The sequence below is a fragment of the Mustela nivalis genome, assembly GCF_964662115.1.
Source record: "Mustela nivalis genome assembly, chromosome: 16".
NCBI lineage: Eukaryota > Metazoa > Chordata > Mammalia > Carnivora > Mustelidae > Mustela > Mustela nivalis.
In genome coordinates this window covers 64,404,252-64,541,974 of record NC_139035.1, presented here as the reverse complement: position 1 = coordinate 64,541,974, position 137,723 = coordinate 64,404,252, and the positions used below count along the sequence as shown (strand labels likewise).

The window sequence follows — 137,723 nt, the reverse complement described above, 5'->3', positions numbered from 1 at the left end:
GCTCCCTGCTGAGCAGAGAGCCCGATGCGGGGCTCGATCCCAGGACCCTGAGATCATGACCTGAGCTGAAGGCAGAGGCCCAACCCACTGAGCCACGCAGGCGCCCCAGGGCTGGCTCCTTTGGCTCCACTCCAGCCCCAAGGAATCAGGGGGAGGCTGTGGGGGGAGGGGCCTCAAATCCACCTGCTGCTTAAGGTCCCCTGGGGGTTCCAGTGTGCGCTTAAGTTTGAGAACACCACACTCTGCCTGTTCTTGTGTTTCACTGAAACCGAGAGGAAGTTCCCCAGCCTCCCCCGTCACTAGCCTTTGTCTTCTGTCACAAAAGCTTTCTCTCCCCATGAGTAGGGCAGTGAGACTGCCACCTTCTTGGGCTGGGTTTCCTAGAACATGAGAGGGTCTCTGGGGCTTTCAGTCTGTCCTCCTGCCCCCCCCCCCCGGGGAATTTGGGAGCACTGTCTCCCAGGAGATGGGAAACAGGTGTGAGGCCTGGGAACTTGCACCTGACCCGTCTGCTTTATCCGTGGACATGGGGGGTGATGAAGCAGAACTTGTTGGATGCGAGGGCGCTACTGCCAAAAGAAAAAAAGAGTTCAGAATCTACTGGTCTTGTCCAGCCCCTTACTTTACAAATCAAAACCACAAAAGGCAAAAACAAAAACCGGAGGGCCTGGCATCAAGAGGTCTGAGGTCGCACAAGGCAGAGCTGAGCCCAGTCTGCGTCACCTGGTGTCTTGCTGGCCAGACCGGACTGGAGTAGTTCTGCAGGTAACAGACCTGTGTCTGGTGATGTCCCAGCGCACAGAAAAACCTCAGTAAAGGGGCGCCTGGGTGGCTCAGTGGGTTAAGCCGCTGCCTTCGGCTCAGGTCATGATCTCAGGGTCCTGGGATCAAGTCCCGCATCAGACTCTCTGCTCAGCAGGGAGCCTGCTTCCTCCTTTCTCTCTCTGCCTGCCTCTCTGCCTACTTGTGATCTCTCTCTCTGTCAAATAAATAAATAAAATCTCAAAAAAAAAAAAAAAACACCTCAGTAAGTGTTGTTGCTGTTGGTGGAATTATTAGTTTGTATTTGTATTCGTTTGCTCGTTGTATTGAAGACTCGAAGCTCAAAGAGGAGGGTGCAGAGAAAAGCTGGGGCCTGGGTGGGGGTGGGGTAACGGGGGGGGGGACGGGCGTGGAGGAGGGGCGTGGAGGAGGGGCGTGGAGGAGCGCACGCCATGGGATGAGCACTGGGCTGAGTTATACAAAACTGACCAATTATTCAACGCTACCTCTGGAACTAATGATGTACTGCGAGTTGGCTAATTGAATTTAAATAAATTTTTAAAAGGAAAAAGAAAGAAAGAAAGAAAGCCGTGGCGGGCGGCCCACGCAGGTCTGTGCCTGATGCTGTTTTTCTCACGGACCTCACCTGGATCCGACCCCGGCTCTCGCATCCCAGGCTCAGAACTCCAGCTCTTCCACGTCCCAGAATCGACCAGAACCTGGGATGCTGCCTGATATCACCGCAGCGGTCACGAGCTGATGTATACAGTGACCCCCTCGTCCTACAAGTATTTACGAAGCTCCGGGTGAGTGCCAGGCGCTGCCTAGGACGGGAACAGCAGCCGTGCGCAGGAAAACGTGGAGGCCCCATCGCTGAGTGGGGCTGAGGTAGACCGGCAACAGAGGAGAAGCAAACAAATCCCGGACACTGGGTAATATGAGACTGACGCGCTACCTACTGCGCTCACGAGGCACCTGACATTAGGTAATAAAGTGAGAACTGAGCCGGACCAAGTCATGACCCGGGACGGGAGCCAGAATCCACGCGGTGAGGGCGCTGGGATCCCGCCCGCCAGCAGTAGCCCTCCGGCCCCTGCGGGTCCCACACGAACAGTCAGTTTGAGGGGTTATCAACAGAAGGCTGCCGGGAGCATGGGATTCGGGGCACAGAGGCGGTCGGGGTCCAACAGTTTCGTGAGAACCCGCCGTGCCCATTTCCGTGGTGCTCCTTCTGCCAGACCACTGGGCCGCCACAGGTCGAATGTCAGAGCCCCAGACAGAAGCCAGCAGCCACCGTCAGGAGTCACCTCTGTGACTGTCGTTGCAATGCGTCCACAAGCACCCCGTCTTGTTTTTCTAATAAGGCAGGTACTTCCGTTGGATCATTTGTTTCTTTGGGGATGATTTGTAAATCTCACCCCGGATCCACTAATTGGTCAATGTACTGATTTGGGACTCCGAAGGCGACCTCAATTTCCCCTTCTCAGGGCTACCTGGTCCTCCCCGCCACTCACCGCCCCCCAACACACTAAATACTTTCCGAGAAATGCTGCGCTCCTCATCTCAGATAAAAAACGGCTCCCTCTTCCCCATCCAGTTCCCCAAAGAGCAGATTCCCTAGAGAGGTTTCATGACACCCAGTGGGTTCAGCGGGCCCTCTGGGTCAAATCTTTCCTCCTAGACAAGAGAGGGGCTCTCTGGGGCCTGAGCCAGAGCACCGAAGGCGGCCTGGGGGCCAAGCCATCTTCTGGAACTGAGAGGGTACCCTTCTCCGAGGGGGCAGCAGCCTATGACAGACACCAACAATGAGCCATGTCCCCTCAATCTGTGGACATGCGTAAGGAGTGGGGAAGGCCTCGGGGACCCCCATCTACTAGAAGAGGAACTGGAAGGTCATAAGGAGAAGTGGAGAATTAGCGGCTCCCAGCAGGCCGCTCTGTGGGAGGGGGAGAAGCGGTGGGGAGACTGGTCCCGGGAACGGACAGCTCCTGGGGCCGCGGACCGCCAGGCCGGCCGACTGCGCGCTGGGAGGGCGCGCAGCAGGAGCGAGGGGCCGGGTCCGAACTCGACGCTTTGCAAAAGCTCGCCTGGTTCCGTGTCCCCCGAAGTCTGTGCCACCCAGTTCTACCTTCAGACCGGGGGATTCTCAATGTTCAAAAATATCCACACGGCCGCTTCCTCAAAGGAAGTATGAAGAGAAACCCAGTTTGTGAAACACAAGTGGACTTTTCTGGTGGGAGCTGGAGGGTGAAGCCCCTCTCGTCGTAAACCCCACGGCAGCAACCGGGGCCCTCAGGGTCCCCTGGGGGTGCCCGCTGGGGACTGACGGACAGGACAGCAGGGAAAGGGGCTTCTAGACCTCCTCCCTCTTACTCACGTGTTGGGCTTATGAAAAGATTTCTTGGGGGGGCAGGGGAGAACTTGCCTTTCAAAAACCATCCCCCCACTATACTAGAAATTCTTTAAAATACTGTGTTGGTGTTTTGTTGTTGTTTTTTACCAACTTTGTAGCTCTCAAATCGCAAGAGAATACCTCACCCCGCTCTGAGCATGGTCGGCTCTAGCCAAGGTTGTCACAGCTGGGGTGCGGGGAGTTTGCCCCGGCCTTGGAGAATCACCAGCCCGGTTACGGCAGAAAGCCAAACCACATCCCGCAGGGACCCTGCCCACTGGCCCTTCCCAAGCAATTGGCCGTGGGGCCCAGAGCCTGTGTGGAGGGGCATGAAGCAGGAATAGTCCGGGTGTCATGGACAAGACGCAGTGAGAGACGCAGTTTGCCATTGCCCTGAGATGGGCATAGACCTGTCCTGTGATGCCATAGACCTCGCTGCCATCAGGGGACAGCCACTCCGGCGGCCCGGCCACTGCCAGGACAGAGCGCTGACGTGTGCCCTTTGGATCCTGACCTCGTTCCTGGCTCTGGCTCCTCTTTCCACCCTGCTGGCTTTGGCTCATTCCCCCGACGGACTGGCAGCCTTTCGCAGCCTTTCGCAGACCACACGCAAGAGGCTAGCCGCAGGTGCAGTTAGAGAACACGGCCCACCAAGCGCAAGCTGCAGAGGTTCCCAGAACCACCGGGGCTTCGGTGATCTGCTAGAAGGATTCCTAGAACACGCTGGAAGCTTTTACATTCACTACTGTGGTTTATGACAGGGAAAGGCGACAGATTGAGCTCAGCGCAGTGGGGGAGTCCGTCGGCCCCGGAAAAGAGCTGAGCGTATCCTCTCCCCGAGTTACACACCTGGCGTCCACGTGACAACACGCGTGGAAGAGCTCACGCCGGCCTTGGCTCCCACTGCTGTTGGAGCCCTCCCCACTCTCTGTCCTCCCTGCCTCAGGAGGCACATGGAAAGGAGGCCGAGGACAGCCACCTCGTCCTCTAAGCAGCAGCAAGCGGGACAATCCCCGGGGTCGGAGAGGAGCAGTTTGCAGAGGAGAGCCGGACTCCAGTGTCGGATTTGCGGAAGAGCAGCTCTCCACGCAGGCCCCTGCTCCGATGAGGTGCGTCCGGCGGGCAGAAAGGACTCCCAATCCCTCGGCAGCCTGGCTCCAATTTGGAGTCCCCTGGGTGACGGCCGCCGGGATGGCACTCGGGCACGCCCGGAGCTCAGGAGGGAGGCAGCTGAAGATGCCCAAGTCACGTCTGGGAAGACCGATTCTTCGTACTCTCTGTCTTTCCCTCAAGTTTCTCTTTTGCTTACCCCAGTCTTCACTACGTACTTGTCTGAAGGGGTCAGCCACGCGGGAGAGGGAAAACAGGTCCCCCAAAGCCCAGCACAGGGGGCATTGGCAGTGAAGCACGGAGAGCCTCTGAGAGAAGGCGAGCCTCAGGGGCGGGGAGAGTGTCGGGTCTCTGGGGTCCAGCTGCCCCTCCCCACAAACCGGAGAAATGGGCTCCAGGCCCAACTTGGCTAAGCCCTGAATTCGGGTCCTGTCTAAGAAGGCAACGCTTCCCTGCAAATACATCGACCAAGCAGCACACCGGCTCTCTGCTCCGGCAGGAAGGGGGGTTCCTCTCACTCCGTCTTCTCTCCAAACCACTCCCAGAAAACACCCCCTTAGACTGTGTGGCAACACGGGCGGCTTCGGGTTTTGTGGTGCCGGGGATTCATCTGTGCTCACGGCGAGGAACCCCCGAACCCCGGATGTTAGCACATGGGTCCCGTGAGGCTGCAGCTTTCTGTCCCTTGACCTTGTGACTGGCCACGTTCAGTTCCCCTTGTCCCCTTGTGGCTTGCTGGGCACAGCTGCCAGAAGGAACGCTCGCAGAAGTGGGGTGGGTAGGGGGAGTGGTCACAGGGGTTACAGAGCAGGGGAAGCGGAAGCTGCGGGCTGGTGTCCTCCCAGTGGTTTCACAGAAGCCCCTCCAATCCCATGTCTCCGCACACGAAATCTCGCTGATTTCTTTCTGGTCACTATGTTCCGCAAGTTCTTCTTTTAATATGCAAACAGTGCTAGGAAGATCAGAGGAAACCACATCATATCTTCTTAGAAACCATTCTGGTACGTTCGTAAATGTGCCCGGAAAATGTAAATCTTCCCGAGCCGGCAGGCTTAGATGAGGCCGTGTGCTCATTTCAGTAAATGTGCTTAAACACTTAAAGCAAAGGGCTTTAAATCAATCTAAGCTTCAAAGGGCAGGAGTGAAGAGTCAAAGGACGGGCGCCAGAAAGATCCCTTCTTGACTGGAAGAGCCCCTCGTGGGCCTCTTTGCCATGAATGACACAGACAAAATAACATCTTCTTCTACTCCAGTTCAACTCAACAAAGATCTCTTTAATGCTGCCACAGGGAAGGCACTGTGCTGGCTAGAAATGGGGACCAAATGGCATACGGCAGCCCCATTCCCAGGCGGCCTGGCCACGCAAGACCAAACACACAGACACACAAAGCCGAGGCGGGGGGAGCAGGAGAGCGGGGAGGGGGAGGCAGCCCACCCCGTCGGAGGGCTCTGCCGGCATCTGGAAGGGATTTGCCGGCAGCCCGAAGCGGGATGCGTTGCCTGTGAAGGCGGTGACAGGAAGGAGACGCGGGGAAGGGAAGTCACAGGATGCTTCAGGAAACATCCATGGTCGGGTCTGGATGGGGCGTGGGGCGGGAGCAGGAGAAATGAGAAAGTCAGGGTGGGACTGAAGATTGGGACCCTCGGAGCAAGACCAAGGCCAAGGGGGTTGGGGCCGATCAGCAACACGCCTGCTGCTCCTGTGTGTTTCTCCTGCTGCTGCTGCTGCGAACTCCTCCCGCCCGCCCGCGAGAACGGTGGTGCCAGGCGTGCTCGCAGGAAGGGCCCCGTAATCCTTCCTTCCCGGGACATTCTCCTCCCTTCCCCGCACCCCTCCCCCCCAAGATACCCACACAGAAGAACAACCCTGAAGGTGCCGCGTACGTCCTGCCGTCCTGCTCGGGACAAGCTCCTCTCTCAGGGTCGTACCCTGCCCTGAGCACCTGCCCCGGGACAACCACAGGTCTGCGAGGCTCCGTCCCTTGCGGGCAGCCAGGGGCATAGGACGGGTGGGTAGTTGAGGAACCGCAGCCTGAAGTATCCCGGGCGTGAGTGTGGGCTGGGGTTCAGAGGTGGACAGGGAGGCTTCCCTTTCTGGAGAAGGGGTCCCCAAGTTACCAGGAAAAGCAAGAGATCAGATCTCCCCAAGAAGATGTTTCCTGGCCACGTTTTTTTTTTTTTTTTTTTTTTTCATGAGTTAATTCATGTCCGTTTCTATGACTTGCTACTAAGGGACTTTAATGAATTCATTGGAAAGATCTTTGTTAGAAAGGAAATGACTTGCTCGAGAGGTTAAGCTTCAGTTGCAAGTCAGGGTCAGCGAGGACACAGCAGAGCAGGGTGGTGGCAGGGCAGGGCAGGGCGGAGAGGTCGCAGGACATTTGAGGTCCCTCCTTGGAGGACAGAGGTGCCTCTCCGGGTCCATTATGCCGGCCAGTCTCCTCCCTCTTCTCCCCCGCAAAATGAGAAGCAAAAAAGCAGCAATAAGAACTCCTCACACATCTCCAGCTCCCTCGGAGGAGGGAGGCATGTAAATCCAGACAGGGTCACTCTCAGCTGCAAGCCCCCAGGGCGGGGGAGGCACAGGAGTGGCCATACCTCCGCCAGCAACAGCCGTGCTTCTTCGGGTCTGGAGCAAAGGCTGGCAGGAGCAGGGCGCTCTGACAACACGGAGGGTGAGAAGGGGAAGGGGAAAGTGGCCTAGGCTCAGCGTCCCCCTGCTGTGATTATGAAAAGGGAGGCCCCCTCGCTCCAGGCAGGCTGCATCACATCCCCTCAAGATGTTTCCAAGCCCTAACCCCCGAACCTATCACCATTCCACTCTATGACAAAAAGAGACTTTGCCGATGTAATTCAAATAAGGATTTTGCCGTTGGGGACATGATCCTGGGTGATCTGGAAAGACCTGATGTCCCCACGGGGTCCTTAGAAAAGGGACTCTGGAGAGGTCACCATCAAAGGCGGCCCGGTGACGACGGATGCCGAGGGAAGCACTATCAGGGACAGAAGGTGCTCTGGGACAGACTCTTTAAAGACAGAAGAAGGGGTCCGCAAACCGACACACCTGCGGTCCTCGGGAGACAGCAGCCACCTCAAAGCATTGCTACCCGGGAGTCAGTGAGGGTTAAGTGATTAATCCCCGTCACGGCAGTGACTGTGCACTACCCCCAGCAACAGTGCCACCAGCCACGGGGAACTCTGAGCACCGGAAACGTGGCCCGTCCGGACTGAGGGATGCCACAAGCAAAATACATCCTAATGTTAAATACTCAATACCGAGAAGAACACGGCCCAATCGTTCCTCTATGGAACACATCAAAATGATCATATTCTGGATGTACTGGATACGTAACAAAATTATTAACATTAATGTCACCTGTTTCCTGTCCCCTTGCCATTAACCTCATGGTAAAGTAGCTGTTAGAACATGTAGGTTTCTGACTGTGGCTCCCATTGTCTTTCCACCGGGCAGAGTCCTTGGCATCTCTGGCACCTGCTGGCCAAGGTACAGAGGAAAGCTGGACGCATTCGGAGAAGTGGCCCCCACTCAGGGGCTCACCTGCTGCTTCTCTTGGCACACCCATGATGCTGACCCCGGGATGCTCTGGGGATCACCCTTCGTTGGTGACTGTCCAGTACGACTAGACCAGGACTGCAAGTCCGGCTGGGCTCAGACATAGCGTGCATCCCAGCCCCAGGGCTGCGGCGATGGGGAACTGCTTCTCAGCCTTTGAGACTCACGGTGAGCCAGGAGCACATCCTTACACGGGCTTCAGCAGGTGCCAGAACCCCCGCCCCGTGCTGGACTGTCCTTTTAATCGCTGCCATCTGTTCCAAAACGTTCCCTCGCCAGCTGGCTCCATGCAACCGTTCGTGGTTCGGGCGATGCTCGCGAAGAGGACCTTTAACCCCGTCTGGAGGTGGAGGCTGGGGCTGACAACGGTCAGCCTCCAGAACCGTCGGCCTCCACACGTTTCCCTGCTCCTCTGGCCCCAGAGCGGCCTGCGACCAGAACCTTCCAGCGCAGCCCCCCCTCCACTTTGTCCCTGGAGACGCACACCCAGCCCTCAAGACAGGGGACAGTCCACAGAGGACAGGGCTGGGCAAACAGGTCCCGCTCGACTCTTGTGACCAGTCCCAAGTGTGGCACTGAAGTGGGCGTCGGACCCTGCCCAGATGCCCGGGGTGGGACTCACCGCCTGAAGGTGAGGGCTGCCGGCTCCCGTGTCTGCGGAGCCCACTCCCCACTAGTAGGCCTGGGTGATGCCCACTTCACTCCCTGCTCCTACCTCCCTGGGGACACCCCTCACCATCCCCATGAAGGTCTGTGTTCCTACCAAACAGAGAATTAACACAGATCCAGCCATCCTCCTTCTGGGTATAGACCCCAAAGAACTGAAGGCAGCCCCTCCAGACAGACATTAGGACGCCCATGTTCACAGTGTTTGCAAGACAGCGTTATTCACGGTGGCCAAATGCGGGAGCTACCCAAGGGTCCATGGGCGGGGAACAAAGCGGGGTCCCCCCACGCGGCGGAACAGCATCCGCCCTAAAAAGAGAGCGTTAGGACAGAAGCTGCGCGCAGGGATGAACCTCGAGGACCCCGCGCTCCATGCACCAAGCCAGACGCAAAATGGGAACTACTGTGGCACCCAGCCGGTGAGGCCGGGAGAGGAGCCCGCGCCTAGGACGGAAAGCGGATTCCGGGTTCCAGGCCGACGTCGACGGCGAGGCGGACTCCCTGATGAACGGTGCAGGGGGTGGTCTGGGATGTCCTGGGGGTCGTGGTGGGGAGGGTCGTGCATCAGGGTCAACGTACCCCACGCCACTGCGCGGCACACTTAAAAATGGTTAAAACGGTAAACTTTATGTTACGGCTATTTTACCACGATTTAAACCAAAAAGTGCCTCCAACTTAGGGGGAAAAAAAATCTGAGTTTCTCGATCTCTAACCAGAGCCAGGATGTTACCAAACAGGTCCCCAAATCTAAAACACTCCTCGCATGCCCCTCCCTTTCCGGCGGGGAGGAGCCCCCACCGGGGACCCCCGAGGCCTCTCCCACCCCGGGGCCTGGTGGGCTTCGCTCCCACGCCTCCCCGCCTGTCCTTGGGCCTCCAGAGCGCATGCGCCACAGGACCAACCCGGGGAGCCCGCAGGCCACCGCAGTAAGTCCCGCCCCCGGGACGCTGGCGAGCACTGAGGGCCTCACACCTGACACCCGAGCCTGGTGGCGATAAAGCCGAGATGGGTATCTCCTTCTAACCACGGATGCTCCCGGGGCTGGCTCAAGATCAAGCCCAGGACAGAGAGGTATTAGCCTGTGAGCCCCTCAAATCCCAGCGCTGCCCATATTAGACCAGAAGGCCAAATGCGGTTTTCATGCACCTAGGTTTGGGCAAGCTTACCTTCGGACGGTGTGCACTGCTTAGGAAGCTATCGTCTGGAGGTTCCAAGTGTGCCCTTCCCTGCTTGGCTCGGCAGATTATGTCTCCCCTCTGCCGGCTTGAGACTGCTGGGCTCCGCCAGCAGGGATGCAGGGCAGAGGCCCGGAGGCAGGGGGAGGGAGCGAGGTTCCTCCCCAGGCTTGCTGCTCCTCGCAGAGGGGCCCAACAGTGGCAGCGGCAGCTCTCCAAGCTCACAGCCCAGAACCCTGACCTCAGCCCTTGTGCCCCAGCCCCGGAGGGCAGCTGCTTCCTACACCTGTTTCTCTTGTTACCTCCCTACCTCACGTTTGTTTGTTTTTAGTCCTCCAATAACTATTTAACCAACTGCTTACATTAACTATTTTCTGCTAACCTGCCTAGTGTGCTGGTTGTTTTTCTGGCCAGCCCCTGACTGCAATGGTGGTTAAGGTCTGTGGTCTATAGACCCTTAGAGTGACCCCAGGACTCCTGGCCCCTGGCGTGCAGGCTCGGTAGGCTGTCCTGTTGAGCATGCGCAGGACCTGTGACCTGCTTCCAACCACAGAGCACAGCAGAGGGGAAGGAATTCTGCAGCCGTAATTAAGGCCCCAGAGCATTTGACTTTGTGTTAGTAAAAAGAGGCGGTCTGGGGGTGGGCCTGACTTAATCCGGTGGAAGTCCTTAAGTGAAGGACTAGGTCCTGCCTGAGGTCAGAGGGCTCTCCTTGGTGACCTGATGAAGTAAGAGCCATTCGGAAGAAGTCTACACAGCAGAGAACCGAACAGAGCCTGCTGCTGGCACGGAGACCTGTGACCACAAAGGAACTGATGCTGCCAGTGACTCCGATGGGCTCAGAAGCAGATGTGCCTGCAGTCGATGAAAGCACAACCCCGCTAAAACCCCGACTGCCCTCTGGGGAGACCCTGGCAGAGGACTCTGCTGAGCCACGCCCGGGCTCTGGACCCGGTAAACTGATGAGCGTGTGTGTTTTTCAAGCAGCTAAACCTGTGGCAGTTTGTTACGCAGCAAGAAAACAAGTCATACAGCATCTGCAGACGTGGCGCGAGGCAGAGGAAATTCCGTGTTAAAATTACCCGAGAAAATCCCTGAAGCTAGCCGACGTGAGAGCTAGGTTTCTCCCTTCTAGACTGGAGCTTATGGTACGAGTTGAAGTAGGTGGCTTTCATTTAGAGACCATGTGGCTCAAAAATGTATGTGTTTTCAACACCACGTCACACTCAGCATGCTGAGATGCGCGCACAGGAAAGCTGAGATTAACAGCGCGAGCCAAGCTGGGGCTCCTCTCATCCCCTTCCCGGCGGCAAAGGCACCGACCAGCGAGCGCGGCCTCCTTTCTTAGGCAACGTGCTCTCTGGCTTAGTATGTTCTCGGATTGACTCCTGAAACAAGTACATCCTGCAGTTCTCCTGTATTTGAGCTCGGGTGTTTGCATTTTTTAAATGAATAAGACATTTGTAATAAATGTCGGAGAAGCTGCTTTCATAACCGGAGACACCTCGTTTAGCCAAGACGATGCGGAGCCTGCCAATAACCCATCAGTAAGAGAAATGGGAAAGTCTCCTGGGACGTCGCCCCAGCCCAGCGTGAATATTTAAGGACGAGGACAAGTCCCCTACCTCCACCCAGGCCAGAAATAATTAGTGAAAAGTGGAAAATGACATGTCTGTCACAAAAACGATCTGTAACTCAGGCCAAAGAGATTTCTAAGTGTCTCCCAGAGCAGCGCTGGGCTCGATGCCTATCGTCAAGTCATTTTGCAAGACTGAGGAAGCTCGCGTGAAGCTCGCCATCCAGTAGATAATCTATCGCCAGGTGGGGCACCCAACCGTAAAGCGGTTCTGAATCTAATCCAACAATCTCAACTTAACACTTCTTTATTAAATTGCATATCTGTTGGGGCGCTTGGGTGGCTCAGTGGGTTGAGCTTCTGCCTTCGGCTCAGGTCATGATCCCAGAGTCCTGGGATGGAGCCCCACCTCGGGCTGCCTGCTCAGACGCAAGCCCGCTTCTCCCTCTCCCCCTGCTTGTGTTCTCTTTCTCTTTCTCTGTCAAATAAATAAATAAAATATTTTTAAAAAGTAAATTGCCTAACTCTATCTATGTATGTATATCTAGTTCTTGCACACGGTCTGAGCCCGTTTGAACACCTTACTGGTTTCCATTTTAATTCGTGAGTTGGCCGAATACAATTTTTGACATGGTTTATTTTATAGTTGCATGAGAATAGGGCTTTCATCTGTTTGAAAACTCTGCTTTAACCAAAGTTCAAAGAAGACAGCAAACACGTGCCGGAAACATCAGTGCATCTCTCTGAGACAAGCTCAGGTAGGACAAGGCTGGAGAAAGATGACAGGGTGGTTTTTACCTCTCTTCCTCTTCCTCGAGGAAGCAGGAAGCACAACCGCCCCTCCCCGCGGCCCCACGCTCTGCAGCTTCCCCTGCTCTTGCACAGACAGAGGCCAGTGCAAGGGGAGGCCCCCGGGAGGAGCCAGGAAGGGTGCAGATGGGGTCCGGTGAGACGGCGGGCTTCCCGAGGAGCCAAGCACGAGGCCCAGCAGCAGCAGCAAAGGAGGAACAGGAATCACGTCGGACGTTCACGGGCCCCACCAGCCATGAGGCTGGGCAGGGACGGGTCTACAGCCTAAATGACGAGTGTTTCTTAATTGCAAGCACACACATGCATTACAAGTAAATTCCATCATTGCCAAGCATGAGGGTTTTGTCTTGTTCTCTGCTCGTTTGGCGCCAGTGGGGTGTCCGCCCTTCACTGGGATTCCAGCACTAGGTGCACAGATGCAGGGCGCGAGTTAGCCCCGGACCCAGGGGCGGCCGGGCTGCGTCCCATTCCGCTGCCCTCCCTTCAGAAGCAGTTTCCGGCTCACTCGCACTTCTGCCCAACGTGGCTACAAAATCAGGGATTCCCACCAACCCACCCCCAACCAGGTGCCATAATTTGCTGGAAAACTCCCAGAATCCGGAAAATTCTACATTTGCAATTGTGATTTATTACGGTTCTGTTAATTAGACAAGGAGGCCCTTAGACTGAGGTAGTTCCAACTCCCTGACGGCCTAGAGAGTGAACCCAGATCTAAGCTCACAAATGCCTCCAGGTTAGGAAGCCAAAGCTCAAGGACAAACACCGACACAAACAGCCCACGAGCTGGAAGCTGCAGCCGGTCGATGCTTCCTTGCTTGCTTCTGTCCCTGCCGGGTCTTCAGCAGAGCGCATCTCGCCGCTACCAAACCATGTTTGCTCAAATAAGCTCTTCGGAGTTTTAATATGCTTCAGATTCTCTTTTATCATAAAGCTCACAAGTGAACAAGCCAAGGAAATGGCCGGAGGGCAAGGTCCTGAGAAGTCCCGCATCTGGGAGCCTGTGTCCCCGCGGGGTGGCCCGGAGCCACCTGCCCAGCACACGGTGTGTTTGCCAACCCAGAAGCTGCCCAAATCCCATCATTTAGGGTCTTTATGGGGTTTTCTGTGAAGGCATGATTGCTCAGTCATTGGCCATCGGTGATTGACTCAATCTCCAGCCCCCCCACCCCCGCAACTCCCTGTATGTTGGAAGGGGAGCAGGAGGGGCTGAAGTTTCCAGGCTTCTCTCAAATTGAGAGTAAAAAAATATGAAACAAGCATGTAATTGAAGAGGTTAAAAAGAGGAACATTAAAGCTTAACAAAAAAAAAAAAAAAAAGGAGAAGAAATAAATTAAAAAGCTAAGAGATGGAATTAATTGGAAACCCCGTGAAAGAACAGATGTGGTAAATCAACCCCAGGGCATGGGGAGCAGTGGGTCCTAGTACATCGAGGGCTCGATCCCTCGGGGTCTTCGGGAGAAATCCCAGCGCCAGGACCTGCATCCCTTTGCAAGACACGACGGCTTTTTCTGAGATTGTGGGAGGCCTTTCTGCAGATGCCTAAGCCCCCCCAACACACCCCACCGTCATGCACAGTAGCCCTCAACCAACAACTGTTGGAGTTGTGTGTAAATCACTCGACTCCACCATCCCTCCGGTGGGAAGCCTCTGAGACATGCTTCTGCTCCCCAGAGTCCCCGGGATCACATTCCAGGCCCTCCCTACGGTGGTGGATGGCTGAACAATTCATCCTTTTTTGGCTGCTTTCCTTCCCCAGGGTCACCTCCCTGCTGCCCCCCCTCGCCCAGTGTTTCCCTACACCAACCAAACAAACCACTTCAACTCAGGGGCGCCTGGTAGCTGCTCAGTCCATAGAGCATGAGACTCAAAGAGCATCGTTCTCAGGGTCGGGAGTTCGAGCCCCATCCTGGGCATAGAGTTTAGTTAAATTTAAAAAAAGAAAGAGAAAGAGAGCAAGAAAGAAAGAAAAGAAAAGAAAAGAAAAGAACAGAACCTGCTTGAACTCAAACCCTTGTCTTAGGAAAACCCTAACTATACACCAAATAAAAATCTAAAACAAACAAAACTCTGTACCTATAGGGGAAGAAAAAAAAAAGAAAGCCAAAATGAACCAAATTAGAGGTAACAGCCACAGATTAAAACTAAAGGTTATAATCACACAAATAGGGAGCAAATTTTTAAAAATTCTATATAAAACTTTAAGCCAGATTATTTGCAAATCTTAACAAAATGGCAAATTTATGGGAAAATACAAGGATCAAAATGACTCAAAAGAATGTAGGTCTGAGAAAACTAAGAAGCATGGGATAAGTTGTAGATCATCGCTGAAGAACCGCATCTTCCCCCTATAGCAGGTCTAGATATAGTCCCTTAACATGCCGAGAAATAGATAGTTCAAACCAACAGCCGGTTGTTAATGCTAGCAGAAAGCGTAAGGAGACTTTACAATATTAATGGTGAAAGAGATAGATTTCCAGCCCAAGTCTGACTAAAATAGCAGCAAAAAGAGAAAATTACAGACCAACCTGACTCATGAATATAGACACAAAAATTCTGAATAAAATATTAGCCAATTAAATGCAGCACTGTGTTAAGAGAATAACACACTGTGATGGTGTAGGTTTATTTTTATAAGGATATAGTAAGGACCAAAATTAGAACATCTATTAATATGTTATTGCCCATAAAGAGAAAAATTAAAAGATTAACTCAACAGACACTATAAACACTGCTTTCTGATATTAAAAAAGAAAGTAAACTCGAGCTGAAAATACACTTATTAATAGGAAAAGGAATATTCATTTCAAACCAATGGGCAATGTTGGATTTAAGGCAAAACTTTAGGGGCGCCTGGATGGCTCAGTCAGTCGAATGTCATGATCTCCACTCAGGTCACCATCTCATGGGTGGTGGGATCTGTCCCCTTGTTGGACTCTGTGCTCATCAGAAAGCCTCCTTGAGATTCTCTCCCCTTCTCCTCTGCCCCTCCCTGCTGCATGCACACGCACTGTGTCTCTCAAATAAATAAATAAAACTTAAAAAAAATGGGCAAAATTTTAGAGACATTCCCAATACAATAAAAAGAGTAAGAAATCGTGATTGTTCCTGCCCTCCTCGGGTGACATTGTGGTGGTGGTTTCAACCCCACGCAATAAGACAGGAAAAGACGCAAATGTACAGCTGTCAGAGAGGAGGAAGTTTTCATCGCCTGTCATACAACTGCTATCTGTTAAAAAGCCAAGAATGTTGTGGAAATAAAGAAGCCCACCCAAATGAAAACAGAGGCTATTTGCTCAGAACTGGCTATCTCAGGGGAGTCAACCACCTTCCCTTGCTTTGTGGAAACTCAAAGGCCGGTCAGGGACAGGAAGGCTTTAAAGCGGAAACGGGAGAGTGTTCATATGTTCCAATAGGAGGCTGCTGGGGGAAGCCTCACGAGGTGCAGCCTGTGGGTTCGGTTTGGGGAGCATCTTTGGTTTTCTCTCGTTGGTGTTGAGTTGGAATCGGGGGTAGAAACTGGGGCAGCTGGCTGTCACCGAGCGAGTCCTCAATTCCTGAGCCTATCCCTCCAGAGGTCCTGGTTCGACTTCCCTGGTTGGTCGCTGCCAAGGATGTGGGTCAGAGTGCTACAGTCACTTATGGTGTGACTATCATTCATTTGCATATTTAATCTTTTAATATTGGCCGAAAAAGAAATGAAAACCAATAACATAATAAGGTAACGAAGTACAGCTGTAACCCAGATTTCTGCCACCAGGATGTCTGAGTCATTCAGGCTTCCTGAATTACCTTTCTCTTTAATTCAAACAGAACAGCATCCAGTTAAATGAGATTCTCCGAGGACTTTATACCTCTCCCAGGGACCCGTCTCTCTTTGTGACTCCTGCATTTCACTGATCCGTAGTTTTTGCCCTGAACTCACTCCTCATGACAATTTTATTCTTCCACCATCCCTTAGTGCTACCCTGGACGTGACCCTATTCCTTCATGCACCAAAGCACTGTTAACCCAAACCTGTTGTATATAGCGGACGTTTAGGCAAAGCACCTGAGAAAGAGACTTCTTTATTGCAGAACAGTGTAGATGACCACATGGAATATAAGGCATCGTTGTCTTAAAAATGCATCTTTTGTTTCTCAACATGGGGACTTTCCCACTGACCATAATCCTTGGGTGCCAGTCTACACTAGCGTATCAACCTTGGGCACTAGTCTACACCAGCAACTTGACTTTCCATGCCAGTCTACGTGGGCATCTCAGCCTCTTTCTCTCCAGTCCCCTCCACCCCCCTCTCCAGACACCCCTCACTCTCCATTCACCTTCCGGCTCTTGGCCCCTCACCCCCCCCCCAACCTGCTTGCAGGCACTTAAAATTCTTTTCACTTTATAATAATGTCATTCAGGCCTCTTTAAGTCTTGCCTAACCAAATATGAAGCTGTGACTTCCTCAAGCAAAATTGCCCCTTGAGGAATTTGCTTAAGACACAGATCCATGGGGCACCTGGGTGACTCAGCCATTAAGCCTCTGCCTTCGGCTCAGGTCATGATCCCAGGGTCCTGGGATCGAGCCCCATGTCAGGCTCCCTGCTCCGCAGGAAGCCTGCTTCTCCTTCTCTCTCTCCCCCTGCTTGTGTTCCCTCTCTCCCCCTGCTTGTGTTCCCTCTCTCGCTGTGTCTCTCTCTGTCAAATAAATAAATAAAGTCTTAAAAAAAAAAAAAGACACAGATCCATGTACTCCAAAGATGAGTTATGACATTGGGGTATAAGGCAGAGGTAACAGTTCTTTCTTCAAACCTACTTTTGTCTGTTCTCTGACACAAGATGAATTTGTGAAAATCACCTATATTTTAGTATAAGAATTTATGGGGATAAATTCTGTTAACAATATAAACAATAAAAAGGATGCTTGACAATAAATATAAAAAGTATGTAGAATTGATATAAGGAAATATTATAAACCTTATATTGAGGATTATAAAAAAGATTTGAGAAAGAGACACCATATTCCTGGATGATAAAATTCAATATTGTAAAAGTGTCAGTGCTCTTATATTAACTCATAAATTTAATGCACTTTCAATCAAAACCCCAAGGGAATTTCTTTGCAAATCGACATGATTATCATAAAGTCTACCATGAAGAATAAAAAATGAGAATAGCCAAGAAAACATTCTAAATGAAGAAAGACAAGTGTCTGCATTGTCACATACTAAAATGTTACAATGTTGAAATCAAATGGCATAATTTGTTACATGAATATGCGGATACTAAGGGAACTTAATAAGAATCTCCATCAGTTAGAATTTGGTTCATCTGCAATGACCAATAAAACAACCTAATAATGGTTTAAACAGTACAGAAGTTTATTTTTCTCTCATTTACTAGTATAAACAACAAGATAACAACAACAACAAAAAAAAAAAAACAAGGCAAATAATCCATAGCTGATAGAAAGTCATCAAGAACCCTTTCGACACTGAGACTTCTATTTTGCCATAATGTTCAACAAGTAACTTCTGTTCATGGTCCAAGATGGCTTCCAGAATGCTCTTTGTCACCGCACTTGTCAGAAAGGAGGAAAAGACATGAAGAAGAGTATGATCCTTCTCTTTCAGGGTAAGTCCTGAAAGTTACATACAACATTCCGTATGTCTCACATACCCACGTGAGCATACCTACCAGCAAAGGAGGCTGGGGAACATAGTTCTGATTTGGGGGAACCTTGTGCCCAGCTAAATTAGGAAGTTCCGTTACTGAAGATGAAGAAGAGAAGGGCCATCCTGGCACTGAGTGTAATTCAGCATAGTGTAGAGGTGGCATTTACAGCCAGTGGAGAGAGAGGGTTATCTAGTAATGGGGTGCTGAGATCAGTGGCTAGCCTTTCGAGTAGTTAAGCTAAAGCTCCACTACATTTTTTATATCAAAATAAATTCCCAGTGGATTAAAGAGGTGAACATTTAAAAAACAAAATCATAGGGTGCCTGGGTGGCTCAGTGGGTTAAGGCCTCTGCCTTTGGCTCGGGTCGTGATCCCAGGGTCCTGGGATCCAGCCCCACGTCGGGCTCTCTGCTCAGCTAAGAGCCTGCTTTCTCCTCTCTTTCTGCCTGCTTCTCTGCCTACTTGTGATTTCCATCTGTCAAATAAACAAAATCTTAAAAAACAAAACAAAACAAAAAACAAACAAAATCATAAAGGAGCTAGAAAAAAACTCGTACTCTTGGGTTTGGAAGACTCTTAAACCGTAACACCAAATCCATAAAGGAAAAAGATACACAATTTTGACTGCAGGAAAACTTAAACCATCTCTCAGTCCCAAAATGCCGTAACTAAAATGAAAGGCAAATGGTAAATCAGGACAAAATGCATGCAATAATTAACGAGTACAGGTCTATTCTTTTTTTTTTTATTTTGAGAGAGGGTGCAAGCGGGGTGGGGAGGGGCAGAAGGAGAACGAGAGAGAAAGTCCCAAGCAGGCTCCACGCTCAGCACAGAGGCTTGATCTCACACCCTGGGATCATGCCCTGAGCCAAAACCAAAAGTTGGGCACTTGACTGACGGAGCCACCCAGGAGCCCCGAGGTACATTCTTATTCTATGAGATCCCAAAAGTCATTAAGAAAATGACGATCACCCTAATAGGAAAAATAGGGGAAGGATGGAAACAGACACTTCAACCTCACAAGCAGTGACCAAAAAATGACAATAAAACTAAGGCTATTTTTTAAACTCTACGGTATGAGGGGACGTGAGTGACGGCTATCACCCCGTCTTGGGAAGGGTAAGTGGCTGAAGTACCAGTGACGGCGCTTTGGGAAAGACAACTGGTGATGCCGGTCAGTGGTCCGAGATGCTCCTCGGACCTTGTGACTCCGCTTCCGGGCGTTTTCAAGGAAATCATTAGAGATGTGGGCAGCCGGCAGGTGCAGCGACGCCACCACTGCGTCACGTGTGTATCTGGCTGCAGGGTCTCCATCTAGACTCGGTTGGGGGGGGACCACAGACACTGTTCTCCCACGTTGGCAACTGGACCGAGATTACTACCAGCTGGTTCGTGTCGTCCTGAGTCCTGCCGCCCCTTCCCCTGTGCCACCAGAAATGCTAGTATTTGAAAAGTGCTATGAATATCAGGCTGAGGGCCAGGGGTGTGGAAGACTGTCATTTCTGCGAAGCTGCGCTGTTGTTGTCATTTCTGCTAAGCACAAAAGCGACCCAGCCTTCTGCGCGTGCGGCGTACTCTGGTTACCCGCAGCGCCCTCTCCTGACCTCTGTTCCGGCTCCTTCGCTCCCTTGCGCCTCTCCTTTCTTCCACGCTTCCTTCCAACCAGGGCAACGCAACCCAAGGGTGTTGTTAATAGCACAGTTTTACTGAGGGGTTGAGTCACAGCGGACACTTACCGCCAGGGAGGAAACCACTTCCCGTTTCACAGCTGGCATTGCCTGCGATGGGGAATTCCTCGCCCGCCCTGAGCCTCTGGAGGGTCTACCATGTTCTCTGCTGCCGGTGCTTCTCCCGCGTCTCCTGCCGCTCTGCAGCTCTGCACCCCCGGCCTCCAGCGGCCCCGTCGCCGGAGCTGCCAGCTCGAAGTCGCCATTCAGGGCTCTCCGCGCCCTGGAGGGGAGGCGGGGTGGCAGGTGCCCGCCATGCCCGCTGTAGACCCAGCCACAGGAATGTCTCTAAATTAAAACAAAGCTTCGTCGCGAGGAGTTCCCTTGTCCTCATAAAGGCAGAAGCAGCCGCCGTCGTGTGGACGCAGGTTGTCAAGGCGGACGTCTTCGCTTCGCCGTTCGTGTCTACGTATTACTACTTGCTGTGGTCGCAACGAAGGACGGGAAATCCCCGAGTGTGAACGATGGTCGCTTGTGCTGGTTGGGATGACAGGAGCATCTTCTTTTCTCTCCCTGGTGATATTGTTTTCCAGGTCTTTGGCAGCGACTGTATATTAATTTCGTATGTATGAGCGCCGTGTTTTTAAGTAATCACATGAACCAACCCAAAGTCCTTCTGTTACAGAGCTGTACCTCTCCAATGTCAATACCTTTCACTTCCTCTTGGGTTTCTTTATGCCACCGCGCCCCAGATACTCACCAGCACACTTAAGGAAGAACAGTTCATAAACAGCTAAGTAGTGTGAAATACGCATTTCGAAGATGTGCACACACAAAGATGACTAAAAACCAACTCTTAACTAATGTGCCACACTGGTGCTTGGGTTCAAACTCTGAACGAAGACTGCCCTGGACGGATGCCACCTGCGTTTTGGATTTCTACCGCGGGTTGCCTTTCAGCCGTATTCAATCAAACTGACAGACATTTGGCCAGATTCATGGCCCATGAATTTTAAGATAAAATTTGATAAAATCTGTCAATCTTGATGTTTAGTTTTCAGAAAATATTTATATCAGCCATTTGTCTCGATAAAGTCCCTAAGGGACAGTAGACAGGCTGAGAGCAGGTATGTACGTGGGTGACGGAAAACTCAGGAGGGAGGGGACCGTGTATGGAATAGCGTCCCCCAAAACTCGCGTCAGCCCAGAACCTCCGAATGCATCCGAATTCAGAAATAGGGTCTTTGCAGATGTGCTGAATGTATTGTGAACTTAGAAGAGAGTACATGTGAGATGAAAGTGCGGTTAATTAGCAGGAGAGACTACACTAAGATTCAGAGGAACTGATGGCAGTCTGTTGAGGTGGAGGAAATAGCCCCCAAGCCCCAGTCTGGGAGCCAAGGACACCCCCCCCCCATGACCAGATGCCCTCGAGGAGGGAGCACGGGGGGTACGAGCACACGCTCTCTGGACAAGAGAGCGTGGCCTCTGGATGCATCGGATGGATTGGGATCGGTGGGGGACCCAAGACCACAGCCTCCCATCACAGAGAAGAAACAGCAGGAGCACGGAGGGCGCGTGGCTGGGGAGGAAGTGCTGCTCATTTCTGGGTGCAGCTAGAACATTGTTAGTGTGACGGTGCCCGCTGGAAATTAATCCACGGGCGCGTGACTCTGACCCATGAGCCCCAGCGTCTGCCCTGCCAGGCTGAGAAAAGATTGTGATAACTCAGGGTCAGGAGCTATTTTTATATTCAATACATCCCGCATGGGAAGTATTCAGTTCATAAATGATGATGATGGAGAACCTTCCTCCCTTCACGGGCGGCAGAAGCCAGCGGCCGCAGGGCCAGGCGGACAGCGTGTGCAGCCCTGTGCACGAGTCAAATGTTACAGTAAATCTGTGTTTTTCCGTAAGTCTCCGATTGTCCTGTTCCTTCGGAGAACCCCGACTAATACAGGAGGTTTGCACTGCTTTGATGAGGAGGCTCCATATAAGAGGAAGGAAAGGGCTTCCGTTCAAGGCAGCCGGGAAGTGATTTAATTTAATGTAATTTAATAGAAATGACTCTCTGCATCTCAGTTGGGGAGGCTGACCTCGATATTAAGCCAAGAATCTTCCACTTGATCCAGGCTGAGAAAACAGTGATGCTGGAAGTGAGCCCAAGGGACTGCCAGGGAAGGCTAGCTCCTCCCAGGCCCCAGCCCCACAGAGTTTGAAAATTCAAGTACCGTGTCCGGTGAAGACCGGCTGCTCAATAACGTGGCACATAGTGACATCTACTGGTCAGTGCGGATATTGCACTCAATTTCTTTTTCTAGGAAGTAGAAGGAGCCACTTGGGGTCGATCCTACTTGTCTCCCCTGTAAATCAAAATAGGAGAAATTCCTGTTATTGAGAGAAAACAGAGGGGAGATCTTGGAGTCTTCCAGAACAAGCCCGAGTTACAAGCCCGAGTTCTGGTCCTCGCTTTGCCAGCTGTATAAACTCGGTTGGGTCGCTTGGTGTCCCGGCCAAAGGAGCCTCATCTAGCATCACAGGGGGTGGGGATCACAGCATTTCAGGGGCTACAACCTTGTGCCCCTAAAGCCCTAAGGGTACCCCCAGCGGCGTGTCAGAAAGGCAGGGCCAAGACAGGCTCCTCCCCTTCCCTCTGATCTAGGTACTTCTCTTTTTGTCTCTTTATATACTAATTTTTAAAATAATACTGTGATTTTGAAAAGAATTTCAGAGCTCTTTCTAAGTTTTCAAAAATTCTGCTTCTGCTATAAAGACCTGGCCAGTGCCCATCAACAACATTTCCTGCGCCTGCCACATTCGAAGATCCTGTACTAACTCTCTCTGAGCTACAAATACGAGTCCCTTCTCCAAAAGGGCTTACAACCTGATCATGGACTAAAACCAGCACATCGGCTGCTACTCCTTCCTTAATAAAGCATCTTTATCAAATCTTTAGGGTATTTTTTCCATGTGATCATATCTTTGATTTTATAATACAAATCAATGGGAAAGAAAATTCTTTTTATAGTCTGTCTTGCTGGAAGTCATCTCCACTGTAAAACAAATGTTTCAGGAGTCTCTTGGGAAGAAGCCGTCACGGAGTTGAGATTCACTGTCACTACGTACCCATGTCCGTCTCATGGGAAGCCCGGGGGATTAAGAGACTTTGTAAGCATTATCTTTGGTTTTTAAGCAAAGTCTATAAGGCTCTAGGTGTCCGGACCCAGAAAACAGGCTATATATCTACAACAAGGGCAGACATGTAAGCTATCTTCAAATTTCCCAGTAGAGGAATTTCCTATTCATCTTCATTCAGAATTCAAGTTGTTTAATATTTAAACATTTCTATTAAAGAATAGGAAGAAGGGTGTCTGGGTGGCTCCGTCAGTTAAGCCTCAGACACTGATTTTGGCTCAGATCATGATCTCAAGGTTGTAAGATCGAGTCCCACATTGGGCTCCGTGCTGGGAATGGAGCCTACTCTGGGATTCTCTCTCCCTCTCCCTCTGCCCTCCCCACCCCTACCCCTTGTGCTCACATTCTAAAAAAGAATTTTAAAAGTATAGGGAGAAATTTACTCCTCAATGGTCCAAATAAGGTAACAATACATCATGAAGAATTAGCACTGATTAAGTACTTATTCTGGCCCAGAAAGGGTTCCAAGAGCATTGTTAACTCATTTAATCCTCACCACATCCCTAGAAAGGACAGTCCATTTTTAACCCCATTTTACAGACCAGGAAACTGAGACACGGAGTCATTAAATAGCTAAGGAAGTTAGGATCGGCTGACGGGGCTGGTCCAGACTTTCTGTCCGTGGGGAAGCAGATACAGCAGTCAGACGAGCCCCACCTGCGCCCACCGCCCACTGCTCACCCTCCAAGGCCCTGCTGTGGGCAGCAGGTGCCTGGCTCTGATCTCCAGGACTATTTGCACCAGGCCCGAGGGGGCATGGACGGGGCCTGAATATCGCCTGGCACTCTGTCCAATAAGAAAAAACAACCTAAAAAGAGACGGTTCAAGTCCTTTTGGCTGGTCTCTCGTCTTGGCATCGGGGCCGGTCTAAATTAGATTTATCTAATCTAATCCTCCTGTAGCTGAGATAAAGGAGGCTTATCTAATTCTTCCCAGGTTGGGCCCACCTGCCGGGTACTGTAGTCAAAGACGAGTTTCAAGGCTCCAACAGGCAGGAAGGAATCAGAGAGTTATTTTACTCTCCCCTCTTTTCTCCATCCAAGAACTGATGGTCATATGTGCGGTTTCCAGATCTTGGCTGGAGGTGCCCTACCCTCCCTGCCAAGCCCCACGGACACACCCGGGAAGGTTCTCACCCTTGCATTATCTTCGCTGCAGCGGGAGCTGTGCGCTGGAGACTCCGGGTCATAACTCAACATCTGAGGCGAGCTGGACGGACAGGCCTGCTCTGCTAGACACATGACACAGCGAGTGAAAAGCAAAGAACCTTCCCTCAGAAATGTCGTGATCCCCATGCTTTCATCCTTTCTCGTAATGTGTATGATTTATCGTCTCTTGGAAAGGCGCGTATAAATGTTAATGCACTGTACTTAGGGACAGTAAGCAAAGCCACTGTTTGCTACCCCCATGCGTTTCCCAGGACAAAGGGAAGTCATCACAGCCTGATGGGGGCCTTCAGGCCCGGCAAGGGGGCTGTGACGGGAGGGTCCCTGAAGGGAAGGCATCTCTGATTTGTCAGGCCCTAAGACAATAAAAATATCCCTGCGATCACCAGATGGCCCCATCCTTCAAAGCCTGATTACAAAACCCTCGGTGACATTGAAGGAGCCGCCACGCAACATTAAGACTCCAGGACTGGAGAGACTTGCTTTAGCGGCCGGACAGTGCACCAGTGATGGCATTTCTGGACAGAAAAACATGAAGGACACTGTCCGGCCCCTGCCCACAGTGTCCTTGGCAGAGGGTCAGCCTCCCATGTGCTGTCCAGAAAGGAAGAGGAGAGGCATATAATTCAACACTGGGAGCAAACCCTATGCTCCTGGGCATCTGCAGCCTTCAGAGGGGCCTCCCCGATACCCGCTGAATAGGCTCCGACTTTCTCAGGGCAGGGATCGGGGGGGAAAAGTTGCTGACCGCCCCCCCCACCCTCCCCCCGCCCCCCAGCTCTGAGAGGCCTTGCAAACGCCCAAAGGTCCATGATGCAGCGCAAAAGTCAGCACGGGGGACACGGGCTGTTTCCTGTCCAACACGACCATTCGAGGGGATGCCTTTAAGGGCCTCCTGGGTGGCTCAGTGGGTTAAAGCCTCTGACTTCGGCTCAGGTCATGATTCCAGGGTCCTGGGATCAAGCCCTGCATCAGGCTCTCTGCTCAACAGGGAGCCTGCTTCCTCCTCTCTATCTCTCTGCCTACTTGTGATCTCTGTCAAATGAATAAATAAAATCTTAAAAAAAAAAATACAAAAAACTCGCCTTTCACAAGATGAAATGACTGGTGGCACAGACGACAAACCCTCCTGCCGCCGTGTGACCCCAGGCAGGCCCGAGTGAGCCAGGCTGTGGCCCGGGAGCCCTGGGACCGGAGGCGGCACCCCCCACAGCCAGCCCCTCTGACCCTCACAGACCGTGACATTTCGAAGGCTGCGGACATCAGGAAAATAGAAACTCGTTTCCTTTGCCGAGACTAAAAGATTTCAATGGGATCACATCATTTCTAACAGAACGTGGGTCACCCCCTGGCTGGACAAACCCAGATCTTCCCCTCAAGGTTGAGAACCTGCGGAAAACATTACCAGATACAGAATTAAAGGGGCGGAGATGAGACACGCCAGGCGGATGCCATAAAAGAAGTTTCACCCAGAAAGATTCTAGCAAAGATGGAATGTCAGACAGAGATAAAGAAAAAACAAACCCCTCTAACCATCCAGGTAGAAAACAGAACGGGGGATGGTACTGAGAAGGAGCGGGTTTCCCCTTTGCAACCTCAAATGCAAGAATGTCCTTCAATAGCAGAGCAGACAGTGAGCGCGTGGGCTGGACAGGGACAGGCCCCGATCACAAGCGGGAACGAGCTGCACACACGACACGCGGAGGGTGCGGGGGGCACGGGGGCGACCGAGACCGCAGGGTGAGTCCACACACGCGGGCCTCAGACGCCGCCCAAGTGGACACCACCTTGTTCCAGGATGCGTAGCCAAGGGGGGACTGGAGGCGAAAAGCGAGGACGCAGGTACGCACAACTCGGGAGAGCGGGTCCGTCGGGGTGGGGGGGCATCGGAACGAACTTGCAGGCGGTAATGAGGCTCCACGTGCGGCTCGGGCGTGAGGTTTACTGTTGCCCTTGAAATGGCACAGACACGTGTCGTACACTATTCCGCACGGACAACCCGTCTCAAACAAAATTGTAAAACACCGAAAAAAGACATGTCGGGGTGCCTGGGTGGCTCAGTCGTTAAGCGTCTGCCTTCAGCTCAGGTCACGATCCTGGCATCCTGGGACCGAGCCCTGCTCAGCGGGGAGTCTGCTTCTCCCTCTCCCTCTGCTGCTCCCCCTGCTTGTGCTCTCTCTCCTGCTTCCTCTCACTCTCAAATAAATAAATAAAATCTTTAAAAAAAATTTTTTTTAATTTAAGAAGACATCTCAAGTGGAAAGCAAAGGAAATATATAATGAAAAATTAATTTCTTGCAGGTTTAAAGAATGTCCCAGCCGACTTAAAAGCCGAGGAAGCACCAGCGGCGGGAAGAACGCTGCCCGCAGCAGATTTCAAGAAACAACAAGTCAGAACACCAAAAAGAGAGAGAGAGGAAGATTATAACAGACGAATCTCATTCACAAAAATAGATGCAAAATCCCTACTTGTTTGGTTTTTAAATAGGCGATTAGAGTGAGAAGTGTATTGCTACTAGGGCCCATCCTGTCAGTCACTGTGGGCGTTTGTAATAAAAACACACGCATGGTGCGGCATATCTCCTATTTGAATGGATTAAATTCAGAGAAAAGTCTCCATAATCACTGGCAATTCATTTGATCAACTTGAACATATTTTACTGATTTTAATGAGGAACCTGTTCATCACTGACCCACAGAAGTATAGCTCCTGGACAGAAGAACACCATTTAGGGGGACCTGGGTGGCTCAATGGGTTAAAGCTTCTGCCTTCAGGTCAGGTCGTGATCCCAGTGTCCTGGGATTGAGCCCCGCATCGGGCTCTCTGCTCAGCAGGGAGCCTGCTTCCCTCTCTCTCTCTGCCTGCCCCTCTGCCTACTTGTGGTCTCTGTCTGTCAAATAAATAAATAAATAAAATCTTTTACCAAAAAAAAAAAAGAAGAACGCCGTTTACTTCATACTTACACGTCGGATGCTAGGGGCATTCCTATTAAAATCTGGTGCAATAGAAAGACGTCTGCTATCATAACGTTATTTGAAATTATTAAGTTTTAGGCAAGTATAATATGGTAAGAAAAAAATAATTAGGAAATATACATATGGAAGAGAAGGCCAACTTATCATTTCTGGCATAATTACCTTAAAATCCAGAAAATTTACTGAAACATGATTAGTACTAGAGAGTTCTTATAATATGTTCAGTTGCAAAATAAACATACAAAACTTGGTGGTGGTGATCGTGTCCTCCAACGCCCTCCAGCGCACAAAGCGAATGGAGCTTCCGTGAGGATGGAGACAGTAAATACACATCCCTTGCAAAGGGAAAGCGAGCCCAGATTTGTTATTCTGGTTGTTCGAGAGAATTGGTAAAATCCGCTTTCTGTATCAAAATTCCCAATTTCTATATGCGGGTAATGAATTCAAAAATTGTCTGGACTAACCGTGTCCGTAGGCTAGATGTGACCACGGGCCCCCAGTGTGTGACTTCCAATCAGCACGTTCCTGTAGAACTCATGCAAAAATATAATGGGAGCAAATGTTAACCAGGGCCAAAACTGATTAATTTTTCAATCAGAGGAAGACGACTATCCTATGATCTCACTCCTATGTGGGATTTAAGAAACAAAGCAGAGGATCCCAGGGGAAGGGAGGGAAAAATAAAACAGGATGAAATCAGAGAGGGAGACAAAGCAGAAGAGACTCTGAAATCATAGGAAACAAACTGAGGGTTGCTGGAGGGGAGAGGGGTAAGGAGAAGGGGTAACTGGGGCCGGGCACTAAGGAGGGCGTGTGATGGGACGAGCGCGGGGTGTTCCACGCAACTGGTGAATCCGTGAACTCCACCTCTGAAACTAAGAGTATAGCATATGTTAATGAGCTGAATTTAAATTTTAAAAATGCAATACATTTTGGAGGAAAACACTGATTAATTTTCGAATCGCTAATCATTTGAAATAAATTGAATTAAGCTTCTTCCTCTTACATGACACCAAATAAAGGCCACAGAAGAAAGATTTAAATGTAAAAAAATGAATCTAAACAAGCACTGGGGAAAAAAAATACTTAAATATTTATATGATCTTGGAGTGGGGAAGCCTTTCTACAAATAACAACAAATCCAGAAATCAGAGAAAGAGAAGACTGACCTTGACTATATATATACTTTTTAATAATTTCCGGTCAAAAACTAAAAGGTCAGTGGCAGATTAGGAAAAACATTAAAAACCCATGAGGTCAGTATCCCCGAGACAGAGACCGGTCTTACAAATCTGTAACGAGAACCTCCGGAAGATCCGAAGCACAGGATTGAAAAGCCAGCCCCAAATAAGAATCATCGATGGCTGATGAGTATATGGTGGGCATTCAGTCTCACTAGCAATTAAACAAATACAAATTAGCCAATTACATGATGCCATTTCCCCCTATTGATTTGACAAAAGTTTTTTGTTTGTTTGTTTTTTGGGTTTTTTTTTTGTTTGTTTTTAGTCCAGGCGGAAAAGGCGTTCATGGTTGGTAGAAGGATACACAAACAATGTGTACAACAATTCTGCAATATGTGTCAGAACCTTCGACTCCTTCGACTCAGCAAGTCTATTTCTGGAAGGTTAATCTAAGGAAATCAGAATATATACAAGTATTTAGTTGCAAAATGTCATTACTGCTATTGATGTGGGAAACAGAGACCGAAGAAAAATTATTAAATTTCCTTACCTGTTGACAAGCCCTTAAAACAGGGCAGAGTGACTCTCCTCTACGGACTCAACTACCCCCACCTTAAGGCTTTGCTAAGGGGCAAAGGGCAATCCTAGCCTGACCGACCCCCTCTACCCCCAGCCAGGATCCTGTAAGTCTACTTGAACAATTCAGTCCTTTGGAAACTTTATCTCTAAACCTGCAAGATAGTGTTGACAATCATTCCCAAGCATATGGCCCACTGATAGACATCTAAAGGGTCTCAGGAGAAGGTTTTATTACTGGTAATGAATAACCTTTTCCCCAAACAATAGCTAGCCCCTCAAGGTCCTAGAAACCTTGCTTCCAAAATTCCTTAGAGACTTAGCCATCCCTAATCCCCTTCCCAATTTACAAGGATATAATAGAGCACTCCTCACTTCCCCGGGGCAGCAGCTCTTCCTGCCCACGGGGTCTTGTCCCCCTGCTTTCGTAAACCACCATTTTGCACCAAAGATGTTTCAAGCATTCTTTCTTGGTCATCGGCTCCGGGCCTCACCTCACCAAACCTCACCTAGGTTCTAGAACTTCATTACTATCACAGCAAAACACAAAAACAGACAGAACAATGCCCACATGGACTGAGAAGTAGATAAATGAGTACTTTCACAGGATGAAATTCCTGGCATTCTTAGTCTGAAAAAGTCCTGAAAAGTATTTAATTTTTTTAAAAGATTTTATTTTTTTAAGTAATTTCTACACCCAACGTGGGGCTTGAACCCATGACCCCGAGATCAAGAGTCAGATTCTCCACCAACCCAACCAGCGAGGTGCCCCCCAAAATATTTATTATTGAAAGATATGATACACTGCTAAAGTTTTTTTTAAGTTTATTTATTTATCATTATTATTTTAAGTAGGCTCCACACCCAGCCAGCATGGAGCCCAATACGGGGTGTGAACTCATGACCCTGAGATCAAGACCTGAGCTGAGATCAAGAGTCAGACACTTAACTGACTGAGCTATCCAGGTGCCCCTTAAAGGCATTATTTTAATTTCATTTGAAGTTAAAACAAAGTTCAGTTTACTATTGAATCAGTGCCCCTTGAAACTACACAGTCTGTAGAGAGACGAGAAAGGAACTCCCTCAGTGGTCCCCTCTGGATAGTGCACTCGGAATTGTTGTGTTCCAGATGATCTTTTTAACATTGTTTGTTAACAGACATACTGTTCTGATTTCAAAAAAAGAAAGAGGGGGGCGCCTGGGTGGCTCCGTGGGTTGAGGCCTCTGCCTTCGGCTCAGGTCATGATCCCAGGGTTCTGGGATCAAGCCCCCGCATCGGGCTCTCTGCTCGGCAGGGAGCCTGCTTCCCTTCCTCTCTCTCTGTCTGCCTCTCTGCCTGCTTGTGATCTCTGTCTGTCAAATAAATAAATAAAATCTTTAAAACAAAAAAAAAGAAAGAAAGAAAGAGGAAAACTGTATTTTAAATTAAAAGATAAAGGAAGCTGGGGTCCTCGGGTAGACTCGTTGGTTATTATGTTACTTAGTTGTTAGGAGGAGCTAGACATAGTCCGCCCGCTGTGGTTAGCTGTGCGGGGACGAACACCCGCGCTGGGTGTCATCAGCGGGCTTACCTGCCTACTTCAGCTTTGCTTGGGCGGCTTTTAAAGTCAAGTCACACACTAAACGCGGTGAAGAGAGCCGCTCCGGAAATGTGCGGAGTGCCGGGAGCCAGCTCAGGCAGGCTTTCACAGAACGCTCTGAAAAATTAAAATGTTATTGCAAATAATCCACAAAGTGGGTTTTCTTTAGGTGGTTTACGAGAATTGCCTGTCAGTGCCTGGTTTATCCACAGCGACTTAACACAGTTAATGGACCGTATACAAATATTTACAGGCCCAGGGAGAGATTTACTGGCGGACTTGGCCTTCCTTCCAGGTTAACAGTGACCTCCTGCCAACCCCTCAAATACACAGAGAAGCTAGAGCGAAAGCGTGGGGCTGGGAAGGGTGCGACATTCCCTAGGTGAATCGGGGGGTGGGGTCTTCAGTCAGAAGGCAAGGCCCCCAAATAAAGTAAGTGGTACGTGTGCAAGCTACAGATTACGAGCCTGAGCTTTAAAAACGTGATGGCATTTCTTGGACCTGGCTGACCACTACCTGCCCCTCTGCCTGTTGCTGTCTCCCTAGATCCCCACACCCCCTGGAGCTGTGAGTTTGTCTGGAATCGGGCCGCTGACTCCCAAGACTGGCCACCAGCGCCTCTCACCTGCACCGCTCCAGTGACCTCCAGGGGCGTCTTTCTAGAACACGTTCTCACTGTGTTGGCAGAGGGACTCTTTTTAAATGTCATTTTTGTGCCGGAATCCCTCCAACGGTTTTCTGTCGCATGTGGGGAAACCCCTTAACTTCTCGCCGTGGTCCGCAAGGTCTATGACCGCCCTGCCTCCGCTTCCCTGTCCTGCCAATTATTATTCTTAGCCACAAGGGCCTTCTTTCTATTTCCGGGACTCCAAGCTCATCCTGCACTTTTGTTTGCTTTGGGTGAAACGTCTCCTACCCCACTTTCGTCCATTCCTATTAATTAGATTTTCAAACGGTAAGAAATTCAAAATATGCTTCGAAGGCACGCGCTGTGTGACCAGCCATCGGAGGACTTGGCTACGGGTTTCCCACTCTTTTCGAGAGAGGACAGCTGCCGCGAGCCCACCGTGGTCACAGCCGCATGCTCGCACACGTGCGCGATGGGGCTCCTGTGTGCACATCAGTAAGTCTGAACGCTGAAGACAGAGACACCTCTGTCTCCGGGGAGGAACTCGCCTCCCCGTCTTCCCTGGGTTATCTTTTTCCTCTCTCATTGGCTCGGGAACTGCGGGCCAACACCAGGGCTGGGGGCTTCACTCTTTGGAGCCCAGGGGCCCCTCTGATGAAGGCTACAGATATTTCCCACCAAAAAATGGGCACAGGGGCGCCTGGGTGGCTCAGTGGGTTAAGCCGCTGCCTTCAGCTCAGGTCATGATCTCAGGGTCCTGCGATCGAGGCACACAAACACACACACATGTACACGTACACGCACACATGTGCACACATTCCTAACCATTACAGGCAGCCCGAGTTACGAGTCATTAAAAGATTCCCTGTTAGGGCACTTCCCTGGACAAACATTTTGAAATTTCCTAGATTACAGCAGATTTCACACAGGTGGGTTTTAAGTGCTTCCCTTCTCGGGGAGGCATTCCTGGACCCTGACAGAGATTAGGACTCTGCCAAGCCTTATCAGCAGCAGCCTGGGCCAGAATTCCTTAGGTGGGTTGTTTCCTGGAAGATTATCACAGTGATTAATCTCATCTACTTTTTGTTGTCAGTTTCAGAGGTTGACACTTCTGGACTTGTTCCCAGATTTTAGGGCTGTTGTCGGTTGGAAACCTGCTGCTTCTCGAACACTGACTCTACCCTCTGCTTAGGGAAGAGTTCTGAAAGCAGGGGAGGGGCCTGGGGCCCTTCTCCCAGCTAAATGGGAAGGTGCCAAGGGAAGGAAGAAGCGAGAAGGAGGTGGAAAGAAGGAAGATTGTGTGGAGGCCGTAAAGAAAGCGGCGGCACATAAGCGGCGGCACATCGGGGCCAGTCAGGACTGGACGGGGAGCCCGCTTGCCCCCCGGGGCCCAAGGCTCAGGATTGCCCCCAAACCCTAAGGCTTCCTTCAGCCCCCTCTCCCACGCAAGCTTGCGTTTTGGTTGATTACTTGCTTTTCAACAGAGTCAACAGAGTCTGGGACAGGCTTTTCCCAGCTGGGCGTCGCTGACATTTGGGGACAGATGCGTCTTTGTCGTGGACCCGTCCTGGGCAGGGGGCTGATCTGCAGTGCCTCTGGCCTCTGAGCACTGGATGTCGGTGACCCCTCCCCCCAGCAATAGCTACACGTGTGCCCCGAGTCGGGACAAAACAGCCCCTGGCTGAGAACCACTCGGTCGAGGCAAGTTGAAGCCGACAGACTTGGGTTCCATCCCTCACAAGCCTATGACCTTGAGAAAACCCACTATTTATTTGAGCCTGTTGTCTTGTCAGCAAATAATATTTCTCTCAAAAAGTTGTTTTGGGAATGAAATGCGTGCAAAGCATATTGGTTCACAATAGGTTCTCAACAAACATTTGTTCCCTCCCAACTCCAGCCTCATTGACTTCACAAATATTTACTGAGTGCTTGGGCTGTGTGCAAAGGATAAACACGCCGCAATTCTTGTCCTCGAGGAGCCAACCGCCTCGCAGAGAGGAACGCGCCGGCCTCTGGAACAGAACACGCGCGTTCACGGAGATACTTACAAATCTTGTAACTGTGACCCTCTTTTTCTCTTTTTTCCCTTTTTAGTTCGTCTCTCTCCATGAGCTCGCTGTCCTGCCTCCTCATAGCAGAAGGGGCCCCTGAGTCGGGTCTTGAAAACAGGAGAACCACGCGGGCTTAGAAACAGCAAGGCCAAGGCCAATGGCGCGAGTATCTCCAAACACTGTCATCCTGTGGGCGAGAGGGAGCGTGCGTGGGAGAGACCGGTGCAGCGTGGAGCAAGCGAAGGGATTCGGACCCGGTCTGGCAGGGGAGGCGGAGCCGCCCAGGCTGCTGCTCTGAGGATGGGGACAGGACCAGACCCGCTCGGGCAAGCCCGCCTGGCGGCAGTGGGAGGACACGGGAGAGGAGGGATGAAGGGCGGGAGAGCTGGGGAACAAGACCCGACGGCAGCCGCTGACTCCAGAGAAGCGCTAATGAGGCCTGAGCTAGAGAAGCCGCAAGGACAATGGCGAGATGCCAGGCAGCTCGGGGACATCAGGCTGTAGACCTGACAGGAGCTGGTGCCTGATGAGATGGGGAGGCGGGCCGCAAGTGAAGAAGGAACGGAGGGGATTATGCGATTCTAGCCTGGGCACTGAGTGGCTCCCGATGGCATTTAGAAAGGACAGGCACCGGGAAACGGCTCCTTTTCCCTTTCACAGCTGCCCGCACCGGCTCTGAGGGGAGGAGCACACGCCCCCCCCCCACCCCCGCTACCCCCGCCAGACCGTGGCACAACTCAGTTTGGCAAACCCGGGAGTGTGTGTGGCTGACCCCGCCCAGCAGCCCGGGGGCAGGTTAGACCTGTCCATCCGTCTTTGCCTGGTCTGGGCGGGCGCAGGGAAATGGTGTCAATGGATAATCATCACCGTCCGCGGGGAGTTCACAGTCCAGGCGGCCAGGCACACAGAGGCTGAGCGCGGCCCAGGGCGCCCTGCGCGGTCACGGCGTGCGGAGGAGCTGCCCCCGGAAACGTTCCATGAAGGGCATCGGCCTCAAAGCAGGAGCTGGGGAGAGAGACGAGGGCACGACCAGAGTGTTCTAGCCCCAGTACCGGCAGCTGCCAAGGCGTGAGGGGCGGCAGAACTCGGCAGGGCTGTGGGCAGGGGGTGTGAAGACGAGGCTGACACAGGCGAGAGCCCGACGGCATGCGTCTGGAAGGGCCAAGGGTCATCAAAAGCAGAGCGGACCCCGAGCGATGGGCTGTGGGCACAAACAGAAAGCTTTCAGGGAAAGGCCCCGGCGCTTGCCCGGTACCAGAGGAAAGCAGGGAAGGTAGCAAATGTCTCGATGCCTGGAGCTGGAAGGTAAACTGAGGCACACGAAACACTTTCAGGGCTTGAGTAAAAACTGACTCCAGCCGGGCAGGTTGGACTGGAACAGGGTGAGGCCCGCTCCCACCACCAGCCGGAGCCCGGGGAGAGGCAGACCCGAAGCAAGGACAGCTGTGTCTTGCACGGTGGCAGCATTCGGGAAAGCCCACGGAAAAGCCGGAACTGGGACTGGCTGTTCTTCAGTTTTGACTTCTTCACCTTGAGCCACGGGCAGGCTGAGGGCTGCGTGCGCTCCGGTGGGCCACTGGGGAGTCAGACCCACCTGCAGCCCAATGGCCTCCTGTGTGATCACCACGGGCGCACCCAGCTCTGCACTAACCTCGCCGGACTCAGGGTTAGGGAAGCCCATCCAGCTATGAGAGAGGGGCCCTGCTCTAGCCTTTGTCACAGGGGACTGCCGTCCCCTTCCCGGCTGTGTCCTCGGCTAGAGGCAGTGAGTTCCCTGAGGCCGGGACTCTGCTCGTCCTTGTACTCCTGTCCTTGCCAAGGGACCCCCATAGCCTCGCCGAGGGACCCCCCAGCCTCGCCGAGGGCCCGGCCCAATCGCCTCGTACGTGTGGACGAACGAACGAATGAAAACTTCAGGCAAACTTTCCTGAACGTCCCGCCTCCTACGAACCAGTTGGTCATCTCACCGCATCTAGATGCCAAGGGCAGCCCAAAGGAGTGAATTTGGCTCCAGAAGATCTGGGTTCTGCTACTGCCTCATGAGAACGTGGACCTCGGGCAAAGCGCATATGTTCTAACCTGAGAATCTAGGGTTCTCGTCTACAAAGATGGGCTTTTTTTTTTTTTTTAAAGATTTTATCTATTTATTTGACAGAGAGAGAGATCACAAGCAGGCAGAGAGGCAGGCGGAGAGAGAGAGGAGGAAGCCGGCTCCCTGGGATCATGACCTGAGCCGAAGGCAGAGGCTTTAACCCCCTGAGCCACGCTGAGGGACCCCATGAAGATGGGCTTTTCGAAAAACCCTGGGAGTCTCAAAATAATGTGTGCCAACACTTCGTAACACTGCTCAAACGTAAGGTGTATCTAGTATACATTATCCTCTTCTTTACAAACAAACCTGTACTCCGAAGTCAGAAAAAACATATTGAACTCAAAGTTACTGTATTACAGGCCAGTCCAAATACTGCCTTTACTTGTGCTTTTCCACCAGCACCCACACTGTCCTGCTGGGAGCCGTAGCTGGCCTCTGGCTGTTCCGTTTGCCCCAATCACTTGCACTCACCTTGCTATTCCTCAAACGTGCCACGCTGGCTCCTACCCCAGGCCTCTGCCCCGCTGTTCACTCTTCCCCGATAATGGGAAGGTCGTGTCTGCACTTCCTTCAGGCCTCGGCTGGGAAGCCGCCTCACTGGGCCTTCCCTGAGACCTCTGTGGCAAGCAGCTCTGCCCCCTCCTCCCCGCGGTGGCTCTCATCTTCCTTAGCCTGTCCTCCCTTCCCGGACGGCAGTCATCACGTTTTTGCTGCTTCTTGGCCTCCCCTGAAACGTCAGCCGCGCGGAGAGCACGCCTCCCTTACGACACCCAGAACGGAGCTCAGCACATGAAGATACTCGGGGCTTCGTGCTACGTGGTTTGCCAAATAAATGACACTGGGCAAAGAAATGAGGTTTTTCCCTGTCGTCACCTGTCATCATGTGCAATTAAAAAGGACTTGCAAAATAAAACAGGATCGAAAATAGTAGGATTAGAGGAGATCCAGTCTTGCCATGAACAAGCTGTTCGACCTTGGAAAGTCGTTGTTTCTGTCAGCGTTCTTACCCATAAAACAGGAGCAGGGACACCCTCTACCTGCCCGCATCGCAGATCACAGGGCTGCTGTGGCCTCGGTGGGCTCTCGCAGAGCATGTAACAGGATGCGTTTCTGTCTTTACTGGGAACTCTTCAAACTCGTCTATTATAAGACTTGGCGCAGGCCTGGATCTCCATGTAATTGCCTAAAAATAGAGAACAAAGGTGAAAGCTTCCCTTTGACAAATGAACTGAGCTTCAAATATTCAGCCTCCAGATTATTAGTATAGTCACTGTGTCGTTTCATTTCCTACAGCAGACAGAGCAATTAGCAGCGGGTCTGAGCCGCTAGGAAGACTCTGCGAGTCTGAGGTTTTGTTCAGGATAAAGAATACAAACGCCTGTTTTTACTATATGGATGGTTCTCCTCGGTTAGTGCTGAAGAAGTGCTTATGCTGTTTGGAAGCTTCTGTCGCCGGCAGAAGACATGTGCCCCCACCGACACTCTACCCTGAAGGAGCCCTTGACATGATGGACAATGACGGGCTGCCTCAGGGCCACGAGCCAAATTCTGGCTTAATTGGCTTAAAACCAGCAGGAACCAGACATCTGAACGTTCTGCCCGGGCATTTTCACAGGTAACTCCTGTGACTGAAAGATACTCCTGTAACTCCTGTTACCTGAAAAGGTAACTCCTTTTCAAAGAACCAGATCAAGATGAGAACGAACAAAGAGGAGTGGGTAGATTAAATGATTATTTAGTATAAACCCAGGCTCTTATCCTCTATTCGTTAGATTTGGGGGAGGGACCCCTGGGTGGCTCGGTCGGTTGAGCATCTGCCTTCAGCTCAGGTCATGATCCCAGGGTCCTCGGATCGAGTCCTGCCTGGGGCTCCCTGCTCAGTGGAGAGCCTGCGTCCCTCTTCCTCTGCCCCTCCCCATCTCATGCTCTCTCACTCGCTCTCGACCCCACTCTGACTCTATCTAAATAAATAAAATCTTAAAAAAAAAAAGCACAGATTCAGGGGGAAAGCCTTACACCTAGACTCCGGAAGTAGCTCCTTCTTTAAATGCTTGTGAACAGACAAGAACGCCTGGGGGCCGATGGGAAATGGTTCTATGCCAGCAGCAGTATATTAACTCATTTCATCCTTGCAAACAATTCTCTGAGGACTCTAGTATGATCCCCGTTTCACAGAGAGCTAGCCCGTCTAGATAAAAGCGGCTTGCCCACGGTGGCGCGCCGGAATTTGAACGAAGCTGTGTTCTCATGTGCCACGCTCAGCCATGACTGTGAACGGAGGACTACAGAACGGGCATCGTACGCCGGACCCCAAGGGGAATCCGACAATGACCATTTACCTTCCGGAAAGCGTGGTCACGGAATTTCCACAGCGGGAGCTCCACAGCTGGGCTAACGTGTGCTTCAGCAAACCCACTTTCTACACTGGGCTAGGACAAGAGTCACCAAGAAATGAATCAATTTGGTGAGATGTGGATGTGGGAGGGCATTATTGAAGGTCTGGAACTATCGAAAAGAAAAGTTTGGGAGTCCCACGAACTTCTGCACAAATGCAAGAACACTGCCCCTCAAGCAGGCCTTGTATTCATAGTGGTGATGACACGGGCCATCTTGTATTAAAATACAAGACGAGGAGACACGGAGTGCTCAGCTCTGTTCACTTTGCAGTAATCTGCATCTCCCGGGCCTGGGCGCTTTTTTAATTAAAAAAGAATGGAAAAAACAAAAACCGTTAAGAACGTCATGGCTGGAAAGCCGCTAGTGGACGATCACATACAAAGAGCCCACAAGATAAGAACCAATGTGGGATCTGAGACCAGATGCTACAAGCAAGGTCACTGTCCTCAACAATCACTGGTCTCACCTATTTTCACCTAATGACACCCTGGCAAAACCTCCCACTCTTCCCTTCTTATAGCAGGTCCCAAAAGGTGCCCATCCAAGAACTGCGGCCCCTGCCAGCGCTCTTACTGATGTCTAGTTCGTATACACCTTATTCTCGAAGTCCTTTTTGGCCTGAACCGGTATGAAATATTCTAACTTCTCCGAAGTTGTTTTTGTTTTTTTAGTGTGAAAGAATGTTGATAAATTACTCATCTTTTAAAACCACGATCATAAAATCAATCTCCTGTATTACTACTGCATGAGTGCGAGGGAGTCCCCAGCCTACATGGGTTATGTTAAAAAAAATTTTTTTAGGTAGCTCATTTAAAACTGAGAAAGCATTTCTTCCCTAGAAATATTATAGTAATAAGGGACATGGATCTGCCCACCGAAGCCTCCTTTCCACACTCTCTCCCTCAATTTCCTGGTCCAGATTTATGACTACTTAGGCTGCTTCTTACGCTTTCCAGCGCCTCCCACACAGGTCTCCATTTCCACCATGAATTTTTTTCAAGTCGGGTATTTTTAACCTGGGAAATGTCTTACTAAAGACGTAATGTTGTATCACTTAAAATCTCCTAATTTTCATTTTCACAACACAGATGACGCTCGATTACCTTAAATTCTGTATGAAAAATATCGTAAGGCAATCAGAAAATTAAAAACAAGAGGTATAAGAGAACATTAAACTGTCCCTAGTAGTTTGTGAACTCCAAACATCAAAAGCAAGATGCTATTTTGAAATATGTACTGACTCAAGTTTAAAGATGGGTGAACTTTAATTTAATCGTGTATAAAACCAAATGGTAGTCTAATACCACTGAGACTAAGTGCTGAGAAACGAAGTAATAAAACAACTACATGAAACATGATTACAATTTAAATTCTTTGGACTCTTTTTCTAAGCCCCCACTTTTAATACAGAACGAACTCTCCCAGTCTCAGCCCGGTGGTATTGGTTAACACTTGACATCCAAAAGCTGAACTTTAGGCACGTTCCACGAGTTCTCACAGCTGTTGGGAAAGCTTTAAAAAAGAAGAAGTGGGGGTTAAAAAGACAGCTTCGGACTGCAGCACAGTATAACCGGTAGGAATGCCGACTTGGACTTTAGGTCTCTAAGTCCATTCCTCTGTTCTTCTACAAAAACGCTAATTTTAGCATCTGATAGTTTAATCAGATTTCCCATTTTCAACAAGTAACCTTTACTTCCCATCATGTCCCAGAGAACAGACTCCTGAGATTAGGACAGAGGCGGACCTCAACCGCTGAGCCCGCTTCATATATAAGGCAACCACTCGTTTTAATTCCCGCCGGACTAGGGTTTTGTGCTCCAAACTGAATCTTCACTAGAGCGCACAGGATGTTCACAAATGTGTCCCAAAGCTCTCTTCTGGTCCGCTCAGGACAATGACCCTGTAGCAGAAGTGGCAGAGGAACTGGAGTCCTATCAGTCGTATTTGATTCTCTCCATGGGGGGTTCCTCCTTGTAATGGGAAATTATTTGAATCAGGATGGAACAGTTGATAAGGAGGAAGAACAAACCAGCTAACCAGATAAACAGAAACGTGTTCTTTCCCTGAAACTCCAGGACGTAGGCCGGCGCCAGCCACAAGGCCTGCCCTATGAACCAGAGCATCAGGAGAAGCACAGCTCGCTTCCACGGGATTCGCACGAGCGGCATCACCAGCGGCAGCAGGCAGAGGTACCAGAGGAAATACTGGGAGGTGCAGACTTTGTTGAAAGTCACGAAAATGGCCGTGTGCAGGAAGCAACAGAAGACGAGGTCCCGGTAGTAGGCGAAGGACACGGCGGAGAGCAGGACGAACTGCGGCAGGAAGGCGGCGATGCCCAGGGACGGGCTCCACGGGCTCTCGGCCGTCAGGTACAGCATGTAGAAGTAGGGCGAGAAGTTGTGCCGCGTGTCCCGCCGCGTCAGGTGGTACAGGTAGGTGTGCTCCACGAACTCCCAGCCGTACCTCCGGTAAAAGCCGGCGCCCAGGGCGGCAAACGTGAGCCCGGCCACCGCCACGAAGAGCAGCACGGCGCGGCTGCACAGCCTCCCGAGGAACTCGGCCAGGCGCGCCCGGAAGGAGCCGCGGCGCGGGCGGGGGCCCGGGTGGCCGCCGCCGCCGCCGCCGCCGCCGCCGCGCTCCGGGAGCAGGTGCAGGGCGATGGGCAGGGCGTAGGTCACCGGGTACATCTTCATGTGCACCGCGACGCCGTAGGCCACGGCGGCGCCCGCCACCTGCCCCCGCGCCAGCAGGTACAGCGCCGCCAGCACCAGCGCCGCCACCAGCGAGTCGGCGTTGCCGCGGCTGGACACCGCCATGGGCAGCGGGTTGAGCAGCCAGAAGACGCAGTAGCCGCAGGCGCGGCGCCGGCCCAGCCCGCGGAGGCGCAGCAGGCGGTAGAGCAGGAAGGCGGCGAGCAGGTCGCCGCTGATGAACAGAAACTTCCCGAAGAGCTCGCCCAGGCGCACGCCGGGCGCCAGCAGCCAGCCCAGCAGCGGCGTGTAGCGGTAGGTGGCCCGCAGGTAGGGCGAGCGGCCCTGCGCGACGAGGCGCGCGGCGTCCGTGAACACCTGGTAGTCCGCGTCCGTGTAGCGCACCAGCAGCGTCCGGTCCTGGAAGGCCCCGTAGAAGACCAGGGCCACCCGCGCGAGGAAGGCCACCCCGAAGACGCCGGCGGGCGGCACCCGCAGGCTCAGGAACCACTCGCCCCAGGGCTTGGTCGGGCCCATGACCGCCCGGCGCCTCCGCCGCTCGGCCCCAGCCCCGAGCCGCCGTCCGAGCCCCGACCCTCGCCCGGCGCCCGCGCCTCAGGCGGCCGGCGCATCTCCCGCCCGCGCGCCGCCAACCGAAACCTCCGCGGGACGGTCGCTTCCGGCAGGGAGCCCCGCCCCCGCCCCGCTTCCGGGGGGCGGGGCCGCGCCGCGCCCTCAGTGGCCAGGCCGGGGTGGCCTTCCTTCGGATTGGCTGTGTCGCCGCCCCTCCTTCCTCGGGCGGGGGCGGGACTTCCGGCTCTCGCGGGAGGCGTGGCCCACGGGCCCGGGGGGCTCCGCGGGTCTGTGGCGGAGCGGGGCGGCGGTCCTCTTCGCACGAGGGTCCTTCCGGCTTCGCGGCTCCGTCCCGCGGAGACGGAGCCAGAGACGGAGCGAGCTTCCAGCCGCGTCCCCGGCCCGGGGGCCCGAGAGTGAGAACGCTGGCCGGGCGTCCCGGTCGCCGGTCGCCGGTCGCCGGGGCTCGAGGGCCGGCCCGAGCGTGCAGGTCGCGCGCGTGCTCGGGACGGAGCCCGGACCGGAAGCTGCAGCTCCGTGTCCAGACCGGAGGTGAGCGGGGCCGCTGTCGGGTCCGGCAGCCCCGGGTGGCGGGTGCGCCGGGAGGCGGGGAACGGTGCCCGCGCCTCGCCGCCGCGACGGGGCTCGGCCTCGTGTCCCGGCTGCCTTCCCGCTCGCACAGCACCTGACCCTGCGGGCCTCAGTCCCGGGGCCCCTCCCGAAAGCGTCTGCTTTCATCCGCCGGGCGACGTCGCTGCCTCCTCCACCGAGCGTGGCCCCACGGGGGTGGCGGGGCTCCGCGCTCTGGAAGGTCGTTCCCACGGAAGACCCCGCCTGCTGCCTGGCCCGTCCGGTGCCGCCCGCCATCCCAGGGCCCCGGGCGCCTCTCCTGAGCGACCGTTCTTCGGTACGGCATTTGTCATGGGCCTTGGGACACCTGATTTTTTGTTTCTCTTTCCTCGTTTTCTCTTGGACACTCGGAGGCGATCTCGTCCTTCCCGTGCGTCGGTCTCACCCATCCGCGGGCGTTCAGGACGCGTGGGGCAGACTGATACCAGAGGCCCCGCAGAGTGACATCCTGGGAGTGCTCCCAACTCCCGGGCCGGCCGTCCCCCGGTGTCCCTCCCCCACCTCGAGCTCCGATCCCTCCCCCACCCGCCCCGACCCTGGCTTCCCTGAATTTCTCACCAAGGACTCCCGCCCCTTAGGTCTTTCCCTCCTGCGGGCTGGGGCTGCTCTTAGTCTGCAGAACTGTGAATGCCCTAATCATTGTAAGTGACATTCATAACCTTTTCCAGGAGATCGTAGGGTTCTTGAGGTCAGGGGTTATATCTTATCCTTAGTTTTTTTTTCAGTTACTCATAATCTATTGCAGTCATAGGCACATTATAAGTGTTCAGCAAGTACTGATGGCTTCGTTTCAGGGATTGATCTGGCTTCCTAGGGGAAGCTTTCTTGGCTAGAATAAAGACGGTAGATGACTCCCTGCAGCCTCAACACGCAGCTCCCTGGACGGCCCCCTCAAGCCTCCGCCCACACCTCATGCATCTTAGGATTGACTCTTACCCTGCGGATGAACGGTGTGAATCCTATGTGTTCCATATTCATATTCCGGTATCTTTTTCCCCTTACATAAGCCTTAGTGTAACTACAGGCCTCATGTTGGTAGTTACTTTTGCTTTGCTTTATCTTTTTTTAAAGATCTTATTTATTTATTTATTTGACAGAGAGAGGGAGATCACAAGCAGGCAGAGAGAGGGGGGTAGGCAGGCTCCCAGGAACCCAGGATCATGACCTGAGCTAAAGGCAGTCACTCAATGACTGAGCCACCCTGGCACCCTGTTGTTGTTTTTGTTTTTTTGTGTGTGTGTTTTTGTTGTTGGTTTTTTTGTTTTGTTTTGTGGTTTTTTTTTGCAGCACAGTAGCTACACGTACGGTGAGAGCCCATCACCGTGCTGCTGGCGATGATTCCCAACAGCCAGTTCTGCCGAGGACTTGCCTGCAGTGTGTCAGGTGTTGTGCTAAATACTTTCCACGTAGGGAGGATACGCTGCCTGCTGCCTTCTCAGATGAAGAAATCAGGATTTCCAGAGGTGAAGTAATTTCCCCACGTCACATCATGAACTAACGGCAGAGCTGGAACAGAAGAGCAGTTCTGCCTGCTGCGCAGCTAACCTGTAAACAAAATGTTGATGATGAATTTTGATTTCCTTCTCTGCGCCCTTCTCATTTGATCTCTTGTCGGACTCTTTCTGAGCGCTGCTCTCGCTATGACTCTGGCCCTGACTTTTCTCTCTGCCAATGATAGCCAAGCGAGGCTTAGTCCAGAGAGCAGATGATGTGGGAGCAGGGTGTCTGAGGATTAAGTAAGGGTCCTCTGACGGGTTGGTTTCGGTAATGTGGCAGAAAGGCCTCAACCAAATGACCCTGTAGAGCGTAATTACCTATTAAAGGGATGGGAGGCACCAAATGGGGCAGATAAGAAAACCAGAAACAGCTAATGAAACCTGACCTGGGTCACTGAGGTCAAAGGCGTGAGATAGAGGAAGTAGTTGTGGGACCAAAGAAGGGCCTGGAGTCCAGGAAAATAACTTGGACGGGGCGGTCCGACTTCCTTGGGCGGTCCGACTTCCTTACCGTTTCTAGGTGGGACGGATGTATTCCAGGCTTTAAGGAGCCCTCCCCAAGTTCTTTGCCCTGGGCTCAGGGATTCCATTTCTCATCTCTCCAAAGAGCTGCAGGTTTTTGCGTGGCTCAGCTGCTCGTTGCCTCTCGAGCTGCTACACACAGTCCTTCCCATTCCCCCTTCCACTGGCCGCCTCCAGGCTTCTGCCCCGGTAGATCCAGCCACACCCATGCATGGCTTGTCCCCAGCATTCTCGCCGAGGGCCTTGACCTGGGTCACTGTACTGTTTCACTCTCCTCAGCTTCCCAGATCGACTCTTCCCTTTGTTGCCCTGTTCTGGGCGGCATCACACCGTCTCCCCTGCCGTCGAGCTCCCCATGAGAACAGGCCAGTGGGAGGCACTAGCTGAGACGAAGCTTAGTCCTGCTGCCTGAGACCACCGCTTCCCCTGGAACCACAGCCCCCTCCCTTGGCTACAACTCGCACCACTTCCTGCCAAGTTTAAGACTGCTAAAGGCTTTCCGGCGGCGGGAAGGTCCTGGGAGCCTCACCATCTCTCCGCTCATTAGCCCTGCCCGCACCCTTGTAAGGAATCCCTTCATTAAATGCCACCCCTGTTAGCTCTTGGAGTGTACCCTCTTGTTTTCTGCTGTAGTGCAGGCTGAGTCAATCACTTTCCTTATTTTGTTTTTGTAGATCTTGCTTCTGTTTCCTGCTTTGTAGTTTGCTTGGAATCTATTCCTAATTCCTTTCATCCTCGGGGTCCTGTACCTTGGTCCAGACCTTCAACAGCTCCGTTTAATAGTCCATACCGACCATGTCCACTACCCAAGGGTCTCTGGCGATTACCTTCGCCCCAAGCTTTTGAAAGTCTCTTAACTGGTTTAGTGTTTCCTGCCTCTCAATTCTCCTGCTAGGTTGATATTCATAAACAGTACTTTAATTAGATTCTCTCCTTCCTCAAATATCTTCGGTGGCTCCCAGCTGCCTATAGAAAAACAAAAATTGACCATATAGCCTCACATTCAGTCCCTCCGTGGCCCTGCCCTTTCAGTCTGTTCGCCTATAAAGCCCTCTCTTCTAGGGTTATGACCCGTCCTCACATAATACACTCGTGCTTTCTGCCTCTGGTACTTCTGACGCTCTATCAGCCGCAGAGAATCCTTCCTCTCTCTCTTGCCTACATGCTTCTTGTGCTTTGATGCTGGCCTCCAACCTCAGCTCCTCAGACTCTCCCTAGACCTCAAATCTCTCTGTCAAATGATCTCTCCTTGCACGACCGTGAGCTTACTGTCTGTTCTCTCTCTCTCTCTCTCTCTTTTTGACAGTTAGTTTTGTCCTGCCTTATGAAATATGTTACCTAAATCTTTTACGGGTGTTTAACAAACCTACGCGCTCCCCTGCGTACTGGCTGCGTGAACTCGAGACACATTCCTTCCCTCCCCCTTCCCTTGCTTCTGCGACATCCGCTGAGCAACGTACGTGCAGGCGTCAGGCTCTGCTGGTGACGGAGCGCTGACACGAGTCCCAGTCATGTGGCTCTTAAACAAGCCAGCGACACAGACATTCATCCAGTAAGTCCACAAGCACAGCTGCCGCTCTGGTAAGCGCTACGGGAGGTGGGTCTGCGACGCAGCCAGATTTCAGCAGGCGCTTGGGGGTGAGACTGTGTGACGGGCGCGGGTAGAGCGAGCGAGGCTGGGGCCGGCGAGCCGTGAGGCGTCGCGCAGGAGACCAGCAGGTGCGAGGCCCGTGCCGCGCGCGTCCTCACTCCTGTTTCCTTCTCAGTGGAGAGGTACCTCCCGCGGAGCAGGAACTCCGCATCTGCCGATCTTTCTTGACTCTTAGGTCCCATGTGTTCTAACCAGACCATGTAGATCGATACCTTGCCTGGCCTAGGGCCTGTCCGTGGGAGGTATTGTCCAGAGGCGTCTCCTAGGTCGGTGTATCAGGCCCTTATCGGGCCCTTAGTGTGTGCGACTTGTTACTGTATCTTGTTTTCCTCACCTGTTTGCAAGTTTCTTCGAAGTTTAGGGGGGTGTATCTATCGTATGTCTTGTATCTCAGATGTCTTGTGACCCAGCCCTCAACTAGTGTTTCCTAAACGTTGTAGTTAAGTCTCTGCTGAGGATGGAAAGAGACCCCGTTTTCTCCCTCCACCTCCCTCTGTCCTTCCAGTTCTGGGGAGCAGGGGTCAGAGACTCTGGGATGTGTTACCCCTTGTCGGAGAGGACGCAGGACTGGATACGGGCCACCGGATCTTTTTCAGGGAAGTGATGGACCAGAGTAGAAGAGAGATAAGAGAGATCCCTTTCTTCGAATGTTGGGGCACAAGGCCCCACTGTGAAGCGAATAGTTCTGGAGAGCCTCAAGGATACGTAAGGAATGTCTCTGCGCAGCAGCATGGAAGGGAACTTGGGCGCTGACTCGCGGCTGAGAGGAGCGTTGCCCAGAATCCCAAAGAACTTAACTTTCCTGGACGGAGCTGAGCCAATGTCCAGATTTCTGAGTCTTAACTTCTTTTTTTTTTTTTAATCCTTTAAAACCCAAGTGTGAAGGGTATTTGCTACAGGATCCTAAGGTAGATGAGGGGCTGCGGTACTGAGGGAGGGAGGGGTGACTGCGGGGAAGGGGCAGGGCCGGGCCCCGTCCAGCCCCCCCAGCGCAGCCTCCCTCCACCCTCCGCTCCCGCAGACAGGCCTGCGGGTTCAGGCCCGAACACTAGGTTGGCTTCGATTTCTAAAAGAAGCTGGAGTAAAGCACAGAGATTCGTCCATTTTATTCAGAAGCTTATTCTGAAAAGACTAAAATTAAATAAAAGAAACCAAACAAGCTCCTGGTCTTGTTTGACTAGGTAAGTTTGACCTGGTTTAGTCTTTAATGCGGCGACTGGAAAAGCCGCCCCTGGACAGTTGTGCTTCAGGAGAGCTGGCCGTGACCGAGCTTTTTATCCACAGCAAGGGGGGGCACGTCACCTGCTGCAAAGAAACTAGGTTCAACAGCAGGGGAAAGGACCCGGGTAGCAGCCTTGGGGAGGGGGCCGTGTCCCCGACTTAGAGCAGTGTTACAGCCGGCGGCTTTTCTCTGCCCAGGCCTTACGGGGAAGCCCCCGGATGGTCTCCCCAGCTGGCAGAGATGGGTGGTGGATAATGCGGTGGAGCAGAGTCAGGATTCCAGAAGCTTCTCACGGAGCTGCCCCCTCCCCCCCGGGGCAGCCGCTAGCCCCCTTCTCCTGTTTGCCACGCGGCCCCTTACCCCCATGCCCAGTGCCAGGACTGGGGCTCTGCTGGCCTAGAGAGCATCTGGGCAGCCTGCAGCCGCGCACAGAGGGCTGGGTCTTGGCCTTGGGCCCGTCCTGAGCCCCACACCCTTGCCGTGCTGATGTTTGGAGGCTGAGGTCGTGGCGTCCCGTCAGTGCCCCCCACGCACCGAAGAGGTCAGCTCCCGGTGGGACTTCCCGTAGCAGGCTGAAGCTGCCGTGGCCCCCCCAGCCCTGTGCAGGAAGGGCACATACAGCGTACTTCAAGAAAAGGACACAGAAGGTGCTTTTATTTTAAAACAAAACAAAACAAAAAAAGTGCTACAGTGACAGGACACGGCCGGGTGCAGCACACAGCATAAGTGGGTTCCAGATGCCTGTGGCCCCAGCAGCCACCCCCTTCCTGCCTCCCTCCTCCTGGACCTCAGCCCGCGGGGCTTCTCAGAAGCCTCAGCGGGCATCTCCTCGCTTCCGAAGAGCGGCTTCCCTGCCTCCCTCTCCCATCATCAAACCCGAAAGCCTCCTCAGCTGTCTCACTTCCATCTCGAAACCAGGATCACTGGTCAAAAGTCTGGAAATCGGGGGAGTCCTACCCCAAAACCAGAGCAGGATGTCTGCCCCCACGCTAACGTCTCCTTTCCGTACATTCAGGATATTTGTCCTAAACACATCTATATACATCATACATCTCTCCATGTATATATTATCTCTGTGTCTCTTTCTCCCTAGGTCAGCCTTCCATTCGCACCACGTCCTACTTCCTGAGCCAAGGGAGACTGGATTCATCGATTTCACTGGGTCCCTCAGCAGCGCCCTGTGTCATCGTCACACCCTGAGTACCCTCCCCCATTGGTGGCTTTGCCCACGTGGCATCTCCCCGCTAACATCAGTGCCTAGGGCTCCTGCCATTCGAAGTCTATGGTTGGCGGGGCCAGGGGACCCCAGACCCGGCTGCTTCTCAAGCTTGTCTCATAGCCCGAAGAAGGGTTTCAGCTCCGAGGAAGAGGCCATAGTGTAAACTGCTGGTTGGGGGTAGGGGGGGCGCAGTGTTCTGGGAAGGCGTATGGGAGAGTCAGCGAGGCTGTGTTAAAAGGACAGTGTGACTTAAAGTGCAGCTTAGAGCAAAGTCTGGGGTCCCAGAGGAGAAGCAAAAAGGTTAAGTCAGAAGATGTCCTCATTCTGTTACGCAAGAATCTGAGCAGCGTCTGGGACCTAGAGCGGACAGCAGGGGACGAGGGAGAGAGGGTGTCCCTCAGGAGGGACGCGGCTATATGCGGAAGAGACTAGTGGAAGATAGCTTGCTGTTGGGTGAGAAGCGTGCGCGCGCACACACACCCACAGTCCAGTACTCTGGGCCTTTGCACGTGGGAAGAAGGTAAGTCTGACGTTGAATAAACTTGAGAGCCTAGAAACTGGCTCTTTGCCTTCTGTTCTTCTGTGTCGGATTTTCAAGTTTTTCTGGTTCTGGTTTTCTTGAGAGCCAGGGACTGTTGGTGGGGTTTGCGGTCCGTGAAGAATGCAGGATCTTCAGTTTTCAAGTCGTGGTTAGCCAAGTTCGAGGAAAGATGCACGTAAGAGGGTCTTACGCGGATCCTGTGGTGACCGTGGGTCCAGCCTCAGAACCGTGAGGTTTCTCTGTAAAGCTCTGCACGCAGACGCACGTGCACATTCTGGGGATGCGTGTAGCTTGTAACAACTGACCCGGGTCCTCCCGAACAAGCTGCCACTTGACTCGTTCAGGGGACTCTATGCCCGGCCCCCATGGGGGCAAGGGGGCACAGTTTCTTGTACCTAAATGAGACCAGGAGGCACTCTTGGGATTTGGGGAGAAACTTTTGGGGATTTAGAGAAAGTTCTGGGGCCCCTTTTCCCTTCTTGGCCTCTCCCACAGCCCCCAGCAGGGAACAAGGAACAGCTTGGTCTCCTAAAGTGTCCCTTTAACTCCCCTGAAGGTAGCTTTGTGGCAGAGGAGAGTGGAGATGGGGCTGGTGCCCACTTTAGCCCAAGTCTCGGGAATGGCTAAGGGAGACCCTGGTTATTTGATCAGGAGGCATGGTCTCCTTCCCTCCCAGCGTTGCCTAATAAGCTAGCTGACATTGTCAGAGGGCCACAGGCAGGAGTGATGGGGGGATGGTGTCTGCCGGCCACAGAGTTCTGCCCTGCTCCAAGCCCTAATAAAGCCCTAACTCCCAGAGGCTCCATACAGCAGTCTGGAAACCTGAGAATTTACTCCTCCTGCATGGTGGGGTTGATGTCACTTTCCTAGGGAATCTGGGCCCTGTAAGTATCTGGAACATCATTTCCAGACCTTTCTGTGGGACCTGGGAACATACTGGCAAGGCTCATCCCATCCACAGGTCGCAGGGAAACAAATCCAGGGCTGTGTGCAGAGTAGGGTCAAGGTCTTGGACAAGAGTTCTACATTAGTCCCTCCACATCGAGAGTTCAGATTCCGGGATGGGTGCAGGTGTGGTGTGACCGGTTCAGGTTTCCTGGGTCAGCCTCAGTTCTCTGGGAGCAGAGGCGGCTGTGAAAGAACTGGGTATTGGAAGAGAGGGTCCACTTGAGAGAATGGAAAGAGGAAAGCTGGTGACCAGGGCTCTAGATTATCGTCCAAATTTACCAGCAGAAATAAACCCCCTATGAAAAACCCTGACTTCTCTCAACAGGGCTTGGTAGCGAACCCAGGATAAATGAATTCCAGATTCCGATCTTTCTAAGGGCACAGACCCCGAAAGGACTATCAGAGTCTTGCCTTAGGGAACCAGCTGGGTGGGAAATTAGAGGTGGGTGGGGGTTCCAGCCTCAAGCCACCAAACTGGACGGTGGCGGTGGCAGGAGGCGGGGGGAGTCTATCCATCCACCTGGAACGGCCCTCCTAATGTGAGTCTCCAAGCATGGCTGAGGCATTCTAAGCCACTTCAGCCTAATCTTCCCTGTCCTTCCCCCATCCTGTCGTCAGGGAGTTGTGCGTCGGGCGGGAGTGGGGGAGGTGAAGGGGACGATGGAAGGAAAGCTCGGATCCGGTTGGCCTCGCCTAGCCGCAGGCCACCAGGTTAAAGCAGAGGGAGTGGAGGATGGGTGCTTCGGGGACTCTCCGGTGAGCTCGGGTAGCAGCCCTCACCCAGGATGCCAACAGCGGAGAGACCAGAGGGATGGGGAGGTGGGAAGCCGCCATCAGACGTTGCTGATGCGCACGCTAAGGGCGCTGCCCTCCTTCTCCGCTTGCTCCCGCAGCGACTCCTCCAACTTGAGCTTCTCCGGGTCTCCATAGCGCGTGGTGCTGTCACGGAGGCCACTGGGAGGGGCCACTTTCACTACTTGGTCGAAAAGGCTGAAGTCCGCTACGTACTTGCCGCTGGCTGACAGCGAGATGGCGGGTGTGAACTCGTAGCCCCAGAGGATCTCCTCCGGCAGGTAGGAGGTGCGCACCTGGCAGGTGGCGCTGGTGGACTCCACCGTCCCGCTGAGAATCAGCACCAGCTCGAAGTCGCCCTCGCCGCTGCGAAGGGGCAGGTCCTTCAGGGGACTGCTCTCATCCACCACGTGGTAGAACGTCAGCGGCAGAATGAGGAACGGGCTGTCAGAGGCGGTGTCCACCTGGAACGTCACGTTGACCTGGTTGAGCCGGATGTTCTCACCCTCTTTGGTCTGGTGGGTCTGCAGCAGTTTGCCTGTCACCTGGCAGCCGATGAGGAGGCTCTTGCGCATGTTGGCGACGCGGATCATGAGGCAGGGCTTCCCGTCGTGCGCGGCGACCACGGCGTGCTGGCTGAACCGGATGGTCTCCGCCCGCTTCTTGGGCCGGGCGATCTTGGCCAGGAAGGTGCCCGTGATGAAGATCTCCAGGATGGTGGTGAGCACCAGCTGCGCGATCAGGAGCACGATGGCCAGCGGGCACTCCTCGCTGATGTAGCGGAAGCCGTAGCCGATGGTGGTCTGCGATTCGAGGGAGAAGAGGAAGGCCCCGGTGAGCGTGTGCACCTGGACCACGCAGGGGGTGTGGTTGGCGGGGGGGCCCAGCTCCAGCAGGTCCCCATGGGCCACCGCGACCAGGTACCACACCACGCCAAAGAGGAACCAGGTGCCCGCGAAGGTCGCCGAGAAGAGCAGCAGCTTGTACCGCCACTGCATGTCGATGAACGTGGTCCACAGGTCCTTGAGGTAGAGGAAGCGCTTGTCGGCGATGTGCTCCATCCTCACGTTGCTGCGGCCGTCCTTGGTCAGGACTCGGCGCCGTCGGACCGCCGGGCCCACGAGAGGCCGGCTCTCCGTCTGCGTGGTCTGACTGTAATACACCTTGGCGACTGATGTCATCTGGAGGGAGCAAGACAGCATAACGCAGGTTACAGCAGAAACCCAGCCGACTCCTGGCCACCCCCCAACGCGAAGGAGGAAGTCACATGCGTTTGGTGCCACTGACTGGTTCTTACCAGTAGCCAAGATTTATGAGCGCCTGCTGAATGCCAAGCGCTGCGCAAGACACTGTTGGGTCAACAAGAATGACATCGTCCTTGCTCCCCAAGAACCCACAGCCCAGTGAGCGAGACTCGTTCAGTGAGCAAGTACTCGCACCGCAGTCTGATCCTTGCGACTCTTGGGAGACGCAGAAAAGACTGGGTCGTAATAAGCTCACAGTGCCTTGAAGGTGGGCCAAGAAGAGAGGGCTCTACCGGTCTCTAGTCCCCGTAAGGCCAGCTCTGTGATGCCCTCTCATCCTGAAATAGGGTCCCTCCCCTCCCTCATGAATGGCAGAGCAAGAAAGACTATCCTGTTGAAGTCGTTCCAGGCCAACCCCCCTTAAAACACACAAACCCTTTATTTACTCACTTTTCTCCCAGCCCCGAGTCCGTACTCATTGGTGACACCAAGATACTCATCTGGCTCAGGAAACAGCAGAAACCGCCCATCCTTCTACCCCTGGAGATGTCCTCTGAGCACCCAGTCCATTTCACCATGTCTTATGGTGATTACTCTTACCCCTCTACCGTCACCATCACTATCATCTATTTGCATTACGGCGGGGGCTCGGTCTGGGTCGGTGGCTCTGGGAAGAGCACAGATAGGACCCGAGCAAAAACAACTGAGCCATGGTGGAGAACCACACAGCGAGGCCTCCTGACGGTGCGGATGCAGGGACGTTTCCCCGGGGACTCGGGGACTGCCAGGTCACCGGGAAAGTCGCCTTGACGGGGTAAAGTAGGAAAAGTTCGCGTGTATCAGTTAGCACGCGCTCCAATTCAGGATTGCTGTTTGTCCTGAGAGAAGAAAGGGGGAGAGGCTCGGAGATAGGAGACCGCTCGCTTCCTACAAGGGGCCGGCACCCCGGCCCAAGGACTTGAGCTTTTCCAGCAGAGAAAGGATTTCAATCACTGGAACCCTTGGATTCTGGCTCTGGAGGCCAGACCTTCTGGGAAGGAGGAGGGTGACCTCAGGGGCATTCGGTCCTTGGAGAACAAAGAGGCTCATCACATTCTCTGTTCCAAAAAAATCTGAACCATTGCATTTTATCCCTCACACTGCTCCCTTACCCCGTCTTCCCCACGACCAACCTGACACCTAGAACACGAAACTATCTGGGTGCATTCAAACACCGATCCAAGTAGACCCTAGACCGGCGACTGGCAATGGACAAGAGTCCCGGAATGCTCAGAGGTAACCAGGAGCCTGTTTGGCCAGCCTCTACCCACCTGGAACTTTTGTTGGAGTGAGACCACTCGGCCAGACCTGGATGTCGTCCACTTCCCAATACCCTTAGCTACTTGGGAGCAAAGGGGAACAATTGGTATTTAGAGCCCAAGGAGAGACCCACTCAAAACTCAGTAGTAGTAGTAATATTAAAAAAAAAAAAAATGCACAGCACCTGCATCTCTGTACCATTTTTTTAAAGGTTTTATTTATTTATTTGACAGACAGAGATCACAAGTAGGCAGAGAGGCAGGCAGAGAGAGAGGAGGAAGCAGGCTCCCCGCCAAGCAGAAAGCCCGACGTGGGGCTCAATCCCAGGACCCTGGAACCATGACCTGAGCCGAAGGCAGAGGCTTTAACCCACTGAGCCACCCAGGCGCCCCACGCTCTATACCATTTTAAAGTTTACCGATTAGTCTGCCTTCGCATCTGATCCACAAACTGGAAAAGATGTGAAACCTCTGAGAGATTGGAGGAACTATTAACGGACAGAGAAAGTGCTGGAACGTTGTGGATGAGTGAACCTAATTTTAATATCCAAAAAGAAAAACAAGATACATTTCATAAACTGCAGACAAACAGGTAAGATGTTGACCCTCGGCAAGTTTCTAGAACAGAGCATTAAGACTGCAAGTACTTGGGGGTGCCTGGCTGGCTCAGTCAGCTAAGTGCCCGACTCCTGATTTCGGATCAGGTCTTGATCTCAGGGTCGAGAGACTGGCCTCCATATTCAGCAGGGAGTCGCTTGACAATCTCTTTCTCCCTCTCTCTCTCTCTTGCAAATAAATAAACCTTTTAAAAAAAAAAATTGCAAGTATTTGGGCAGGTTGGGGGAAGGCCGTAGGACCCAGCAAGGGGTGTTACCCAGAACAAGTGCCATCAGGGAACCTAACTGCCTTCCTGGACAAGGTTACTACATGGACAAGTCAGAGAAAGCAATAGAGAAAGTGTCTCCATGCAAGGTTTTTGACAAGATCTCTTATGTCCTTGGGGCTAAGACCGAGAAAAAAGAACAGCTACTCTGATCCTGGGGCCTGAAACATACAAAAATCAGTGGTACTAGTGAGTGGATCATTTTCTATTTTCTAGTGACGTACCAGAGAGCTTTATCTCTGGCCTTACCCCATTCAGTGTCTGCAACATTACTTTATTCGAAACTCCAGAACACATGGCCGTCCATCACGTGGGTGACCCAGAGCAGGGCTGGATCAGAAATGCAAGGTCTGGGCAGGATTAGGATCCAAATGGAGCCAGAGGAGCTTTAACAAAAAAGATAATTACTGCGTATGTGTATGTGTATGTACTGGGGTCTAAAACTTACCTGAGCAATTCTGGATTGGAAAGATGTGATGCATTTTGGTTGCCAAAAAGGCAATGCTATTTCAAGCTACTTCAGGCAAATTCATTTATGCAGAATAAGGAGGTTGTTGATCGTGCTCAGATCTGCTTATCCTGTACCAGCTGTTTTGCGTCTCAAAGGACAATCAAAACCAGATCATGCAAGAAACGGCTAAAGGAAACGGGGAAGTTAGTTGGGAGAAGAGGCAATCTGAGGGGTACGAGTGGCTGTGTGCAAGTATTTGGTTTGAAGTGCTGTCCCATGAACAAGGGTTTGGACTTGGTCTTTGAGAGCTAAGAGAAACCACCAATGAGCTTACACCACAGGAGGAAAGATCCCAGACTGATATGACAAAGAACAGTAACAATCAGGACATGCAGAGCTTCTCTAGAAGTAGGCAGTGCTCTGTCCCTGGAGGGGTTCACGGGCAGGATGGGCAAGCACTTTGCCATAATTCCGTAGACAGACGGAGGTGAAGGACGGTCTGTACCCCTCACCCGCACTCTTGGAGGACCGGATGCGCACCCACCCTGCGTCTGTGGTCTCCGCCCTTCCCGCAGTGACCTTCAGGGGATCTGTCCCCAGAGTCCCAGCTCTGTTGGTGCTGAGGAAACATTCCACCTGTCTTGAGGAATGGAGGTTCTTGGGGCCCAAGGGAAGTCTTGCTTCTCATCCCCAAAACAGTAGTCTGGGGTTATATATCACGTCACAGTTCTTAAAACATGTAATTTCACCCTCACACCATGAACTAAGTACAAATCGTTAGAATTGGCTCTGAGATTTGTCCCAAGCAGATTAGTGGTAGAGGTGGAACCAGAACCGGTCTTCTGTCTCTTGGCCCAAACCTTTTTTTATTTTTATTTTTTTAAGTAGGCTCCACACCCAACGTGGGCCTGAATTCACAACCCTGAGATCAAGGGTTGCACGCTCCCGGGATGGAGCCAGCCAGGCGCCCCCGAACATTTTAATTACAGCAACTGTTTCTGGGACCCCCCAGGTGCACCACCATGGGTCCCAGGGTCTCCGGAAGTGCCTCCGTGGTGCCCCGTAGAGAGAGGATCACAGCTGAGCCGCAGAGGACAGGGCCTGGAGCTTTCAGATTCATGGCGCTGGAGATCTGGGCTGCTGGCGAGGGCTGCTGTGATTGCCGCCTCCAGCTGCGTGCCTGCTGCTGCCAGCCTTCTCCCGGCCTCCTCCAGCTGCTCCCAGCTGTTGGGCCACCTCCCACAGCCAGGCAGCTTTGTTCTCCGAGGGGGCCGGAGTAGGAAGCGGGTAAACAATCCGCCAATCTGCCCCCACCCTCCTCACCCACCCACCCCCACCCCGCCTCCTGCACTGGGGAAGGGAGCAGGACCCAGCTCTGGAACAGGCCTCCAGTGCCCCCAGCACACCCGCGCCTTCCTCTAGAGGGCGCCATTTCCCCCAAAAGCGTCCCAGCCGCAGGCCAGGGACAGTGTCTGAAGACTTCGGGTGACAAAGCCGGCCCCCAGCGGGTGAAAAGACAGAAACGGAGAGACGTCCCCTTCGTGCTCCAAGATCTGTACTAAGGATTTTTTTTTTGTAAGACAAAGGCCAGGCGTACCCACAGTGGTGTCCGGCATGCGTCCTCGGAACACAGGGCTCCCGCCTCCTGCTTTGTGCCTGACCCGGCCGCACCTGAGAGCGCATGAGTCGTTCATGCTCCAGAACGAGCGCGTTCATCAGAGCCTTACCCCACGAGGGGTCTCTCGTGATTCACTTGGTCCACAGCTCCCAACTGCCTTTAGGATAACGTGCAAAAGCCTTTGGTCTGGTCTCTGGCTTCCCGTTGGCTTTGCTCCCGCCGCTCTTCGCCAGGCCTCTGGAGCCCAGCTCTGCCGAGGACCTGCTGCGTCGTCCTCTCTGGACCTGCTCTCGCACTGCTCCCTGCCTCCCTGCCGCCCTCCTGCTTATCCTTCCGAACTCAAGTGTCGGTGGCCCGCTTCGAAGCCTTTCCTGACCATCCAAGAAAGAGTGGGTGTGCTCCGTCTCCCTGGGCTCCCGCCGCGAGCGTTTAGGAAGCCCGCTCTTACTCACGTTCCCACTTCAGAACACCGGAGTGCTTTCCAGTGGTGCATTCCCCATCGCGTGTGACCACTGAGTTCTCACCTAACACCCCGGACTGGGACTTCCACCTGTTTTCCCAGTGTCGGGGACATTTGTCACTAGAGACAGGGTGTGAGGCACGGGAGATGGGGACGCAGAGCTTCTGGAGGCCTCCAGGGGGAGCCACGGCACAGCGAGAGGGACACAGGCTCCCTGCGGTCCCGCTAAGCCAGTCACAAACATTCCCTTCAAAAGGCGGGAGAAAGCAGGTCCCCAAGGCATCAGTCCAGGTTCTCCTCTGGGTCAGCAAAGCGTGGAGAGAGAGAATGAGCTCGAAAATGGCTGTGGGCATTGGGGTGGACCAAGCCGGTGTAAGTGGCTGGAAGGGATGCTCCGACCCCCCCCACACACACACCCCGGGGCCATGGAGGAGGCACCAGTCGGGCTGGAGGAGCAGGAAGCGACCCTGAATCTGTTTTCTCTGCAGCAGCTCTCCTGAAAGGAGCCCTGGGGACTGACTTCGCTGCCGTCATGCCCGCATGTGAACAGATCCTCCTTCTCCTTCTGCCCCTCCGGTCTCCTAAAGGGTTAACGGTGCCCTCGGCCTGGGAGTTCCGGTGCTCAGACTCAGGGCCACCAGACTCTCCTTCCTCGTGTCCACTGTCAGCGTGTGTCTGAGCTGGGGGCTGGGGATCTGCCCCTCGCGCCTCTTCCTCTCCTGGCCCGTTTCACTGGAATCACCGCACCAGCCTCCACGCCTCTGCTGCCCTATCTGTCCCTCCTCAAATCCCTGCGACTCTGCGGCCGCCACGTCTCATGTCACGACCCCACGGGCCTTTCTCCGGCTTCAGTGCCTACGAGGTGCTCAGAGGAGCCTCCTTGTTTCCTGACTGAGGACGCCGAGCCCGGGAGGGGGGTGTGACCCCAGTAAGGCTGGCCCCGCGCTCAGGTCCTCCGCCTTCCAGCCGTCCGTGGCCTTCCCTGGCCCAGAACATGCTAGTGTCCCTGCACCGTCGGTCAAGGACCAAGCCTAGAGGGCCCTCCCGGATCTGCTTCCAGCCTCATTCCCCACCTCTTCTCTCCTGTGGTGAGCTTTGGGCAAAGCAGCTGCTCCGTGCCCTACGCACGCAGGTGTTCACGCTCCTCTCCCTCCCGGGCCTCCCCTCTGTCCTTGTCCCTACGTACCCGAGATGGCCTTCAGAGCCCGGCTCAAATGACCCCTTCTGCCATGAAGCCTGGGATCCCCACAGCCTTAAGTAACACCTCCCTTTTCTGAGTCTACACGCACACACACACGTCACCATCTGTGTGTTTTATGGGACATCCATCCAGCACGCTACCTCTTTTCTACTATAAATATGCTTATTGAACTGAGGATTCAGACATAAAGCATTTTCATGGCCCATGACACGTAGTAGGTGCTCCAGAAGTATCTCGGGAGTGAACGAATGAGCAGACTGCCCCCCCCCTGCCGGCGTGGGAGCTCTCGTCCTGCACAGACAGCACTTTGCGCTGGCCCAGAGCCTCTCCTCTGAAGCCCTCTTGTCCTTCCTTCTTGTTTGTGTCTTCTCTCGGTTTTTCCCACGTTTTTTCCCTTTTCCTGAACGTGGAAACCCCCAAAACTAGTTACCATCACTGAGCGACGCACAAACCAGCAGAGCTGTCCTGGTCCGCGGTGCTGCTGCCGCTGTAGGAGGACGCACGCAGACCCCGCCATGGGATCACGCACGTACACGACCCTTTCTCTAGCATCTCCTGGGTGCCGAATTCGAAGCCAGACCCTGGAGTTGGGGAGATGAATTAGACGTAGATTCTGGCCTGTCCCAAGCCAGTAAGGGAGCCAACCCTAACACAGGCAGGAAGCAGGAAGCACCCTAGACCAAGCATCCAGGAGGTCCTCGGGGAATCTGCAAAGGGGAAGGTGACATTTAGCTCAAGGGAGTGACCCCGTGAGAGTGGTATTATCCCCATTTAGAGCAGGAAACAAGTGCAGTAACGAACTATCAGAGGCTGAGGTTTCCCTCCGGACCTGGCTGTCTCTCTCAAGAAAGACTTTACAGAGAGATGTGGCGTTGAGACGGGGCCTGAAGGTCGGGCAAGACTGAGACACGGGGAGCCTGGGGCCTGGGGGTCAGAGAGAAGGCGCTTCCAGGGCAGGGAAGGGAGCCGTAGGAGCAGCAGCTGTAACGCAGAAAATCCAGAGCCAGCCAGGGACCAGGAGCCTTTCGTTTTGGCTGAAGTGTTAGGAGCCCAAGAAAGACCCTTGATAGTACAAATTGGGACAACATGGTGGTGCGCTCCCGCCCCCCAACACCTCTGCTTTGCGGCCAGCCTGGGTCCCCAGATGAGAGGAGCAGTCACAGTGTGGGAGGGGCGCCACTGGCTCCTGCAGGGATGAGGGGTGGGAGCTTGACTCCCCCCATGGGCTCTGGCCAGTGATTTCTCCTCTTTGGCTGCAGAGTGTTTCCCCTTCCTAAGGACTCAGGGAAATGGGAGGAGCCCGAGGGGCCGGACCCCCCTCCCCCAGCACCTATGAGTCCATAAGAGTTTCTGCCTTCACAGTTCCTGAGGAGCCTGGGGCGAGGGAGCCCACACGACACAACCTGCTGGCCACAGAGCCCACATGAGCACCTTTTGGTCAGACTCCAGGGTCCTCTGTCCCGGAGCTTCAGGCTAATACTACAGTGACTTTGCCTTCCCTGAGCCAATTCCAGGCTCAGCCGCCAGAGAAGGTGACTCCTCGAGCTGCTGGGAGGTGAGCCGGGGCCAGCCTGGCTGGACATGGCAGCAGCAGTGACGCCCGGAGAGCATCTCATGACTGGCAGGGATGCTTTTGTTGTGTGACTGCTCCATCCCCGTGTCCCCTTTCCCAGGGTTGCGTGGCACGTCCCTACGGTCCCCATTTCCTTCTGGGACTCTGCTCCAAACTGTCTTCCCAACTCTCCTCCACCTGCGCTGCCCGCTGGCCCCCTTGTACTTGGCGCTGGCCGCTACTAACGTGAGTGTCCCCCTCCGTCCTTGTCACCTGCCTTGGGCCCACTCTCTCCCCACACGTCTGAACGGAGTGTCCTTCAGGCTCCTGGATCCTGCTCTCTGAAGGCGGTGAGATGCAGGCAGAGCCTGCTGTCCCGCTCGTCCAGCTCTGACCTCCGGACGGCCTCACCCACTCGGCCCTCCTGAGCGCCGTCTGTACTCCCAGGCCCAAGGGTCGGCATTGGTGACAACACTGTAAGCTCCCCAACCCCCGCCAGCCTCCTGTTCTCCCCCTTCTTCCCTCCAGAAAAGAGCCCTTTGATTTAGGGGTTTGGGAGTGGGATGGGAAAGGAGCCGTGCTTTCCTCCAGGACCGGAGGGGCTCCCACGCTCGCCGCGAACCAGTCCACTGGGCTGAGGCTTGGAGGAGGTCCTGAACCAACCCCTGGGGGGGCCTGCGTGAATGACGGGATGGACAGAAACAGGCAGTCACGGCAGACCAGGTGCCTCCGGGCCAGTAACTGCCGAACTCGTCGTGCTGTGTGTCAGGGAAGGCCTGTGCACAGAGCGGGGGCTTCGGAGACCCATCAGCCCTGAACCCAAGGCCAGGTACGCCTGAGCGCAGCATTCGGGAATTCTGGAGACCGTGTGTGGGATTCGGCCTCAGGGATGTTTCAAGACCCTGCCAGGAACTAAGAGGTTACCGGTTACCTGTTACCTGCTCGGACAGGGGCTGGACGGGGAAGCAGGAGACTTAGGTAGGAGTCTCGGCTCTGCCACCGACTCTCGGGGACCTGGGGCAATGTCTCAGCCAGCCCCTCAGGTCACTATTTCCTTAATTGTGGCATAAGGGGGTTGTATTCGTCCCATTCTCAAAGCAGTGTGCCAGGAGGGACCCGAAGTCACCTGATTAAGAGTAACGTATTTTTGCCACGATATCAATTCTCCTCAGAGACGTTGAGGGAAGATCTTATTTTCATGTGAAACAAACAACATGTGATAGAATTGAATGAAAACTTTACCCGATCTAAAAACGAAACAGTGGGGCGCCTGGGTGGCTCAGTGGGTTAAGCCGCTACCTTCGGCTCAGGTCATGATCTCATTGGGTTCTCTGCTCAGCAGGGAGCCCGCTTCCCCCACCCCCGCCTCTCTGTCTACTTGTGATCTCTCTGTGTCAAATAAATAAATAAAATCTTTAAAAAAATAAAACAATAAAAACGAAACAGATCACAAGGCCGTCGCAGGGTGACCGATTACGCTCATCAACACGTCTCTTCTCTCGTAGCTTCCCCTCGTCTCTGCCTTTCAGGGCCAGTTGCGGGGTGGGTTTGGGGGGGGCCTGTGTTTGAGGATCATCAAGGTCCCTTCCAACTTTTAAGACCCCATGTCCAGGCCTCTCCCTGACTTGGCGGGGAGAGGAAACGGCCACTCAGCCTCCTGTCCCCAAACATCTCATCTCCTCTTCAGACACTAATTCCAACTTGGTTAGTGACCCTGGAGGCTTCCACGGAGATCGGCTGCTCTGGGGCCTGAAAAGAAGCATTTCTGGGCTTCCGGGTGTTAAGGGGGGGGGGTGCAAGGGGTCGGGTCGGAGAGGGAGGCCAGCAAGAAAAGTGCCCCGGGTTATGTAAGCCCTCGAGGCTGGAAGAAGACCGGAGTTGGGTTTGGGGTTCTTTTCAGACGAGACGCCCTCCTCCCGTCCGGCCCCCGAGAAAATCCACAAATCGCGACGGAGCCAGATGCACACAAATCGTGCAGGAAGGGGGGCAGAGGGTGTGTGTCCGGGGCCTGCTTTTCCAGCTGAGTCACTGTCGGCCACCCCTCCGGCCCCTTCCCCTTCCCTCCGGTCCTCTGGCCTCGGCCTGACACCAAGGCCCTGGCCCAGGGAAGAATAGGCTTTTCTTCCCTTGTGTCAACGTTTGGAAAGTTCTCATAGCCTGATCAAAAGAAAGGATAAAAGCCTTCAAAGCATTTCCTGGGAGCCTGTGACCCCTGTCTGGCCCTGCTGACCCTTCTGTGTGTTTTCCGGTCAAGAGAGGGAGGGACACAGAGATGGGGCCGTGTCAGATGTTCTCCTCTGTCCAGGCAGCGCCCCTGCGTGTCCGGGTGGGCCGATCCCGAGTACTGCCCCTTCCCCTGCCCTGATCCCCAGGCGGTGTCTCCTGTTCCCCTACAAGAAGGAAACCATCATCTCGCAGAGAATGGCTCGGGGAGTGAGATCTCGGGGATCCCCTCTCTCCCCAGCCGGAGCAGGGATGACTTCCTGGCACGTGCCGCAGGTGGGCACTGACTCTTGGACCTGCCTCCCCAGCCCTCACCACCCCCCAGAGCACACGCCTTCCCCGAGTGATCACCTCCCACCCCCGGGGCCGGCTCCCACTCAAGACTGAGCATCCTGATTCTGGGTGAGGAGCCCAGCTCTGTGCAGAGTTCAGCTGAGGACAAAGGATGCAGCCCCAGCTCCGGCCATCCCCAGAGCCTCCTGGCCTGGTCCCTTCCGGGTCCTCACCTCAGAAGAATGAGCGCCCCCAGATGTCACCCCGCCCCGCCTCGCCTCAACCGATGAGCCAAAAAAAAGTCAGTTTGTGCTACGATACAGCTGGAAGCAGCAGCATTAATGTGAACAACGTCCTCTGTTATTATCTGTCGTTATCTGTAAGACAGGAGCTGCTGGAGAGGCTCCCAAAGACGCTGGGGGACACCTCTCAGGGTCTGGGCGGGTGGCGCAGAAACAGGATGAGGACCGAGACGTCTGCTCCAGGCGCCTGCTTTCTGCGGCGGCCTGCCCCGAGTCCCCAGCCAGCCCTCATGTGGCCGGGCTCCTGAGAGTCTCCCCACGGCAATCTGTACCCCGCTGTTCCCCCAAGATCCTGGCGGAGGGCGTCATCCCCGCTGAGGGGTTAAAGCGGTCTTCCAGACGGACCCCATGCTGCGCAACCCGCAGAGGGGCGGAGGGGAGGGGAGGAGAAGAGGGGTCTCCGGAGCCGCCCCTCAGCCCTGCACGGAGATGACTTCCCTGCCACCAAGGGGCAGGGCTTCCCAGCCCTGGGCCCTTGCCTCTTCCCCCTGCCCCTCTCCTGTCCCCTCCCCAGCCCACTCCCTTTAACTACTAGGTTGAACCAAAAGGTTGAACCAAATTGCTGCTCAGGGGCTCCTGGGTGGCTCAGTGGGCTGCGTGTCCAACTCGGTCTCGGCTCCAGTCAGGGTCCTGACACTGAGCCACGCTGTCCCCGCTCGGTGGGGCGTCTGCTTGAGTTCCCCCCCACCCCTCCCCCGACTCTGTCTCTAAAAAAGAAAGAAATTGCCGGTCGAAAGGAAAAAACAGGCCCCATGTCAGCAATATCAAATGTTTCCATCAAATATTTAATAGCCGTGAAAACAAGTATCAGCCCCTCAGAGCACGAGTCCCCGCAGACTACAGGGCACACAGAAGCCACTGCACGTGGTCCCGGCCGCGTGGGGGCAGTGAGCGCCGCGGGGAGCCTCTCCAAGGGCACAGTGGACCTCCCCGTCTTCACAGCTCTGGGCGTCCCTCGGCCGCGGCCCCAGCAGCCTGCGGCCCCTGGGCCCGTCGGGACACGCTCGCCACCCGTCTCCCTTCCCCTGCCGCTCCAGCCCTCCCTCCTCACCTCTGCCCTCTGTCTGGAGCATGCCAGCATCAATGTGCTCAGGTTCCTGGCCTCTGGCCTCCGGCAGGAGCCTCCTCTGCGTGTCCCCCTTCACAGAGTCGCCCCTGGCTTCCCTCCCGCCCCGCCTCCGGGTGGGCGCTGGGTCTCCCCCATTCTGCCTTTGTGGGTGTCTCTCGGTCTCCCTCAAGGCTGCCTTAGTCCAGTCTCCTTCGCCTCCTCCAGATGCCGCAGTGACCTGGTGTCCCTTCCCCCACCCCCACCCCCACCCCAAGGCTCCCCTTCCCCGCACCGCCCCCCACGCCCCTCAGCTGCCCCAGGGCCTCATACAACTGGCTGCATCCTGCAGTTCGGCCTGAAATCCTTGAGGGGGTTCCCCAGCTTCGGGGTAACTTCCTGACAGCTTCAAGCCCCCCAACCCCCCATTCTGCCCCCAAGGTCACAGCCTGTGCCTCAGGCACTTGTCCCTGGGCACCCCCTTCCGGGGGTAGAGCGCCACTGTATGCCCTTGACCGCGGCCTGCACTGGGGCTGCTGGTGACCACAAGGGGCACCTGTGGCTCCCCGGCCAGGGGCTGCTGTCCCTCTGCTGTGTCCTCAGTAAAGCCCCTCTGGCTTCGAGACCCACCGGGAGCGCAGGGAAGGCGGGACCACTCCTCAGTCATCTCTCCGGCTGCCCAGACCCGGATTTCACCTCCTGGTTAGCAGAGAGGAAGGACGCAGACCAGAGATCCTTGGAGACCCCGATCTGACGGGCCGGGGAAGTCACCACACAGCCTGGGGGCCACCGCGGCCCCCGCCCCTCGCGCCTAGCAGGTGTCACTCATGGCCCTGCCTTTTCTCACGGGGCCTCTGAATGTCTCTGCGCACGGTGACACGAAGAGAACCGCTCTCCTCCCAACCGGGTTAGCCTAACCGCTGAAGCCCGTCTGTTATCTTGGCCCGTCCGGGGCACAGCCGAGGTCCCCGTCTGTCGTCTCTCCCACGAGTGGCCGTCCCACTCTGGGTCGCTCACGAGCCACGGGAGCTTCGGCCAGTCTCTCCGTCTCCTCCCCTGAGGAGGCAGCAGCGCCTTCCACTGTGCGGTCGGGGTCGGGCGAGATGAAGCGCGTGGAGTCTGTCAGGCCCTTACAAGGTATGACCATCGCCCAGCTCTGCGGCGAAGGAGCGAGTCTGCTCAGTTAGAGGAAACCGGGCTCCGAGGGGCCAAGTATCTCGCTGGGGGTTAACACTTAAGCCTGAAGTTTCGTCTCTCAGCCCCGCGGCCCTTCGCTCTCCGCACGCCGTGGGCTTGGCAACGCTCAAGGCCAGCCCCGCCTTCCTCCTCTTCTAGGCTGACGGTGACTTGTGGACACCAGAATGGGAAGAGGCTTCCAACCCACTCTCCTCAACCCCCGCTTGTGGTCCCCAAGATGAGGCTCCGTCCGAAACCCCGCAGCCCGCCGCGAGGTAGGAAGGTGTGCGCCGAGGGAGACGGAAGAGCCACGATCCTCGGGGACTCCCCGCTTGTCCCCAGCCTTGGTGGCTCCAGGCAGCTGGCAAGCTTCTCACAGCCCAGGATGGCCAGGCCCCAGGAGACAAGGCTGTGCGTGGGGAGGCCAGGGAGCCCCTGAGCTGTCCCCAGATCTGCCCACAGGGTCTGAGAAACTAGTCAGGGGCCAGGCTGATGGGACCTGCTCCTTGGGTCCCAGGGATCAGCGGGGGCCCCCCTGAGAGAGGACGGGGGGCCGGGGTGCTGACCAGACCCCAGCCAAGGGCCCCCGCCTCCACACACGTTCTAAGTCTGTGGTCTTCGAAGTTTCGCAGCTGTGAGGAGGGCCGCTGGGCCCCGGGGGTGGTGGTGCAGCGTTGGAGAAGGGAGGGCTGGGGAGGCAGAAGAGAAACTCCCCCAAGTGGAGGCGCCCTGGGAAGCCACTCCTAGAGGGGTCACGCCCCAGTCCTCACAGGAGGGACCATGCCCGCCTTCCCAAACCGGAGACTTTTTTCTGAACAGATCCGTGACCCGTATTTTGTTTATCGTTGTGTCCTCCGCAGGACTAGACTACAGCTTTGCTAAGTATTTCTTGAAAGAACCCACAGGATCCCTATTCCACGTGACCTTTTCCTCCCGAGGTCCCCTCCCGCTGTGTGACATGCTTCATCCCTGGAAGTCCCTCCTCCCAGCTTCCCAGCCAAGGGGGGGTCTGACTTTGTAACAGTGGGGGCTCCGACCAGTATCCCCATCAGCCTGCACTCTGGGTGAAGAGCTGCCGTTTCCACAGCTGCCCCCAGCGCACACCCCCGATGCTGTCTAGTGATGGGCCAGATGGGGAAACTGAGGCCAGCAGGGGGAGCGCAGCGCTCAGCAGGAGAGCTCCATGCCAGAAATCTAGAGTCTTCTAAGGGAGGTCGATCCCTCTTCCACAGTCCAGGGTCGGACAACTCTGGACTTGAGCTTCTCCCTGGACTGACCAAGTCCCCCTGGTGAGCCCAGCGCTTCTCCTGCCCAAAGGACAAAGGGCAAGAAGGCTGAGTTTGGGAGAATGGGAGAAGTTGGAAAAGGAGGACCCCGCGCTGAAACCCCAGAATTACAGCTGGGACAGAGTCTGGCATAACCCGTCCCTGCTGACCTCCCCAGCAGCAGCGTCCTCTGGCCTGTCTCCGCCCTGCCAGTGCCCTCTGTCCAGTCACACCAAGCTCCTCTCGGGTCTTGGACGGGCCACGCCTCCTCCTTCCAACAGCTCTTGGCAAACAGTGGGGCCTCCTCTGGGAAGCTGTGTCCCCCACCCCACTACCCTTCTTCCAGGCCTCAGCTGAGTCGCCCCTTGCTCCAGGAAGCCTCTGCAGACGCGCCCCCCGCACCCCGTGGGGGTTTCCCCCTCCTTGCAATGAGCTAGGCCTTGCCCACAGCACGTCACCCTGTCCTCCTGGGAGGTCGGTAATGTCACTGCTCATGTGTGAATGGGGTGTAAACCAGACTCAGAAGTTTAGTCGACTGGCTCAGGACGACCTTTAGGAAGGGTGAGCCCAAGGCCGAACCCTGGTGTGTTTGCAGTGAAGACCACGCTTTCCCTCTTGCCCCCGGAGGGTCACACAGCACGCATGCTCGGAGGCCCTCGGGTCACCTCAGTGAAATCCCTGGTTTCACCAAAGAGGAAGCCAAGGCCAGGAAAAGACAAGTAACGTCCCTACGGCCCTACGGCCACACAGCTGGCCGACAGCACGTGTGTTTTCATCAGAATCAGAGCAAGAACCCTGACTCTTCCCTTGTCCCAACGACTCCTCCTCCAAGATCCTCTCTTGACCCCGGGGTCCTGAAGGGCCCGCTGGCGTAGAGCCAACCTCACAACGTCACCCACCGAGCTCTTCAGCTCTTCCGCTGTCCAGCCACAGCCACAGCCCAGGGCAGCCCCTCCCGTGCTCAGGTCCCCAGGATCCTCTGGGCAGAACGAGGCCACCAAGGAAGGCAGAAGAAATTGCAAAGTTTCTTTCCCTCCGGAGGGAGGGGACAGACTCAGTGCTGCTCTCTGCTGGGGGCTGAGAAAGGGCCAAGGGAGGTCTTTGAGAGAGCTGGAAGTCCCATGGCCCCCAGGAGCTCTGAACGTCGTGGGGAACCCCGCCCAGGCCACCCAGCCTCTGTTCCCGCTCCCCAGGCGGGGGGAGCCCTCCCCTCCTTCCGTCCTTCCCCTTGGCCTGGTAATACCGTATCCCGGGAAATGCTTCCTTTTACATCTAAATGTACTTACTGCTGCCCAAGCCATCTGTCCTTGTCTTTACCCTTTGGGGAGAGGGACACCGGGGGCACCCTGTTCTTACAAAGCAGATTTAGGGAACTGAGCCACCTTTCCAGACGGGTCTCCGTCTCCTTCCGTCCTCACTGGTTCCGTGTACAGAGAGCCTCGCCCGACCCTCATCCAGGGGAGCGTAAGGGACCCCCCTCACCCGGGAGAGAGTCTCCCCCATTCCTCCACTTCTTCCTAGCCACCTCCCCGGTCGGAAGACAAGAATGGTGCGGCGGTGGCACGAAGACTCAACCTAGACACTTCTAGATGCTGGATGGATCTAGAACGGGATTCGGAAGTGGCTGCCCCGGTCCTCCCTCCTGCGGGGACCTGGAGGGTCCCTGAAGAGGGGCCTCTGGCAGCCGTCTCTCCAGCAGGGGACATGTGAAGGGACAGCCGGGGCAGAAGGATGCACCAGAGAGTAAGGCCAGGGCAGGGCGGGGTGCTGCACATGAAGAAGACAGACGCATGAGGCGGCTTAAGCAGAATCTGGCCGCTGGAGAGGCAGCATTAGAGAGGGAGGGGCCGAGGAGGAGAAGGGTCCTGTGCAATCCTGAGGAAAGGGAAACAACACTGAGATCAGCGTTCGGGGACCCTTGTAGAAGAGCAAACCAGTATCGGCACCACCGTCCAGCTAAGTGAGTTGCTGCTGCCGAGACCCCATCCACTGCCCCACGTCTTGGGGTCCTGCTGGGCCCTCCGTCTCTTCCCTTTTTAGACTGCCTGCTCCAGGCTTCCAAAAGCTGCCAGGACCAGAACAGCAGGGGACTCCAGGACATCCCAACAGAGGGAATTAGCAGGGAAGGTCAGAGCCAGGCATCACTAAGGACTTGGAATCAACAGAGAGCTCAAACTTGAAAGCCCAGCTTTCAAGGAGGTCCTGGGGTTTCTCTCTCCAGCCATGCAGATTCCACGGCTGGAGTGGACTCGGCACGAGAGTAGGAAATGAAAGGAGGTAGTCTAGCCCTGCCTGGAGACCATGGAAGGGTCAAGGTGACTTTCTGAGGTTCTTTCTAGACCCAGAGTCCTTCTTAAGGTCCCTGTGCCGGTTGTCCTGCCTACTCCCTGCCCTACCAGTCCCCCAGCTCATTCCCAGGGACGGTGGGTACCAGAAGGTTCTGTTAAAACTCCACGTGCAGGCGCACCCTAGCTAAGCCGAGAGACAGATGGTAACCCCCCACCCACCCCGGGAGAAAACACACACCTAGAGGCCACAGACCTCCCTTCCAGTCCTAGCCTTGCCACTCAGACACACTGTGTCACCTCTCAGAGCCTTTCTGTAAGACAGGTCAGGAGGAGCTGTGACGCAGGGCGCATTGGACAAGTGCAAGGGACAGTCACACTGGGCCTGTGCTGGCCCTGCAGAGCTCACACCCCCTCCCCCAGTGTGCTGGGCTCAGCTCTGGGGCTGGGGTCCTGGCCACTGAACCCCCTGAGGTGGGGGGAGGCGGGGAGCGGCGCTCAAGAGTTCAGCGGAGGAGGCCATGTCCATGGTTAGTTAACGTGTAAGCAGCCCGGTCTGGGGCAGCGGGACATTACCCGCCCCAGGGCTACATTCTCGAGGTCACAACAAGCACAAACTTGTTATAACCTGTGTTGGAGCAGCAGGGGGCAGCGAGGGCAAGGGGGGGGTGGCAGGAAGCCTGCGGAGGAGGCCCGCGGAGGGGGGCCAAGGGGAGTGGGGGGAGGCGGGGCAGGGGGCAGCCGTGCAGGTGCATACCCCGGAGGACGGTGGCAGGACGGCGGGTCCAGGCTCCGGCGCGCGCGTGTGGGATCCGTGTGTGGGGTTGCATAGAATACTGTGTGCCTGTGTGTCTCCGCATATATGAGCCCCGTGGAGGAGGGGCCCAGGCGGGCAGCCACGGGCCCAGGCTGGGCATGTGGCACGGAGGAGTGGGCGCCGTGAGCACCCCTTCCCCATTGCTGGCCTCACGGAACCTGCATTCCAGCTCCCTCCACAGACCGCACCCCCATCCCCACCCCCTGGGAGCTGGGGCCTCTCCCCACCAGTGCCCATCTCCCGGGCCTGCTCCCAGAGTGGGGGGGGGGGTCACCTCCCGCCCATCCCCCCTGGCCCCGGGCCCACTCCCCCGCGCTCTCTTGGCCCTCCGGACACTGGGGCGGGCGGGGGTGGTGGTGGGGGGAGGCTTTGAAAGCAGGTGACTGTTTGGGGGAACTCAGGGACAGAGCCCCCATTGTGCCCGCCCCAGAGCCGCCTCAATGGAGCTCTGCGGCACAAAGGGGCTTTGACAATGGGCAGGCCATTAGTATGCACAGCCAGCCCCTCGGCCCTCTCCCTGTCCCACAGCCCAGAGGAGGGAGCTGGGGGGCTGCTGGCCCTGCCTGTGGAGGCAGGGGCCGGCGGGGCTGGGACTGGAGATATCTTAGCCCAGAGGGGCTCCCCCAGGGAGACAGCAGAGGGAGACTAGCCCAGGGCCCCCAAACCAGCCACGGGCCACAGGCCCTGGCAAGTGGAAAAAGCCATAGGGACTGGTAACGATGAGGGACGGGGCCGGGGGCTGCGGGGACCAGGCTGGGCGGGAACGAAACGGGCGGAGAGTCTGAGCCCACCCACTTTTTGCCTCAGCTTTACCATGGATGGCAGGGAACCCTGTGGGCAGGAGAGGCGAACAGAGCAACAGACAGCAAGGCCCCAAACCTAAGGCCGCCAGGTCTCTCGGGGGCTGCAGGTGGGATCTGAGCCGCCACAGGAGGCAAAATTGGAGTGTGCTCAGGGTGTGGGGCGTCTGGGGTCTCTGGGTTTCTGACAACGGTGGTGCCTGCAGATGGGCTCCCGGGACTGCGGCTGGAAAGCCAAAGAGCCAGGACTAGCTCCCTGCAGGTGCAGGGAAGGGGCTTCTCTCCTCCTGCCCAGGGGACACCAGCACCCCCCCAAGACCGTCAGTACCCTGCGTGGCCTTGCCACTCCACTCGCTGGGCGCTGGGTGCTGCCCCCAGGCTCTAAGACTCAGCAGGCAGGGGGTGGGGGGTGCTGGTGCGGCAGGTGCCGGTGCCGGGGCTGCTGAGGTGGGACCTGGGAAGGGGCTTCGGGCAGCGAGCAGGGAAGAGGCACCCCGTGACCAGAAGTGTTGGGAGAGAGGGCTGAGGCCTCTTTACAGAACTGCCCCCCACAAGGCAGGAGAGATGGGCTGGGCTTACACACCTCCTCTCCCGCGCTCTCCCTTTCTCCACTGCTCAGTTGTGCTGATGGCCCGAGGTCCTGCCTGTGATCTGCCCTCCAGGCTTCCTCTGCATGGCCCTGGCCCCCGATGTCTCGCTTGCTTCCTTCTCCTTGTCCTTTGGTTCTGCACCCCACCCCGGTTCCCAAATGAGTCTGCTGGGGGGATGTACGGGCTAACAGTTAGAACTCCTGGGTTGGGGGCCAGCAATCCTGTTCACCTTCCCAGGACCTGACACAGGTCCCTTTCCTTCCCCGGACTGGGAAGCTCGCTCAGCCACGCGGGAAGGACCCCTCGTGCCGCTTCCCCCTTCGGGGCCCAGGGGTTTCAGGGGCAAGGGAATGAGTAAGAGCCCATGTCATGTAGCACCACACTAAGCCCTTTTCTAGAATTACGTCTGGTAATTCTCCACATCTCTAAAAAAGTGGGCGCTTTCTTAGAGGCCCATTTTATAGAGGAGAAAACAGAGATGTGGATGCTTGGCGCAAGGCCACACGGCGAGTGAGCGTAGGATGCGGCCCCACAGGCTAAGCCACCCCGTACTGTCCCCCACCCCATGAGCACGGTCAGAGGAGCCTGGGCAGCCAACGGCGATCAGCCAGAACACTCTGCCTGGCTGGGGTGTGGGGGCTTTGAAACTGTTTTCTGAAGTTCCCCTAGACTAGCGATTCTCAAGGTGTGGTCCAGGGACCCTGGGGGTTCCTGAGACCCTTTCGGAGGCTCTGTGAGATCAAAACTGTCTTCACAACAACGCTAAATGGGACTCGCTTCCTTTGCTCTTCTGCTCTCATGAGGGTTCAGTGGAGTTTTCCAGAAGCTCGGAGACACATGACATGGCAACAAATCGAATGCAGAAGCAGATAGGAGCATCGTCTGTCTGCCGTGCAGACACATGTTCCAAAGATCTGTGAAAACGTGAGACACCGCCACTCTTCTTATGAAACTTTGTGTTTCTTTGTTTTTAAAAATATAGCTATTTTCTATTGAAAAGACATCACTTAGGTGGACCGGTGATGGGTTTGGGTTTTTAACCAAACTAATAAATATTTAAGCCTCCTCAGTTTTCATTTCTCACGTACCAGTGAGTGTCACCCACAGAAACAAAAGATCTCTTGAGCCTGCGATCATTTTTAAGAGCACCAGAGGGTCCGGGGATGAAGAGGCTTGGGAAGCCGTGACCTAGACTCCGTCAGACATACTCTCGCTCCTTGCCAGCTGCCCATGACTTCTTTATCGGAGGGTCAACAAGGGAGGGTTCGACCTGGGCAGAAGGTATGTGCCTGGGTCCCCTGTTTGGGACGAGGGTGGAGGGTAGGGCTCGGGAACAGTCCCAGGGACAATGTGACTAGGAGGTGGGGCCTGGGCCTCCAGGAGGTGTCCCCACAGGTTGCAAACCCCTTCCCCAGAGGTGTGCTCAAGACAACGGGGCCGCACCAGGCTGGGCTCTGATCTTCACCTTTTCGCCACGCTGGATGCCTGCCAACAAGCCTGGCATCAAGCGGGGGTAGACCTCTCTGGTGAGAAGAGAAAGGCTCAGTAGATCCCCACATGAGTTTCTGTGTTTGGACCAACAGTGCTTAAAGGATTGGAAATGGAGGTTTCTGGGGTCTGCTGCTTGCAATCTTCGGGTGAAGCCATCTCTGCAGGATGGGCCCGTTGCCAGAGAGTGGCTTTTCTTGAAGTTCCCTCGAAAGTTGAATAACCGGCTCTTGCATCCGTACACCCCACCCCACCCCCACACTCATAAGCCTCTAATACCACCGTCCTCCGCCAAGAATCAGCATCTAGGAAGGTGTCCTACCTAGAATCTAGCTGGCTGGAGGCACTCTGTTCCTCAGAGCTGAGGGGTCCAGGGAGGGAAGAGAGGCCTTTGCTCTACGGGGTCAGGAATGTCCGGGGCTGCAGGGGCATGACCGCACCCCAGAGGCGCCCCCGTGTAATGAAGGAGACAGGACGTCCCCTCCCAACATTCCCATCGCGTTGGGCATCTGGGCAAAGGAACAGACACAGGGACAAAGGACAAACAGAATGCTGAGAAGCAGGGGTACAGTGGACAGGGCGGCTGGGGAAGCGGGGATGGAAATGGGGGGGCTTTGGGGGGTGAGGCCCGAGGGAAAGGAGGGGTGAAGCCCGAGAGCTGCCGGGGGACTCCTCCTTCCCCAGAACAAGGTCTGAAGACAGCAGGGGAAAGTCTTCTACAGAGTATCCCGAAGACCTTGATTGGAGTTTGCGTGTGAAAACCAACGGGGATGTCTGGGTAAGAAAGGGGCGAGACGAAACAGGGGCTCTTTGGTGACAGTTCCAGTGGAGGGAAGGGGAAAGGGAGGGAGCCAAGGAGAAAGACAGGCTGGAGTTCGGGAGGCTGCTGTGGGCGCCAGGTGACCGCCGACAGAGGAAGGGGCGGGCGCGAGTGAGGGAGACCCGGGCACCTGAGAACAGGCAGGGCCGCGCGGGATGGGGGAGCTGTGCGGTGCAACCAAGAAGCTGGAAGGGAGAAGTTGCTCTGAAAGGCCCAACAGACTGTTTTAGGGGAACTCAGCCGCCGAGGTCACCCCTACTGGGCCGCAGCTGAAGACGGGACATCCGCCTGCTGCAAACAGGGGAAGGAGCCACGGCTGAGGAGCCCCAGCCCACGTGGCGGCCCAGCTGCAGCTGCCGGAACGAAGACAGCCATCTCCTCCCGCCGTCCCAGACTCGGGAAGGGTAGAAGGACAGAAGCCGGGCCTTGACGGCTGCTCTGCAGAAGAACCAGGGAGTGGGTAAGGGAGCCGGGAGAGCCCATAGAGTGGGATCCGACAGTGCGGACAGCACAGCAGCAAGCACGCTTTTTAGGACCTAAGCGCTGTCCCAAGCCCTCCACAAAGTCTGACTCTCAACCCCGCACTGTCACCGTCCTGGGTAAGGATGAGGGTCTCAGGGCAAAGTGCTGGAAGCAGGACTGAAACCCAGCAAGTCTGACTCCACAGCTGCCCTCTTCATAGCTCTACCCGCGGCCTCCCAGGCAGGGCCTGAGCAGGAAGGAGCCCTGGGCCAGCGCCTCAGAGGGACGGGCCACCTGGAGCAGTGTCCCCAGCCCCTGACAGCTGCCACATCATCCCTGCGCTGATCGCTGAGCGGCACGTCCCAGCTCCCCTAGAAGCCTTCACGATGGGCTTGGGGGTCTGCTTTCGGTGCCAGTAGGTGGCCTCCTGCTCTTTCCCCATCTCCATTTCAGATCTCTTTCCTTGAATGGGATGTGCTTCCCGAAGTCGAACCTAAGTTCTTCCAGCGGCAGCACCCCGCCTCTCCCCGGCCTTCTGCCCCTGGCAGGAGAGCAGAAGGGCCCAATACTTTGACCTTAGGTCTTGAGAAGCCAGAAATGCTCCTGCTCTCAGCCCCGGCTTCTCTGGGCCACCCCAGCAGGTTCCTCCTTCCCACATTCCAGAGCCAGCCTCTCCCTTCTGCCCACCGCCTCAAATCCAGCTCTGCCGACAGACACCCACAGGAAAGTTTTTCCCACAATCCCCTTCTCTTTGCCCTTTCAAGGTTCTGGTGGGGGAGGGGGTGAAGAGGGGCTGTGCCAGGGCCATGCACACGACAGCAACATGTATGTGAACACAGGATGAAGGAAGAAAATCACTGAGCTCAGCCCGTGGGACGGACGGGGGAGGGGCACACGCTCCAAGTCTGGGAGCTGCGCCCACCGACCACCCTTCACCGGGCACCCGACACTCGGAGTCCGAATCTGCCTGCTCGCTATCCTTCTGCGGTTCCCTCTCGGTGGCCTCTCTGCCCCTTCCAGGGCCTCACCACTGTCCCGGACAGCTTGGCCTCAGCCTGGACGGTGGCACTGACCAGTCAGGCAAGAGAAGAATCTAGGCCGGGAAGGGGAGGGAGAGCGGAAGATGTTTCCTCCCGTCCTACATAACCCTTGGCAGCAAAGTTGGGGGCTCCATTGCCCGATGCCTCTTTCTCTCCCCACCAATGCCAGGGGGCTCAGCCTATCGTCCACATTCTGTGCAGAAACCAAGCATCCTGCTAGGAGGCCCAAGAGGCCTTTTCTCCTCTGAGGAAGCGTGTATTTCTGTATGACTCACCCCCAGGGCCCTAAAGCCCCCATCCCACCAATCCCAGGATGACCCCAGAGGACGTCGTGTGAGACCACCCAGATCCAAGTGTCCCAGCCTCTCCGGTCCCTAGGGAGCACAAGGGAAGGAGGGCCCTGGGTCTCTGGCCAGGCCCTTCCCTTCCAGCCCAAGCTGGAGCTATAGGTGAGCTCGTGCGTGGAGGTGCGGGTGGGGCACCGCGCACCAGTCAGCGGGGCACAGGGAAGAGGCAGGGGTCGCCTGTGGCTGCCTCCGGTGCAAACACGAGGGACCCTAAACTGGAAGTGGGGCTGGTGTTGGGAAGACCCGGCTTTTTTCCCCCGCGGGTAGGGGCAGGCGTAGGATTCGGCATTAGAACCACAGAAGGAATGGGCCCATAACCCTGCCACTCCCCACCCCTCCGTTCCGTGGAGTCATTGCCATTCGATACCCACTGAGACAAGTTGGCTGCTCCGGCTCCGGCTGGGGGGGCACCGCTCAGAAAACAGCAGCTCCTTTCAGGACCCAGGCTGGCAAGGGCTTTGGGAGGCTGGACTGGCCCAGATCACCCCCCAACACCCCCTCTCTCCCTCCCTCGCCACCACCACCAAAGGACAGAGGGGCGGGGAGAAGGGAGTTGGCGCTGCCTGGGCCATGCCTAGTCCTCCGCTGAGCGGGCCTGGCCCCGCTCCCTGGCATGACGCCGTGCCTCCCCCTCCCTCACTTCCTGCTCCCTGAAGAACTAGCTAGGACCCAGGACACCTGCTTCCTTCCCCACGGGGTCCTCCAGACCCAGCCTATGCCCTGAGGAGGAAGCAGACCCCACCCCTGGGCACTGGACAGTGCCCACCCTTGTGAGAACATGTTCAGAAAGTCATAGAGGTCAGGGAGAGAGTTTGGAGACGGAACCCAGTGCAACTCAGGCGCGGCCGCCGGCCCCTCATCAGGCTCATTTCTTGACACCCTCCAGGCCCCGCTGGGCACCCCTAAACACCCATCCCCACACGAGGGCCCCAAATCTTCCGTCTCCTCCTCTCTCCTGCCTGGACCTCCCTAAAGCAGTCCCAGTGGGGAAAAAAGTCAAACACCCAGGCAAGGCAGACCAGCCAAAAAATGCTCAGCAAGAATTCGTATTGATAAGCAACATAACCAGGCTTTGAGCCTTTGGGTCCAGATTTGTGCCCTGCTTCTCTTTGTGCCCCACTTCCCATCAGCCTCACCCTGGGGTGCTTTGGTAATAGGAATGAAATCTCAGGTGACCGACTCCCACCTTGTCCCGGTTTTGTTCTCCTACCCATTCCACCCGTCCCGGGACTCCGCTCTCTGCCCCCAACTCAGGAGGCTGGAACCCTCGCCTCTCTCCTAACACCAGCAGCCTTGGTCAGTTCCTGGCGCGGGGGGAAGGAGTGGGATGGGGAAGCCATCTCCTGGCCTCCTAATCCAGCAGGAGCTGCTCTGCCCGGCTCTTCCTAGGGATCCTACTGGGATACAGGGGGTGAGGGGGGGCAGAGGTGAGGAGGGGAGAGCTGGAAGAGCCCGCCAAGGGGAAGTGGAGGGAAGGGGCAGGACGGGCAGGGGTCCCAGGCACACCAGGCTGCCAGGGCTTCCGAATCCAAGCTGTATGCGTCTTTCTGGCCATGCGTGAGCTTGTGATCAATGGGTGTCACTATGTGAGAGTCACTGCGTGGGGAGGGGGACGGGCTGGCACGGGAGTGGGAGTAACCTGATGATCCTGGGAAGAGGGGGCGCTGTCTTGAGGTCTGTGTGGGGGATGCGTGGTCCTATGCAGGCGGTGGTCACTGTGTTCCCTGAGAGGGCTAGGATGAGATGCCAGGTCCACCTCGGAGGAAGGGCATCAAGAAAGCCCCTTCCTCAACCTAATGCGCCTGAGGTGACCAGCTTTGGACAAGCTTCCTTCTCGGGGAGTCCTTCCCCGGAGGATCCGTTTGGGGTTGCTGAGGTGGGAGGCTGGGGAGCAGGCTCTAACCGCTGAAGCCAGACAGGGAAGGGCTGGGGGCCCACATCTCCGGAGTGAGGTGGTTGGCCAGGGCCGGGCAGCACTCCTCCTCCGTCACCGCCAGGGGGGCTTACCTTGGGTCCGGAGTGGAGTGGTCCCTCGGATGGGCAGCGGGACGGACGGACGGACGGACGGGGCGGGCAGGAGTGAGGAACCGAGCTGAGCGACGGGCAGAGCCAGGACTCTTAAACCCGGAGCTGGGATCAGATAAGGGCTGGTCCGGGGGCCAGGGCCGGGGTCGGGCCGGCCGGGGGGCAGAGCTGGGCCGGGCCGGGCCGCCCCCTCCCTCCGCAGCGCCGGAGCCAAACTTCGTGTGAATGGAGGGGCCCGGAGGGGGCCGGCGGGCGGGGGCGGGGGGCTGCGGCCGGGCCAATGGGGACGTGGAGCGCCAGGCCCGAGCTGCCGGGATTGGAGGGGCCGAGGCGGGCGGGGCGCAGGGGCGAGGAAGCGGAGCCCCAGACAGATGGAGGCGCAGGGCCGAGAGCCGCGCCCGAAGAGCGGGACCCAGACAGACTCCGGGAGGAAGCGGGACGCGAGACGATGGGCGAAGCGATAGGGGCTGCGCTGGCACGGTGACAGGGGAGAGAGGAGGAGGCGGCGGCGGCCGTGTCGGGACCGGGACAGGGCGCGGCGGGGCGGGGCAGGCCAAGTTAATGAGCTGGAAATGAACTCGGGACGGCCCGGTGGCCCTACGCGCGGCGCGAAGGGGCGGCCGGGGCTGGGCTCCGGGGCTCCGGGGCTCCATCCTTTAGCACCACTGCCTGGCCGGTCACCGTCCCCTAAGCACTGCGTGCGGTCCCGGGTGCCAAGCGCGCGCAACAGCCTCCCCCGCCCGCAGCCGGCTGTGTCCCGGTCCCGAAGGGCGGCTGGGGCGGGGCGCGCAGCGCAGGTGCGGGGGCGCCGGAGGCCGCAGAAGGGCGAGGTCGCTCTACTTAGGGGGTCCTGGGAGATGTGGGGCATCTGACAAGGACCCTAAAGAATGCTGGGGATTCGGGTCCTGGGAGATGGTGGGGAGGACGTTTGAGGCAGAGGGAACTGCAGTCACAAAGTCCTGGGGTGCGGTGGGGCCTCGGAAGTACAAGTCTGCGTGGGAAACAGCCTCACACTGGCCCCCTAGACTAGACAGAGCTCAGGTGGTGGTTCTCAACCTTTTCGTCGCCAAGGACTTCTTTCCATATCTGAATGCGAGTTTTGAGAGGTGCTTACCCACAATCTCCCACCCTCTGCATTTATTAAAGAAAGAATTATTTCCCTGATTTTGTTCACCATCAATACTTAGATATTTAATTACTGATCAGTAACCAGTATTACGGTACTGAGTTGATATACATCTTGCTGGGGGGGGGGGACACAAACTAAGAAACTTGACATTGTTGGTTTAGTTTTGCTTCTAAAAGCCATAGGATGAGAAATGTACAGGGCACACAGGCTGCCCCTCGGGGAGGGCAGTGGACGACAGGGGCGGGTACCACAGGCAGAGTGTCTGTGTTGGGGGAAGAGCTGGAGTACAGAGAGGAATGTGCCAGTTCAGGGTGAGCTCTGAGCTTCTGGAGGCCAAGGAGGTCCACGGAGGCTCTTGACCCAAGGATGAAGTCATAGCTGAATTTTAGGAAGATAAATCTGGAGGCAAGCCAGAAGGTCTGCAGGGAAACCAGACAGCAAGCCCAGAACCTTCATCCTCCCTCCCCTCATCTTCTCTAATCAGTGCATGGACTTTGTGAAGCCCCTCGGGCCTGTCCCCTTCCTCTCTGCTGCATCACTGGGCTGTGGTCTGGGCCACGACCTAGACCCGGGACCATTCCAGCCTCATCCGCCACCACTGGCCCTGCACGCCCGAACCTGCTGCAGCTCCCTCCTCCAGCATGGAAGGCTCCGTCCTCTGTTCTCCCTGTGTCCTTGTTCTCCCTGTGTCTGATGTCCAGCCTTCATCGCTGACATGGCTCCGGCGACCATCACTGATCCCACGCAAACCTCTATCTTCATCCTGAGGCTTTCCCTAGAGCCTCACGGGTCCAGCTGCCGGCGGGGGATTGCCACTTCCACCGGGCAGGCCCCAGACTGAACTCACCATCTTCCTCCTCGAGCCTCGTGACTTCTTTATTTCTGTGTTTCTCCAGGCCAAACAGATTTTAAAACCAAAGTGACCTCTCCTCTTCACCCCTCCCTCTCCCCAGCCCTTGACATGTCAGCTAAGCGACCAAGTCCTGCCACGTCTCCCTTTGCTGTATTCCTCTTGGATGTCCCTTTCTATTTCAAGGCCACTACCAGAATCAGGAAGGTCACTAACAGCCCAGGACCTGGACCTACCCTTCACCCTTTCCTCCATTCTCAAAGGAAGAGCAGCCTGTCACCATCATGTCAGTCCCTGTGTTCTTCTGTCAAACCCCAACGGGGTACTCCTTGCTTACTGGGCACAGTCCAAGCTTTCTGACACTCAGGGAGGAAGGAACCCAAGGGCAGGAGCAGAAGAGATACCTTCTGGTGAGGGAGAAGTCTCTGAGGAAGTTCTTTCCAAATCGTCTTTGCCTTTCCTGCAGAACAGAAGAGCCATTTGTTGAACATCAGGGTGAGGACAGGACTGGGCAATTAGGAGCTTAGAAGTTCTAGAACAGCGCGGTACAAGACTGTGGGAAGCACAGATAGCTGGCATTGAGCTATAGGTTTCTAATTTAAAAAGCGTGACTTAAGGGAGCCTGGGGGACTCCGGACTTGATTCCGGCTCAAGTCATGATCTCAGGGTCCTGGGATCGAGCCCCACATCGGGCTCCCTGCTCAGTGGGAAGCCTGCTTCTCCCTCTCCCTCTCTCGAGTTCCCTCTCTCTATCAAATAAATTAAAAAAAAATTTTTTTTTAAACAAAACAAAGAAGTCTTAAGGGCACCCAGCTGGCTCAGTTGGTAGAGCATGTGACTCTCGATCTTGGGGTCAGGTTGTGAGTTCAAGCCCTATGTTGGGCATAAAGCTAACATGTATTTTAAAAAATTCAAAAGAAGTTCTGAGATAGTCACTAGGAAGCCAGTAGGGAACCAATAGCAAAAGACTTGGGACATCTGTGAGTGTTTATGACGCGAGATAGATGTATTACGTGAGCCTCTGAGAGGCTGGGTGACTTGCCTATGGTACTGTAGCTAGAAGATGTCAGTGCTGGAACTCGAATCCACATGTATTTGACTCCAGGGCTTGTCTCAGGGTAACGCTAGAGTGAATCTTAGTGTGTTAAAAAGAATCTGAATCATCGACATGCGCACAGGTTAGTGTGACAAATCGGCCAGGTTGTGAAGCCCACCATGTAAGATGGTCTCCTGGGATCCACGCCGCACCGGTGCAGCGAGGACCCATTCTGGGTCACCTCTAAATGGCAATCAGGGGAACTGTGTCTCTCTGAAGACCTCTCCTCTTCCGTCAGCTTAGCAAATGGTGTTTTTCTCATTCTCAATTGCTTCTTTTGGACTCACTCCTTCCAACTTTGGCTTCATGTTTTCTCTGACCTTGTTCTGGAAAGAGTAGAGGTGACTCTATCCTGTGTTTACTATAAGATTCCGAGAACATTTTAGCTCAACAATTTCCACGAGTAGTGGGCACCTCGTAGCGGGACGATTCAGACCACAGAGGAGAGCTTCGAGAGAGGGCCTGAGCTCCGTCGCCCCGGTCACGAAAGGACGGCTTAGATAAACATATCCTCTGCCTTCAGCAAGTGCAGTATTCATAAACTCACACTTCCGAGACATAATCTACGTGCTCTCATTACTAAAGGATTCTTCCTAGAAGTTCTTTAACTAGGTGGTTCCTCTAGTATCTTTCCAGTGGGGGCCAATGGATAAAAATTCCATGAATACCCAAAACACTGTGGCAGCGGGAAGGCAACAGGGAATAAAGAAACAACCAGGGACCAGGAGCTGCGATGCCTGGGTTTCTAGTCCTGTCTGCTCTCTTGGGGCCCATCCCTCACTTGGAGAGACACCTGGAGAGTCTCACTTGGAGAGACCTCACTTGGTCTAATTCTAGACCACCTCCAAACACCAGGACTTTTAAATCCTGGTCATCCGGCACCCGATCCCATCAAGCAAGACAGACCTGTATATGAGAAGGCTCTGATCCTCCAGCTGTGCTAGAAAGAGCCAAAGGGCCAAAAATGTGCCTCAGACTCAGGGGCCCAGTAGGGTCCCACCTGTCCTGGTGCTGGGCTCGGCTTCTCCCCATGTCTCTCTAACCTCCAGCTGCAGCCACTGCTTCAACCATATCCTCTTTCAGCTCTGACTCTTCTAGGGCCCAGACTCCCCCGAAGTTGTGAAAAATTATTATAGTTTCTGCCAGCTGGGCCTCCCCTGTTCCATTAAACCCATATCCTCAACCATCTCCTGTTTTCCCATCATACTTCCTCTCCCACCTCCAAGATTTTACCCGAGAAGTCTCATGATCTCGCTCAAGGAAACCTTCCCAGACTGGTTAGTCCCCGGGTTCCCACATACAGCTGCACGGTTTGTGGACTGCACAAAGGCACTCACAGAGGGGGCAAGTTGAGAGCTGAACTGCATCTACCTTGCCAATCCTTACACCCTGGCTCAGAGTTGCGCCCACTTGAGGGATTCCCCTTTTTATTTTTATTTTTGCCCCAAAGTACCACTTGCTCTCCAAGCTACTTGCCATAAGGAGCGAACCTGCCCAGAGCTGCCTCCTTTTTCTACTTGGTAACGAGCTTCCTTATGGACCACTGATGTGGCTCCAGCTCAGGCCCTCCCACCCTCAACATTCTCAAGTTCCAAACTGACAGGTTTTACTAATTCCTTGTAAAGTTGCTTGCTCTGTCACAAAACTGAAAGCTGGGATCTTGCCTATTTTTCTGTACCCTGGAACCTAAGAAAACTTGCTTTCCCTCCCTCTATTCAAGTTCAGTGATAAACAAGGGACTGGAGATAGAGGCCGGGTAAAGTCCCCGGACCTGCAGGGGTGGGTGAATCAGAGGCGGGCTGGTGGTCAGCCAGAATGAGGCAGGGGGCTGCCGGGCACCCTCTGAATGCCCTGCCAGCCCCATCACCCCCCCCCCCAAGAAATGGGGCCAGTGCTATGCAAATGAGCTTTTGCCCAGGGGTCCGGTTTCATCTCTCTGAGCTCCTGGCATAGCAGAACCAACGTGAGCAGCCGCTTGGCAGGACAGAGAAGGGCAGGCTTGCAGTCCCAAGGCTCAGGTGACAGGGCCAGACCCAGGAGACAGGGATGGTGACTGGGACTTTAACAGCCCTCCTGATGCCAATCTTGGGCTGAAAACTTGGTATTTCCACTTAGAACAAGAAACTTGGGCACGAGTGCTGGGGAGAGGAGGGCAGTGGACCGGGAGTGCCCTCTGCAGGGCTCAGTAGGCGGCACCAGAGCAGAGGAAGGCAGCCCAGGGTGGGGATCTCAGGGGGTGTCTGGGATGGGGGCAACAAGAGGGAGAAGGAAGATCTAGCTAGCACTTACTGAGGACTTCGAGGGGGCCAGGAATTGCCTCATGGAAGCCTCAGGACAATGCCCAGGAAATGGACAATAGAGTTATTCTCATTTCTTGGATGAAGAAACTGTTCAGAGAGGTTAAGCAACCTGCTCAAAGTCACCCAGCTAGCAGTGGACGGAGTTGAGACTTGAACCTAGATCACTGCCTCCTGAGATTATATTACGCAGAACTACTTTTTCCAACTCAGCAGATCATTCAAGCAACTTCTAACCCTCTAGTGTCCATTTCAACATCTCCTCTGGTTCCTATCTTCCTATTCCGACTTAAAGGGATCTGGAGAAGAGCAGATCAGCATGTTGGCTATGACAGTACCCGTCATAACAACGGCCACTTGTATACCACTCTCTGCTTTTAATGATTCCCCTGGGGAAAATGAGCACTGAAATATTCGTATTTCTCCAAATTCTGCTCTGATTTTTATCGGGGTCCTGACACCCATTTCTGTGGTGATGATCAACTTACAAGAATGGCTGTGCGTGCTGCTTTTTCCTGCAAGACTGTGTCTCCGCACACATTTTCATATGTGAACATAGCAGCTGATTATGTCCCCACATCACAGCTATTGCTTTCCTGAGGTCCCGTGGTTTTGTGACGAGCCCGCGGTGTGGCAGGGACACACTGGGGTGAGTCTAACCACCGTCTCTGCCTCTGTGACATCTGGCAAATCGTCTTTCTCTGTTTCAGCTTCTCATCTGTAAATGGAGATCAGACCCAGCTCATGGGGTCCCTGTGTGGGCTGTCAGATGAGTCCTCTAGTCCACAGCCACCGCTCAATGAATGACCGGCAATGACGTTACTGTGACGTGTCTGCACATCTTTGTCCCCCCGCTGGACCATGAGCTCCAGGTGTGCAGAGACCAAGTCATCTCTGTAACCATCCCCCACCCAGCACACTGCCCAGGCCTTGGCCTCCACGGAAGTTTGTTGGATGAACGGTTTTAAGCCCTAACCTGGGCTCTTCTCTCCGTCGAAAGTTTGGGTTGTTTCTAGACTTTTCACTGTTAACAAAATACACTTAAAGCCCTTCTATTTCTTTTGCCTTGTTTGGTCTGCACGCCCGGGGAAGCAGGCTGAAAAGGGATATTTGCACGTGTCCTTGCCCTGTGAAAAACAGAACAGCTGTGATTCAAGGAAGCGACGCCAATCCTTTGGGTCACATTACAAATCAGTGACAAAGATTAGAACACTTGACCCCACCCCCCTTCCTCAGGTGAATCTTTCTCCTCTCTAGCTACCTCCTTCTGGATCAGGGCGCCCTCTTCAAAAATTGGAGACAGGGTAGTGCCTGCTGGAGAGAAGAGCTGGCACCCAGAGGCCCCTGCTGGAGGTCGTGAGCTGCCAGCAACCAGGGGGCCCTCCGAATCCCCGGGAGACCAAAGATCTTATTCCCAAACACATCGGGCCTGTATTTTCTCAGAGCAAGAAGCCTCTTAGGGAAGAGCGTGCCGGCTTTTCTTTTCTTTTCTTTTTTTCCTGAGGGGGTGAGGAGGCGAGCTCTGAGTTGTCCAGGAGGAGGGACTTGGGCTAAAAATAGCTATGGCGTGCGGCTCAGCCTCCAGTGGTACCCAGGACCGGGGAGGGGAGGGGGATGCTCCGGCGCTGTCCCCAGACTGGTTGCTGTGGAAACGAGAGAGGAGCAGGGGAGCCTGGGAAGTGGGGATGACACAGATAGCAGGTCCTAGCCGGAGCTGCCGCTGCATGTAGGAGAAACAACGGTGTCTGTGGCTCCCACCCTCCACGGGGGCCGGGGAAGGGGTGGTGTCAGGGGCATGGACGCTACGCCCCAGGGGTCTCTGCTGCCGGCTACTCTCCTCTCCACGCGCTGTGAGTTGAGTTGCGGGGGACTTGGGTTTGGGCCCCTAAATCCAAGGCAAGTGGGGGCTTGGGAACAGCTTGTTCCTGAGGGAGTTTTCACCAGATCCTCTCCCACAAAATAAACCCTCTCGCTGGCCAGCACTCCCCAGGGGGAGAAAGGGCGATCCAGGAAAACGTGGCACTGGGGTCTTCCGGAGAGGGCTCACAGCATGCACAAGAACTAAGAAGGAGCAGGCTGGGGGAACAGGGATCTTCGGAGGGAAGGTGCCGAAATCAAGGCTAGTTCACACATTTACTTCCCCAATGAGAAACATGCGGCCTCCACTCAGGAAGACAGGAGGGGCCACGATCAAAGTAAGGCCCACCTAGACGCCTGTGGCGATGGAGAGCAAGACAGATCTGGCATCGATCAGACTGTGGGGGTCCTCCCACCCCTGGGAAGACAGATCTGTCTAAGCAGGCAGATTGGGGGTCAGATAACCTAAGACCCTGGGAAACATCTGGAAGTCCATCTGGGGCTGATAGTAGGGTAAGTGGGACGCAGGGGCTTCTCTGCATGACTCGGGGTCTCCGAACAGTCCGTGTGCATAGAGAGAACTTATAGAGGACATCCCTGGCGGCAGGCAGGGCAAGGGAAGCCCACTCTGGGGGGAGGAGAAGACCCTAGTCTTCATTGGACCCGGTGTCCCCTGACTCCTCTTGCAACATAAATGTGGGGAGGGGCATCCCTAAGCACCAAGCTATCTTTTTTGGGTTTCCCTCCTGCCCTCTACCCTAGTACACACACACACACACACACACACACACGGCCTCCCAAGGCCTGGCTGCAGAGCACCTCATTCCAGAACTTGAATTCTGGAGACCTGGGTTTGGAGTTGCATATCCAGGCGGTGTCTCCCCAGGATCTGGTCAAACATCCAGGCCATCTGTGGTCCTTGTCACATTCCTCCCGTCCACCCCACCCTCCCCCACCCCAGCCAACCCAGGTTTCCCTGGAGTGGGAGGACAGAACAACCCCCAGGAAGAGGGGAAGGCTGGAGAGAACCAAGTCCTTCTTCTAAACCTTTCCTTATAGGGGTCTGGGGCCTAGGGAGGGGCTCTGGACCTCTCCCCCAGGGCACACTGCAGCTCAGATCGCTCCTCGGGGGAAGAATTTGAAGCAAACTCAGGTGGGCTTCCCTTGGAACGGGAGCTCTGGGCCAGATTGGCTGGGGGTGGGGGGCTGTGCTTAGGGTAGTCAGTGAGGAGTGGGAGGCTGCCGGCAAAAAAACAGAGGGAGTGGGGCGGTAAATGTGGGGGCTTAGTGCTTCGCTGGATCTGGTGGAAGAGGGCTCAGGAGGAACAGGAGACTCCCGGGGGATGCGAGCCTAACTCCGGCTGAACTTTGCGCGCCCGGGCTGTCCGCCTGGGTCTCCTCTCTTGCAGCCCTTCCAACGCCCTTCCAGGCTGCCTCCGCGGGGGAAAGAACCCAGGGGCCCCGGGGGGGGGGGGGCAGACACCCAGCAGCGATGAGCGGGAGGGGTCTAGTGCTCCGGGAGGACTTGGAGTGGGCACGTCCTCGGGCGGGGCTGCTCGGCCCGGGCCGCCGGAGAGGTCGCGCTGCCTTTCCGCCCCCCGCGCGCGTCTTCTCCGCCCGCTGCGGGAGGGCAGGCAGCTGCGGGAGGGGGCTGAGCGCGCGCGGGGCGCCGGCAGGAAGGAAGAGGAGCGCGCGGGGGTCACGGTGAAGTTCGGCCGAGCGGGTCCCGGGCCCGCGCAGGCCGCAGCCAGGGCGCGCGCGGGGGCGCTGGGGCGGGGGGCCGTGTCCGCGGGCTGGGGGCGGCGGAGGGGGGCGCGGGCAGCGGCGGGGAGGCGTGGGGGCGGCGGTCGCAGGCGGCCGGGGCGGGTTGGGGGGGGTTGCACCCTCCGAGCCGCGCGGTCCCGCGAGCCTGACGGCGCCGCGCGCTCCGGTCCCGCAGGCCCCCTGCGGCCGCCGCCATGGCGCGCGCCGGTGCCCCCCGCTCCCCGGGCCGCGAGCCCCCGCGCCGCCGCGGCCGCCAGCGCTACGTGGAGAAGGACGGCCGCTGCAACGTGCAGCAGGGCAACGTGCGCGAGCCGGGCCGCTACCTGACCGACCTGTTCACCACGCTGGCCGACCTGCAGTGGCGCCTCAGCCTGCTCTTCTTCGTGCTCGCCTACGCGCTCACCTGGCTCTTCTTCGGCGCCATCTGGTGGCTCGTGGCCTACGGCCGCGGCGACCTGGAGCACCTGGGCGACGCGGCGTGGACGCCGTGCGTCAACAACCTCAACGGCTTCGTGGCGGCCTTCCTGTTCTCCATCGAGACGGAGACCACGATCGGCTACGGCCACCGCGTCATCACCGACCAGTGCCCCGAGGGCATCGCGCTGCTGCTGCTGCAGGCCATCCTGGGCTCCATGGTGAACGCCTTCATGGTGGGCTGCATGTTCGTCAAGATCTCGCAGCCCAACAAGCGCGCCGCCACGCTCGTCTTCTCGTCGCACGCCGTCGTGTCGCTGCGCGACGGCCGCCTCTGCCTCATGTTCCGCGTGGGCGACCTGCGCTCGTCGCACATCGTCGAGGCCTCCATCCGCGCCAAGCTCATCCGCTCGCGCCAGACGCTGGAGGGCGAGTTCATCCCGCTGCACCAGACCGACCTCAGCGTGGGCTTCGACACGGGCGACGACCGCCTCTTCCTCGTGTCGCCGCTCGTCATCAGCCACGAGATCGACGCCGCCAGCCCGTTCTGGGAGGCGTCGCGCCGCGCCCTGGAGAGGGACGACTTCGAGATCGTCGTCATCCTGGAGGGCATGGTGGAGGCCACGGGTGCGGAGGGGCGGGGGCGGGGCGGGGTGAGGCTGGCGGGGGGTGGGGGGTGTCCCCTGGGGGGCGGTCACCGGGAGCTGCGCGGGCCCGGAGCCCACACGCAGCTAGCGTGTGCTGCGCGGCCCCGACGCACGGGGCCTCGGGGTTCATCTGGTCCTAGCGAAGGTCACTTCCGTGCTCGTTTTCAGACGGGAGGCTGCCCGAGGAGAGGTTAAGGCAGCTGTCCGTGGTCGCAGGGAGGTCAGTGGGTAGGGCGGGGGCAGTGCTACTGGCTGCAAGGTTTGATGTTCCAGAAGCACAAGGACGGTAAGTATGTGGGATGTTCCAAAAGCGCAAGGACGGTAAGTTCGGGGGTTTCCCACTGCGGAGAGGTCCAGGCCCCTGAACTTGGTGGCACGGCTCTCCCATGGCCCAGAGCATGCCCAGCCTGGACCTTAGGAGCAGGCTGACAGCCGGTCTCACTCCGTCTCTGTTTCCCCACCCATCAAAAGACTCTCGGCTTCCATCGACAAAGGAAATAGACGGTCTTAGCATTTCTGGCCCCTTTCCAGAAGGAGCGCTCAACGCCCCTGTGAGGTCAGGACTCAGGCCCACCCCGTGCAGCGTTCGGGAGCAGGTGGGAGGGCCCAGTGCAGCAGCACAGATGAGGTGCTGCGAGACTTGACATCTGGAAGCGGGAGGATGAGAGAAGCCTAGCGGGTGAGCACAGGGCCGTGAGCTGTGGCCTCTGCGGCTTCCCAGGCTGGTGCCCTCAAACCCGTCTCCTGGCCCTTCCTGCCCAGCCTCTGCCTCACCACCCTCTGCCCCAGTGCTCCCCACTGCTTCTTTACTAGCCCACATCCCCCCACCCCCACCCACGCTCCTTCTAGCTCCTGCTCCTTCCCCTGCTCACCCAGGCCCTTCCCTTGCACTCTAGCCCCTGTCACTCTCCTGCCAGCCCCAAGACAGCTGCTGTCCTTGCAGACAGGTCCCTACCCGGTCCTCTCCTCCTCGTACCCTCAGCGCCTCCCTCTGTTCTTCAGAGACCTCTCTCCCCAGTGTCCCTTCTGCCTCTTCTGCCCTTCCCCCACTGGACACTTCCTATTCCAGCCTTCAGGGGAGGAACACCACCGTGACCCATGTCCCCAGGCTATGTCAGGGCTGGGCTTACAGTGCCGAGACCCATCTCTGGTTAGCTTCCATTCTCCCCTGCTCTGAGGTGGACATGGGCTGGGGGACAGACCCAGGCGTAGAAGGAGGACCGCTTGTCCTGGTGAGTGTGCCAGCCCAGCAGGGAGGACGGGGCCCAGCCCTGGGTTGCAGAGGACTGGGAGGGTGGCATGGAGGAGACAGGGATGGGAGCTCATCTGACTTTTCTAGAGAGACCAAGTTGGAAAGGATGGCAATATTTTGGGTGAGAGAGTCAGGATTCAAAATGCTTTTGAAAAGCAAGGATAATGAGCCAAAACCCAACAAGATGACATTTAAAAGGAATAAATATAAAATTCTACATTTAGGCTTTAAAAAAATCACTTATGTAAGCACCGCATTGAAGAGCTTTGGTGAAAAAAAGAACTGGGGGTTTTAGTTGGCCACAGGCTTAATGTTGCAGCACTGTGATTTTGATTCCAAAAATGTTTATGTAACGTAATCTTGGGCCCCGTTAGCTAAAGCCTCATGGCCGGAAGAGAGAGAGAGGAGGTGAGCCCTCTCCTGTGCGGGTCAGGCCCCAGCGGGGTATTTATCATACGCAGAGTGCTGAAAGGGTCCTCCTTGGTCATTCGGGTTTGCAGTCGAGAAAGTAATATTTCTGGAAGCCAGGTCACCTGAAGAAGGGTGGAGAGAGCCGGGGGTGTTCAGCCTGAAGAGGAGAAGACACGACGGGCCCCGAGGTTCCCGAATGGGTGTCAAAAGGCAGGGGAGCAAAAGCAAAGGTGGCGATCCTGGGGAGGCGGATCTGAGCTCTTCCTAAGAACAACCGCTGAGAGTGTCCCACCTGGGAGGCGGTGAGAAGCGCCAGCTCGGTGCCCAGTCGTGGGGAGGCTGCGGTAGGAAGCCCCGTGTGGAAAGGGAGGTTGGACTAGACGATCCCTAAGGTCAGTTTCAAGGTTCAGCTTCTCTGATTGGCATCCCCCGCAGAGAGGAGGGGAGAGCCTGAGCTGGAGGCTGAGTTCGGACCCCCTCCCAGGGGAGAGAGCTGGGCAAGGTATAGGAGTTGAGAAGGGGGAGAAGACAGGTTGGACCCAAGCGGGCGTGGGAGGCCCTGGCGGAGGAAGAGAGGGAGCAATGTGGGACTCGGGCTGCGGAACGAGAGCCAGGAGAGGGAAGCCCCGGGCTGGGATCCCCCCTGACCCGTGCCCCTCCCCCCAGGAATGACTTGCCAAGCTCGGAGTTCCTACCTCGTGGACGAGGTTCTGTGGGGCCACCGCTTCACATCAGTGCTCACCCTGGAGGATGGCTTCTATGAGGTGGACTATGCCAGCTTCCACCAGACCTTTGAGGTGCCCACGCCCTCGTGCAGCGCCCGGGAGCTGGCCGAAGCCGCTGCCCGCCTCGACGCCCATCTGTACTGGTCCATCCCCAGCCGGCTGGATGAGAAGGTGGAGGAGGAGGGGGCCGGGGAGGGGGCGGGGGCAGAGGCTGGCGCTGACAAGGAGCAGAACGGCTGCCTGCCGCCCCCAGAGAGTGAGTCCAAGGTGTGACCCGTTCCCTCCAGACCCCTGTGGCAGGGCCAGACACTGGTACCCGGGAGCTGGATGTCAGAGGCCGAGAAGGAGGCAGGCAAGAGCCCTGGGCATGTGGTGAAGCTGGGGAGCCCCCTCGGAATCTTAAGCCTAGAATCCAGTAGAAGGGAGGGCATCTGATTCCATGGAGGGTGGGGACGGGCGAACGTGCCAGCCTGTGTTTGTCCTTCACGTCTGTTCAGGGGTGGATGGCTGGAGCGAAAGGTGGACTGCTGTGGGCCACATGGGGAGGTGGTAGCGGAGTGAGGGCCGCTGGGGGCTCCGTAAACCGGCAGACAGAGGTGGTGCTCTCGGGGCTGCTGCTAACCCAGAGAGAAGGACTTGCAAGTTCTAAAAAGGCACCCTTTACCCCCAGGCCGATGCCACCCCAAACCAGCGTACACAGCGTGGGGAGCAGAGCGCGGGCTAGATTTTAGTCCCCCCTCGTCTCCTCGGCCAGCCTCCCCGTGTATGGCACACCTGTCTCGCTGGACACAGTGGCCGAGCTGACCCAGAGGAGAGGAGGCTAGATGGTAGGTGGGCAGAGATGAGGGTCACCATGGTGATGGGGGGAGCAGGAGGTTGGACCCTGCAGGCGTGGCTCAGCGGGGTGTGAATGACCTTGCCCCGGTGCAGGAAAACAGGCGGCGCCCGACCCTGTAGCAGGGCCTGGAAAGGAGAAGAGGAGAACCAGGGACCGCTGTTTTCTGAGAGCGAATGAGATCTCAATAGCGCCTCGGAGGCAGGAGGTGGGGGACATTCTGCGGAGCAGGAGGGGTCAGGAGAGAGATTCAGAAAGTGAGTTCTCTAGACCTAGGACACAGGGGCCCGCCGGAAAAAAAGAAAATTTGTCTTGGGGCCCAGCGTCAGGGCATTCCCAGAATTCCTTGGGGCACACCAAGTACAGAGCAAGGACCCCACGAAGGTGGGGTGGGCGTTCAGAGCGCACTGCGCCCAGGGAAACAGAGAAGTCAGCCCCTGCGGCAACTGGACAAGGTATGTTCCGGACCGAGCCCGAGCCCTCCCTCGGAGCAGAGGACAGGAGGGCTTGGTGATGGGAAGTTTAGGGAGAATGAGTAAGCCGGCGGTTACCAAACCGGAGTGTGCGTCAGTCACCTGGGTGGCTTGCGAAAGCACAGACCGCTGGGCCCCACTCCCAGAGTTCCTGACTCAGTAGGTCTGGGGTAGAGATCCGAAACTCGCCTTTCCAGCAAGTTCCCAGGTCATGCTGACGCTGCTAGACTGGGGGCTGCCCTTGGAGAACCACGGCCCTACACAGAAGACTTGGGAATCGTATCAGGAGTAGCTGAAGGGGACGGAGGAGAAGCTGAGAGGGAGCGGAGAAGCTGGGCAGTAGCTGAGGGGAGCGGAGGGGGGCTGGGGTTGCTGAGGAGAAACGGAGGGCATGGGGGGCAGAGACGGAACTGTAGACCACCGTGGGTGGGAAAGGGGACCCTGAAGCCCAGGCTGACAAGTCAAACTCTGGGCCTGGGAACGCAGCCATCAGGGGAAAACTCGGGTGATAAGCGGGATGGTGTTGGGGGAAGATGAACAGGCCAGATAGGGAAACCCCGAGGGGTTGCTGGGCTGGGGCTGGGGCTGGAGCGGGACGGGCCTCTGCGACCGGAGAGTGAGGCCCTCATAGGACTTAAGAGGCAGGATTGAACACGATGTGAGGCAGAAGCCGGATGTGTCTGCGGCCTGATGTCTGCCCAGCTGGGGCCACTCACCCCCCCCCCCCAGACACGGTTCCCGCCCCACCTCCACCCCTCCCGGGTCATCGAATCACAGGGGGGGTGGGCAGCCCTCCAGGATGGGGAGGGGGGACAGACCGAGGTGGAGGGGCCTGCGGCTGGCCTCCTGAGAGAAAAGGATCGGTCCAGGCAGCCACTTACTCCTGCAGCGCAGCCAGGCGGGGACCTCCTCTCCTTGGTCCTGGCCACACCCTGCCCCTGTGCTTTAATAAAAGACGGAGCCCCTCGGGGGAAAGCAGCCCAGTCGGCTCCATTCCAGACTGGGAAGCCGAGGTCCTGTGGGTCCCGGGGCCTCCTGCAAGCAGGAGAGGGGGCCGGAGAGAGCTGCCAGCACGGGGGGCCCCAGAGAAACAGCTCTGCCTCAGGTCACAGGGCTACCTGAGTCACCGGCAGTCGAAGAGGAGGTCCTGGACCCTGGCCTCGGCTGTTCCCTCGAGAACAAATGGTGTAGGACAGGGTTATTAGGTTTAATTCGGTGGAACAGGTGAGTCTGGACAGGAGGGGGCTGTTGCCGCTCAGTTCCCGCTCAGGGCTCCGCTGTGCACAGTGCGAGAAGGCGGGAGCCCTCGGGTGGGCCCCTGCCGCTGCCGCTAATTAGCTTCATGACTCTGGGCAAGTTACACCACTTCTCTGGGCCTCAGTTTCCCCTTCTGTAAAAATTACACTTAGCATACTAGTAATGCTCAATAAATGTTTAAATAACTGAATTAAAAGAGGTAAACCGGGTGCCCCTTAAGGAGCAGAGCAACCACGAATTCTCAGATCAGAGAATCGTGAAGCAATGATGCATTCAGGGGGCCCCTGGGGCACTGGAGGGGAGGGGCGCCAAGACCTGGGGGGCGCACGCCGGCTGTGGGGGGTGCGGGCCCGTGCGCAGGGGCTCTGTGGACAAACGGGCCCTCCCCTGACTGCTGGCCTCGCTGCCACCCAGGGGACTGTGCTCTGAGGCTTCTTTCCTTGGGGCTCAGACAGAATAATGAGGATGTAATGAAGACTGGGGAGGAAAAGGCTGAGGCCCCCGGGCCTGGGAGGAGTCAGGTCCAGGAGGAGGAGGGCCAAGAAGGAGAAGGCGGGGTGGTGTGGAGAGCGAGAAAAAGACCCCACCTGCAGCCCCTGCCCGGCCACATGCAAGAGGGACAGAAGAGGGAGGGGGGCCGGGCTCAGTGAACTGACCCCATCTGTGCTCCCCTCCCCACGCTGGAGTCCCAACAGGGATTGGCAAGGCACGGACAGCTCAGGCAGCAGATGGGACCCAGGTGTCCCCTCCTGGGGTGGGTGGCACGGCCCACAGAGGCCAGATGGTATTTGCGGTGGGAAGGGAGGGCGGGGTCATGCAGACTAGGTTGTCAACCCCCCAACTACCGCCTGGCCACACACCTCAGCCCCGGGGCAGGGAAGACACGGCTAGGCCTGAGTTTTATAAAATAAGTTTATTCACATTTTAGAAAAACTAATTCTGGGACAGGGAATGGCCTTTCTATGGGCTGGACATGAGAGGGAGAACAGAAGCCCAGAGGGAGGAGTGGGGGATCGGGCCGTGTGCCCCACTCTGGGTGGGGGAGATCGAATAAATTAAAGGAAGGGGACAGAGGGAGACGGGTAGCCAGGCAACCAGAGGTGGTCTTGGAGCTGGGCTGGAAGACAGTCGACACCTGTGAGAACTGGAGAGACAGTGTGGGGTGCACTGAGGACGGAGCCCCCGGCACCTGCTCCTCCCCCAGGGAGGGTAGGAGGGGCAGCTCGCCTCAGGCCTGGGGCAGGGGAGAGACCATGAGGTTGGGGTTCTCTCCTCTCACCTGGGGAGCGAGGGATCACCGTTTTCGCAGCCTCTTCATGAAGCAGCAGGTGATGGTGCCAAGGACGGTGGCACCGGTGACGAGGGCGACCCCAGCACCCACCAGCAGGGGTACAAACAGGGTGTCCAGGGCTGGGTGAGAGTAGATGGCTCTGTTCAGCCCCGGGGAGAGCCGCTGCCCAGCACCCACTGCCACGCCTGCTCCCCGCGCCTCCTCCATCGGGCTGTGGGACCCGCGTCCCCCATTCACCGACAGCCTGCCCTGCCCCCTCCATCCCGACTCTGGTCAGTGGGGATGCGGGTGCCAGAAAGAGCGGAAGGTGGGCTTCCGAGACCCTTGGGAGGGAGTGCCGTGGAGGAGGAAGGGGACAGGAGCAGGAGAGGTGCGAACAGGACAGGGCAAAAGAAGGGCTGAATGGGGGTGGGGGGTAGAGACCGGGGGTGGGGGTGGGCAGGGGCCACTCACCATGCGTGTAGGGGTACACCGTGACGGGCCCCGAGCGGGCACTGCCGGCCTGGTACCAGCTGTAGTCGGCATGCTGCACCCAGGCGCTGGGGGCACAGTGGTACACGCCTTCATCCTCGGGCCCCAGGCCATGCAGGCGCAGCCGATGGCTCCGGGGCCCCACCAGCTCCACGCTGACGGGCCCTCCTCCGGGCCGGACGCCCAGCTCCGCCACACCGTCCTGGTCCACGCCGCCCACCAGCTGGGCAGGGCCAGAGCTCAGCTCCCCGGCCTCGGGTCGCTCCACCCACCAGCTGGCCGCCAGCCGCAGCCCTGGGGGGCCGCCCCGCACCGAGATGTTGCAGAGCAGGGAAGCCGTCTCGCCGCGGTACACGGTGCCCCCTGCCAGCCAGGCCACGGCCTCCAGCACCACCCCTGCGGAACACGGACATGGCATCAGTGGGGCACGGGGCTAGGACCGCTCCCGCCATCCTGAAGAAGAGGAGCATGAGAGAGAAGCCGGGTGGCAGCTGATGCAGGGAGGGGGAGAGAAGCCCCGAATCAAAAGGGAAAGCTTCCTTCCACCAGCCCTGAACCCGGTAGAGGCCCTGCCACCCCCTCACCTTCCTCCCGTACGTGCACGGGGAGCGGCCGGGAGCGGGCACTGGCTGCTTCTCGAAGCCGAGCCCCAGACCCTCGGACGTAGGCCTTGGCGAGGCAGCGGTAGGTACCCGCATCCCCCGGCCTGGCGGCCTCCAGCCGCAGGCGGTAGGTTCTGGACGCCACCTTCTCCATGGCGATGTGCCGGCCCTCGTAGCCCGGGCCCAGGCTGCCCACGCCCTCTGTGTCCAGCTGGGCTACCAGGCGGCCAGGCCCCGGTGCCCCCGCGGGTGCCATCTCCCAGCCCACAGAGTACGCGGCGTGGCGGCCTGGCGGAGGCAGGGCCCCTGACACGTTGCACAGCAGTTCCAAGGGCTCCCCGGGGCCGATCCGACGTTCCCCGGGCCCTACAGCCACCGCCAGCTGGCTGGCTGAAACACAGGACAGGGAAGGGGTGTCACAGAGGCAGGAGAGGAGCACAGAGCCTCGACTCTCCAGCTGTAGTTCCTTCCTCTGCAGCAGCACCGCGGGGTGGCCTGTCTGCCCCTCACAGGGTACAGCCATCCCCACCACCCAGGGCCTCTCCCCTGCCAGCCATGGCCCTCCTGCCTCCGCAGCCAAGTCCTGAGCAGAGAAAACCCGCCGGGGGAGCGAAGTGATGTTAACAGGACCCGTTCACCCGGGAAGATGGGCTCCCTCGAGGCAGGCAGTGACCATCGGTGCCCCCCCTCGGCCACGGTGCCCCTCCTCGGCCACATGGCTCCCGACTCCCACCATAGGATACGCGGCACTCACACAGCGTCTGCACGTCCACGTGGGCCAGGACCGCTCTCTTCTCGGCGATCTGGGCCCAGCTGCCGTCGGGGTCCTGAATCCACTCGGCCGTTGTGCAGTGGTAGGTGCCCGCGTCCTCTGCCTGGGCACCCCCCAGCACCATGCGGTACTGCTCAGCCCCCTCCTTGGCCAGCCGCAGCTCTCCGGTGGCCAGCCGCTGGGCATAGGGAGCCCCGGCCTCCACGGCCAAGTCCGGCCGGAGCCCCACCACTTCCTGCAGAGTTGCTCGCCCCACTGGTGCCTCGGGCACCGCTTTCCCGAAGGACACGGCCAGGTGCGTGTGCTCCTGCGTGCTCGTCCGTGCCAGGCAGCCCAGCGCCAGCTCCTGCCCCTCGTGCACGGTCAGGCGAGGGGGTGAAATTGGGGCCTGGCGGCCTCGAGGCCCTGGGGGGGCAGCAGACACCTGCAGGGCATCTGGAAGAACTGGAGAGAACACGTGGACTGAGGGAGGGCCGGCGGCTGGTGGCCCCGTCACCGTTCCCGGTGCACAACCGGTCTCCCTTAGGGACAGCAGTTAGCTCCTCTCAGGCCGAGTTCGTCCCATACTATTTCTTCCGTGACCCCCTGGTGCCGGGCACAGCGGTGGGCACACAACAGGCGCTCAATAGGTACTCGCTGAGGTTCACAGCCCAGCCCCTTGCCCACTCACGCCTACGTTTAGAACTAACCCCCATCAGGACCGCAGAGAAGTGGCTCCATCTTCCTTCTCAGAAGACAAAAAAACGAAAGAGAGCAAGTGTCACGTGGCCCCACTCCTCCGCGGCTTCCTCTGCTGCTACCTCCACTTCACCCCCCTGCCCCCACCCCTGCATCCCAGAATCTCTAGGAACAGAGTCCCTTCACACTAGCAGGCTCTCCCCAGCAGGGAAGGCAGGGGATGGGCTCCCCCTTTCCCGGGAGGCAGCTCCACAGAGGAGGAAGGCCAACGAGCTGCCAAGAAGAGATCTTGGTTCGAGTCCCAGAATGGCCACTAACCGGGCGGGTGTTTTGTGCAAGCCCCACCAGCCGCTGGACCTCGGCTTCCTCAGCCACAACACCTGAGGGGCGGTTAGGTAGGTCCCTCCAGGCCCCGACTCTGTGCCCTTTGGGCGGACGGGCCGGCGCCCAGCCCAGGCCCTACCTCTCAGCTCCACCTTGCCGCTGTAGCTGCCCAGGTAGCGGGCGTCGGTGGACGGCGTGTAGCACTCGTAAATGCCCGCGTCCTGGGCCTGGAGGCGGGTGATCCGGAGCACCACGGCGTCCCCCTGCAGACGCTGCACCTGCACCTCGCCGGCCGCCACGCGGGGCCCGAAGACCGCGTACGAGAACCGGGGGTCCTTGGTACTGACGATGCCCAGCGCCGCCTCGGGGACCTCGGGCCGGTAGAAGAACCACTCGAAGTCCTGCTGGGCGGGGCCGTCGTAGCTGCTCACGTTGCAGGAGATGGAGACGGCCGTGCCGGCCACTCGGTACAGCGGCCCCTTGGGGACCAGCACCTCCCGGGCGAGGCACTGCACTCCTGTAGGGAAGGGCAGGACAAGCTGACGATGCCGGGGTCCCCGCTGCCTCTCCCGCTACCAGCACCGTTCTGGACCCCCGCCCGATAAAGGACAGTAAACCTGGGGAAGGTGGGGACCCAGCAGGGGCCCTGCCCTGAGGATCTCAAGCAGGTTAGAGACCCAGCTTTGCCTCAGAACCCGGAAACACCCCCCTTCTGGCAGAAAGAGGCCCGTCTGCTCTCCCTCCGTGATCTCAGCTGTACCTTGGCTTCCTCCAGTATCTCCCCACTCCCACGGGGTCCAGCCAGTCAGTGGGGCCTTCCAGCTAAGGGATTCCGAGACCCCATGTCCCTCTTCTGTGTTTGAGGGGAGCTGGCAAAATCTTGCACAGAAGGGCGGGTTGGCTCAGCTGTGTCACCTGGACCAGGGGACTCCAGACAATGGAGCCAGTGGCCCGAGCAGGACAGGGCACCGACCCAGCCAGTTCGCACCACACAATGCCCTCCCCCCTCCAGCTGTCCATGAGCTCACTGCGGCTCCCACCCCACCGGGCTGCCGCTGCCGAGGCAGCTGAGGCTTGTGGGGCAAGAACCAGCCTCTGCCCTGGCCTCTGGGGGCAGAAGAGCCCCACCGCTCCCCCCAGGGCCTGCCGATCTTCTCTGCTGGCCCCAAGATGCACAGCGCCCCCTCCCAACTCCCTGACAAAAGCCTTCATTTGCATTTCTTGTGCTGTCACTTATATAAGGTGCCCGCTCTGTGGAGAGGCACCAACTGCAGCTGTCCTTTCCCATCTTTCTCTCCAAAATCTTCCTCTTCTCCCCACCCCAGCGGATACTCCCGACCCCCTGCAGGGCCCTGCTTCTTCCTTCTCTCCCTCCATCCTTCCAGAGCCCCCCGGGACGAGACCCCAGAACGCCGCACCACAGGACAGAGGACTACGTCAGCCTCCTGCCTCCATTTTACAGATGAGAAATGTAAGGGAAGAGAAGAATAATGTCTTGACCAAGATCCTATTGTCCTTAGATGGCTTCCACAGCCCCCTGCAGAGGGACAGTCTGGGGAGGAAGACGGGAAAACTCCCAGGGGAGGCCCAAGGGCACTGACCTCACCAACCAGAACGTCTGTCACTCCCGGGGGCATACCTAGGGCCTTTCTGCAGAGGTTGGAGGAAAACACGAAGTCTGTGGTCGAACTCCGTCCTCCAGCCCCTCCAGAAGTGCTCCCCTTCCCACCTGAGCTGGGCTCTTAGCCCCTTCTTTCTGTGGCCGAGTCCAGGGAGGAGGAAGGCCCCTGTCGTCTGGTTAAAGCACGTGGTGGGCCTCAGGAGGTTGGGACCCAGCCCCCTCCCCAGCTGTACTGACACGTCCCTTCCTCTCCCAAGCACGTCTCCATTCTAGCCGAGTGAGTGTGTGACTCAGGAGGGCCCTGCCCCAGGGCATTTCATAATCTCAGTGATGGTGGAGACAGTGGCGCTGACACCTTTGGGCCTCCAGGCAGACTCTGGTTGGAAGGGCCCCCTCCCACCTTCCCGGCTCCACAGCTGCTGAGGCCTGGAGAGCCCCATGGGAAAGCTGGCCAGCCAGGCCGCCTTAGGAAAGCAGCCACGAGCCAGCTCTCTCCCCAGCCAGAGAGAGAAGGCGGGGCAGAGACCTGCTCGGCAGTCAGCAGTCAGGCAGATCCGGATCCGAGTTCAAAGCCAAGACCCCACCACGCTCACAAAGTGGGCTCTCTGGAGCAAAGCACTTTCTCTTCCTCCTCTTCAGAATGAAGGCGAGCGCCTGCACGCAGTGGGCCCGCAGCTCTCCGCAACTCTCCGCAGACACCGCACTTCCCCACCCCTGGGGCTCTTCCACTCCACGCTGCCCACTGGGGACAGTGGCCACTTGCTAGGCAACCGGGCCCCACAGCAACTTCCTCCTGCCTCCCACCCAGGGCCCCAGGGAGAGGCCTCGTTCTAGTTCCCCAGGGCCCAGGGACCTATGGAGCTGGGGTGGGGGGGGCGGGGGCTCTGCTTGGCGCTGCCGGGGAGCTCTGCTCTAGAAACGGGCTGCTGGGGCTACGTCAGCCTGCGCCTTGCCGATGGCAGCTGTGAATCTGGGTGGCCCCTCTCTGCGCTCTCATTTCAAGGGCTTCAGCCTCCCGAACATCTGCACAGGCGGCCTCCCTGTCTCGAAGCCATGCTCCTCCCCAGACCACCCCTGAAGAGAACCCTCCAGCCCAGACCAAAAGCCACTGCGTGGTCAGGGACTCTCCTGAACCCAGGCAGCAGCGGCCAGAACACCTCCCCAGGAACACCCCCCACCCTCAGACGGAAGGTGCTTGGAGATCAGGCATCAGTCACCATAGAGCCTGGCTTCTCCTGGGGTAGGGAAGCAGGGACCAAGGGGTGTGATGAGCGGTGGGACGCTACAGAGCCCAGTGCAACCCCAGAGAGGGAAAGTAGGCAAAGGGAGACCCTGCCCAGGGTGGAGACAGAGGTAACAGAGGTAACTGCCCCAAACCTCAGAAGATAAAGTCTGGGGGAGGGGAACCGTTTGGGGAGACTGAACTTCAAAGATCACGGGCAGAACCAGCCCCTGGGCCTCCAGCCAACTCCGGGCAATTACGAAGCCGGGCTCGCACTGCCCACGCAGGGCGGGCACCCAGCGCTGGGCCTCAACTGAGTGTGGGGCGCAGGGAGTCGCAGCATTCGGGCCAGCGACCCCCGGACCTGAGTATGGCGGCTGAGAAGTGGGGCTGGCCCGGCGGCCTGGAGGTGGCACCTCGGTGGGTCCTCGCTGGGCCCCAGCCGGGGGCCGAGAGCTGGGGGCTGGCTCCGCGGGCAGCCACTCAGGGCAGCTGGGCGCTGAGCTCGGGGAGGCTCGGGGCGCCCCTGACGGAGTAGCAGGTGCTAGGGGCTACGAAACGCCGGGGACGCGGGGGGCGGGCCGGGCTGGGCGCCGGGAGGCCGGCACCTGCCGGTGGGGTGGGGGGCCGGGACGGGGTCGGCTTACCCAGCATTAGCAGCAGCAGAGGCGGCGGCAGCCGCGGCGAGGGACGGAGGGCGCCCATCCTGCGCAGCCGGCTTTGGGGAGGCTCCGGGGGTCGGCGCGGGCTCTGGGTGGACGGGAACTGGGGGGGCGCATGCCCGGGTAGGGGGCACGAAGCCGAGCAGCAGCAAGGCGTGGGTGCACCGAGCCGAGGCGAGCGGCGCGGGAGCTTCCGAGTCCCCCCCTTCCCCCTCCTTTTTCTACCGCTTTCCCTCCTTCCGCGGAGACTCGGGAGACCGTTCGCGCCCCGCCCCACCCAAGCCCCGCCCCAGCCCCGCCCCAGCCCCAGCCCCGCCCCTCCTGACCCTGGCCCCGCCCCGGCGCCCGGGCTCCGCCCCTCCCCGCCCCGGTCTCGGTCCCAGCCCCGCCCAGGCACCCCTCCTCCAGCCCCCGCACCGCGGACCGGCTCTGACCTCTGCTCTGTTTCCGCCCCGCTCCCGCACCCGGGGCTGGTTCAGACCCCGCTCCCCGACCCTGGGCCCCGGGCCCGGGATCCCGGATCCGATCTGACCCGGGACCCCGGCCCCGACCCGCCCCGACCCCGGACCTGCCCAGACCCCAGCCCTGGTCCGCCCACCTCGGTCCGGGCTCCGGCCCAACCTTGGCTTCAGTCGCGATCCGACCCCGGACCCCGGCCCGGCCCCGCCCCAACCTCGGTCTCCGCTGCGCCCGGACTCCGGCCGACGCAAAGGGGCGGCACCTGGGCTCGGCCCAGACCCTACCCAGCCGCCCGCCCCCACCCTGCGTCTGCCTGCCTTTCCCTCTGAGACGTTGGGTGCAGGGGCCTCGGGGTCGGTCAGGGGACCGGCCACGCCATTAGGGTCCAGGTGTTTGCCCCGGGGCCGCTAGGCCTTGCCACCAGCCCCGCTCGAGTGGCCGTGGGCGGGACCCCGGGGTTCCAGGATGCCGGGGCCTGGGCTGAAGGGCGCCGCTGGGCCTCGCGAAGTCCCCGGAGACCTGTTGGTCAGCCCCTCCGGCAGAACCAGAGGGAGTGGGGCAGGGGAGGGCGCCGTCTGGGCGCCGTCTGGGCATGTTGGTTGGACATCCCACAAGTTGGCTAACTCCCTTCCACCTGCTTCCTCGTGTGCACTGGGATGACATCCGCCCCGAAGGGCTTCCGTGACGATTAACTGAGATAACGTCCGTGAGGTTCTTGGCACAGGATAACACAGAATAGGAGACGGGGTGTAAAGGGGCTTGTTTGTGGTTTTGAATGATTCTTTAAACTGCGGCCTGAAGGGTTCTGTTTAGCCTTAGGAGCAGCGAAGCCATAGGTGAGGGAGTGGATTTCCCGTGGGAAGAGACGGAGGTCCCTGGCCCTGGGGAGAGTGGGGCCTGGCCTCGAGGGGAGAGGGCGGGAGAAGGTGGGGAGTGGGGAACCGCAGGAGGGGGGGCCAGATGGGAGAAGGGGCGGCCGGGTCTACAAAGCCGCCTGTCAAAGGGGCAGTCCCTGGGACGTGACCCCAGAGCCCCTCTGGCACCTTCACCCTCTAACCCCTACCTGCCCAGGCTCCTCCTCCCAACGGCTCACTCCCTCCCCTCCCCCTTTGGCAGAGGAGGAAACTGAGGCTTCAAGAGGAAAAGTGGCAGAGCCCAGACCAGGTCCTCCTTGGATGCAGCCAATGCCTGGCTCAAAGGAAGGGCTCCTTGGACGCCACATTCAGAGACCAGAGAAACTCTGAAGCAGAGTGCTCCTTCTGGCAAAGGACGCCCCTCCGAGTGCTCCCCGGACTGGCCCGGGATCAGGGCGACAGGATGTCTTCCTCCCACTTCCACATGTTCACAGCCCGATTTCTCCAGATCCGTATCTCCTAAATCAATCCACAGGTCGGACTGAGCTGTGTGAAGGTGGAGAAGTGTAGGGCGGCTTGGGAGGAAAACCACTGTCCCTTTACTTGGGAGCAAAGCAGACTTCTGCTTCCTGATGCCCGAGAGATGGGCGATGTTGCCATCCGTCCTCATCCAGCAGATGTCATGAATTATGGGACACGAACACGCTGAGGCCCTTTTGGACATTATTTCTAGTCTTCACAGCGTATCTTGTCAGATGGTGTCATTTAACAGATGAGAAACTGAAGGTTCAGAGACTTAAACATTTCCTCCAACGTCACACAGTTTTTAAGTGGCCAATGTGTGACGAGCTCCGGCCCATCTGTCCCCAGAGCCCCAAATCGTCCCCCATCCCGTTGTCTCTCCTCCAAAGCTACTTCATCCTATAAACTCCGTCATTCAGCAAACACTGATTAGGCCGGGCCTGGGACTGGACCCTGGAGATGATGTGGTCAGCATGGCCCACATGGTCCCCTGCCTTGAGGGAACATACCGCCGAGCCAGGGAGACACCCCGGAAGCAAGTAATAACCAAGCCCCCAGGCTGAGTGTTATGAGAGGGGACACTCAGGTTGTTGGGGACACCTTAGGGCTTGGGGCTGGGCAGGAGCTGGGGCAGGTAGGTGTTGAGGGCTGGGCTGGTGTTTCCGGTGGGGCTGAGGTCCTGGGAGAACCAGACTCTCCCATGCGCACCCCTCCCAGACTGGGAGTTCTGGAGGCTGCCAGCAGGAGGAGCCCGCAGCCCAGGCCGAGTCCAGCTCAGCCGCTTATGTAACGGGGACTGCTGGGGGGAGGAGAGCAGAGCCCCGGCAGCAGGCGCGTCACACAAGGGACAGACGCATGTACTCGCCATAACACAGAGGGACCTCATACAGAGAGACGTCACTCACACGTCCCAACACAGAGACACACGTGCACACGTACACATGCACACGCACATGCTGCCCGGAGAGCTGTAGCCTACAGACTGGCCAGGGCTCCTGCCCCCTCCCCAGCTGGCCCATTAAAAGCCACGCGGGCGTGCCCGGCACCAGCACTGTGGCTGATGCTTGTGGAGGGGGCAGCAGAGAAAGGAGGGAGGCAGCCTGAGATGGGGGAGAGACAGGTCCAGCAGTGGCCACGGGGGTTGGGAGGGGGCGGTCAGCCCTATGCCATCACCAGCTGCCCACTCACCCTCCAGGTATCCCTGGTGGTGGGGGGGGGGCACATGTCAGACACCCGGACTCTGGTTCACGGGTTTACGTAGCTCCCCTCAAGAGGACAGATAGAGCACGAGACCCCGAGACGGCTGTGAGGCATCCCGTGTCCTGTGTGTCGTTGAAGATCATTGAGACCCACGCTGGGCCTTAAAGCATCTCTTATTTTGACGGAGGCGTCACACATCATGGTCACAGCCATGAAGACATGGTTCTCTCAGAGACTAGTCAAAGACAGGACCGTTAACGTGTTCTGACCTGTGTCAGGTGTGTGTTTTCATCTCATTTAAACGCTGGCCAGAACCTGGGGCAGGAGGTGCCACTATTACCCCCGGGAAGAGACAGGTGCCCAGAAGCTTTGGTGCGTGTCCAAGGTGAACGGATCGGCTACTGTCCAAACTTGGATTTGAGCGTCTGATTGTCTCGGCGTGGAGGGGCCCGTGCTCCTGCCCCTGGCACGGGGATTCTTGGAGACAGATATGGACCCAGGACGCACAGGCACAGCCCCAGCTGCGGACACAGGTGCTGCCTTGTCCCCAGCTGCGGACACAGGTGCTGCCTTCGACACACGCATCGAAGACACAGACACAGACACACGTACCCTCCAGACAACAGACAGACGTGCGGAAACCCCACACACGCACGCAGAGGACTCCGCGCACTCTCTCTCTTCATGGTGCATAAATCCCAGCTCGGCGCAGTTCAGGGTCCCACAGAAGAAGGTCCTGTGACCTGTGTGTGTGTGTGTGTGTGTGTGTGTGTGTGTGTGAGTCCCTCAGCCCTCCTGCCTGATGAGCCTTTCCCACCCTCCCAAGAAAGGGAAAATTCTCTCTGCCAACTTGCTGAGAGGCTCGGGCAAAGAGATAAGACAGAGGTAGAGCCAAAACTCACCTTCACCTCAGCTCACGTGGAAACAGAGACATGCCCACGGGGACCGAGGCGCACACTCACGGAACCTCGGAGCCATCTCCCGCACCCACACTCAGACCCGCGGGCTCGTTTCTCCTTCCTCCCCGGCACTGCACCCTCATGATGTCCTCCGGAGGTAGCGTGTGTGCGTGTTTGTGTTTGTGTGTGTGTGTGTGCACTCCCTGAACCCTCCTCTTGTCCCGGCTGAGCCCACACTCCTTCCCCACGTCTCAGAGCCCACGTGGACAGCTGTTCAAGAACACAGGCACCCCAGTGCGGCTGCTGGCCTCCGCGTGACCCAGCTCGAACTCCCAGTAAGGCCGTGCCATTTCTCTCTGCAGGATTAGCGCCAGCCGCAGCCCACTCCCAAATGCCAAGGACAGATCCCTCTGAGCTGGGATCCCCCCACCCTCCGTCCCCTCCCCAGTCCCAGAGGGCTGGGTGCCTGGGCTCTGCCCGGGAGGCACCCCCCACCTACAGCCCGCTGGTGGCGCAGACAGCTGTGTGGAGGGAAGCCCCCGGCGCAGGCAGCCCCCACTGGATGAATCTCTTCTCCAACCCAGTGGCCTGGGGCGGGGGGAGGGACCCAGGACAGAAGAGGCAGTGGTTTGCCAGATGGGGGTTTGTGGGCTGCGGGGGACAGGAGGTGGTTAGCGCCAGGTGGCTGCTCTGAGTCACTGAGGTTGAGCAAGGGCCAGACGGGGAGAACGGGTCATTTATGAGCTTGCGCACAACCAGCCCTGAGCCCGGGGGTGGGGGGTGGGGGTGGCTGTTGCCAGTGCTTCCTGTGCACCTGCTTTTTGCTGGCTCTACACTGAGCAGCCGACTCTCACTCAGTCCCGCGGCACCGCCCGGGGCGAGGATTCTTGTGGCCTGTCCTGCAGACGGGAAAGGGGGATTGTGCAAGTTATCCAAGGTCACCTGGCTGAAGGGCAGCACCAAGCTTCAAATGCAAACCATCCGACTCTGGGACATTCTTCTTCCTCCTGCTTCCCTGGCCTGCACTTACTCATATATACAAGTGCAAGAGCACACGTGCGTGCCCACGCACATACACCTGGTGCCTCGGGAACCTTCTGAAAGAGCTGCTCCACCAGTGTAACCTCCAGCTGCCAGCACCCCGTGGGCGCTCCATAAATATTTGTGGAATAAATGGGTGTGATGCTGGAGGCCCAGGGAGAGGGCACTCAGCAAGAGAGCGTGTGTGTGTGTGTGTGTGTGTGTGTGTGTGTACGCATGTCCGTGTGCGTGGGGGGGTGGCCCAGGATTTCCACGCACACACACACAGCCCTCTAGAGCTGGAATGGTATTGAAAGCTCCCTTCTGACTCTGGGTCCCAGCCCCTTAGAGCGCCCCAGGTGGGGAAGAGAAGGGACCCAGGGTGCACGGGGTTCCTTAGGTGGCAGGAGGTCTTCACTTTTCCCTCTTGTCAGTATGGGGAGCACGAGGAGCGGTCTGGGAAAAGCCACCAAGCCACGTGAGCCCGCTGTGCTCCCGCTTGTCCCCATTCCTGCCCAGGTGCCCCATGCTCTTCCCGGGCCCCCACCTGACGGCCCCTAGCTCCCCTGTTGTGCACACCTGGGCTCCCCAGGAGCTGGCACCCCTTGGCCCTCCTGGCCGAAGAACGGACAATTCTCCCTTTCCCCGAGTCCAACTGAAACAAGGGTGGAATTTTTCCAAAGGCTCTCTGTTGGGAAAATGAAGAGAAAACAAATCCAGAAATAAAAATTACAAAAACAAAGCAGCAGATGGGCCAGCGGGGGCGAAAGCGTGGGCCATGGGAGAGCGGGGCCCAGAGTCCTGATGCTGAAGTGACCCTCCCCTGGCTCCCAGCACCCTGTCCCCAGCTCTTGGGTGGCATTTCCTGCTCTGCCCCACCATTGCAGGCCTTGCTTCTATCTGCCTCTCCGTCTTGGCTGTGAGCTTCCCAAGGCCACTGCTGGCTCTTCTCGGCTCTGCCCCCACACCCGGCACAGTGCCTCGCAAGGAGGGGAAGCTCCGTGAACATTGGCCAAGTGATTGAGCAAGTGTGCGAGCACGGCGGGGAGAGAGAGAGAGAGGGAAGCCAGGTGTCTCCTCTTGGGTGGCCAGATCACCTCCACAGCGGGCGCTGTTCCTGCCTCTGGAGCTCATCTTACCCTTGAAAAGCAAGGGCACCGGTACTGGTTCACGCTGTTAAGGAAGCGAGCTCGAAGGAGCGAGAGCTCTGCCTCGCGAGCGGCGGGTCCAGGCGCAGGACCACGCGCCTCTGGCCAGGACGGGCCAACCTCCCGCGAAGGAGCTGGCGTCTGCGGGAGCAACGAGGGTGCAGGTCCAGGCAGCGGGCAGGACAGGGGGACGGGGTGACCCTCGGACATGGGGTGTTGGTGCTGAGGACGCCAGCTCCCGAGCCAGACGTCCAGAGCGAACGCACGATTTCTCTCCCAAACGGTTGCCTTCGATCCTGGACCCTGATTTTAGTTAACCTTGTATCCACGTCCACCCCCGCCCGCAACGTGACATACGATCCGTTGCCAAATCCTGAAAGTCTGCTCCCAGAGGCTTTTCTCATCTGCCCTTCCTGGTCCGATGGCCCGTCTTGTTGCGGACCCTCACCCCCTCTTGGCTGAATCGTCGCGGGAACCGCCTGCCTGTCTCTCCCTTCCAGTGTGACACCCCTGCCCCGCCCAGGCCTGCACCTGCAGCCCCGGGAGCCCTCCTAGAGCATCCGGCTCCCGCTCAAAACGTGGAAATGCCTCTGTATCCGCATTTCCAACTGAGGTGCCCCCCCTCCGTATGGTTAACAAGCGCCCCGGTGATCCTTTCCACCAAGCCCGGCAGGAATCACCGGTGTTTGAAAGGCCCCCGTGAAATGGCTCACACGCCCACTCCCAGGGTGGACACTCCTGTTTCTTCTTTGCCCACAGGGCGCTCCAGGCTGAGCCCACGTGGTTCCCGCTACAAGGCTTGTGCTCTGTCTGGTGCTCAGAGCCGGATCCTGCCCGTGTGTCAAGGCCCAGCTAGAATGCCGCCTCCTCTGGAAGGCCTCCTAGTTCCTCCTGCTGAGAAGCCCCTCCCCTCTCTGAGCTCCCGTCCCCCTGTAAACCTGTGGGGTGCAGCCCGCAGCCAGCCCCACGGGGCTCAGCACGCTCCAGGGAGCACTGCTCCTTCCCTTTACCCTCGGGGCACCCCTCCCCCGCCATCGCACAGCGGGACTTGTGCCGGTGCCATCCCGGAGAGAGACGCAAGCCCAGAGAGGATCTCTCTCTCTGCGTCCTCGCAGTGCCGAAGTTCCACGTGTGGTTCCTGGAGCCAGCCTGCCTGGGCTTGAGTCCCCCTCCCCTGGTTGGGTCAGCTGAGGATCATCGTGCCTCAGTTTCCCTATCTAGGAAAGAGTGTTGTTACCAGGACCCAATCAGGTAACACGTGGAAATTGCCCTTACGCTAATCTGGCGCCTCAGTAACCGTCACTCCCATGAGCTAGATAGAGATCCTGGAGGCAGGCTGGCTCTGTGGCTCTCACCCCTGCCTGCCCATGGAATCCTCTGGGGACACCGATGCCAGGGCCTCACCTCCGACCAGTTACAGTGTGTCCGCGGGGGTGCGGCCCAGGCGTGACCCCATAAGACACAGGCAGGGGTGAGAGCCCTGCCCAGCCGCCCCCTCCCCCTTTATCCATGGGAGTCTGAGGACCACTCAGGCTCACAGCTGCTAAGGACTGAGCCAGTCCCGCATGGCCAGCCCATGGCCCGCCTTGGCTCCCCTATCTTTGCGGTGGGGGAATGCCCAGGTGGGAGACAGAGCCCAGGCCCCCACCCAGTCCTGCTTGGCAGACATGGAGGAGAAGAAGTGAGGGAGCTGCAGGAAATGGGGAGTCGACCCCAAGGGCTGGGGCTGGCCTTGAGGAGACCGGGTCACGGGGCGGGGGAGCGGGAGAAAACCAGGGTGACTAGGCGGCACTGGACTGGACTAGGACAGAAGGACCGTGAGGCGGGGAGCCTTGTTGGCCTCGACTGGAAGAGTCTCTGCTGCCCCCCGTGCGGAATGGGGCAGCCGCGCTCGGCCAGCGCTGGGCGAATGCCAGAAGAACTTCAGAATGACGTGGTGCCCCCCAAAACGACCCGGGGCTGCTGAGTCAGGTGAGAGCTCACATTCCCCAGCAGGCAGCGCCGAGAGCCCCCAGGCAGGAGCTCAAGAGTGAAAGCGTCCCGGACCTCGAGAGGAACCAAGGCACAGAGGAGGCCGAACTCCCTGAAGCCCCTAGAAGGGCTCCTTACATGGGAACAAGGCTGGGCCCCATGTGCCAGATGTTTGCAGGGCACCCTCTCTGGGCCCGGCGTCTGGCGCGCCAGCGGGGACAGGCAGACCCGCAGAGCCGCATCCTGGGCCAAGTGGAGGGGGCCTGGTACGGGAAGCAGGAGGTAGGAGGGGGGAGGCTGGGCGCCAAGCTGCCTCTCCATAGGGGGAACAGGGAGGCGGGGTGCTCCGGGCCAGTGGCTGGGTCAGATCTCCGGCCAAAGCAAACCTGCCTCAGGGGGCCGGAGGGCCTCTCCCTCCCTGTCCGGACCGAATCAAAGGCAAACAGGAACCCTAGAGGGCCCAGCTGTGACCCCTGACCCCCAAACTCAGTGAGGTCCATTAACCCCCTGCACCCCGTCACCCCGAACATATTTTTCCAGCCCAAGGAATCTCTGGAAACAGACTAATCTGGTATTTGCCGATCGCATGCCAGCGAGGCGACGTCAGGTTTCCGCAGCCTCACCCGCGGGCCTGCCCTGTCCCCTTCCTGCCTCACCCAGCAGCTCTTGGTAAGAAGCAAGGTAATCCGGTCCCAGCCCCGAGCCCCTCTCTACCTCTGTGCCAAGAGTCAAAGCAATCACACTCCTTTTCGTGGGTCACACGGGTCAACAAAATGGAGGCACCTGCCCCCTCAGCTCCTGCTCTGAACCCCGGTCTCCAGACACGGCTACGTGTGATTTCTCCCGTTCACCTGAGCTGAGCCATGAGCTGGGGAGAAGGTAACCTGGAGTCTGGGGGCTCAGAATTTCTGGCTCTGGCCCTTGTCCTTCAGAGCAAGGAGCAAGCCCGGAGTAGGGGCACGTCTGATCCCAGGTCAGTCCGCGGCTTGGGCCCAGCAGGACCGGCTTCAAGGAGTGCAGGCAGGATGGTCAGAAGACGGGGTACCGGGACCACCGTGCTCGGGTGGGAAGGTTAGCATGGGCAACCCGAGCTCTCCAGACCCAGACAGCAGGGCAGAGAGATGGAGGAAAAGTCTAGGTGTTCTTTCTTCCATTCTCTGCATTCTTCATCATACGGTGTTAACGATAAAAAGGATAATAAAAATAATCTGTGGGGGGGTGGGGATTAAAGACAACAGAAGCGAGGAGAGACCGCGAAGGAAGGTCTTCGCATCCATTTCGAGTAGATTGGAAAGAAAGACCAGAAAGAAGACAGAGGAGCTGGCATCAAGGCAGAGACGGAGAGAGAATCCAACACGGGCTTGTGGTTCAGTGGGGAAACTGAGGCCACAGCAGGCAGCAGCCAGGCACTCTGTGGCTCTGAGCCCAACCTTTCTACCACAAGGTCACCGCCCCTGGCGGGAAGTGGGAAGAGAGGCCTGGAGAGGAAGCCGAGTGAAAGGGACCTCACTGGACACTTGTCAGGGCCACTCGAGGCCTTTCCGGGTTTCCCACCCATGCTGTCCCCCCAGGCCTGCCTCCCGTTGGAAAGAGAAAACTCCTTCTGTCCCCAACGAGGCCCCAGAAGCCTGGTGGGGGAGAGCAAGAGCCCAGGCCCTGAAGAAGGATGGGGGGGGTCTTCCGGGGGACGGAAGAGGGAGAGAAAGGAGACCGCTGAGCGGCCGGCCTTAGGAGGCTGCGGAGCTGGGCCCCACGCGGGCCTGGGGCGGAGAAGCGGGGCGAGGGGCGGAGGAGGACGGGGGGGTGGGCAGAGCCTCCCAAGTCTCCCTTCACCCCCCCCTCCATGATCTTGAAACAACCTTCAAGTCTGGGCTGGAGGCCCCAGGAGGCTAGTCACTTAGGAAACAGAACTGTTTCTGGGAGACCTTGACGGCCATCTGCAGCGGAGCGGCCTCCCCGCCCCCTCGTGCACACGCACTTTCTCCCAGGGACGCTCACGTAGGCCCCGCGGGCTCCGCCCCAGCACTCGGGCTCACACGGGCTCACACGCCCCGGCACGCCAGGACCGCGCACTCCCCGGGCGAACCAGCGCGGCCTCTGCCGTCTCGCGGGCTCGTGCTTCCCATTTTCCGCGTGTGCCTCACACCTCCCTTTCCCCACACTCGGGTCCCCACACGGTCGTGCCCCTCGGTCACAACACGCACACCCAGGCACACTCACGCACGCACGTACACACCCCTGCTCCCCACGTCTCCCCGCGCCCACCGAACGCCTGACTCAGGGTCACCCATCGTCTCCCAGACCCACTCTCCAGCCAGGCCCCGGCCCTCCGCCTCCTGCTTCCAAGTCGTCGCTACTCTGCTCTCTGTCCCTCTGACTTCCGGGGCCTTACCCCAACTGACCGCTGGCCGTCTTCACAGGCAGCAGCCCAGCCAAGGCGCCCCGGATCAAGGGGCCAGACGTCCACACCCTACCCATGTCCTGGAGGCTGAGGTCCACGCTGGAGGAGAAGGGGTGGACTCCCAGGGCCCCCCTGTCCCCCAGGCAGGGAGGGTGGTCCGGGATGTTTGGGCAAGGGATGGGACCCAGGGGGTCCTCTCCAGCCTTTCTTTTGTCTGAGCCCCAAATGCCACATCGCCCTGGGGCCACATGCTAACCCCAGTGCGGGGTATGGCCTGAGCCCCCACCAGGCTGGACAGGCAAAGGGAGCGCACAGTCCTTTCCGGGATGGGCCTGGCCACAGGGACCAGAGCCAGGGCCTTGGAAGGACTGGGCAGCCCCGGGCGGTGCCAGCAGGGGTGAGGGTCGGGGAGCAAGCTCAGGGCCGGTGCCTGAGGCCCCCCTGCCTGCAGGCTCTGGGCAGGTTTGCCCTCTTATCTCATCTTGCACCCTAGAGAGTGTGGGCAGAGACAAGGGAGTCCGAGCCCAGACTGAGGAGCAGGACCCTCCTACGTCCCAAGGGACCCTCTTGCCACCCTCCCAACACCCCCACCCCAGCCGCCCCAGTCCAGGGCAAGGCTGCCCTGCTGCTGAGCGACCCGGCCACCCACGGCTACTTCTCCAGGGTCTTCTTCCCTGGGCCTTCCCTCCTGACGTCTAAACACCAGCCTTCGAGCTGTGTCTTCACCAGCTTCTCTCTCTCTCCTGTCCACACCAGGGCTTGGACTGGGATCTGCTTTTTCCTTCTTGCTGTTCTCCCCCAGGCTCAAATTCCAGGACAGAAGGTGTCTGCCCATCCTGCCCACCCCTCCAGCTGTAACCCAAGAGGAGAAGGGGGGCGGAAGCGGGCTGTGACCTTCCGGATCCCCGTAGTGGAAAATCCCAAGTGCAGGCCCGGAGGGGGCAGTAATATGGGGAATTCAGGCCTGAGCCCTGTGCCCTAACAGTGGATTTGCTGGAGAGGTGGATGGCCCCCTGCAGGGAGCTCCCTCTGAGGCCCGAGAGGACTGGCTTCTTGGGCCTTCCTTCCCTGCTAGCTTTCTGGACCCAGGGTTCTCAGACCTGCCCCCACCGCACTGGCTTTCCTCCACCGCATCTCTGTGCCCAGAGAAATGGGGACACTCCAGGAGGATTCTGTCCTCCTCCTGCTCGCAGACGGCGGGGACAGGCCCTTTTCTCCTCTCTCTGCCCCTGCTGGTCGCCCCTTCCCCTCTTTGTCCCTCATGCTTTGCCTTTTTTATTAACTGGTCCTGTTCCAGCTCGTCTCTACCCTGTTTCCAACCGGTATAAGGTTACAGACGCCCCTCCCAGCCCCAAAGCCCCCTCCTCACTCCCAGAACCTTCTTCGGGCTTCTCCCCTGCTTCACTGCAGAGACGCCTCTCCCCAGTCTAACCCCAGACCTGCATCTCTTGGTCTAACACGGGGCTGCCGGCTAGCCCGGCCCTCACCACGGGAGGAAGGAGGCAAGCACCTCCTCTCCGGTTCCCAGGCCTGGCCCTTATTCGACGCTGACCCCCATACACCTCTGAGAAGCTGCGTTTTCTTCCCCCGCACCTGCCAACCCCAGGCACAGATCCAGCCTCGGGCTCCTCGACAGAGAGTAAGGGCGAGGTGTGACCCCTCGGTGGCAAGGGGTGAACACGACCAGAGCTACGAGCGTGGGTGTCCGCTGGCCTGGCTCTCGGCTGTCCCCCGGCTGGCCTGTCCCTCCCCAGCTGCCTCGCTGCCCCCCCACCCCGCCCGTCCCAGAGTCCTGTTCTCAGGACATGCTTCACCTGGAGGCTTGGAGACACCCTTCCCCCTCCACTGCCAGCCCTGGTGCTGTCTCTCAAGCCACCCTTAGTTCTCACCAGGGCCCCTCTGGCGGCCTCCTATGCCAGGGTGGCCCTGGGGTCCCAGGCTGACTGCTTCCTCCGGTTTCTGTGTCCCCACGTCTCTGCTTCTTTCTCTGGGAGGTTGGAAGTCAGGAGCCCTGAATTCTGGTTCTGTTTTATCCGCTCAAGTTGTTTGTCTCTTGGGGTCTGTTTCCCCATCAGGAAACCAGAGAAAGGCCGGGACCACACAGCCTCTGGCATCCCGGGATGCTGTGGGGACTGTCCCCCGTCAGCCCATCCCCAAGGAGCACAGTTCCAGCCCCAGCCTTGCCGCTCGCCTCTCTGAGTCGTGGCTGCCGTGGGCCAGGGGTGGGTGAGGGGGGACGAGGGGGAGCACACAGCAGGACAAATGGACTGTCCACGGTCCACCCGCCTGTTGCTTAAGGGGCGGGAGAGGAGGAGTCCTCAGGGATCCTGTTTCAACAAACGTTTCTTTCCCGAGGAGGGGAAGGCGGGGGAGAGGGGGAGCGGGACCTATTTAAAGCTACCCTGGTGCTCGCTGCCGGCTCTGTTTGCCGGGGTCTCTGGCCATCCCAGACCAGAGGTGTGGGCTGGGGGTCCTCCCGGTGACCTGCCCAGTCCAGGTTCCCTCAGCCACTCCGCCCCAAGATGGGCCGTGGGGTGAGTATCTCCAAAAAGAGGGGCTGCTCTGTGGGGAGGAGGAGGGCTCTCTGGAGGGTGAGGGAGGCTGGGGGAGAGCAGGATGGGGCGGGGAGGGACTGAAGGGAGGAGCAGAGGGACGCCAGGCTCCGGGACAGCATGAACTTGGACGGAGACGCTCCCGGCTCCAGACGTGTGCTCGGCCCATGCGTCCACGGCGCGCAGGTGCCCACGTGCGCTCTGCTTCCCCACTCCCCGGGATGAGCCCCGCCGCCCTCCACCCTACCCCGCCTCTCCATCCCTGTGTCTCCCCCATCCCAGACAGACCCTCCCTCACCTCCTGCCTCTGCCACTCCCCCAAAAGAGCCATTCCTCTGGCAGTCCCAGCCCCAGAAGAAGGGGGTCCAGTTGGAGGTTGGAGCGGCCGGGGGCATGGCTCCCAAGTCACCCAGCGGTTCTGACACCAGCTCTCAGGTCCCCGAGAGCCAGCAGCCGGGAGGGTCGTGGGGCAGAAGAGCGATGTGCCCCCGGCCCCAGCCCAGCGCCTCTCCTGATGCCTTGGTGGTATCGCCAACCTCCCCGGCCCTGGGCTGTGAGCGTTTCCCCAGCGGCTGGTGAGAGCCGCCTGCACCCTCTCAGCCCACCCCTGCCCATGGCATTCTGCAGCCCTGGGACTGCCAAGGGGAAGATTAACAACCGTGGAGTGGGGGTGGGGGCAGGGCAGGGACAGGGCTCTGGATTCTTGGAAATGAATTTTCCATATGGAGAAAAGTCACCCAGTCCCTTACACCCTGCCCTGGGCTGCTTTCCTTTTGTGGAGTGCCTGCGGAGGGAAGGAGTCTGGGGAGCGCACGGGAGGGCCTGGGGAAAGGGGGTGCCTGTCTGGAGCTGTGGGGGAGTTTCTGGGCCCAGGAAGGGGTCAGGCAGGGACGTGTTATTGCACTGAGTTTAGCAGCTGGGGAAACTCCGAGCTTGGACACCAGGGTTCCTGCGCTGCGGTAGGAGCTATAAATAGAACCGGGGTGTGTGAGTGTGTCTGTGTCTGTGTCTGTGTGTGTGTACATGTGCCTGCGACACACGTGTTCTCCATTGGCCGGAGCTGATGCAGATACTCCAGGCTGAGCACGTGTGTGGGACTCGGCAGGCCGATCCGCCAGCCCGCGCAGGCCCTCAAGCAGGCGCGAGACCCGACATCCTGCGTGATGTCCCTGCGGAGGAGTGAGGGTCTGTGCGTGGGTTTCACGAAGGAAGAAGTCACCCCCATGGGAAGATAGGGCCTCTTAGGACCCCGGCATCTCTGGTTCTGCCGTGCGGGACTCAGGACTCGGAGGAAGGCCAGGCCGCCCTCTTCCCCCGGTGGGGAGTGCAGAGAACAGGGGAGATGCAGCTCCCGAGGTCCTGCTCGGGAAGCAATTTGGCCTTTACTTTGTCCTGGGACCCCAGCTGCCTGGGTCCTTCCTTCCCACCGGCAACCCCGAAGCCCCCAGACCCCCACCCCAGGGACTGTGCGCAAGCAATGGCAGGTTGGGAAGTGGATCTGGTTCTGCCTGGATGGAGAGGCTGTGGGAAATGGGGGGGGGGGAGGTTGTCTTAGTGCTGGAGCTTGGAGTTCAAAGTGCCAGGAGAGCCCTGGAAAATGAAAGCAGCGGGTCTGCCCCCCTGCTTGGTCTGCCCCCTGCTTGGTCGGCACCCCTGCTTGGTCTGCCCCCCTGCTTGGTCGGCACCCCTGCTTGGTCGGCACCCCTGCTTGGTCGGCACCCCTGCTTGGTCTGCCCCCTGCTTGGTCGGCACCCCTGCTTGGTCGGCACCCCTGCTTGGTCGGCACCCCTGCTCGGGCTCTTTCCATCTCCATCCGTGTCCCTACGTCTGCACTACAAAGCGAGGTCCAACAGTCACCCTGCGCCCTGCGGCCCTGAAGGGCAGTGTGGGAGCTGGGGGAAGGGATGGCCCTGGTGGGAGGGAGCCCAGCCCGTTCCAGCTGCCACCACGAGGCTGCGGTGGGGGGAGCGTGGCTCCTTTCCAGCTGCCCCCACTCTGTCCCAGCCTCTGGCTCTCTCAGAAAGAACTCTCTGTTCTCCTTCAGCATTCAAGACCCGGAGAGGGGGACTCGTGGTTGGGGGGGCAGGGAGGGGGGGGTCCTTGCTTCCTCTCTTTCTTTCTTGCCTGGGCAGCCCGCTGGCCCCAGATCTCCGCAGGCTCCTGGCTGCAGAGCCTGAGATCCTTGCCAGGACAGGAGGGGGAAGGGGCAGCGTGTCCCAAGCTCTGTGCCGGCCTTGGGGAGAGCAGGGTGGGCGCGCCGGGGAAGGGATGCCGTAGCGAGCAGCAAGGTCGGCCGCCGTGCCTCCTGCCCCAAGCGCGTGGGCTGGCGATTTGGTTCTGATTTTCACAATCTTTATTGCACGTCGGAATGTACAGAAATTCCCTGGGCTCGGCCCCAGCCCCAGCCCCAGCTGCCCCCCTCCGTGCCCTACCCCCCCACCCTCTGTATGCCCAGGCCCCATTCCTGCCCCTGAAGCTCTGGAGGGTCACCTTGAAGCCTGTCTGGCCTCATTTCTTGCCTCTGGTCCCTCTGCGTCTTTTCGTCCACTCTGCGTTTCTGTTCCACCAAGGAGAGACTCGGTGAACCCAAAGCATTTCAATCCATCCGATAAAAGGGGCCTTCTTAGGGCTCCTGGAGAGAGAGACGGAGAACCCCAGGAGCCTTTCCCCTCTCCCTCTGTTGGGCTGCTTCCCTCTCCCCAAGATGGCCAGGCTTCAGGAAGCCACAGGTCCCCGCGATCCGTGGGTGCGCCCTATGGAAATGAATGCAAGGTTGAGGGTCTAGGGGACAACGGGGTCCACGTCTCACCGAGCCCCGCACCCTGCTCCTGATCTCACTGGTCAGACCTCTCCAGGGGCTGGACTCATGACCTCGTAGGGTGAGGGCAACTGCCACATGCTGGGATCGCACTTGACTCTTTGATGGGGAAAAAATGCGTCACCCCAGAGCACAGGAGTTTATGGGGTGACTCCACTCTGGATGGAGCCGTGGTAGGTCCAATTCGGTTTGCATTTGTCCAAACCCTCAGAGTGGACGCCGCCACGAGGGAGCCCTCACGGCCACTGTGGACTCGGGGTGACTCTGATGTGTTAGCACAGGTTCATGACTGCCACAAAGTCACCACTTGGGGGGGGGTGATGTTGACAATGGGAGTGACATATGGGGGGCGGGGGATATGAGAACTCGCGGTACTTTCTGCTCAGTTTTGCGGAGAGCCTCAAACTGTCTTGAAAAGAAAAGTCTACTTTTATAAAAAATGCACACGATCCTGTAAAGAAGAACAAATAAGTCGGCTGCAGGTCCTATCCAGGGGTCCAGGCTTTTTTTTTTTTTTTTTTTAAGATTTATTTGTTGATTTTAGCTGGGGGAGCGGCAGAGGGAAATAGTCTTAGGTAGACTCTGTGCCGAGCACCAAGCCCCACGTAGGGCTTGATCTCAAGACCCTGAGACCACAACCTGAGCCAAAACCCAGAGTCAGACACTTAACGGACTGCACCCCCCAGGCGCCTCCCAGGTGTCCTCGCGTAGAGGACTTCGTGTCTTGATGAAGAAATGAGATACACCACAGTGTAGAGAGGCTCGCTCCTGAAAGCCGCATGTGGCCTTGGGGACAGAGATCCGGCCCATTGCTGACAATGACAGGATGCCCTGAGCGGTGTGGGGGGTGGACAGGGAGTGAGAAGGCCCTGTCGTGGCCCCCCAGGCCCTGCCCAACCCCTCCCCCACCAGCCCTACCCCTCACCCCCTAGAAAGAGAAACTTCCCACCCCGTTTCCCAGAGGTTCCCTGTGGCCCCCCGGCAGCCTGGCGGAGGTGAGGGACCACAGGCAGAGAAGAGGAAATGGAACCCAGGGCCTCACGAGGCTCCAGGGAAACTGCCCACCTGATCTCACGAGAGGCCCCAGGCATGCCAGGACCTGAGAATACTCGCATTTTAGTACATATTCCTCTATTTTGGACAAATGGGGCCCAGTTCCCTTCTTACCCAGTTGTACCTTGGGGCCTCAAGTTGTGCAAATCCCCCCTTGCCCAGGAGCAGGCCGGCTGGCTGACGAGAGGGCGTCTTTCCCTGGCCTGACCCTTGACTCCCCAGAGACTCTGCCTCTCCCAGATTCGCAGCTGTCTCCACTGCTCTCTAAGTGGCCGAGGTGTTGGGATGCCCCCAACCCTGGCCACCGCCTTCCAGAATTCTAAACAGTGTAGGCTGAGGGTCTTTAAAGTTTTCGTTCTGTTTAGAACGTAGCTGCAGGGTTTTCTCAACACACAAAATCTTAGCAGAAGCCCAAAGGCAAACAGCCAAGAGTGGGGTCCTGTGTCCCGAGGCCCTTGGCCTTCCCTGAAACTCCAGCACAGAGCCCAGGGCCGTGCGACCAGTTTGCAAACTGAGGGCCTGGGGCCCCCCCGCCCCCCACCTTTTCCTCCCCTGGGCCCTTCATGGGCCTTGCATCCACCAACCCCAGCCCAGTGCCTGCCCTCCTGGCCTGTGCAGGGCGAACATAGTCTCCCTGACTCTCGGGGCTCTCCCTCCCCACCCCTGCAGGCCGGCCGCGAGTACTCGCCAGCAGCCACCACTGCGGAGAATGGAGGCGGCAAGAAGAAGCAGAAAGAGAAGGAGCTTGACGAGCTGAAGAAGGAGGTGGCCATGGTGAGCACCCCAGCCCGCCCGGCAGGTCGTGGAACACGGGGTCCCCGCAGCCCGGCGCCCTCGGAGAAGCCACGCCGCCCCCCTACCTGTGCCCTTTGCCTCAGCCCCGGGCCCCTCTGTCCTCACACACATCCCAGACGCAGCGCCCAGCCTGCTGCCCCAGAGTGACCCGACTTCCCTTCGCAGGACGACCACAAGCTGTCCTTGGATGAGCTAGGCCGCAAATACCAAGTGGACCTATCCAAGGTGAGTCGGGGGCCGCGGGGGTGCCCGAGACCTGAGAGAGCCACACAGCGCCTGGTGGATAATCACGCCCCCTGCGTCCGCAAGGAAACTGAGGCCCACAGACACGTGACTAGCTGGGGCAGAGCCAGGCCTAGAACCCAGATCCCCGGTTCTTAGTTAACGGCCTTCTCCTGAGTACCTGGAAGCCGGGCCCCGTACCCAGCTGCACAGGCAGCACTGGTGACACACGTCCCAGGGAAGTGACACCTGCGAAACAGTGAGGTAACCCCCACTGTCACGGTAGCCCTACTGTGCGCCCCACTGTGTGTGATGGGTGCTTTATGAGCACTTCCCTGACCCTCACGACCCCTGTGACATGGGGTCATGCCCCTATCCGTCATAGCAGGGAGACTTGGGGCGGGGGTCGAGCTTCCCCCCATCACAGAAATGAGTAGGAAGTTGCACAGTCAGGTGACCACGCCCGTCAAATAAATAAATTCAGCATCAGGCAAAACCAGGGTGGGTGCACACCTCCTCCTGCAGGCCCTCCCTGACTCCCCTTTTGAAAATTCTCTGCTCCCCGGTCCTTGACCGCGTCCTGTTTTCCTTAATGATCTGGCAGTGACAGCTACTTATCGTGCGTCACGCCGCTGGGTCATAAGCTCCACGAGGCAGGGACTTCATGGGTTTGTCCTCCTCCGGGTCCCCAGAGCTGACCACGGCCCAGAATGTAACGGGCATTCGAAGCACATTTCTTAAATAAGTGAGTGGATGGAGAGAAAGGTACTGAAGTGGCCTCCGCCCTCGAGGAGCTCACAGTCTAGAAGAGAACATGGGCCAGCGTTCCCATGCGCGCGGTGTAGCACCACAGCCAGGCTGGGCCCCGGGAGGAACCTCTGCGCCGCACCCCGGCCGGCTCCCCGGGGAAGGGGGCGGACTCACCAGAGCTCTGAGAACAGGTGGTCCCCCGTCTGGGTCTCTTCTTGAATGCTCGCCGGAAAGGGGCCCATCTTCCAGGTGACACTGGAGGTGACACTGAGGCCCTGACCCACAGGTGTGTCCACCCCCGGACGACGGCCGCAGGCGGGGCCCCGAGGCCTCCCACACCCGAGGCAAATACCCCTCCTCGCTGTGGCCTCTCCCGATGGCCCCGCCACCCTCTCCTGCCAGGTGGCGTTTCTGTCTCCGAATGGGCCCTGTTCCCAGGCCAGGGAGCCAGGGGACGCCGGGAGGAGCGCACGGCTCCGGACACGCGCTCACACTCCTCTCCCCGCCTCTCTCAGGGCCTCACCAACCAGCGGGCCCAGGACATTCTGGCCCGGGACGGACCCAACGCCCTCACCCCGCCCCCCACAACCCCCGAGTGGGTCAAGTTCTGCCGCCAGCTCTTCGGGGGCTTCTCCATCTTGCTGTGGATCGGGGCCATCCTCTGCTTCCTGGCCTACGGCATCCAGGCCGCCATGGAGGATGAACCATCCAACGACAATGTGAGCGGCCGCGCCTCCCCCCTGCACCTGCCCGGCACGCGCCCTCCCGCCCCGATCGCAGGACAGCGGGGGGCAGGGGGCCCAGAGCCGCACCTCACAGTCCCACGGGCCTCGCTGCTGTTCAGGCTGTGAACGGATGAGGCTCCTCCGTGTGTCGCTAAGCACCTCCGCACACACGCGTGCGCACACACGCACATGCAGGCAATCCCGAATGAGACGGAGCCTCCCTGTTCCCGCACCCCTAACTGAGCTTGTCTGGATCTGTGGGGCTTCGCCCCCTGGAAAAGCTCGAGTCCTGGGAAGTCCCTGCGATTTCTCCTGCCTCTTCCCTTGCCCGGGAGACTGAAGGGGAGGTTGGGGGGAAGGGCTCTCCTCTGCCATTGGTCGCTCCCAGTTGCAGACGAAGTCACCCAACACCCCGTCTGAGAGGCTGTGCCCCTCCAGAGCGGGGAGAAGGGCCGTGGCCTCACCCTTCCCTCTTTACCAGCTCTATCTGGGCGTGGTGCTGGCAGCTGTGGTCATCGTCACCGGCTGCTTCTCCTACTATCAGGAAGCCAAGAGCTCCAAGATCATGGATTCCTTCAAGAACATGGTGCCACAGGTACCCAGCGGGCAGGGCGCTGGGCTGGGGCACAAGGTTTCTGGGGGAGTCCAGCTCCCCCTCCTGAGTTCCTTGTGCTCTGAGATGGAGGCGTGGGCAGAAACCAGCCTCCCATTCTCCACGCATGGCCCAGGTGTATGGCCTGGGGGCGCAGGCGTCCTCCTGGAGGGTCGGGAGAGGTGGGAAGCCAGCAGTGGAGGACGGCGGCAGAGGGACGAGCCGTTCCTGAGGTGCCCGTCCCCCTCCCACCCCCCAGCAAGCCCTGGTGGTGCGGGAAGGAGAGAAGATGCAGATCAACGCAGAGGAGGTCGTGGTGGGGGACCTGGTGGAGGTGAAGGGCGGGGACCGCGTGCCCGCGGACCTCCGGATCATCTCTTCTCACGGCTGCAAGGTGAGGCGGCCGTGCCGGGGCAGCTGGCCGGCTCCACGGAGCTGGGAGGAGTCCAGTTAGAGCCTGCACGCCTGGGAGGCCCCGGTCCAGTGTCCCCGCCTGCCCCCCACGCGGCCCAGCCCAACTTCGTCTCCCACAGACTGTGGATTGTGTCCTCGTGTCTGCGTGCTGGGCGTGCCCTGTGCCCCGGGTACATATTTGATGTCCACTTTCCGGTGATCGTGTAGTGGTTATTACTGTGTCAGACGCTCCCTATGCCTCCCAGAGCTGTCTCGCGTCACTCTGCAGGAACAGTGACACCGTGCTCTGCTGTCCTAGGTGGCCACAGACAGCGCCGTGCGCCCCCCAGACAGCCCTACTTTCTCAGACTCTCGTGTTAGAGACCTCGCCCCACCCCCGCGCCGGGGTTGTATAATGCAGACGTGCCCCTGACCTTCCCCACTTTACAGATGAGTGAACGGTGATTTCGTTGGTTAGGTCACTAGCCCAAGGTCCCGTAAGAGGTCAGGGACAGCCAGGACACCAAGCCAGAGCAGGGACAATGGCTGAGTAATGCTATAAATATGTGATGAGCACGAGTGTCATTCTGTCCCTCGTGTCATGGAGGCGGAGTGTGGCCAGGGGACAACTGTGTGGGCACCCCTGTGCCTTCCCGTTGATGACCGCACACCTGCTTCCTCCCCAGGTGGATAACTCATCCCTAACAGGCGAGTCCGAGCCCCAGACCCGCTCCCCCGAGTTCACCCATGAGAACCCCTTGGAGACCCGCAACATCTGCTTCTTCTCCACCAACTGCGTGGAAGGTGAGCGGCCGGCCACCAGGGAGCCCCCGCCCCGCCCCGGCGGAAGGAAGAGTCGAACTCCCGAATCCCCAGGGAGCATGGGGGACAGTGGCTGTGCTTACGTGTCCTATGTCCTGCCCAAGGCCGGGGCAGGGGACCGAGGGCCTGGGGGGCCTGAATATTATTGGCTGGGGTGGCCCGACTCCGTGGAAGGTACCTCCCCCCAGGAAGATCTGTGTTCTGTCTACGCCAAGACTGAGCAGATCCCAAAGCCTTCAGATGCTGGGCTAAGACCTCCATGCACGCACACGTACACACACACGCACACTATTCACATGCAGTACACACACACGATACGCAAAACTCACAACACATAGGCACACAGACACAAACACATACAATACACAACACACACACGCCTCTTGACTCCTAGAAGTCTTTGGTTTGACTGATTCCTTCCGTTTCTCCTGACGCTGGGTCTAGCTGCTTCTCTGGCCTTACTTTGACCAGTGACCAGGCTGGGGAGGCTCAGGCCAGGTGAACACGGGCCAGCAGGAGCTCCCCAGGTTGCCACCACATAAGGACAGGAGACCAGGCCCACCCGAAATCCATGCCTTCTGTGGCCGGGCTTCCTTGAGAGGGGCCGACAGCGAGAGCTGGTGGGGAGAGAGTTCTGGCTAAACCTCGGGCCTGGGACTGGGGCCGGAGGAGGCCACGTGCCCCACCTCCACGCCTTTCCTTTCCCTATTCTCATTTTTTCTCGGCGTGTTATGTCTTTCTGAGCATTTTTGTAGAGATTTTATGAGCCTTTTTAAAAAGATTTATTTACTATTTTAGAAAGAGAGCATGTTGGGGGGAGAGGCAGGGGGAGGGAGAGAATCCCAAGCGGACTCCGTGCTGAGCGTGGAGCCTGACACGGGGCTCGGTCCCACGACCCCAAGATCATGAGAGTCGGACACTCAACCGACTGAGCCCCCAGGGCGCCCCTCACCAGGTGTTCCCTTCCCTTAGCAAGTTGCAGTTACAGTGAAAATCACCACACGTTATGTATCTTAAACTGTTAATGTACTGAGATTCTGAAATTGGCCCAACATTTCCCACCATTGGTAAAAACACCCCGTGAAATACTCGCACGCTTTCTTGGAGTCTGGCTTTGGGGAAAGGAGAAGAAATGAGCAGAACCGACACTGCTGAGTGCCTACTGTGCGCCAGGGGCGGGCCAGGCGTATCCCAGCCCTCTCTGGTTTCCTGAGGAAGGCAATCCCGTGGGGGCGGGGGGCGTCCGAACAAGGGTGCAAACCCTGGTTTGGCCGGCTCCTACATCCACGCTCCCTGCCTCATCCCTCACTGCCCCCGCCCGGGCCCCCGGCCCCGAGTGTCTACATAAGGGCTCAGCAACTGCCTGGTTTCTTCTGCGGGGTCTCAGGGCCCAAGGCTGGGAAAGAACATCTTAAGCCCACGCAGAAAATCCATGACCTGACACCCTTCGGGGTCCTCACAAGCAGGACACTGATTGCACGGAGCTACTCGGTGCTGGTGTTTCATGGCCGGCATCTCCCTGGTCTGAATTCCGAGTGTATTTGCAACATCTCTTGTCAGGCCCAAGTGTCAGGGGAATGAGTTGTGGTGGTCTGAGTCCGGGCCTGGAGGTCTGTGCCTGGGGGAGGTCCGGCCTCGGTGGGGGGCGGGGAGGTCCGGCCTCGGTGGGGGGCGGGGGGTGACCCGCAGGACCCCCGTTGGAGGCCCATTTACTCTGCCGTGCTTTTCCTTTTCCAAGCAGTAGGGCCCCCTGTGTTGCAGGCACGGCCAGGGGCATCGTGATCGCCACGGGGGACCGGACGGTGATGGGCCGCATAGCCACCCTGGCTTCGGGCCTGGAGGTGGGGCGGACGCCCATCGCCATGGAGATCGAGCACTTCATCCAGCTGATCACGGGGGTGGCCGTGTTCCTGGGGGTCTCTTTCTTCGTGCTCTCCCTCATCCTGGGCTACAGCTGGCTGGAGGCCGTCATCTTCCTCATCGGCATCATCGTGGCCAATGTGCCCGAGGGGCTGCTGGCCACTGTTACCGTGAGTGGGTCAGGCGAGGGGCCGCCGCGGGAGGTCTTGCTACCCGTTCCTCAAAGGCAGGCGAGGCTTACTGTAGCTCAGCAACTTGCTCCCTGCCCCTAAAGTCACCTGTCAGAGTTTCCGCACCCGGCTCAGAGTCTGAGCTGCGCTTTGGCCCGCGGTCGCTCCGCCGGAGCTCGTCCCGGCCCCTTCCCCGACACACAGGCCGAAGCACGGTCCACCGCCGTCTGCAGCTCGTCCCGGCCACCCTGGCTGCAAAAGCCTCCCTCGAAGGTCACTGATGACTACCTGGCAAACCCAGTGACCTTTTCTCTCAAACCCTTCCTTGCCTCCGCTGAGAAACGGATACGGCTGTCCACCCTCCTAGAATTCTCTCCGTCGGTCACGGTGACATGCCCCTATTCTGTCTCCTCTGCTCCTCCGTCCCCCGCAGGACCTCCTCCTCCTCTCCCCAGCCCCGACTCACAGGCCTCGAGCTCTGCTCTCCCCGCCCCCCTGGGGTGAGCCTGTCTCCCCTCCCCCCCAGTCTCGTGCCCGTTCTCGCACACCCCTGGCCCAGCTCTCTGCCTCCCGCTCTGCAGCTCTGGTCGTGTATCTTCAATTCCCTGTTGGACTTTTCACCTGAATACACACCACGATCTCACTCAGCATGTCTGACATCGAGCGCAGTCACTGCCCACACACAGGTCCCACTCGGTGTTTGCTGACCAGGATCGAGGAGGGTGGGCTCGCGCCCTGGTCCGGGGTGAGATCACGGGCACCTCCGGCTCCAGGCTTAGCGCCTCGAACCCTCCTCCCTCTCCTAGGTGTGTCTGACCCTGACGGCCAAGCGCATGGCGCGCAAGAACTGCCTGGTGAAGAACCTGGAGGCCGTGGAGACGCTGGGCTCCACGTCCACCATCTGCTCCGACAAGACGGGCACCCTCACCCAGAACCGCATGACCGTCGCCCACATGTGGTTCGACAACCAGATCCACGAAGCGGACACCACGGAAGATCAGTCCGGTGACTGAGGCTCTCCAAGGGGGCCCCGGCAAGGTGGTGGGGGGGGTGGGAGTGGACAGGGGCTCTAACGGGGAGCCGCGCTCCTGCTTCTCCCCTACTGCCTCCCAGGGGCCACTTTCGACAAACGATCCCCCACGTGGACGGCACTGTCTCGGATCGCCGGCCTCTGCAACCGTGCCGTCTTCAAGGCCGGGCAGGAGAACATCTCTGTGTCTAAGGTGGGGGTCAGCGGCGCATCCGTGGCTTGCCTGCCTTGCCGGGACCCAGCACCCACTCCGGCACGCCCTGGCAGCCTCGGGGGCTCCGGTGCCCCCTTCCCCCGGGTCTCCCACTGCCCCCCCGCCCGTGTGACTCTGAGTTCTCCTCCGTCAGCGGGACACGGCGGGCGACGCCTCCGAGTCAGCCCTGCTCAAGTGCATCGAGCTGTCCTGCGGCTCCGTGCGGAAGATGCGGGACAGAAACCCCAAGGTGGCAGAGATCCCTTTCAATTCCACCAACAAGTACCAGGTCTGGCAGCCACGCCGGGACAAGGGCGGGGCAAGGGGCCAACGGGAGGGGGCGCTCAAAACCTAGGAGGGGGGCATCGAGGGCCATGCCCCTCCCCCTGCCTCGTCCCCCAGGAAAACGGGGGTAACTACATGTCTGGTTGCAAGGACCCCCCCCCCAACTTCCCAACCTCCATCCCTCGATACACCCGGTCGCCTTCCCCACTCCGGCCTCAGCCTCCCGTCCCTTCCAGCTGTGGGGGTGAACCACGGCTCTGAAATGTCCTTAGGAGGCCCCTGGGCGGCAGGCGTCTGCTAACCCAAGAAAGCATTCTCAGCCGGGTTATGTGTAAGCGCATTGAGGCCAGCATGACTGTGGGGCACTGGCGAGAGAGCCCCCCAGCCCCTGGCACCTTGGTCAATATTTGTGACCCACACTGCCCTTTACACACACGGGCTCTCCCTCCGTCGACGAGAGCTGACGGACGGGGCTGTGCGTCGGGGAGGTCTCCTAGGCAGGCCCCCTCCGTGACCGCTTGTTTTCTCTCCAGCTGTCCATCCACGAGCGAGAGGACAGCCCCCAGAGCCACGTGCTGGTGATGAAGGGGGCCCCGGAGCGCATCCTGGACCGCTGCTCCACCATCCTGGTGCAGGGCAAGGAGATTCCTCTGGACAAGGAGATGCAGGACGCCTTTCAGAACGCCTACATGGAGCTGGGCGGGCTGGGCGAGCGCGTGCTGGGTGAGGGGCCGGAGCGGGGCTGCCCCGGGGCGGGGGCGCTGGGGGCACCCGCGCAGCCCCCCCCACCCCGCCCTGTGCTGGGCTCACTCTTCCCTCTTGCCCGTGTCAGGATTTTGTCAGCTGAATCTGCCCTCTGGGAAGTTTCCGCGGGGCTTCAAGTTTGACACGGACGAGCTGAACTTCCCCACGGAGAAGCTCTGCTTCGTGGGGCTCATGTCCATGATCGACCCTCCCCGGGCTGCCGTGCCGGACGCCGTGGGCAAGTGCCGCAGTGCGGGCATCAAGGTACAGGCCTGGCCTCCCCCCTCCCACTCTCCCTTCCCCGGTGCTAACGGTCAAAGGACGGCAGGGGCTCCTGCCTTGCAGGTGCCAGACCCCTCGTGGCCACCTCCCTCTGCAAGGAAAGGTCGGCCCCGCCTGGAGCGCTTGTCCGGGCCCCTTCCCGTCAGCGACCAGGCACATCCTCTCCCCGACTCGTCCCATTCTGCTCTCGGGCCGACCTGGCGCTCGGGTCTTGGAGATCTGTTGGTCCTGCCTTCCCGAATAGCGTCCGCTCTCTCTACCACTGGGGGTGCAAGGAGCAGGCTCTTGTCGGAACCCGCTCGCCCCCCAGCAGGCTCCGGTCCTCATCCCCCAAGCACACCTCTCCTAGGTCCTTGTGTCCACCTGTCATTGCTCCTCGGTGGCCGCTCCTGCCTCGGCGGCACATTTGTCCTTCACGCAGCAACTAACCGTTTGCCGCCTGTGGCCCAGGCACTGTTCAAGGTGCCCGAGCTCCACAAACAGACATAAACCCTATCCATCTTGGAGCCTCTTTTCCTGCTTCAAGGCACGCTCCACCCCATCCCCATGGCCGTGGCCGTGGCCATCCCGTGGCCAGGCACAGGGCAGTGGCCAGCTCCTCTTCTCCCAGCATCAGCGGGAGCTGCCCGTCCGCTGAGGGCCAGGGGCTGCTAAGATGAAGGACGCGTGGTGCCTGTCCTCTGGGGTTCACGGGCGCTCGGGGAAACAAACATCTCCACACTTAATCACGGAGCAACATGCTAGCTAGGGTCGTGAGCCCCTGCTCCCGGCCAGAGGCTCTCATCCCAGGAGCAGCCAGTCGCAGGAGTCAGATGCCGTGCTCGGCACCCAGGCTGCAGGAGTTCATGTAATCTGCGCAACGGCCCTGCGAGGAAGCTCCGGTATCTTCCCTTTTCACAGAAGAGGGAAACTGAGGCACAACGTGACAGGCTCGTAAGCGGTCGGGCCGGGATTTGAACCAAGGCAGCTTGCCATTTCCTCACACACCGAAGCGCTTGTGTGTAGACACGTATGTGTAAGGGATGTCTCTGTCCCAGCCACTCTGTCGCTGAGGTAGGCGTCATCACCCCCACTTAAAAATAAAACCAGCTGAGCCTCAGAGTGGGTAAGTCGCTTTCCCAAAATAAACCTGCCCGTCAGGGGCAGATCAGGCATGTGAAGCAAGGTCAGCCGTCCGGAAAGCCGTGCTCCGGCCCGTCCGGTGGCCTCTTGCCACCATCAAAACTATCCCTCCCGGGGTGTGTGGGGACCGTTCCTCCAGGGGACTCCGAGCAGGAGCAGCCAAGTCTGCCTCAGAGAACTGGACACGTTTTACAGAGCACGTGATATTCGATCTGGGCCTCGAAGGCCGGCAGTGCTTTCTAAGGCAGGGAGAGGAGGGCTGTCAAGGTCAGGGAGAGTGCGTGTCCTGGCGGGGTGACACAGCGGGGGAGGGGACAGTGCGGGTCCTGGCGGGGTGACACAGCGGGGGAGGGGTGCAGGTGCGTGGGGGGCGGGAGTCTTCGGAGCACTGGGGATGGGCACTGGGACTTCGGGCCAGGGCCAGCTGGAAGGGCTTTGCCCAAATGCCTGACTTGGGGACAGAGCCAGCTCTCGGGAGGCCACCTGGGAGGAGGAGGGCCTGGATCAGGAGGAGGGCTGGAGGCAGGGGAGGGTCTGTGGCGCTGTCCAGGCCAGGACACGAACCGGGGCGGTGACAAAGGATGGAGGCGAGGAGTCCCATCTAAGAAACACTTTGGGAACACGGTGACCGAGCTGGACACGGTCAGCGAGGGAGATGCAGGGACAAAGGGCTGGAACGCCTGCGAGGACAGTGCCGAGCTGGGGGCAGGGCAGGCCTGGCAGCGTGGGGGGAGCGGACGGCGAGCTCAGCTCTGACCTTCGGCTGGAAGCCTCCATGGACACCCAAGGAGAGACATCCCGGCGAGAGCACCAGCTTAGAGCCCAGGACCGAAGTCCAGGAGCAGAGAGCGCGAGGCCCCTCACACACGAGTGCAGTTCAAGACCCACTAGTGAACCCGGATCAGGGAGGGGGCCCGGTTGAAAGCGGGGCCACCAGTCTCGGGGCACGTCGAGAGAGAGGCGCGGGGCAGGAGGGGGAGGGGGAAGTCACAGCTCACATCTGCCGAGTGCCCACCTCGGTGCCCACCTCGGTGCCATTCACTCCTCACGACGGCCTTGGAAGGTGGGGCTCGTCCCCTCTTGGGACCGAGACTCGGTGAGAAGACTGGTCCGAGGTGCCACAGCCCGGGAGGGCCGGTGCTCAAGCTGAGGTCCGCCGTCGCACCCCACAGCCGCCCCCTCTCAGCCGGCGGCTGCTCGGAGGAGGCAGGAAAGAGCAGGAAGAAGCGGGGAAGGGAACCGGGAGAGTCAGCGTCCGCGCGGACCAAGCTGGCCGGCTTCGAGGAGGGGCTGGTGGGCAGTGCCAAGTACTGAGGGGTCGAGCAGGATGAGGGCCGCAAAGATGCTTCTGTCTTCAATGGGGGCCCATGTGGCCTTGGGGGGGCAGGTTCCGTGGGGGGTGGCAGTGGCCTTGAAGGACTTTCTCCTTGGTACCTGTGCGAGGCTTCTTCCTCCGATCAACCCGCGCTCGTGACAGACAGGCTTTTTTTTTCTTTAAGATTTTATTTATTTGTTTGACAGACAGAGGTCACAAGTAGGCAGAGAGGCAGGCAGAGAGAGAGGGGAGGAAGCAGGCTCCCTGCTGAGCAGAGAGCCCGATGCGGAGCTCGATCCCAGGTCCCTGGGATCATGACCTGAGCCGAAGGCAGAGGCTTAACCCACGGAGCCACCCAGGCGCCCCGACAGACACCCTTGAACCACCTCCCAGGTGCCGACTGCCCTCCCCACCAGCCTCCGTCTGCGCTGCAAGAACCGCCTCCTTCCCACATGGAGAAGGCGTGTCCGAGGCAGCTAAACAGGTGGTGGAAGGCCGGGGGCTGGGGCCGGGGGCCGTGTCCCCTTCGTCCCTACTCTGACCAGCTGGATGGCCCCAGCAAGCAGAGTGGACACTAAGAAAATGCGTCCTGCTCCCGGCTCCAGTAACCTTGAGAGGGTCACGGGCCCTTTCTAAGCCTTCGTCCTCGCTGGTCAGTGACGGCTCCTTCCGGCTGCGACAGCCTCGTAGCCATGAGGTCTCTGAGGGGCCTCTTCCAAGAGCCCCTCGTCCATTTGTTCCTCGTCACGGAGGCTTCCTCCACAGAAGCAAAGTGTCCCCGATCCCCTGTGGACAGCTTGTCACCCACTCAGACACACACACACTCTCTCACACTCACACACTCTCACGCGCACACACAGTCTCACACACACACTCTCTCTCTCTCACACACACACACAGTCTCACACACTCACACAGAGTCACACACACAGAGTCACACTCACACAGAGTCTCTCTCCCTCACACACGCACACACACACACACACACACACACGCACACACACACACACACACACACAGTTCTACCACCGTGGCTGGGATCCATCAGTCCCACGGTCGGGGGGTCTGGCTTTCTCTGACTTTGGGAAAGGAAAGGATGGGGAGGGGGTGTTAATACCACTTTTCTCTTTTCTCCCTGGCTGCCAGGTGATCATGGTGACCGGGGACCACCCCATCACAGCCAAGGCCATCGCCAAAGGTGTGGGCATCATATCAGAAGGCAACGAGACTGTGGAGGACATCGCGGCCCGGCTCAACATTCCCGTCAGCCAGGTCAACCCCAGGTGCGGCCTCCGTGGGGCTCCCTGTCCCTGATCAACCCGTCCCACAGGATGCTCAAGGGACCCGGGGGGAGGGGCCTTCGGAGAGCCCCTCTGTGACCTTGCAGGCCTTCCCCATGACACCTCAGCGGCCGGCTCCTCAGTCCTGAGGGTGTCCATGCTGTGCCCCCCACTCACTGTGCAACACAGGTGACACATTACTGTCCTGAGCCGCCAGTCTCCCAACTACAGATTTAGGGAACCATCGCCCCTTGCGGTGGCTCCGGGGTAAAGCGTCAGTAAGAAAAGAAGCACGTGGCCTAGCACCGACTGTGCTGGGTGAGGCTGTCCTTCCTCAAAGAGAGAGATGGGACACACAGGCCACGGGGACAGGGTGAGGGGGGCCACAGCCCTGGGACCGTGCGGCTCGGCGGCGGGGAGACAGGGGCGGCAAGGAGTCACCCGCCTCCACCCCCACCGTCCAGAGAAGCCAAGGCGTGCGTGGTGCACGGCTCAGACCTGAAGGACATGACGTCGGAGCAGCTGGACGAGGTCCTCAGGAACCACACGGAGATCGTGTTCGCGCGCACGTCCCCGCAGCAGAAGCTCATCATCGTGGAGGGCTGCCAGCGGCAGGTGAGCGGGACGGGGGTGCGGGGCCGGGCCGGAGCGGGCCGGCCGGGTTGGCCCGGGCTGCAAGGGCTTCCTCCTCCCATCTGGCTGCGTCCTCGTGCAGGGGGCCATCGTGGCGGTGACTGGGGACGGCGTGAATGACTCCCCCGCGCTGAAGAAGGCTGACATCGGCATCGCCATGGGCATCTCGGGCTCCGACGTGTCCAAGCAGGCCGCCGACATGATCCTGCTGGACGACAACTTTGCTTCCATCGTCACGGGCGTGGAGGAGGGTGAGGAGCCCCGCAGGCCGGGGTGGCATCTGAGACAGCTTCCTGGGCCTTTACCCCAACACAGAGCCAACTCAGGATCCCGGGCACCTGCCACTGGCTTTGGCTTCCCTCGAACACAGGGTCTACCTCTCTGGGGAGCACGGGCAGCATGCTCCAGGGGTTTGGGCTGGGCAGAGGAACCTCCCATCTCCCTGATACCACCAAATCTCCCCCAGGCCGCCTGATCTTCGACAACCTGAAGAAGTCCATCGCCTACACCCTGACCAGCAACATCCCCGAGATCACGCCCTTCCTGCTCTTCATCATCGCCAACATCCCCCTGCCGCTGGGCACCGTGACCATCCTCTGCATCGACCTGGGCACCGACATGGTGAGGCCAGGGGTCGGAGCGGCACAGGGGGGGTGGAGGCAGGCAGCTGGGGGAACCGGCCAGGCTGGGACAGTTGAGGGAACAGAAGCCTGAGCGAGTCCGGGGCCATAATAGGGTCTTAGTAACGTGTGCTGATTGCACCGAAGATTCCTCCCCGCGGGCCGTCCTCTGCACCTGTCGGCTCCTTTCCACTGCTCTCCTCCCCCTACACGCCCCGCACACAGGTCCCCGCCATCTCCTTGGCCTACGAGGCTGCGGAGAGTGACATCATGAAGCGACAGCCGAGGAACCCCCAGACGGACAAGCTGGTGAACGAGAGACTCATCAGCATGGCCTACGGACAGATTGGTGAGGCGGGGCCCTGGGGCCGGGGCCGGGGCGCGGCCGAGAGAGGTCTCTGTCCAGCGGACGGAGGCATGAGCCCCGGTGAAATCCCAGGCCAGGGGTCAGCCCCCCACCGAGCAGCCGTCGCTGGCGAGTGCCGGTCCCACCCGGCCACCCCCTCTGACCGCGGCCGGCCTCCGTCCCGCTCCCCACAGGGATGATCCAAGCCCTGGGCGGCTTCTTCACCTACTTCGTCATCCTGGCGGAGAACGGTTTCCTGCCGTCGCGGCTGCTGGGAATCCGTCTGGACTGGGACGACCGGTCCATGAACGACCTGGAGGACAGCTATGGGCAGGAGTGGGTGCGTGGGGCCTCCGGGGGGGCGGGGGTCCGTGCCTGTGGGAGTGCCCGGGGGGCCAACTGGGGCTGGGGGCTAAGACGCCCCGTGCCCAGGGTTTGACGAGCGCCCCCAGCACGCTGCCCCCGCCCCTCCCTTCGCCTCTCACACGGCCCCGTCCACCCCCAGACCTACGAGCAGCGGAAGGTGGTGGAGTTCACGTGCCACACGGCCTTCTTTGCCAGCATCGTGGTGGTGCAGTGGGCCGACCTCATCATTTGCAAGACCCGGCGCAACTCCGTCTTCCAACAGGGCATGAAGTGAGCGCCCCCGCCCCCCACCCCCACAGAGAGCACCCTGAGGTCCCTCAACCCCCGCCATGGGCCCCTCGCCCTGCGTCCACATCCGGGGAGGAGGGAACGTCCGACCACACCTGTCCAGCCGTCTGAAACAGGTGTCTGAAGGCGAAGGGGTCGGATCACCTTTTCCGACGAGTTTTTTTTTTTTTTTTTAATATTTTATTTATTGACAGAGAGAGAGAGATCACAAGTAGGCAGAGAGGCAGGCAGAGAGAGAGGAGGAAGCAGGCTCTCTGCTGAGCAGAGAGCCTGATGTGGGGCTTGATCCCAGGACCCTGAGATCATGACCTGAGCCGAAGGCAGAGGCTTAACGCACTGAGCCACCCAGGCGCCCCCCGACGAGTTTTAATTCTGCTCCTAATCGGCTGCTTGAATGCTTCCTTCCCTCTTCCTTCCTCCCGTCTTTCCGCACGTCTCCCCTCTCCCCTCTTCCCCGTCCTCCTCCCTCCCATCCTCCATCTCACACTCCGGCAGCACCCCCTGCCCGGCCCTAAGGCCCGCAGCACAAGTGCTCTGTGCTCCAGCTCGTAGCTCGGCCCCGGCCGCGGCCGTGTGTGATCCTCCCCGTGAGGTTGGGAGTCGCTCCGGGGCGGGCTCGGTGCCGCCTCAGAGTGTGCGTTACCACGGGCCAGTCATCGTGCTGTGACCCGCACGCAGCTTAATGGGGCGGGCACTGCTTTCCTTTTCGGGACCAGAGACCCCAAAGAGGTTACATGAGGTCCCTGGGGTCACCCAGCTGTTAGGGTTCACCCAGGTCTGCTTCTAGCACCCCAGCTCCTGGACACGGTGCAGGGTGGCTTGCCTCTCAGGGTCTGGCCCCTGTCGGTGCTTGGCGATGGCTCGGTGACTGCGGCGCGTGCGGACGGCGGTTAGTGCTAACTCCAGGTCTCTGAAACCAGTGGAAGACGAAAGGGGTCCGGAGGACGCCAACAGCCGCTGGCCAGCGGCGCCCCGCCTCGGGCCCTGGGCCAGGCGGCCTCAGGGCCACTGTCTGCAAGGCTCCTACGCTTTATAGAAACGAGCCACCGAGTAAGGCCGCAGGGGTTACTCAAGTGTCACTCAGAGGCAGAACCATTGTTGTGAAGGACGCGCCGGGATGCTAGCGGCTCTGTTGGGAATGCGGATGTTTCCAATTTTAAATGGAGAAATGATATTCATTACTTAGTAACAAATATAGCTGAAAAGACGACAATCAATTAAAATGGGGTCTTTATCAAAGAATCGGGTGGGTCCTTTAGTAAGTGGAGAGTTGGGGAGCTATTAGCGTGAACTATTAAGGCATGCAGCGTGCAAGGTTGTACACGGGTCAAATGGTAACTCAACCGAGCACTCTGCACTTTCCAGAACATTCCACGCTTTACCTCCTATCCTGTTCCCAGCAAGCCCAGGGTATACCAGTAACCTCTCCAGCTCACAGGGAAGACCATGGGGCTCAGAGAGGCAGAGACATGGCTTGCAGCCCAAAGCTAGCAAGGGCCAGAGCTGCGGCTAGATTCTGCCTGTCTGACTCCAGAAGCTGCTTTCAGACCCTTGTTCTGTCCTGCTTGTCAGGTGTGAGGTCGTGGATGCACATCCAGCTTTTAATTTCCAGGGAGTGGACAGCTTCCTCTCTGCTAAGCGCTTGACAAACGTTCTCCTCTATTGAGTATCGACAACCAACAACAACCAGGGCCGGGGAGACCCCGGGAACGTGTGGGATACACAGGGGCTCTCCGAGCCCCTTGCTGGGCAGATGACACGGGCTGAACACAGACCACAGGCCTGGAGGCATAGCAAGTCCGTGCGCCGCGGGAGGGCGGCCCCACGACCCGGGAAGGAAGTGTGTGCTGACCACAGCACCTCCAGCCCAGGGCACGTCAGCCAACACATTAGAAGCATTCATTTACTAGACGAGTATGTGTGTTAGAGGAGGTGCGATCAGTCAGCAGAGAAAGTGAAGGAAATCTACTCTGGTTACGTGTAGCAGCAGAAGGGCGGACGGTGTGAAGACCGTCCCCGGGCACCTTGGCCACCAGGAGCCTCCCTGGATGTGCCCCGCTCCGCCCCCCGCTTTCCACAGCACCTACCCTCCTTTCTTTTGCCTTTCCAGGAACAAGATTCTGATTTTCGGGCTGCTGGAGGAGACGGCGCTGGCGGCCTTCCTGTCCTACTGCCCGGGCATGGGCGTGGCGCTCCGCATGTACCCGCTCAAGTGAGTGTGGCCCTTCCCAGGCCCCGCTAGGCTCCCGCTTCTGGTCTTCAGACCCTGTTCTCTGTCCCCACCCTGCGGCACCCCCGACACACTCCCTGTTTCTGTTTGGTGCAGGGTCACCTGGTGGTTCTGCGCCTTCCCCTACAGCCTCCTCATCTTCATCTATGATGAGGTCCGGAAGCTCATCCTGAGACGGTACCCTGGGGGTAAGTGCCCCCGTCCCCCAGCACCCTGCTAGTGCTCCCGACTGCTGCGCCCCCCCCCCCCGGGCTCTGCACCCAACCCTTCCACATGCGGCTCCTTGCTCCTCCTTCCCATGCCCCCCCCCAATCCGGGGGCCCCAGGTCCTCAGAGCCCTGACCCTGCCTCTTTCCCACCAACCTGGGACCCCAACACACAGGGGTGCTCAGGCCCCTCCTCCCACCCGGATCACAGGACACAGAATTAGATGGGCCCAGGTCACCTCGTCCCCCTCCACATCTTACAGACACGGAGAGGTGCAGAGGTGAATTTATTGGCCGGGGTCACAAAGCAAGGAGGAGCAGAGCGGCTTCTAGAACCCAGGCTTCCTGATTCCTGGGCAATAACCAAGTTTGCTTTTGTTTTTTCCCAACAAGCCCTGTTGACCCCTTACTGGAAGTTGAAAACGGATGGCTGGCAAGCCAAATACGGCCCCGTGCATATTGTTTGGTTCCGTCCGCCCTTTATTGCGTGGCTGTGTTTTGTAACTGGTCCAATAACTAAAACTTACGGGCTCTCACATAAAATCCTATTCCTGATTCTGAAAAATCATGAGCCATCAACCCCATACACGTCTCAGCACAACCACCACGGGCGGTTGCCCCTTGAGACAGTCCTGTCACCGCCTCGCCCCTGCCTCTCCTCTCGAGCCCACTCTGCAACGCCCGCCCTGTGCTAAACACATCTCTCCCGTCCCCTGACCCGTGGCCCCAGCTCCCCGGCTTCCTCCCCTCCCTCTCACCCTGATTTGCCCTCCAGTCCGCAGACATGGACCTCTGCCCCCCATGAGCTCATGCCTTGCCCCCGTCCCATCTCTCCCACAGGCTGGGTGGAGAAGGAAACCTACTACTGAGCTGTCCGAGGAAGACCAGGCTCCGGGCCGGGGGCGCCTGGAGGCGGTGCGGGGATGGTGATGCAGAGAAGACGGGGTGCTGGGGGAGGGTCGGGGGAGGGACAGAGAGGCCACTCGAAGGGCTCAGCGGGGAGGAGTGGGTGCATAAGCTCGGAGCTGTTGCCCTGCAGACCCAACTGAGAACCATCAGAGAGACACCACATGCCGGGGTCCTTCCCAGTTCCGGCTGCACCCTGTCCACTTTTTCCAAGAAACTGAGGGTCACCCCAGCACCCACCACCCACTGTCTGCCCCTGCACACCCACCTCCCACTAGAACAGATCAACACCCAAAGGCAGGGACCTGTCTCCACCAGGAGGAAGGGACGATCTCAGATCCCCCACGTACTTTGTTCTCTCCGGCCTTACCCCACTGTCACGCCACCTCTCCTCTGCTCCCTGCCCGGCTCTGCCCCTGCTCCCCCTCCCGAGATCAGACACAGCTCCTCCTGGTGAGTGCCAGGCATGGGCCAGAAAGGGAAGCTGTGCAGAAGGCGGCATCCCCAGGCAAGCCTGAATGGGAATGTCTGGAGGCAAGAGGGGGGGTGGGGGGTTGGGGGGGAGGCTGAGGACTGACACAGCCAAGGGAGCTGGGGAGGAGCGATCCAAGGACAGGACAAGATGTGTGGTCTCCAGCCCTGGGTCCTGCCTTTCAGAAATGCCTGCCAGTAGGCCAAACTCGAATGTCCGCAGAGCAGGCCAGAGCAATCCGGGAGCTCCCCTGGGTCCCCCGCCCCTGCAGCTTGCAATCCCCACCCACCCTGCTTTGTGGCGTCTGGGCCATGAGGCCCAGGTGTCACAGAGGCTCCGGTACACTCAGTCCCTTGCGCCTGGTGACACCCCGCCCTCCAGAATGCTAAGTCCTCCGAAGCCCCGTCTTGTTCCCAGAGGGCAGCGGTCAGTCTGTTCCCTGCCCCCACCACCCCTTCCCCTTTGGGTCCCTCCGGATGAACCTGAGTCATTCCAGAAGCTGCCTGGCCGTCAGCTGGAACTAGGGTGGAGAAAGTTTCCGGAACCTTCCTGCTGCCCAGGGACGTCCAGAATCAGCTTAGGTCAAGGGCGTGGTCAGACCCTCTGGGCAGCGAGAGCCCAAACATGAGGAGGGCTGCTCCTCCCAGGCAGACAAAGGCCCTTCGTGTTAGTGATCAGTTCCCACAAGACAGGGAGTTGGTTTCAGGTTCCTGCGGGAGACCCTCAACCTTCCCTTGCCTGCTCCCCGCCTAGCAGCTTTGCTCTGCAGGCAGCCCTGCCCCTTCCCTAAGCCTGGCCCAGAAGGCACTGGGAAAGAGACCCCAGGTGGGCCCAGCGAGAGTGCCACCGGGGGAAGCCGGCAGACCTAAGACAGAAAGGAAGGAGACCGCCCGAGAGGGCCTCCCGCCGGCTCTCACCTCCCTCCCCTGGTCGTTTATCAGAAGGACTTTGAAATGAGTGAGTCGTTGCTTTGGGCTCAGAAAACTAAATAAGAAACCATGTTCCTTCGGGCAGATTAATTTGAGATATGTGTTGACTATGGACAAAGCTTATCTTTGCACAATCAAAAAAAATGGTATTTGTTTAGCAAATTAGAAGCATTAAACCGCATGGCTAGGGCTGGCATATTTAGTCCTCCTAAACACTTCTGAAGCACTTTAGGAGTATCTACGTAGAGATAGCGCGTGCATGGGCTAATCACCATCGGTTCTCCTGTGTCGGTGAGACGCATTTGCAGGACCTTTTCCGGGAGACCTTTTAGAGGGCACTAGTTTGCGGTACTACCTACGGACTTGAAAATAATAAAGTTGCACTTCTTTATGTAAAAGAAATCCCTTCCGTAATTCAGATTTCGAGCCTGAACACGTGCCTCTGTCCGGGAATGTGGGATTAGAAGTGTGGCGAGCTGTGGTGAGACGCGGCTGGAGGAAGCCGCACAGTGTGGGAAGGAGATGGGGAGACGGAGGGAGACGATTTGGGGGGCCGGGGGGGGGCCGATGTTGTCGTTGCTGGGGGAGAAAGCCAGAGAAGAAGAAGACAGAGCAGAGGCCCGCTTCCTCGAGGTGGAGCCTGCCCTTGAGAGCCACAAAGGTCTGTGCAGAACAGGGAAGGACTGGGGAGTCCATCTGAGCCCAAATCCTTAAGGCCACTTCTGTTTTTTCTGTTCCAGACAGGAGTCGGGCCACTCTTAATCTGAGGGGTGGGGGAAGAGGACGGTGAGCCGAGGCCCCCTCCCGCCCCAAGGTCAGGCGCCAACTAAGAGTCTGCAGTGCAGGCGGAGTCCTGTCCTGGGTGCTGGTTAGGGGACGGAGGGAAAAGCAGCTGCGATCCTGGAAACGGCCCTCAGTAGCAGATTCTGGGAGCCTTCCGGCGGGTGGGGTGGCATGGGCAGGCGCGTGCTGCACCCACGGGGCTGGCTGGGGGCTGTGCCTTCTCCCTGGGGTTCCCGGGAATGGGATCCGGGAAGAGAAGTCAGAAGCCCGTGGCTGGTACCTTTATTTCAGCTGAGGGCTGACAGGGACAGGGACAGGGACAGTGACCATGCCAGATGCTGTGGGAGCTTTAACCACATTCTCTGCCCTAACCCTATCGGGCCCCTGTTGGTATCATCTCGTTTACTTCTCCCTCAGGGCCTTTCTTCTTGGTAGTGCCGCTGCCAGGAACACAAGCCCGGCTCCCTCACCCCAATCAGAGGGCTCCTCCCACAGTCTGTCCTCAGAGAGGCCCGCACAGGCCACCCCAATAAAATCGCACTTCCAGGGGTGCCTGGGAGGCTCAGTCGGTTAAGCGTCTGCCTTTGGCTCACGCCATGATCCTGGGGGTCCTGGGATCGAGTCCCGCGCTGGGCCCCCTGCTCGGCAGGGAGTCTGCTTCTCCCTCTCTCTCTGCTGCTCCCCCTGCTTCTGCTCTCTCACTCATGCTGTCTCTCAGAGAAAGAAATAAAATCTTAAAAAAAAAAAGGAAAAAAAGAAACAAAACCACACTCCCAGCAGCTCTTCCCTCATTCTTGTAAATGCTAATACCTCAAAATAGAGAGAAAATAGAAATAGACATGAAATTCAAATATACATAGAGTTGTTTGTACTTTTTCTGTTTGTTTGCCTGACTCCTTAAGTTGCAGGCACACAGGGATTTTTTGGTTCTTCTATTCACTGCCTCTATCTTTAATACCTAAAACAATGCCTGATGCACCCGGGACAATTAATAAGGATGGGTCGGATGACTGGAAGAACCCCAGAATCCAGGAGGATGGGAAAACTTCAGCATGGAAGGATTATTTATTTAGTTTAGCTTGGAGCCCAACACGAGGCTTGAACTCACAACCCCGAGATCAAGAGCCCAAGAAACTGGACATTCAACTGACTGAGCCCCCCGGGGCGCGCCCAGCTTGGAAGGGCTGATTTCTGTTGTCAAAGTTTGCAGGACGCTGTGCTTCCGAATCAGGATCTCACTCGCCCTCCCCGGGGTTCCAGGGCCAGCCTCCTAGCCACACTCCTACTCGCTGCAGCCCCAGGGACCGCCAGCCCGCCCACCGGGAGCCTGGTCAGCCCAGTGGTGCAGTGAACTGGGCGGGGGTGGTTTTGTGGAGGGAGCCAGGAATCCGTAGGTCATGAAGGTTAGAGCCGGAGGACTGGGCAGACCCAGGTGATTAGGGCCCTGCAAAGGGAGCGGATTGCAACTTGGTGGGGGAAGGCTGGTAAGAAAAAAGGTACAAAGAAATCCATCAATCTGCTGGAGGGAGGGCTTAGCCCAAGGTGGAAGTCCCGCCCGAGGTCACGGCCAGCCCCGGGTCCAGGCAGCAATGCTTTCCGCGGCCTTTCCTTTTCATCTCCGGAATAGGAAACGCGATGACTCATCAGAGACAGATGACAAGCTCAACATTCATAATGCTAAGAACGCAGCAAAAAATAGGAAAAAAGGAGTAGATCACTATCAAAGGAAGACATCTGATACGAAATGAATTCAGAGAAGGAGACAAGCCTTGAGAGACTCTTAATCATAGGAAACAAACTGAAGGCTGCTACCGGGAGGGGCTGGGGGCTGGGGTAGCTGGGGGACCCGCACTAAGGAGGGCACGTGAGGGAATGAGCGCTGGGTGTTTACGCAACCGAGGAGCCACTGACCTCTACCTCAGAAACTAAGAATACGCTGTTTGTTAACTGATTTTTTAAAACATGAGTCTTCCAAAAGCCCTTAGACCCAGTGAACTCAGTGGAGAATTCTTTTTTTCCAAATTCCTCAAAGACATCCTTATATTATTTCAACTGTATTAGGATATAAGGGAAAAAACTATATTGCCCAGCCTATTGTAGGAGACAAATACCGCTTTGATAGAATTTAATGAGATATGTCTATAATGAATGACCAGTACATCTCGGAATGCAAGTAACAGTATATTACATGCAAAACTAACAGCTAAGATTTACTAGAAAAAAGTGATTAGTCATTTCCAAAAAATGTTGAGAAAGGGATTGGTAAGATTCAACGTCTATTCTGGATTAAAATGTTGGAGGAAAAAGCGTAGGGGAAGGGCCGTGATGCTAAGGAGAGAGGAGGACGCAGTACATCTGGAGAACTAGCCCAGCAAACCACGCCAGAAGCGCTAGCAACATCTGAAATCCCGAATTAGGAGTTTTTATCCAAATGGTCTAAATAAAGGGACAAACTAGAAGAAATAAAAACGTATTTCTTTTTTTTTGGTAAAGGAGATGTTAAATACCTTTTAAAAATCCGAGGAAGTCCTCCAAAACAAGGCAGCCACGATGACAAAACCTGGAAACAATGAGTTCAAAGGTACAGGGTAGGAGATACCAGTTCTTTCAAAATCCCACATATCCCTAAAAT

General features: G+C 57.8%; 5 protein-coding genes and 3 long non-coding RNA genes across 13 annotated transcripts; 4 read left to right on the top strand and 4 right to left on the bottom strand.

The window, feature by feature from the left end:
- Window positions 1-38,482: 38,482 nt before the first annotated feature.
- Window positions 38,483-40,589, bottom strand: PIGM (phosphatidylinositol glycan anchor biosynthesis class M). The gene has a single exon (XM_082704352.1). The coding sequence runs from the start codon at window positions 40,461-40,463 to the stop codon at window positions 39,171-39,173; it is 1,293 nt and encodes a 430-aa protein (XP_082560478.1). The 5' UTR covers window positions 40,464-40,589; the 3' UTR covers window positions 38,483-39,170.
- An 818-nt stretch (window positions 40,590-41,407) lies between these two features.
- Window positions 41,408-47,816, top strand: LOC309850430. Its single transcript, XR_014304228.1, has 2 exons — window positions 41,408-42,092; window positions 42,417-47,816. It is a non-coding gene; the product is annotated as an uncharacterized lncRNA (long non-coding RNA).
- Window positions 46,647-75,676, bottom strand: KCNJ10 (potassium inwardly rectifying channel subfamily J member 10). The gene is made up of 2 exons (XM_082704357.1): window positions 75,168-75,676; window positions 46,647-50,701 (listed from the first exon to the last, which is right to left on the bottom strand). Exon 2 carries the CDS (start codon window positions 50,699-50,701, stop codon window positions 49,562-49,564), a length of 1,140 nt encoding a protein of 379 aa, XP_082560483.1. The 5' UTR covers window positions 75,168-75,676; the 3' UTR covers window positions 46,647-49,561.
- Window positions 70,291-81,612, top strand: LOC309850431. Of its 3 annotated transcripts, none has more exons than XR_014304229.1 (4): window positions 70,291-71,269; window positions 71,542-71,771; window positions 72,227-73,262; window positions 81,268-81,612. It is a non-coding gene; the product is annotated as an uncharacterized lncRNA (long non-coding RNA). The 3 variants fall into 3 exon arrangements; XR_014304230.1 differs by having other exon boundaries at window positions 71,532-71,771; XR_014304231.1 differs by lacking the exon at window positions 70,291-71,269 and having other exon boundaries at window positions 71,289-71,771.
- Window positions 76,342-84,598, bottom strand: LOC309850432. Of its 2 annotated transcripts, XR_014304232.1 has the most exons (3): window positions 84,511-84,598; window positions 81,046-81,684; window positions 76,342-77,624 (listed from the first exon to the last, which is right to left on the bottom strand). It is a non-coding gene; the product is annotated as an uncharacterized lncRNA (long non-coding RNA). The 2 variants fall into 2 exon arrangements; XR_014304233.1 differs by lacking the exon at window positions 76,342-77,624 and having other exon boundaries at window positions 80,977-81,684.
- KCNJ9 (potassium inwardly rectifying channel subfamily J member 9) lies at window positions 82,206-89,752 on the top strand. 3 transcript variants are annotated; one of them, XM_082704354.1, is made up of 3 exons: window positions 82,206-82,407; window positions 84,354-85,219; window positions 87,569-89,752. In XM_082704354.1, exons 2-3 carry the CDS (start codon window positions 84,373-84,375, stop codon window positions 87,898-87,900), a joined length of 1,179 nt encoding a protein of 392 aa, XP_082560480.1. In that variant the 5' UTR covers window positions 82,206-82,407; window positions 84,354-84,372; the 3' UTR covers window positions 87,901-89,752. The 3 variants fall into 3 exon arrangements, with proteins under 3 accessions (XP_082560480.1, XP_082560481.1, XP_082560482.1); XM_082704355.1 differs by having other exon boundaries at window positions 82,206-82,927; XM_082704356.1 differs by lacking the exon at window positions 82,206-82,407 and adding an exon at window positions 83,412-83,567.
- Window positions 89,753-91,090: 1,338 nt separating this feature from the next.
- IGSF8 (immunoglobulin superfamily member 8) lies at window positions 91,091-98,519 on the bottom strand. Its single transcript, XM_082704337.1, has 8 exons — window positions 98,434-98,519; window positions 97,821-97,938; window positions 94,470-94,847; window positions 93,311-93,772; window positions 92,539-92,946; window positions 91,937-92,350; window positions 91,472-91,602; window positions 91,091-91,336 (listed from the first exon to the last, which is right to left on the bottom strand). The coding sequence occupies exons 2-7, from the start codon at window positions 97,876-97,878 to the stop codon at window positions 91,487-91,489; spliced, it is 1,836 nt and encodes a 611-aa protein (XP_082560463.1). The 5' UTR covers window positions 97,879-97,938; window positions 98,434-98,519; the 3' UTR covers window positions 91,091-91,336; window positions 91,472-91,486.
- A 12,199-nt stretch (window positions 98,520-110,718) lies between these two features.
- On the top strand, window positions 110,719-134,710 carry LOC309850419 (sodium/potassium-transporting ATPase subunit alpha-2). Its single transcript, XM_082704335.1, has 23 exons — window positions 110,719-110,843; window positions 115,402-115,506; window positions 115,693-115,752; window positions 117,015-117,218; window positions 117,706-117,819; window positions 118,076-118,210; window positions 118,896-119,013; window positions 120,793-121,061; window positions 121,868-122,066; window positions 122,175-122,284; window positions 122,439-122,573; window positions 123,103-123,292; window positions 123,402-123,577; window positions 127,179-127,315; window positions 127,777-127,927; window positions 128,028-128,196; window positions 128,412-128,566; window positions 128,791-128,914; window positions 129,106-129,251; window positions 129,417-129,547; window positions 131,676-131,777; window positions 131,892-131,983; window positions 132,842-134,710. The coding sequence occupies exons 1-23, from the start codon at window positions 110,832-110,834 to the stop codon at window positions 132,868-132,870; spliced, it is 3,063 nt and encodes a 1,020-aa protein (XP_082560461.1). The 5' UTR covers window positions 110,719-110,831; the 3' UTR covers window positions 132,871-134,710.
- The last annotated feature ends 3,013 nt before the right edge of the window (window positions 134,711-137,723 follow it).

What these genes read in the sequence shown, in the direction of transcription:
- KCNJ10 (XM_082704357.1), bottom strand. Translation starts at nt 50,701, where the DNA reads ATGACATCAGTCGCCAAGGTGTATTACAGTCAGACCACGCAGACGGAG.
- KCNJ9 (XM_082704354.1), top strand. Translation starts at nt 84,373, where the DNA reads ATGGCGCGCGCCGGTGCCCCCCGCTCCCCGGGCCGCGAGCCCCCGCGC. An exon ending in GGGCATGGTGGAGGCCACGG is followed by an intron (nt 85,220 to 87,568) that starts GTGCGGAGGGGC and finishes CCCTCCCCCCAG; the next exon opens with GAATGACTTGCCAAGCTCGG.
- PIGM (XM_082704352.1), bottom strand. Translation starts at nt 40,463, where the DNA reads ATGGGCCCGACCAAGCCCTGGGGCGAGTGGTTCCTGAGCCTGCGGGTG.
- IGSF8 (XM_082704337.1), bottom strand. Translation starts at nt 97,878, where the DNA reads ATGGGCGCCCTCCGTCCCTCGCCGCGGCTGCCGCCGCCTCTGCTGCTG. An exon ending in TCTGCTGCTGCTAATGCTGG is followed by an intron (nt 94,848 to 97,820) that starts GTAAGCCGACCC and finishes CCTTCCCTACAG; the next exon opens with GAGTGCAGTGCCTCGCCCGG. An exon ending in CGGCAAGGTGGAGCTGAGAG is followed by an intron (nt 93,773 to 94,469) that starts GTAGGGCCTGGG and finishes TGTTCTCTCCAG; the next exon opens with TTCTTCCAGATGCCCTGCAG.
- LOC309850419 (XM_082704335.1), top strand. An exon ending in TGAAGAAGGAGGTGGCCATG is followed by an intron (nt 115,507 to 115,692) that starts GTGAGCACCCCA and finishes TTCCCTTCGCAG; the next exon opens with GACGACCACAAGCTGTCCTT. An exon ending in GTCAGCCAGGTCAACCCCAG is followed by an intron (nt 127,316 to 127,776) that starts GTGCGGCCTCCG and finishes CCCACCGTCCAG; the next exon opens with AGAAGCCAAGGCGTGCGTGG.